The sequence below is a fragment of the Zalophus californianus genome, chromosome 1 (assembly GCF_009762305.2).
Source record: "Zalophus californianus isolate mZalCal1 chromosome 1, mZalCal1.pri.v2, whole genome shotgun sequence".
In the NCBI taxonomy this organism is placed as follows: domain Eukaryota; kingdom Metazoa; phylum Chordata; class Mammalia; order Carnivora; family Otariidae; genus Zalophus; species Zalophus californianus.
The window spans coordinates 214,328,631-214,466,635 of NC_045595.1; the positions used below are offsets into that span (position 1 = coordinate 214,328,631).

The following is a 138,005-nucleotide window of genomic DNA, read 5'->3' on the forward strand; positions in this document are numbered from 1 at the left end:
GGGAGCAGAAAACCCACCACATCACGTAAGTCAGCTCCATGGGGTCGGCGTCCACTCTGTGTGCGGGGCGGGACCCCCATCAGAGCGCCCCTAGCAGCTTTCTGGAGCTGTTGGGATGGACTCCGCTGCTGGCCCTGGCCGCGCAGAGGGGGCCCCTAGTGAGGGCGGGGTGCACTCCCAGGCCCGGCAGTCAGCTCCTGCCAGTGGCATTGCATAGAGTCCGGGCTGCCTGCTGGCAGGGGGCGCAGGACTCTGAGAGCCTGGGGACCCACAGCCACAAGACCCTGGGGAGGAAAGCCCTGCCGGCTGAGAAACGTCCCCGGGCTTTGAGCCTCCAGACACGCGGCCATCTACCCAAAGCAGGAGCTGGGGCAACAGACGTCCACGCAGCTCAAGCCACGTCTATCCTCGGGCGGATCCTTTGGGCTACAGGCCACTGGGGGACTGTGCTCCCAGCAGAATGCATGGGACTGGGGATGGGGGGCAGCAGCATCGCTGTGCCCTCACCCCCTCCCAGCATCCCACGGGGGGGGAGTCTGTGCCTCCCACCCCGCGTCAGGCTTGGCCAGGCACCTTTGTACCAGGGCACCCCGCAAAGACGTGGCTGCTGCCAGACCCGCTGGCTCCTCCCCACGGACGCGGGGCCAGAGACAGCTCTCCAGCGGCAGTGATGACCATGAGACGGCGGGTGTCTGCCAAGTACTGGGCCTATGGGTCTGTAACTCCGGGGCCTCACGGGGCACCTGCCGGTTCTTCTGGCGGAGCGGGCCCCCGGAACCACCACGGAAGCAGCCAGGGCCTGTGACCCGCTCCACACAGCCCTGCAGACAGCAGCTGGAGCAGCAAGCCTGTCTGAGGGGGGCAGGTGGGTGGGAGGAGGGGCCAGGGAGCCTCAGACCACCTGCAGCAGCAGGACGGGGACTTGGCCCGCCTCTGGAATCCCGACGGCCAGCACCTTGCACCCTGGCCTCGCCTGCCTCACAGCTGCTCTTCCTGCCTCTGCCGCAGCCCCAGGCGGCCTTACCCAGCAGCATGTCTGTGCCCACCGCACACCAGCCCTGCCAGGCCCTGCCCATCCCCAGACCGCCTCGAGCCAGCACGCAGGCCTGCTGCCCCGGCTCAGGGGGCCCAGGAACCATCCACTCAGTTCCCGACTTCCAGATGAGGCCTTGGCGGAACCCCATGGGCCGCTTACCTCCACCCACTGACGACGCGTCACAGATCGCTTCAAACAAGGTGTCCTCTGTCTGGAGGGTAATTCGGCATCATGGGCACTTTGATCCAGAATTCTACTTCTGGAAATGGACCCACAGCTCACACAAAGCAGCACGGACAGACAGGAGTGGAGACAGCCAGCCTCCCAACAGGACGGTGGGATGAGGCACGCCAAGGCCCCCGGGGAGGCGGCGGCCACATGCTCGGATCTGTGTGCCGATGGAGCAGACCCAGGGCCGCACGAGACGCAGACTGGCTCTGGAAGGACACCGAGAACGAGTTGGTGGGACGCAGCCACTGATTACCCATCTGACCGCCTGCTTTTTACAGCCCAAGGGGAACTTTCCTCAGGAGCAGACATCCTAATGGAAGGACTTCATTCACCAACACCGTCCTTTCAAGGCCCTGGTCTTGCCATAATCGGACTTGGAACTTTTTCAACGAATCCGAGGCGAGTGTTTCCCGTGGGCCTGGATGCCCTAAGGACACGCTGGTCACAAGGGTACCCCACGACTGCATCTGGACCTCGACGTCCAAAAGGAAGAGCCCGCGCTGCCGCGTTCCCACCCTGGAACCTGTGAGGGCTTGGGTGCGGCTACTGCCCGGCCCTGGGTCCCGCTGGGCAGGCTCACGCACTTCCCACGGGGACCACGGCACCCACGGGCTGATCGCCTGCCCGACGCGGACTTCGGACTTCAGACAGCGCCACACAGAGGACGTCCAGAGATCCCACGACGGCAGCGATGGTCACATGGGCTCAGCAGGCGCTCAGAAGAGGTACGGGCGCTCCCCAGCGGCCAGGCACTGAAGACCCCCACCCTGGGGAGGGGGCAGTCGGCCGGCAGTTACAGCCAAGGACACAAGGCTCAAGGCAGAACTGCTTTCTCCCCATTCTGTACGACTCCAGCTAAGCAGAAGGAAAGCAGCACGTGGGGGTGGGGGTGGGGGTGGGGCAGAACACCAGCCCGAGTCTCTGGCTGGACAGCAAACAGCTGCTGGGGGTGGGGGGGTGGGTAACAGGCAACTGGAGGACGCGGCAGTCTCCCCCTTGGCCATGGTACTGCAGCTGGGATCGCTCACACATCTGGGACGGGTCAAAAGTCTCCATGTGGAAGGGCACCTGGGCGGCACAGTCGGTTCAGCGTCTGACTCTTGGTTTCAGCTCAGGTCATGATCTCAGGGGCATGGGACCGAGCCCCGCGTCAGGCTCTGTGAAGGGCTCCACATGAGGTGCGGTGTCTGGTTGGAACTCTCTCCCTCGGCGCCCACCCTGCCCGCCCACACTCTCGCTCGCTCTCTCTAGAATAAATAAAATCTTAAAAAGTCTCTACGTAGAAAGTCTACCCACCGCTCTCCAAGTAATCATGCTAACACCACAGAGAAATGAGACACAAGGACACAAAGTGTATTCAACGAAGTATGTATTAAACCACTTTTCGGAAACTGGTTAAAATTAAGGCACTCCGAGCTTCCTGGTTTCCTTGAGGTTACGTATATGTGGCTGCTCTTAGGACTATTTCAGAAAAAAGCGTAGGGCCTAAGACAGCCCTCCAGACGGCCTGGTGGAGGCTCAGGACCCCATGATGGGATTACATACACGGTATGGAAGAACGGGGAGCTCAGGTATGGAAGAACAGGGAGCTCAGGTATGGAAGAACGGGGAGCTCAGCGACCCAGAACCAAGACACGGCGCGAGCGAGCTTACAGAGTACTACTGCGCCAACACAAAGGTTGCTGAAGTCTGTTACAAAGTTTCTCTGCTGAATAAACAGTAAGACAAAAGGTGCAGGCTGCTATAAAATACTTAAGAATGTTTCATAGTACTTTAAACTGCTATCAAACGCCCAAGAAGTCAGAAAGACAGTAACGGAGTCCGGCGAGGTTGGTTTCCCAGCTGGTGGAAATTCCAGGACAGCACTGGCCGCCGCGGCGGGCACTGCACCGGCTGCCCGAGAGAGCGGGCTCTGTGCGGTCACAAGGGCAAAAGCCAAACATGTCATTTTCGTAGGTGCCTGTCGACCCACTTTCCCCAAGCTAAACGTCTTCCTAATCCGAAGCAGTGTGGCACCTGGGCCTATTTTCACACTGAAGGAAGGCTGTTCGCACAGTTACGTCACTGCCGCCGCCAGCGCTCGGTCCATTCACTGCAGTCCTAGATCTGGATCTGAAAGGGACGGAACGGCCGCAGAAGGCACGGCAGGGTGCGCCTGGAGGCCATGGGCAGCCTCCCGAGAAGCTGCCTCTGCAGGAGCTCGCACCACACGCCCCAAGGAGCGCGGTTCCAGGACGGGGCTCGTTGGACAAGCACGTGGAAATCCCTCCCGCCGACCTGGACACCCGCCTCCCCGGTGGGCAAAGAGCCCCGCGGGGGGGGGGGGGGGGCGCCACTGGTGCTCGGTCCCTCCCTCTTTGGGGACAACCCAGGTCCTCAGTGACCGCGGTGCAGCCAGCCTGACGGGCACGAGACGGGCGCCTCCCCACACAGGGCCCAACGGCTGCTGCCGACAGGAGGGAAGGCGAGAGCGGGGCGGCGGCGGCCTCCCCGGGCCCTGCGGCTCCGCGTCAGCGCTGTGGCGCCCCGGAGAGGCGGCTTTCAAGCTTCATTTGTTACTCAAGTTTTCACTGGGAAAAAACCGTGATGTTCTGGTAAAGATACCAATGAAAATTTAAAAACTGTCCAATAAGTGCTCTGAACTTTGACAGTCAAGTTTTTTGGTGAAATGTTTCAGGTGGAGGAAGGAAATCCAAGAATTATCTAAAATGAAATGAAACGCAACACAGACCCAAGGTGAGCAGGACCCCCTCCCTCGGTGCTGCTCCGCGCAGCTGGGGCGAGCGCGCGTCCCGAGTCAGCGCGCGGCACGGAGACGCCGCTGGGCTCGCGGGGCAATGGCCGGGTGACAGCCGCCCCTCCTGCCCCGCCGTGTGCAGCCCGCCGCCGGCACAGAAGGAGGGGTGGGCGGCTCCGCCTGCAGGTGGCTTACCGACTGATCGAGTGGCGCAATGTTTGTCTTTCCTCCTCAAAGTAACAACCAAACCAAAACCAACCCCCACCCCCCGAAGGGCTTAGTGTCTTGAGTCACTGAGTAGAGATACAGAGAAGGGGACAGAAGCTCGCAGGTGCAGGCGGCCACGCACTTGTGCTCTCGGCAGGCCCGCCTCGGCGGGGCAGGGGCTCCGCTGACCGGCGCCGCGTCCCGGGGCGGGGTGTGCTCTCAGTTGTTCTCAAACCTGGCATATGGGTTTTCTTCTTTAAACAAACCTGGAACAAAACAATCCCGGTTATAAATGCACTCACAGGATGGCAAACGAGATGCAAGACAGCAGGACAACTGAGCTCTACGCAAAGACCTACTGAGGCCTTAAGAGAAACGGGTGTCTGAGCAGGTTCGAGCACACTTCATCGTTTTGAATGTCAAACCACAGGTGACTTACAAAACCACTCTACTTTACATGTCCTTATCACGTTGACGGACTTAGAACGAGATGACCTTCAATCTCACCATCGAGCATCCTGATGTACGATGTACTTGGTCATAGATCTTTGGTGCTAAACACCCGAAGACGAGGAGCTCTCTTCGCAGTGCAGAAACCCACACGATCTCTGCCTCTCTCCAGAAACCTGTACCACAAACCAACACCTCCCCCCAGAGCCACTGCAACAACAGCTACTTGCTGCAGGAGATTTTGGGGGTGCGGGGCTGCTGGTCCTGAGGAGGACAGCGTGCCTCAAGCCACGGGAGGAAGCCCACGGTGGTTTTGGTAAAGGGCGTTCAGATGCCAAATGCCAAACACACCCAGTTGCGTTGGGAAAAGACAAAGCAAAACAGCTCCTAGCTCTATTTCTAGTTTAGAGCGGGAGAAACTGTTTTGTGATCAGGAAATCAAACACCTTCTAAAACCACAAGAAGGGTTTCGTCTACGCGTGCATTGTGTGTTAACTGCAGCGTGTGCCTGTCCCCAGCCCCCTTGGGGACCCCTGGGGATTCTTCTACCAGCTGAGTCTTTCCAAAGTGCAGTCCACTCTATGGGCTTTGTGTAAACAGGCATGAGTTGGCTTTATCAGCGCAATTAAGGGCCACAGGAACCATCAAAATGATAGGAAGGAAGTGCCCCAGGGCACTGTTACGGAGACTGCCCCTGGGCCAGGGCCCTGCACACAACTGGACAAAGGGGAAGACCTGAAAGCTACTTGTGCTTGGCAGTAAAGGCACTTCAGTGTGAGTCTGTGTGACACGTCTCTTGCCTTGTATTTATATTGTTAATCAGATGCCAACAAGCTCCTTTCCGCACTTTTCAATGTCGTGGAAAACCAAGGGGACCCAGCTGAGGGCAGCAGATGCTCGGTGGGCACTGGGGAGAGAGGGCACCGCGCCAAGACTGCTGGATAGGGAATGTCACCCACACGGAGTCTATCACCACCTACGCGGGGAATGAGCACCGGACCCCAGGGCGAGTGCCACAGGCAGCAAGGGGGACAGCCAGGCTGGCCAGGAGAGGAGCAGCACCAAGGGGAGGCTGAGGGGCGGGAGCCAACCAGAGAAGGCTCTCTCGGTGGCCGGACATCTCGCCTTAAACGGAGGAGACCCAGCAGCAGGAGGAGGGGCAGTTGGGGCAGCCTCGTGCCTTGGAATCAACACCTGGAGGCTGGCAGGGTCACCCCCAGCCTGAGGTGACCCAGCACAAGGGCGTGACAGTGAGAGGAGGCATGTATGGATGGGGGTGGGGGCATGCAGCCAGCGGCCCCCGCCAGAGGGAACTGAGCCTTGGGGACTCTCTGTTTTAGTGCTTGGGATCTTAAAATACCAGGAAAACAGTATCCTCTATAAAGAGAACTCCAAAATGCATACATTAGTTGGTAAAGATTTTGGAATTTTCCTGATCAGAGTTTGCCTTCAGCCCAGGTGCCTGGTCCACCTGACACAGAGCATGTGATCCTCGGGTCACGAGGTCAAAGGAAGCACTGTGGCCCAGGGCTGGAGGCCCCATGGTGGTCACTGGGGAGGCCCAGTTGAGTCCATGACTCCCAATCCCAACAGCCAACTCAACAGGGGAGCAGAGTTAATGCTCTCACACAGTAAAAATGAGTCACCCCCACCCCACCCCCAGTCTCTCCAAACAAAAACCAAAACAAACCAGACAAAACGCCTGGGCAGCATGGACAGCTGAGCCCGCAGAAGTCAGGTGTGAGAGCGACGTGAACACGAGGGTGGCGAGGCAGGGGAGGCCCGCAGTCATCACACACACCCCACGTCACACAAACAGGGCGACAGGCTAGGAGCCACACGGAGCCCGGTCAAGTTCCACCCCCTCGGGAGTGAGCAGTCCTAGGAAGTTTGGCGAGAGAAAAATATGCCAAGGCTTCATCTTTTCAAGACATTCGTGGGTTAGTTCATTCCAGTCCGCACAGAGTAAACCCAGCTGCTCAATCCAGACAGGTGGACGAGGGAAGCAGTCACATCTCACAGTGTGGCATCAACTCCCAACCAAACAGAACGGACACGGACATCGCATCAACACTTACCGTACTTTTTTCTGATTTCATCATGTCTTGATTTCATCTCTGCTCTCCTAAAAAAGAAAAAAATCTCGTTTAGCATCAAAGTATTACATCACACTAAAAGATGTACCCTTCGCTTCCTTTGGCAGAGAGGCTGAGGACAGGCGCAGGTGGCCACCGGGCCAAGCAGGGTGACGACCAGCACCATCTTCTGAGGCCGCTCCAGTGCCCTGTCATTCGGTTCTTTGTTTCAGTAAAGGCAATTCAAATACTATGATTTCTTAAACTATTTTTCATGTAAAGAAAACACACTGAGGAGTGAAAATCTGACACTAGGTTCTGCAGAAGATTGGGAATGTACACGTGTTAGTTGCTACTTAGGAGCGATGACTCTACAGGGACAACGCCCACCCAACAGCGGCTGGCCTGACGCGGCAGCACGTCTCCGAGCCACGATCCCAGTCCCATCACGCAGGGCCTGGTGACCCGCCGCACCTGCCACCCAGGCTGGGCCCAAGCTCCCCAAAGTGCTCCGTGAGCAGGGGAGGACAGCGTCTCCACGCGCTAGCTGCAGCAGGCCCGCCCCAGGCGCAGGTAGGCAGGCGCCCCCAATGCCCAGCTCGCCCCAGCTGGGCCTCTGTCCTGCCCGTGGCAGCCCAGGAGGACAAGGACCCGCGCCGCGCCCACACCCTGTCCCACAACCCCGGCTCGCGACCCACGGTCCGTCCAAAGCCGGAGAGAACTCGGGGCCGCGGGCGGCACTTCCCCACGGCCCACCAGGGCCCCGGGGCCTCACCTCTCCTCCTGCCGGATCCTGCGCTCCTCGCGCTCCCGTGCCGCCTTCTCCTCGCTCTTATCCGGCTTCCGGCTCCTGTTCTTCCGGCAGCAGCAGCAGGTGCAGCACACGGCCACGGCCAGGAGGACGGCCCCCCCCACCACCGACAGCGTGATGATCAGCGCCTCGAAGTTCACTGCAAGGTCCGTCGGGAGTCAGGGAGTCAGGACCGGGCGCGGGGAGCCCAAAGCAGCGCCCCCCAGTTCTAGAGCTGCCTGCCCCCAGGTCTCCTCTCAGTGTGGGTGTGTGACTTGTGAGCAATTTCTCAATCAACCGCCACGGCCCAGGCCACACACGGGGCGGCGTTCCTCCCCACGGCAAGCCTGGGGCACGTGGACCGAGCAGACACAGGAAGGAGAGTGCCCGCTGGGCGCGCAGACTGTCCTGACACACGTTTAGACTCTGTGGAACTCTAGAAATGGAACTGAAGCCTGGGGCAGCTTATCCAATCCTTAAACCCAAGTCCACAGCACGACACCGTGGGCCCTCGAACACAGTCTGAACCGTCCAGGTCCACGAATCTGTGGGCGTGGTTTCCCCAAATCCAGGACGATACTGTACGTGCACTTTCTCTTCCTGATGACGTTCTCACTAATGTTTCCCTCTCTCTAGCCTACTTCCCTGTGAAAACACAGCACACGGTGCACATAACACACGCACACATGCGTGCACACACCTCGACTGCTCTGTTACCAGCAAGCCTTCCGTCCACGGCAGGCTGGCAGCTGTTCAGTTTCCAGGAAATCGGAAGTTACATGCAGATGCACCCCAATGTTCACAGCAGCAACGTCCGCTAAAAAATAGCCAAACTGTGGAAGGAGCCGAGATGCCCCTCAACAGACGAATGGATAAAGAAGATGTGGTCCATATATACAAGGGAAGATTACTCAGCCATCAGAAAGGATGAATACCCAACTTTTACACCCACATGGATGGGACTGGAGGAGATGATGCTAAGTGAAATAAGTCAAGCAGAGAAAGTCAGTTATCATATGGTTTCACTTATTTGTGGAACATAAGGAATAGAATGGAGGACATTGGGAGAAGGAAGGGAAAAATGGGGGGGGGGGGATTGGAGGGAGAGATGAACCATGAGAGACTATGGACTCTGAGAAACAAACAGGGTTCTAGAGGGGAGGCGGGAGGGGGGATGGGTTGGCCCGGTGACGGGTATTAAGGAGGGCACGTACTGCATGGAGCACTGGGTGTTATACGAAAACAATGGACCGTGGAACACCACATCAAAAACTAATGATGTATTGTATGGTGACTAACATAATAAAATAAAATTAAAAAAAAAAGAAGTCACATGCAGATTTTCAAGTGCCCGGGGCACCAGCACACCTAACCCCTACGCTGTTCGAGGTCACCTGCATTTACTTCCCCAGGACAACTTCTGACCCCAGCAGGCAGATGAGGGACCGTGGAGCCCTGGCACCACCCACGGGGCCTGAAGACGGCTGCCTCATCAGCTGCCAATGATTTTATGATTTCCCGTCAAGACCCAACTCCTGAGACAAGTAGTCAAAACAAGCTTTACAATTCTGACTTTTCCGAAGGATTTATAAAGCCAAACCCACCAATAGTTTTCTATTTAATTAGAACCAAAGCCAATCAAAGAGCTCTGATAGTGCTCTTGCAAACGTGTCCACTCGCCCCGTTCAGATGGCCACCGAGGCAGTTTCGAGAGCGAGCTCTGCCCAGGACGGCGGGTGGGCACAGGGAGGCCGCCACCGAGAGCCGGGCACTCCACACAGATTGGCCGCGAGCCCCACAGGCTGGCCTCCAGTTTGTGCACCTACGCTGACGATCAGAATCAGGGTCACATCTGATGAAACACCTTCCGAGCTACAGTCACGTGGTTTCTCCTCCTGCCACCTGTTCTGGAAGAACCGGCACACCAAGCAGTCATGACCGCAACAGTATCAGAAAAGACCTTCACAAGCGGACGGCAGTGGGTTTTGACGACAGCACTTGCAAACAATCCACTTTAAAAACCAATCAGATCAGCAAGACACCTGGCTTAGAAATGTCTGCCCCCCCCCCCAAAACAGCTTTTCTGACTAGCAGCTAAAACCAGTTATAAAATACAGAAATCCCATGGGGCGCCTGGGTGGCTCAGCTGGTTGAGCGTCTGCCTTCGGCTCAGGTCATGATCCCGGGGTCCTGGGATCGAGTCCCGCATCGGGCTCCCTCTCCCTCTGCCACTCCCCCTGCTTGTGCTCGCCCTCACCCTCTCTGTGTGTGTCTGTGTCAAACAAATAAAATCTTAAAAAAAAAACCCAAAAAACAGAAATCCCGATCACAACGGGGAAAAACACTGCAGGCCCTCATTCCCATGAGCCCTCCATGTAAAAGCTATGGAGCCTGAGGCCGTGAGGGTGACCTGAGTGCAGCAGGGACACCTACTTCTGCCAAAGGGGTAACATCCTAAAGACTTCATGTTTCTCCAAGCGAACATGTAATTACAGTTAAAACCCCAAAACAATTTTGCCCAGAGCTGGATAAGATGATTCTAAAGTTCTTTGTCAGAACAGAGAGCACCCATGGCGTGAGGTCTGGAATTACAGTTACGTGCTGCCCTGACATCGAGGGGCCTGGGGGCCCTCCAGGGCTCCCCAGATGGCACGAGCACAAGCCCCCTGCCCATTCTGTTCCCACAGAGAAGGCCAATACACCGTCAGCCCAGTGCGCCTTCCCAACCCTCCTTAGTGCACATGGGGACCTGGAGCATCCCCACCGATCCCTGAGTCCCAGGTGGCAGGCTTCAGTTCCACGTAGCCCCGGCATGAATGTCACCATGTGCACCTTCTCTTAGGAAGCAGGCCACCTGTCCTGAGTGCAGAGCCTACCTCCCACAGTCCCTGGCTTGTTCCCTGCCCCCCGTCCCCCACACTGTGGATCTCATCTGTCCCATGCCAGGCACTCAGCCAGCCCCACGGCCCCAAAGCAGGAACTTCATTGCACAGGAGAATTATCAAAAGTGATCCCACTTGAAAGGTGCTCAACATCATTAGTCATCAGAGAAACGCAAATTAAAACCACAATGAAATACCCCTTCACACCCACCGGATGGACTAAAATGAAGAAGACTGATTACCCCAAGTGTTGGCAGGGACGTGGGACAACGGGAAGGCCCGCACCACCTGGAGGAGCGTAAAGTGGCACAGCCACTCTGGGAAAACGTCTGCGGACCTACTATGCGCGGCGACCCCGTGATCGTGCTGCTCAGTACACGCCCATTGGAAGTGAGTGTGGGCAGCCGGCCCCACGAGCACGTTTACGGCAGCACTGGGGCGTCCGCGTGGACGCCTGCAGGGCACTGAGCAGCCGCCGGACAGATGGGCCGGGACACTGGAGTCTCAGACACACGACTGCACGGAAAGTCGGACAGACACACGTGATTTCCTTTACGGGAAGGGCAGTGTAGGCAGCACTCACCTGTGCTGATGGAAAGTCAGCCCAGGGGCTGACACGGGGTCCTGACATGGTCAGGCTGCGAGTGCTGAGCGGGGGTTACCTGTCTACGTGTGTCAAAACCTCACTCCACTCCCTGAACGGGTGTAGGTGTATGTACACGTGTGTGTCTGTTAGACACTAGAGTCTACGGGGACAGGGAAACAGCATGTGCACTTCATTAGAAGTCATGCCTCATCGTAAGAACACCTTAACAACTCAGGCTCAGAATGCCCCGGGCTCCCTGGTCCAGGACTGGTCTCTCTGGGGTCTCACAAGGGTTAACAGACCCACAGAGAGAGAGAGCGCCTGGAAAACCCACCGTCTCCAGACAGAAAGGGACAAGTCAGGAAAGAAGGGCCTGACCATGCTGAGCAGGACTCCCAGCACACAGATGCAGCCGAGACACCGTGTGCTGAGACAGTCCCCAAACACACCCTCTGCCCTCCGCCATCTCGGGATGCAGAGGGACCCAGTGCAGAGCCGAGGCTGATGGCCCTACAGCTGGGCCTCCAGACCCCAGGGACCGCCAGCAGCCCTCCCAGAAAGCACACTCACTGGCTTCCTGACTTCTTGCAGAGAGCACGCGTTCTGGCAGCTTACGTTCACTGAGCACAACCAGACTTTCCAAAATACAGACTTTGCGAGAACTCTATGAAAACGAAGACTCACCCCAGCAAACGCCCCAGCGTGCAGAGCTCAGCTTACAGAGGGAAGTGGGCGGCAGGATCCTGCTCACCGGGTAGTCCAAGCACGCCTTGTTGGTGTGGCACCAAAGACACTGAAAAAGATGAATGTTCGACAAACATCAGAAATGCAACATACACACCCAAGAATCAGACTGTCTGGGATTTGAGCCCCACGACACCTCCTGCTCGCCCTCAGGTGACAGACTGGAAGGCCTCAGCCCCCACCCCACCCCATCAGCTCCACCCCATCTGGCCCACCAGGGTTGAGGTTACTCAAACCCTCTCCCACCAGGCACCCTGCCCGGCCTCTTGGCCTCTGTGCACGTCCCGAAAGCTGCCAGGTGGCTCCCTGCCCAGAATCTTTGCACAGCCACTCCTTCTGCCCAGAACATTCTTCCCCAAGCATGTGTGCCCTCCCCTCCCCCACATGGCCTCCCCTGAGCAACCCACTCACCATCGCCCCGCCTCCCCATCACCTTCCCATCAGTAGCACCCAAGACACTCAGCAGGAGTACCTATCTCAGTTCATCTGCAGGAGGGCAGGCAGGACCCAGCGGGCCCACAGGAGGAGCTCAGTTAACTCCTTGTCAGTGGACTTAAGTGACCTTGGAAAACACTGTGACCTCTCCAACTGCATGGGGTGCCTGGCTGTCTTAAAGATAGTGCATCTGGGGGCGCCTAGGTCTGTGAAGCGTCTGCCTTCGGCTCAGGACATGATCTCAGGGTCCTGGGATCGAGCCCCGTGTTGTGGTCCCTGCTCAGCGGGGAGCCTGTTTCTCCCTCTCCCTCTGCCCCTCCCCTACTCACCCTCTCTCTGTCTCTCTCAAGTGAATAAATAAATTCTTAAAAAAAAAAAAAAATGCATTAAGGCTCAAAGGCACCGGCCCAGAACCTCAGGGCTGGAGGGCGCGTCACAGACACTCCTGTCCGAGTCCCTGAGAACATCAGGGGCGAGGCAGGTGCGAGGACGGCACCACACCCCGCCGACCACTCGATCGCTCCTGGCACCAGGCGCACGTGGGTGGCCCAGACGTGTGCTCGGGTAGCCCTCATGGGTCCTCAGGTCGGGGTTTTGCACTTGGTACTTTGAATCCTGAAGGTAACCATCTTACAGAGTCTTCTCTGAGTTCTTCAAAAGGACAGGAAATCAGGTATTTGTGTCCCAGGCCAGGGTGCAAGTCCATTACGAATGTGAGGAAGAAGCCTGGGCTCCCCCAGAGCTACACGGCGCATTTACCATGCTCACAGCATGCCCAGCGAACAGCGCTCAACCCTCTCTGTTCTGGCCGTCGGAGAACACCCTCCACGTCAGCGGCCTGGTCCCGGTGAACGGCTTTTGGTAAATCCTCCATTTTCACAGAATGCTAGTTTCCTATGTTTACAACCATGTCATAACCGTGTTACTGAAAGCCACGGGAGCTCGCTAGGAGGATGGTTCTCTTTTGTGGGGAGCACTTCAGGTGGCAGCAATAGGTCACCGTCACGCACATGAGAGCCCCCGGGGCCGAGGAGGTGGCCGTGCTACTTACGGAGACATTTTTCAGGCACTCCTCACAGGTTCTGTTAGTGTTCTGAGAGCAAGCTGTGGGGACGAACACACATCAGAGAGTCAGGCAAGGCCCACACGCGCTTAGGAGGGCTGGGGGGAAGGGGGCCAGGCTCCACTCCCAACCCCAGAGCCGCACATCCTCTCCCGGCAGCCAGCCTTCAGGGAGCACCCACTGGGCCCCGGGGAGGAGGCAGACACAGCACCAAGGCTCCTATATCTGCAAGGGGTCGAGCAGGAAACAGGTCTCGGCACACAAAGGCAGTGCCTCCAGGGAAGAGGGTACGAGCCCAGACGCGTCCCACAGACCCTAGCCAGCCCAGGCCCCCTGGCTCCTCAGCACACACTCTCTTTGGAACCAAAGGCCACAGCAATGCCAGGCCCACGAGACAAAAGCCAGGCATTGGCCCTGCCAGTCCCCCCCAGCCCTGCGGGAGAAGCCCCCCCGGAATCAGCAGATGCCAATCCTGCAGGGCACCCCGCAGCTCTGGCCACTCCTCACCCACCAAGGCGTCAAACCCCACACAGCTAACAGCTCTGGAGCTCAAGCTAATCAGAAGTAAAGAACTAGGGTATGAATAAAACATGCACATCCCCTGTCAGGCTGCGATTTACCACACCCCATGACTCAAAACACACACACATACTTTGGAAAAGAGCTGTGTGGGCAACCTCATTAGTCACCAGGAATTTCAACTTAAAGTCATAGCCAGATACCACTTCACATCCACCAGATGACTAACATTAAAAAGACTGGCAACACTAGGTGTTGGCGCAGACAGAGAGCAATCGGGAAGTCTCACACACTGTGGACGGGAGAGCAAAAGGGTTCCACCTACGTCTCCCCTAGGACTCAGCAACCCTACTCAAGTATTTCACTCAAGAAAATCAGAACAGAAGTCCCCAGGAAGACTTGTACAGAAATGTTCATGGCAACATTTTTTTTTTGAAAGATTTATTTATTTGAGAGAGAGAGCTCGAGTGAGCACACGTAGGGGGAGTAGAGGGGGAGGGAAGAAGCAGACTTCCCGTGGAGCACGGAGCCCTGGGATCAGGAGCTGAGCCACAGGCAGATGCTTAACCAACTGACCACCCTAGCACCTTTATGATAACAGCAAAAAGCTTCAAACAGCCCAGATGCCCAAGCACAGAAGGATGGGCTAACCGGTGCGGTCGTACAACAGAACAGTATTTAGCCACGAGAGGAAGTGCACCGTATGCAGAAGACACGGACGAGTCTTAGAAACATTATGGGGGCTCATGGAAACCTGACACAAAGACCATCCTGCTGGATTCCCTGGACGCGCAGCTCTGGATCGACTCCTCTACACTGGGAAAGGGGCAGTGGTGGCCTGAACCTTCGGGAGAGATGGGCATGTTCCAGCAGCTTGACAGGGGCCAGGGTGACACAGGTCTCACTCACCCCATGGCACACTTAAGACCCTGCATTTCATTGGACATAAAATTCATCTTGAAAGAGAAAGGAAGACACACGTTTACCTCTAGTTCGTGACATGCGCAGTGAGGGCCTCACAAAGCTTAAGCGGAGGGTACGGGACGCCCCGCGGACGGAGGAGACCCAGCAGAACGTGAGTGGGGAAAATCCCGAGGGGTGGGCGTGCCCGCGGAGCAGGACGTGCACGGAGGGGCCTGGCGCCGTGAAGTGGCCGGGGTGCCGGTGGGTCTGGCGCTCCTCCATTCCGCCGAGTACAGCCCCGCTTTATTTCCACCCCAGCGACAGCCCGGTCAGCACATGTTGCCCCGCGGCAGCCACCGCTGGACAGCGCCCCCCCCAGCGCCCCGGCCAAGCACTGCTCTCACAAGGCACCTGACTTAGCTCCGCGAAGGGAAGGAAAACGGACAAGCCGGGAAGCACCTCGATTTCTGCAAGCGCCGCAGGGTCGCGGTGGCTGACGACAGCAACCGGGCACAGGCGCCTGGCGGCGGGGCCAGCTGTGCCCAAAGAGGGGCTCCGTCCCACTCTGTCCACTGAGGGGCCCGGAGGACAACACTGGGCCGCACGGGGACCTTAGTTTCTAGACACTGTTCCCCTACCAAACGGAGCCAGGACTCCTGGGAGAAACAGCTGATCCCGGCACACTGGGACAGAGACAGGACGAGACGGGCCTCGAGCAGACGACTGCGTCAGTGGTACCAGCTTAGGGGTGAATGACAAAAGGACCAGATGCCCACGTGAAGGGGGCGGGGTCCTCCTTGCGAAATGGGGACAATGACAAACCAAAGTGACTGACAGTAATGGACTCTAGCCTCTTGAATGGTCCAGGACTTCACCTGGACATGGAACAGAGGGAAGGTCAAGCAGCCAAGGAGAAGCAATGGGTGAAGACCCGCCATTCTGCGCTCACCTTGGTAAATCTGGACGCTGAGACCACTGTGCCCGTCTGTGAGGTGACAGGACACCTGGGGTCTCAAAGCTCCCCCCCCCCCCCAGTTTAATCACTTAGGAAGAAGTGATCAAAGTATCACCATAAGGACAGGACAATGGGACAAAATGCCGGCAGGTGCCCCAGGGGGAGCAGGGGGAAGGACGCAGCCACGTGTGGTTGAATCCTGTCCAAAGGCACCGGAATCCAAGTTAGACGACACCAGACAAGACCAACCGAAGGGCCTTCTACAAACTCGTTTTCTGACAGCGCAGGGAGGGGGTGTTCCAGATGAATGGAGCTGGACGTTACTGGGATGACTGGTGAAGAGAGTACACCCTACGCTACATCGTGGCATTCGAGGAGCGCACCCACGCTAACCGTCCAGACTTCGCTCGGTACAGCTCCACTGTGTAGAAGAAGGCCCTCATCCTCGGGAGGCCTACCCTGAGGCATTTTGGGGCGCAGGGCCACAGACAACCAACTCTCAGACGGTTTGGTTAAAACAGTTAACAAGCAGCCATGGGGAGGGAGGGGCAAAGCAAACAGGAAGTGCTGGAGAACAGAGAGGCATCTGCAAGTTCACTGTGCTATTTATTCCTTCCACTTTTTGCAGCTTTGACATTTTTCTAAACAAAGAGGTAGGCAGGGAGCCACTGAAAATCTGGACAGTTGCTGACACACCCACTCTCAAGTCCTTCTTGAAAAATTCTACAAGAAAAGACGTACTTCTCATCAATCTTAACTGAGTGGCCACAGGGAGGAGAGCGGACAGGAACCTTTTCATGGGGATTTTTTTTTTTTCCTTTTTAAAGTCTTTTTGATAGCTGGACTCGTGTGAACTAAGCTCCAAGATACATGCCGTTCAAGCTCGTCCACCCCAGGGCCTCTGGACTAGAGAGCAAGAGTCCGTGGAGACCGGCCCCCCTCCGTCCCCCTCCGCCGCCGCGACCCGGCAGCTGTCAGCGCAGGCGGAAACCTCGGTTAGACAGCACTCCTGAAAACGGGGCAGCGCTGGGGCAAGGTCGCTCCATCCTCTCCCTCCAGAAACAGCTTATCATCTGACCAACATACATTACCTCCTTCCTCCTGCTTCAAAGACCAGGGCACAGAAAACCACGCGCTGATCGCCAGAGAGAAATAAAAACTGCCCTCGTATTGGCCCAGTCTAACACTAAGTGCCCATATCCTGACTCTGGAAGTCCGAGGACTGGAAATCTCTGAGAGTCCATTTACCAATGATTAGAAAACCTGACGTATCGTTCCCTTTGAAAATTAAAAGAAAAGACCAAAAGAAGATCATCCTTGTGTTCGGACATGCCAGCCCGTGGCCCCTGGTCACACTGTGTACGCGAGATGCGGGGGTGCCCACTCAGGACAGAGGACACTAGCGCGTGTAAAGGGATCTGTTTTGAAAAGTAAAGGAACGAGTAAGCACTACACACTCACTGTGCATGTGCCACACCACAGGCCAGAGGGCGGCGCCGGCCCCTCCCGGACACTGTGCCCACTCTGCTTGGCGACAGAGCACCTACTTCACTAGCTTGACGCGAGAAACAAGGGTGCAAAGTGCATCAGACAAAGAGTCCGCTCATCTTCCTATCTCAGTAGAAACAAAAGAGCGATGAGTGTTGTACAGCTCTTCCTTGATTTAGGAAGAAACCCACTGTAAGTGGAAAACAGCCTATCAAAAATCCAGTTAGTACACCTGGCCAATCTTAAACGTTCTGAGCACACTTGCGTTGGCCGACAGCTGGGCAGAACCACTCGCACACGGCCTGTCTCACAAGACAGTGTTGAATAGCTCCTGTAACTGACCGAATACCGTACCCAAAGTGACCAGCGGAACGGCTGTGCGACCGCGGGCCTGCGCAGCCCCAGGACAGGGCCGCACACCGCTAGCCTGGGCAGAGACCCACACCCCGCACTCCAAGCACTGGTTCTCCTGACTGCATGTCCCTTTCACACCACCACGAAGTCAAAGTATCTGATGTCGAACCCGTGTAAGTCGGGAACTGTCTATGTATACGAGTAACAGGCACCATCTGTATACACGATGTAACGCTCTTACGGCAGGAGGTGGCGGGACAGGGCCAGCAAGCCCCCTCCAAATCCAGTGCCCTTTGTAGGGAGCAGTCGGGGTGGGACCTGCACAGGCCACAACAGAGCTCTTCTGCATCCTTCAGGCAGCTGGTTCTCAGGGTCATCGCCCCCCCCCCCCCCCAGCGATGTACAGATGAGACTCTGGGACGGAGTCTTACCCCACACACAGGGTGGACTCCATGGCCTGTGGAGGCCGCTGTGAGTCCCAGAGCCTCCCTCGACAGATCTTCAGTGTGCCCTGGGTCCCTCGTGTCTCCATGCCACCAAACAGATAGTAAGACATCAGAAACTGTTGGCCTGGGATTGCTGTGACGGTTAACTTATGTGTCAACCTGACTGGGCGACAGCGCAGGTAGCCGGTAAAATATTTCCAGGTGTTTCAGGGGATCGGCGTTCAAACTGGTAGACCGAATAAAGAATACTGCCCTCACCAATGCAAGGGCATCACCCAATCCATAGAGGGGCACCAACGAACAAAAAAGGCAGAGGAATGGGGAATTTACTCTTTCTGCTGAAGCTGGGACACCTATTTTCTCCTACCCTCAGACACTGGGTCCCGGGTGCTTCCAACATGGACTGAATTCCAGCAGCTTTCCTGGGACTCCAACCTGCAAACCGCAGGTCATGGGACTTCCCAGCCTCCACAATCACGTGAGCCAGTCCTTCATAATACGTCTCTTTCTCCACACCTATAGATACCCTACGGGTCTGTTTCTCTGAAGAACCCTAGTACCCTTGCAAGGAAGGCCAACATCATCAACAGTGTAGTCACATTCCTACAGTATGACAAGCAGCAAAAATCCCACACTGAGCACATACTCTGTGGATGGGGAGCCCTCACTGCTCCCACAGTGCCCCCCTGCGAAGAAAGGCAAACGCAGACCCCCAGGATACCTGGGGGTTAAGCACCCCTCACAGCACATCATTCCTCCCCTTTGAAGGTGTTGCTGAGGAAAGAGACAAGAGTCCACTACCACCCACCAAGGAACTGGGTTGATTCCACCAGAAGAGAGGTAATTACTATGAGCCAAAGCAAAGGACAGGCAGCTTCCCATTGAATTAGTGAGTGGAATGCCGTGTGGCCAAAGAAGCTGCTTTTCAGCTGAAATACTACAGCAACAGCTCTGGTCTAATTCCCCAATGAGGAAACAAATTAACGTCACCAAAGGACAGCCCACTCACCGCAGGAAGGCCCCTGCATACCTCTCCGAACTCCAGGGCACTATGAGTAACAGAGTGGTCAAACAATCAGGCCCACTGCTGACACGCCCGCTGCAATTATGCACACATCCGCCAGCCATTGAGAGAGACAGAATTTTGGCATATTATCCATCTATTATGGTAAAAAGTCCCCATTCCACACTTGTGCTTAGAACTCCATCTAGACCAAACTGTTCCCTACACAGTGCAGATAGCTGCCTCGGAAACGTCACACACACACACACACTGGAAGTAAGTTAGGAGAACAACAGTCATGCACTGAAATACACGTTCAGGAGGGTCACACAAGAAAGGTGCTTTGCTGGGCTAAACAGAACTCAACAAAGCCCGGGCTAACAGGAGTTGAGAAAAATGCTGGCCCCAAGGCAGTCCTACTGGTAAAGCCCTGGGACGGAGGTCATCAGGCCTGCCCGAGGCTCTACTGCTGATCACATGGGTACTCCACACAGGGCAGCCAGCAGGACAGTTCTCAAACAGGCCAAACCCTGACACTCCCAGCTTCCCTGGTTTTCCCCCAGGCCCAGAGGCTGAGTCTGAGGACCTCCCTGCCCCCTCCACTGCCCCACAGGAGGCCACTCTCCAGCAATACTGCATTTCTGGAACCTTCTGACACATGACTTTGGCCCTAGGTCATACACTTCCCTCTCAAGCTCTGTTCCTTGGTCAGTGGCCCCAGAACAGTCTGTTGATCACCATGGTCCCAGCCCCTGGCAGCACAGCCCACCCCAGGGCCGCTGAGCGCAGAAACAGAATCGGCTTCCTTTGAAGCCGCAGCTCCCGTGGCCCTGGGCTTTCCTGCCTCCACTGGGGCCTGCGGCGAGTGGAGTGGGGCCCCCTGTGCCACACCAGTGGCCACCCCCCCCCCCAATTCTCAAGGGGCCCGGACCTGGACATCGGCTACCGACCCGCTGTGGGGCTCCAGCAGCCTCGGAGCTCTACTTCCAGGCTCGGAATCGAAAACGGCGAGCTCCTCCAGAGAGAACGGCGGTGAGGCTGGGCCGAGTACTAAGCCAGGACAATCCCGCAGGCCCCGCCGACACCGCCGCGAGGCTGAACCAAGACAAAGGGCGGGCCCCTCCACCAGCCCGGGACCCCGCGCCCCCTCCACCCAGCCGCCGCGCCCGGGCCCCCGCGCCGCCCTCATCCCCCGCCCCGCCGAGGACCCCGCGGGCCCCCCACCGCCCGGGACCCCGCGCCCTCTCAACAGCCCCGGGCCCCTCACCCCCTCCGGACGGCTGCTGAGCCGCGGCCGCCGAAAGCAGCAGCAGGCACAGCGCGACGGCGCTGAGGAGCAGCTCCCAGCACTGCACCAGCCCGCGAGGGCCGCCGGACGCCATGGTGGCCGCGGCCCCTCTGCTCTGTGCGGCGGACGTCAGCAGAACTCGGACCACCTCCACCGCCGGGTAGACAGTCCCCCCCCCAACCCCGGAAGAGCCACAGCCGGAAGTGGGTGGGGTGCGCGGCACGGCCGAGTGCGCAGCCGCGGTCCCGGCTCGCCCCGCCCCCAACCGTCCGGCCCTCCTCCCGCGGGCTGTGTTCCCCCGCCCCGCGGTGCGGCGAGGGCGCGGCTCAGTGCGCATGCGCGGATGCAAGGCGGCGGGGGGCGGCGGGGGGCGGCGGGGGGCGGCGGGGGGCGGCGGGGGGCGGCGGGGGGCGGCGGGGGGCGGCGGGGGGCGGCGGGGGGCGGCCGCCGCTCGGTGCGCCTGCGGGGCTGCGCGGAGGCATCCCCTGGCGGCCGGGGGTCGGTGACCTGGGCCCTGAGGCCGTGAGGCGGTCCGGCAAGGTGGCCCCGGGACCTGATGGTGCCGCCGCCGACGCCACGCTGGTCCCCGCGCCCCGTGCGCACGGAGAAGATTTCGCAGTGCAGCGGTCACCTGAGTCAGAGAAGCCAGGGGGCTCGCCCCCTTTCCTCGCGGAGACGCACCTGGGCCCGCACCCCCGCCTCTCGCCTCCCCGCCGAGCTTGTTGGGAGGCTGCTGGAGAAATGCTGCGCACTGCCGGCGTCCCCTGGCTCTCCAGAATGTTGGCGTGACCACAGTGGGGTGGGACGTGGCAGTTGTCCGCGGAAGCGGGCCATGCACCTCCCGCAGCCCCGGGTCCGGGGGGAGTCCTCGGGGAGCGGGGCGGGCGGCTGGGGCGTGGGGGGAGCCCTCGGGGGGCGGCTGGGGCGCGGGGTCTCACGGGGGACTGCCCGCCAGCCTGGCGTTCCGGGGACCCCCATGCCATTCGCTGGCGTGTGGCACTGCTGTCCCTCACCTGCCTCAGCGGCGAGGGAAGCGGGATTGCGGTGGGCTCTGCAGTCTGACCTGGGGATCTAAAATCCGCCCCATTCGGCCTGCTGGGTTTCAGCGTCTGCCCTGTAAAACATCTGTGCCCTCCCCTCCTTGGGAGGGCCCCACAGCCCCTTGAATTTAGCTTGCCCTTAACCCCCAGGGCCAGTGTGCCAGGACTCTTGGTCATCGTGTATTTGTGCCTCCTTGTCTGTGCAGGCACTGAAGGCAGCGTGGCCTCATCTGTGCCCCGTCCTTCCGGTGTGGGAAACCACCCCAGGGATAGATAAGTGCTCTAGGTATCAGCGCCAGAAGAAGGGTGCCTCGGGGCTAGCATGGCGACCTGGCCAGTTCCTGCCAGGGTTTAGAAGTGTGGCCCCAGAAACCAACAGGTTTTCACCTAACAACACAAACCCACAGCAACAACTTAAGGATAGTTGAAGGACATTGGGCATTTGTCAACATTCACCAGGACACAGTGGATGCTGCGACATTTGAAACAGTGCCCTCAGCAGTGGCGTTTCTTTTATTTGTGAGAGAGATCATGCACAAGTGGGCAGAGGGGAAGAGAGACAGCAGACTCCCCGCTGAGCGCCAGACCCCACATGGGGCTCAGTCCCAGGACCCTGAGATCGTGACCTGAGCCGAAGGCAGACGTGTCACCAACTGAGCCACCCAGGCGTCCCCCAGCAATGGCATTTTAAGACAACTGAGTTTTGCAACAATTGCACAACACAGAAGTTCTAAAATACTCGGTAACTAGAATCCATGACCTGTTTTAGAAGTGAGGAGGTGGGGGCATCATCCAGTGGTCAAAGAGCTTGACGCTCATGGGAGAGAGACCCCAATATCATGAGAAGCATAGGTGCAATGGGATGATTCCTCCTGGCAGTCTGCAGCCTGAAGAGCGTGTGCTTTTTCCAAGAAAGATAGCTGAGGAATTAGACAGATACAGTCACAATGGGGTCCACTTGCGGGGAGCAGGGCTGTCCTCAAACACCAGGCTGGTCGTCGGGTGGAAGCCAGAGCCCCCTGGTTCTGCAGCTCCAGGGCCCTACTTCGGAGTTGTATTTATGGGAGTCACTTGCTGGGCATTTTCACCAGCCTTGTTTTTATTTGTGGTCAGTGTGCCATCAGATTTTGTCGTGGAGACTACATTCCTCTTAGTAAATTAAGGAATTACTTCCAGAAAGGCCGGGTGAAAGAGAGCAGAGCTGCTCCCTGGCCAGGTAACACATCAAGTCTGTGATTTTTGACGCTGGGAGAGCTCATTTTCAGCTCACCCGAGGACGGAAGGAGCACTTGAGGGCCTGGGACTTTGGACAGCCTTGGAGGGATCTGTAGGAGCTCTTAGAGGGGCAGGGGACTCTGGGGCAGAGGGAGGGATGGACAGAGGCTGGTGGTCTGGAGCCCACTTAACACGGTTGGATTAAGGGATGCTACAGACCCTCTGCCCCTGGGCGTGCGAGATGGCTCCAGTGGGAGCTGCAGGTGGCACCTAGCTGCGTGGGCTTGGGAGCTGGTCCTGGTCCCTGCCATGTCAGGCCTCTGAGGCCCAGGGATTTGCCCTGGACAGGGGTGCCGGATGTGGAACACTCTGGCCACCCACCCCCTGTGAGCAGTCTCTTGGAGTCCTCTCAGAAACAGGTGGAAGGGGGCTCTAGGGACCAGTAATGTGACAAGACAAAACTTTCTCAAGGTCACGCAGCCAGTGAGATGCAGAGCTAGACTTCGAGCCAGGGCTTCACCAGAGTCTCATCTGGCTCCCCTCCATCCCGCGGGGACAAGGTGGGAAGGTTTCAAGAGGATTATTTGAAAATTAGTGGGAGTATGTCACACAAACAGGAAATGGGACTGGGAGTACCTGACGCTGTGGTTCATGCTTCTTTTTTGGTGGGGAGGGGCAGAGGGATCCTGACATAGGGCTCAGTCTCACAACCCTGAGAAATTAAAGAGTTCGATGCTTGGGGCGCCTGGGTGGCTCAGTCGTTGACCGTCTGCCTTCGGCTCAGGTCATGATCCCAGGGTCCTGGGATGGAGCCCCACATTGGGCTCCCTGCTCAGCTGGGAGTCTGCTTCTCCCTCCGCCTCTGCCCCTACCCACCCCCACCTCTCAAATAAAATCTTAAAAAAAAAAAAAAAGTCAGATGCTTAACTGACTGAACTATCAGGCACCCCTTTGGATCCTGTTTCTGGAGACTGCCTCGGGGTATCAGCCCAGGCCTGGCCTCAGCTGGCCTGCCAGAGAAGGTCCCCAAGCAGGGCAGACCCCTCCCTCCAGGCAGCCTCCTCCCCAGCGGGCATCCCCCCTGCACACACAGCATCTGCAGCCCTCACCTGCAGACCACACATTTATGTCCATAATTAGACATCCTCCAGCTTCATCTGGTGGTTCTCAAGGTAGAGCGTGCATCAGAATCACCTGCAGGACTTGACAAGACCCAGATCGCTAAGCCCACCACAGAGCCCCTGACTCAGCAGGTCTGTGGCCACTGTCATTTCAAGCTCCCCAGGTGCAGGCTGGGCTGAGACCCCTGAGCAGGAACATGCTACCAGCTTGAGCAGTGATGGCGCTGGCCTGTCTAGCCCCACCACCTGCCCGAACAAAGAGCCCCAGGCCACATGCAGTATAGAGGCCCTTGCATGGAATTAACGATCCCAGTCGGGAACCCAAAGCCACATACCCTCCGCATGGGCCCAGTTGCAGGTCTGCAGCAGGATGGGGGGCACAAGGGGGGAGGTGACGTGGGGAACAGAGGCAGAAGGACTTGTAGATAAAATTAAATGTCCTTACGACCTGCAGCCCGTTGAATACTCGAGGCGGGCCGAGTGTAACCTTCCAGGAAACTCCCAGCTGTCTTCTCTTGAGCTAAGCCAAAAGGCCGAGAAAGTGATTACCACCCTCGCTTGACAATAGCCTGGCCTCCTGTATCCCGAGAGTCTTTAGCATATGCCAGTCCTCGTGGAAATTTCCCCTTGTCTTTCCTTACCCCAACTCCCTAGTACATAAATTACTGGTCACAATCCCACAGAAGCCGCTCTTTCTGCCCATGGTCCTGTCCTGTGCTATAATAAAACCACCTTTTGCACCAAAGACGTCTCAAGACTTCTTTCTTAGCCGTCAGCTCTGGACCCCAATGCTCCAAACCACATCATGGGGCGAGTGGCCCCCCCGGACATGGAAGCTCAGCACCCCTACCCCACACATCTCCTCATCTGGCCGTTGATTCACAGCCTTTGTAATAAACCGGTAACCCAGTGAATAAGCCACTTTCCTGAGATCTGGGAACCGCTCTAGCAAACTCATTGAACCTGATCTGTAGCTAATTATCGGAAGCACAGACGACAGCCTGGATTTGCACCCGGCATCTGAAGGGGAAGAAGCAGCTTGGCGGCCCTGAGCCCCTAGCCTGTGGGATCTGACGCCACCTCCGGGATAGACAGTACCAGAATTGAGTTGGTTTGGTGGGACACGCCCTCGGAGTCCTCAGAGAATTGAGTTAGTTGCTTGATGGTGTGGTAGAAACACGCACGTCAGAGGTGGCCAACCACCCATGTTAGCCCAGGCTGCATCGTCTCCTGGGAGAGAGGACTTTCAGGTTTAAGGCCAGGATGTCCCAGGCAAACCGGAAGACTTGGTGTTGACGAAAAATGAACAAACCTTTAGAATCTCTGTAAGAAAGAATAGAGTTTCTCTATTTCTTTTTTTTTTCTTCAAGATTTTATTTATTTATTAGAGAGGGAGAAGCAGACTCCCCGCCAAGCAGGGAGCCCGATGCGGGGCTCGATCCCAGGACCCTGGGATCATGACCTGAGCCGAAGGCAGACCCTCAACTGACAGCCAACCAGGCGCCCCAAGTTTCTCCATTTCTAATAGAAGTTTTCTTCAAGGGCAGGTTAGGACAGCTGCCAGGAACCACACTCTTCACAGGGAAGGAAGTGCTCCAAAGAATGAGTAGTTTTTACAGGATTATGTAATTTTTTTACATCTTGTAAAAGCTCAAAAAATTATAGCTCGGGGCGCCTGGGTGGCACAGTCGGTTAAGCATCTGCCTTTGGCTTAGGTCATGATCCCGGGGTCCTGCTCCTCGCTCAGCGGGGAGCCTGCTTCTCCCTCTGCCACTCCCCCTGCTTGTGCTCTCTCTTTCCCTCTTTGTCAAATAAAAAGAAATATTTTTTACAAAAAGGTTATAGCTTAGCATTGGCAGGAATCACGAGTTTTATCGTAAAGGAATGTGGGGAGCCAGGGGCATTGACGGGCATCTCAAGGACTAGACGGTTTTCCTTCAGCTGACTCATTCACAAAGCAGGTGCACGATGCGTGGGTAGCGGGGGCCATAAGTCAGGCTTTTGGTTCAAACAAAGTTTATGTGCAGTCATGCTGACTTAGAAATCTAAACTGGCTCCCCTTGTCTATCCGGTCTTTAGAGAGGTTTTCTCGCATCACTGGGCACTGGGGCCTGGTTGTAGACTTACACCCATGTTATTCTGACACCCTCCCTCTCTCCACCCCTTTAGAAAGAGCAGAGGCCCCAGCTGGAGGCTTGGGGGGGGGGGGGCACAGGGCAGCATGAGAGAATTACAGCCCTGTTGTAGGAAAAGGAAATAAGGTCGCCCCGAGCATGTGGGGACGGGCTGTGGCGGGAAGGGACTGGACATGACCAGGCATCTGCAAGGGTTTGGGGTCCAGAGTGGGGACCTCGGGCACGCAGACCATGTGTGAGATGAGGAGGGAACTGGGCAGGGCCACCACACGTATGGGGCCCGGAGACCACGGGGTGACCTGCAGTCCAACATAGCCTGAAAGCACTTTCATTTCGCTCAGTGGGGTTTTAACATTTTGGTTAGAGCAAAGGAAGCCCGAGTCTTCTAGGCGCACGGAAGGACGCGGTAACTGGCTGGTCTTTGCTATCCCGTTTCGGACACGCTGTGTATGAACAGGGCCGGTCCCACAGTGGGACCCGTGATTCTGACTGCTTTCTAGGGCGGCGGGGATGGGGTGGGCCGCTGGGCCTGGCCTGGGGAAGGGGGGAGGGGGGTGGCCCAGGAGGACGACAGTTGCCTTTGGTGGGGAGGGCGGCGGGGTGGGGGGGAAACACGGGAAGATTCCCCCCACAGAAGGTAGGGCCTACAGCAAGGATTCTCAGCAGCTGAAGGTTAACGGGGGAGGTCCTCAGTTTTGTCTTTAACCCTTGCTCTAAGTTCTGCGTCACATGCTTTCCCTGCCCAGCACACAACCGTAGCTTGATCCTGGCTCTGTGGGTACTTCTGCGTGCCTCCCGACAGCAAGGAATTTGTTCAGCCTTTCTCCACTGCCACGGGCTGCAACGGTGCCCATCAGTGCTTTCTGAATGAGTGGCTTGGGTTTTCGTTTGTTTCAAATGTTTTATTTATTCATTTATTAGAGAGAGAGAGAGAGAGAGAGAGCATGTGCGTGCAAGGGGGAGGAGAGTGAGTGGGGAAGAATCTCAAGCGGACTCCACGCTGAGCAGGGAGCCTGACGCGGGGCTCCATGCCAGGACCCTGAGTTCACAACCTGATCAGAAACCCAGAGTAGGACGCTCAAGTGACTGAGCCACCCAGGTGCCCCGCTGAGTGGCTGTTTCTAAGTCAAGGGTTAGGCTGGGATTTTCTTTTTTTTTTAAGGAAATAATGTAAGGGCAAATATCCTCTGAAACTATGTTTATGTGCATGACACAGATACAAGCAAGCTCCCCGATATCTGCACCGAATCGGCCTCTCTTATCCGCGTACATTGGAGCTGAGAGCGGGCACGCACCCTGGTGTGGCTGCACAAGACTGGAATGTGGCCCTTCCCCTGGGGACCACGGGACCTTCCCCCCCACCCCAGTGGGCTCCCCCCAGACCCTGGCCACACGAGCCTGCTGACCTGTGCCGACTGTGGGCACTCCCATGTCCTGGTTGTCACCGATGGACACCAACACGCACTGCAAGGCCACAAGACGGGGCTGTGTCCCACAGCTGCATGGTTGCTGGATCAAGGTGACTTCCAGATCACCCATGACACAGCCCGCGGGAAACAAGCTTACTTTAAAACTCGGAGAGATGCCCATTTCCCCGTTCCACAGACGGCCCCCTTCTGTGAAACTGCCTCATGTCTTCTAAAAACTGCTTAGGATGTGGGGCAGGGGTGGGGGTGGAGAGGGCCACAGACACACGGCCAACAGGTGAGGAAGGAGAGAAGCGAGAGCCACGGCCCACGGTCCACACGGACCCTCCGAGGGTGCACAGAGCCCAGCTTCCACACACAGCCTCGACTGAAGTTTTATTTATTTTTTCTACACACACGATTGGGAAACAATGTCATCAATGGGATGTGATTTTTATACCCTGATAAGTTCAAATATAAATAAATTTGTGCCACAATGAGATTGCCACTCTAAGTTTTACAGGAAAACGCATCTAACCTCATAAGACCTAAGCAATTCCTTCTTCAAGTCTCTACCACAAGGTCAGACACATCAGAGGGGGGAGGCTGTCCCCTCCAACACATCCATATTGTCACCTGACCATACCTATTATTTCAATAGCAGAAAACAACAGTGGATTTTTGGTTAATGGGAGAAATTGTCAAGGATTGTGAGCCATGTCCCTGGAGGAGCCTGGCGGAGGAGATGTGATCTGGGGGTGTTTCCGTCTGGTTCAGACAGCGCTGTCTTGACTAAGCGCCCTAACTCTCAGCAAACTTCGGGTTCATGACTGTCGTGGTGGCGCTCTTGAAAAGGGGGTTATCCTGGTGGGAAATGCAATGCGACTCGTCAGTGGCGGGGGGAGAAAGAGCCAGGAGTGGGGGTGACCTTCCCCCGGGTCCCAGCTCCGAGGACGAGCTCCGGGGGCAAGTGGACCAGTTTGGGGGGGGGGACCATCTCGACCCCTCGACCCCCAGGGACAGCCACTCACGTTGTTCCACTGGGACTTGAGCTTCTCCTTCTCGAATCGCTTGTACTCCCGGAGATCACTCAGGTGAGTCAGAGCCTTCCAGATGGCCAGCAGAAGGATGCCGATGAGCACAACTCCCGACACAGTGCCCCCCACAATGGGGGCGATTTTGGGGCCCCCCACACACTCTGAGGCAAGGAAGAAGCACACACACATTAGTGTCAGGCCCTCCCTGGCTCACCTGGCCCCCTGTGTGCCCTGCCCCAGGTCACTGCCCAGTGGTTAGGTGGACAGAGCCTTCCCGCGTCTGCGTTCACCATCAAGGCAACAGGTAGGCGAGGGAGCCTCCAGCCCCAAGCCAGGGAGGAAGGCCAGGCCCTGTGGTTCCGGAGGAGATTTAAAGGCCCCTTGTTTACACAGAAAGAAAGTGGACCAGACACCGGCCTCCTGACTCGGTTACCACCAGCTGGGACAGCCAATGGCCCCATCACCAAAACTCGCTGAGTCAGAGTTCATCCTCAGGCAGGAAATGGTGCCTGAGGCCCCCAACACATCTTAGCTGAGTTTGGGGATGAGGACTCAGCTGGTGAAAGCCTTCCCGAGGAAACCAGGGTGGGGTGCTAATGCCCCGACCTCCTCCTTCAGGGCTGGGGGCTGAGGTGTGCCCCACTCAGCCCCTGACCAGGGGACAGAGCCCTTATTTGCCTGCCCCTGGACACCCATGTTTCCCTGTGCTCCCTCCATCATCCTGGCCTTTCTAGGGAGCTTGAGCAACTTGGCCACGGCCGCGCAAACCCAGACAGGACCCCAAATCTGCCCATCAGAGAAACCCAGCGAAAGCTCTCCACGCTGGCAGGCCGCAATCCACAGGCCCCAGGCACACGCTGTGAGCTCCTGGCCACACAGAGGCCCTGAGCCCCACCTGCCTTCCTGGGGTTCCCACCGTGGGGAGGGGAGCTGGGAACAGAATCAGTCCTGCAAGGGCCCTGGTGGATGGCTTGCCCGCACCTGCTGCATCCACCCACAGGGTTGGGCCTTCCAGCCCCATGCTCCCCTGCCCTCAGCCTCTCTGAGCAGGAAAGGAGGGGTGGGGTGGTGCTGAGCGTCCGTGTGTGCCCCACACACCCCTGGGTGCCGCTTCTCGGGAGCCCTGAAACCCATCCCACCATACTCCCAAAGTCCCACACCCACATGTGTCTGTCACTGTCACGCACCCAGCGTGACGCCTAAAAACTGGCCTGACCACACACACCACCTGTTGGGGCCTGTGGATCTCCTTCCCACTCCTCCCCGCCCCGTGCCTGTGTTCCATTCAAGGGCAGGCTCTGTCCACGCCACCCCCACGCCCCCGCCACCTCCACGCGCCACAGCGCCCACGTCCTGCAGCAGGCCCTCATGGCTCCGATGTGTCCCTCGCTCTTCTGAAAACTGCGAACAGCTTCTTCGTATGTTCAGAGAGAGACCCAAATGCCTCGCGGGCCTCACAGGGGGCCCCTGAAAACCCAGAGCCAAGGGCCTCTGGCCCCACGGCCACGTTCCCCCCGTGCGGACGACCCATTCCGTGGTCTCGGCTGCAGTGGTCCTCCTCCGAGAGACCATCTGACCCCCGACCTCAGGGCCATGCGCCCCTGCCGCCACCTTTGTACCTCGTGACCCTGGCCACGGTCTCACGGGGTCTCGGGTACAGGCCGAGTGTGTCCCCAACCCCCTTGGAATGTGAGCTCCTTGAGGACAGGATCGGGGTCCCCGTGTTTTCGGCCATGGCTGGGCGGGTAGCGCGCCGAGCGCGGAGGACCCGCCGGCGGCATTTGGGAGGCCGCCCCCGGGGCTGAGACCGGGGCCTGCGGCGGTCCTCTCACAGCCCCCCAGGGGCCGGCTCCGGGACCCACGCCTCCGAGCCCCGCACCGCCTCCCACGGGTCACGACGTGAGCCAGGGCCAGGGGCCGGGGGCAGGACCGTGGCTGCGGACACTTGCCCCGACCCCCAGACCCGCCCCCCGAGGGAGGAGCTCACCCTCCGGGCGGCAGCCCCCAGCTCCGCCTCACCTCGGGCGTCGTCCACGTGGATGTCATAACTGTCCCTGCCTGCCCGCTGCCGCAGGGTGTAGGTGACCCAGCAGCCATCCAGATCCCGCTCCTTGCACCTGCGGCCCCTCTCCGGCCGCTCGCTCAGCAGGCCCACGTTCCCGCACTCCACGCTGCAGTTCTTCCCCATGGGGTTCTGGTCAAACTTGAGGCACTGGGCGCAGGTGCTGCAGAGGAACCAGCGAGGGAGCGCGGGCGTGGGCGTGAGTGTGAGCGTGAGTGTGAGCGCGGGCGTGGGTGTGAGTGCGAGCGCGGGCGTGGGTGTGTGAGCGCGGGCGCGACTGCGGGCGTGGGCGTGAGTGCGAGTGTGTGGGCGTGAACGCCGGCGTAAGCGCGAGCCCGGGCATGGGTGTGAGTGTGAGCGCGGGCGTGAGCGCACACGCATGAGAGCTCGGCCCCAGGCGGAGGGAGAGGTCTGCTGGGGGGTGGGCGCTGAGCGGGGCTCCCGGGGGCGGGCGGGGCCTGGCCGGCGGTGGGGGGGGCTGCGGTGACGTGGGCGGGCGAGGGCCGCGGGGAGGAGGAGTGGGGGGCGGGAGAACAGCGCGGGGGGGCGAGGGGGCACTCACATGTACCGGCCGCAGGGCGACGGGCAGCCCAGGCACTCCAGGCACAGGGGCGGCTGGTAGCCCGCGTCGCACTCGCACACGTTACAGCGACAGCGGCCGCGCCCGTTGCACTCGAAGCCCTCGGCGCTCAGGCAGCCCCGGGTGGACCGCTCGCACTGGCACGCCGAGCCCTCGAAGCCCTCCTTACAGTAGCACTTGCCGCAGGAGCAGCTGCCCCGCTCTGCAGGACGTCGGCCGGGACTCAGCCCGGCCCGTCCCACCGTCCGGCCCTGCCCCCGCTCACCCCGGTCCGCCCGTCTGTCTGTCCACTCCACCACCCGTCCCTCCGTCTGCACCCGCTCGCCCCGGTCCGTCCGTCCCTCCGTCCGCGCACTCCCGCTCGCCCGGGTCGGCCTGTCTGTCCACTCCACCACCCGTCCCTCCGTCTGCACCCGCTCGCCCCGGCCCGTCTGTCCCTCCGTCTGCAGCCCCGCTCGCCCCGGTCCGTCCGTCCCTCCGTCCGCGCACTCCCGCTCGCCCGGGTCGGCCTGTCTGTCCCCACCGCCCGTCCCTCCGGCCGCACCGCGCTCACCCTCGCCCCCGCAGACCCGCCCGTCGTAGCGCTCGCAGTTGACGTTGTCACACTCGCAGTAGCGCCCGAAGATCTTCTTGTTGGGCACGTCGCTCCTGTGGCACACGCACTGTCCGCAGAGGCAGTCCCCCAGCCCCGAGCAGAGGATGGAGTTGTTGTCCCGCCGGCAGCTGCCCTCCAGCTCCTGGCTGCTCCGGCCGTGCGTGTGGCACTCACAGCTCTTCCCGATGTAGCCGGCCTCACACCTGCAGGCGGAGCGGCGGGGCTCAGGGCCCGAGGGGCACGCGGGAGGCCCGCCCTCTCTCGGAGGCGCTGGCCCTTGGCTGAAACCCCTGCTGGCGCCCTGCTCACCTGCAGATGCCGCACTCCAGGAAGCCCTTGCCGCTGCAGAGGCCGCGGGCCTGGCTCTCTGCCCGGCAGTGGCACTCACACTGGGGGAGGACTTGCACGGCCACTGTGTCCGTGAAGCCCAGTGCCCGGATGAGGAAGGACTGCTCCTGGATGCACTCCGTGGCCGTGACCTTCACCTGGAAGGTAATCTGTCGTGGACAACAGCAGGGCTCAGGCGAGGCGGCGGCGTTGGGGCCACACCCTGTCCCATCTGCTCGCCTGTGGCCTGGACACAGGTTTGTCCAGGAGCCTGGCTCGGGGGGGGGGGGGGGGCAGCCTTTCTCGAGGGACCGAGGAGGGCGTGCAGGGAAGTGTGGGGAGGGGACGGCTGGAAGAACACAGAACACTCCGCATTAATCCAGGACTTGGGACTGGACGTGAAAAAGAGAGAAGGACGTCTGGAGCCGCAGAGTCAGAGGCGCAGGAACGTTGGGGCGGCAGGCCCACCGGGGCCTTCCCAGCCCATGCTGCTCCCCACACCCATCACCTCCTGGCTTGGCCTTAGGCTGGCAGGGTGTTTCTAGAATATTTTTAACATCCGTGCGTTAGAAATGAGACGTCGTGACTTGGGAAAGGACATGGATTTTCTCCTTATGCCTGGAATGCTGAGATGCCAGAATCCTGCAGGAGGCCCTAGATTCTGGATATGGAGTGTGCTCTGACCCTCAGTAAAGGGTAGAAGATCACGCCCCAGGGGAACCGGGTGGGACAGAGCAGAGTCCCTGCCACCCACCCACACCCCTGAAGTCAGCAACTCAGAGCGTCGGGGAGCACTGACTTGTCAAAAGCAAGCCACACCCTAGAAACATTTAAATGAATTGCTACAGGGGACATTTAGGTAAAGCAGAAATATTAGGAAAAATGTGTAAGAAGCAATCAGCTCATCAGAAGATTGAATAAATTCCTGTGTGGGTTGCCCCCCGTGAGGGAAAGATAGTTCAGTAAAAATGCATATGCAACATTTAGCAAGTGACATAGTTGAGAGACTTCCAATGTCCTATTTAAAACCTCAGTAAGAGCTGAATATTAGTTCACAGCCAGAAAGAGGAAAAATTTAACTTTTACGGTCATAATAAAATCAAAATATTATAGAAATGACTCAGCGCCTATTTCTAATCATCCCTGTGGCCCATCCTTTAATATCTTTGTCAAAAAAACAAAATAGGAGGGCGCCTGGGTGGCTCAGATGGTTAAGCGTCTGCCTTCGGCTCAGGTCATGATCCCAGGGTCCTGGGATCGAGTCCTGCATCGGGCTCCCTGCTCCTTGGGAGCCTGCTTCTCCCTCTGCTTCTCTCTCTTCTCTCCCTCTGTCTCTCATGAATGGATAAATAAAATCTTTAAAAAAAAAAAAAACAACAAACAAAATAGGAGCGCCAGGCTGGTTCAGTCAGTAGAGCGTCTGAGTCTTGATCTCAGGGTCATGAGTTCAAGCCCCACATTGGGTGTGGAGCCCACTTAAAAATAAATAAATTAAACTAAACACTCAAAGAAAAACCCCCAAAAACCCAAAACACAAAAATCAGGAAACCAGACCAAAGCAAACCAGATGGGCAGAGGGTGGAAAGTACTCCCTTCTTCGTTGGGGACATGCTGCGCAGCACCTGCCCCCAGGGGGCGCTGCCGTCCCGCTCCGTCCACCTCTACACTGGGGGAGCCCGGTGCTGAGCAGTGTGCTCAGCCTGACACCCCATCCTCTCCTTAGCGCGGGCGACGCAGCTCTACACAAGCAGCGTCTGGCCGCCTTGGAAAGGAGCTGGATTGGCAGCAGACGCTGGCCCCTGTCCCTTGCTTGTCCCTGTGCTAGCGGTGGGCCTGGGTGCACCCCTAGCTGTCCCTGGGAGAGAACCTTCTAGAAGGTTGGGAGGGGTCTCACCGGGACGTTGATCTGGACGCCGTCGCAGTCCCCTCTGGGCTGGTCCACCTGTGATACCCCATTACTGCAGAAGGAGTCATAGGTGACTTTCAGGGTGCTGGGGACCGTGTTGTGGTCCAGAAAGACCCTGGAAGAGAGTTTCTGGGGGGGGGAAAGAGGGGCTGTGGTTTAGGGGTTCCTCCCACTGTCCCCAGGACCTTCCTGGCCAATGGCGCTGGCGCCTCTTCATTGCTCATCCTTCCCTCCATCCAGGCGCCCATGGAGAGCTGGGGAGGCAGCAGGCCCTGTACCCCCTGCAAGCAGTGGCCGGGCTACCAATGCCACAGCCCCCGGGGGCCGGCGGGGACAGACCACGGCCACGAGGGCGGCGCCTGCCGGTCCCACCCACCACCATGTGCCCAGTGCCTGGCACGGGCTAGGAGCTGGGGCAACTGTGTTAAGTGAATGAGAGACAGAGAGACAGAGATGGAGAGAGAGACACAGAGAGGGAGAGAGAGACAGAGACAGAGGGAGACAGAGACAGAGAGACAGAGGGAGACAGAGACAGAGAGAGACAGAGAGAGAGAGACAGAGGGAGAGGGAGAGACAGAGACAGAGAGAGACAGAGACAGAGAGGGAGAGAGAGACAGAGAAAGAGAGACAGAGGGAAACAGAGATGGGGAGACAGAGACAGAGAGACAGAGGGAGAGGGAGAGACAGAGAGAGAGACAGAGAGGGAGAGAGAGACAGAGGGAGAGAGAGACAGAGGGAGAGGGAGAGACAGACACAGAGAGACAGAGGGAAACAGAGACGGGGAGACAGAGAGAGAGAGACAGAGGGAGAGGGAGAGACAGAGGGAGAGACAGAGACAGAGAGACAGAGGGAAACAGAGACGGGGAGACAGAGACAGAGGGAGAGGGAGAGACAGAGGGAGAGACAGAGACAGAGAGACAGAGGGAAACAGAGACGGGGAGACAGAGACGGGGAGACAGAGGGAGAGGGAGAGACAGAGGGAGAGACAGAGACAGAGAGAGACAGAGACGGAGAGGGAGAGAGAGACAGAGGGAGAGGGAGAGACAGAGACAGAGAGAGACAGAGACAGAGGCGAGTGAGCAGTGACAGTGTCGTGGGTGTGAAGACACAGGAGGGCCCGCCCTGGGGGTTTCGGGCTCCACAAGGGCACAAGGAGCAAACACAACCCCTCACCAGAGCTCTAGCTCCATTCGAGGGCCCGGCACTTCCCGGGTGCTCTCAGCCTGCAGTGCAGGGGGGAGGCCACCAGGACTGCGGCCTGAGAGGAGGCTGGTGCCCGTGTTTCCGGGAGGGCAGAGGTGAGGGTCAGGCAGGTCACAAACCACGCCATCCCCAGGGGGAGGACCTGGCTGCCCCGTGGGAAGAGCCAGCGTCCACTAGTCCAGAAGGCCTGACGGTGGCCCTAGGAGGCAGGGCTCCCCTCCGCGGACCCCCCTTCGGCTGGTCTGCAGCAGGGAGGGCAGGGGTTCTGCCCCCAGCCCTGGGGACCCCTGCGGAGCACCAGGGGCACTCACGTTGTAGGCGTTCTTGATGAGCTGCACCACATTGCTGGAGTCGTCTGACAGCTCCCCGACCGCTGACTTGGGGATGACCTCAGTGAGTTTCTGTTGGACAAGGAGACCAGACCCGGCTCAGCTGGAGCCCTGGGGCCATGGAAGCCACAGCGTCCCTAGGGTTTGTAACACCCCAGAGGGTTCCTTCTTGCTTGTAAAATGGCCCAGACTGCCCCTCCCCCACCCAGATCGCTTATCGCTCTCAGTTAAGACGATGATGGTCAGTGGCTCAGGAACAGCCGATTTCCTTGTTGGGAGCACTCCTCCGTGGCCGACCTCCAGCTCGTGACCTGCTGGGAGACCTGTGCCTCGCCACCATGACTGAGCGACCCGGCCGTGCGGATACGTCAGCTACGGCCAAGGGCAGAGAATCTCAAAATGTGCCAACACTGTCAGGAAGGGGTGAGGGGTGAGCATTTCAGGGTGTTGATGTAATTTAATTTTAGTAATGACTGTGTTAAGCAGGAATGGGGCCCTGGGCTCCAGCGGGCTGGGGGTCCCATGGCGCCTGCGCATGGGCAGGCTGGAGCACCTGTAACGCAGACAGGCCTGGGGCCAGCCTCCAGGACACCTCTGTGCCCCCTCCTCCCCTCACACTCTCTTTCACGGAAGACTGAACCGATGGTTGGCACCCAGCCCAGTAGACTGACTTCTCTGCCCCAAAGCCCCCCCCCCCGTGACTCCCCAGATAGAGTCTAGGTACCTCCACGGAGCCCACAAGGCCTGCCACAGCCCGGCCACCAACCCCTTGTGGCTCCACCGCCCTCTCCCCTCCACCCCTTGTGCAGGACCCCCCTGTGGCTCTGGGAAGCTGGGCTCTCCCCTGACCTGTCTCTCCAACCTGCTCTCCCCTCAGTGTGGGGCACAAGGACAGTCCAGCAAATGCTCTCCTTACAGGTTCTGGGTCGCCTTGATGCCCCTCACCCAGGAGCCCCATGAATGAGGGTCGGGAAATAGGCTCAGAAAGGCCTGGACACACTAGGGCATCGTCCATCCTGGGGGTTTGCAGAAGCCCCCTGCTTCTACTCCATCACCGCACTGTCCTGCCCCGACAGCAAAATACCGGGACCAGCTGTGCCCCCTAGTACTGCCTGCCGGGTCCTGATGGTGCACCCGGTCATCAGCCCTGCACGGAGCCCGGGTCCCTGTGGTTTGGCAAGCTTCCAGTGCCCACCCCAGGGGTTCTCCTGGACCCCTGCCCCTTCCTCTCCTCTGTGTCTCCTGCAGGGTCCTGTCCCCTTTCGGAGTCTGGAAAACTGACGGCAGGAGCTGCGGGTCTCGGTCTTGGTGTTTGCCCCCCGCCAGCATCCCCCGCCCCAGAAGCGGCAGCAGCCCCCCCCACGGCGGAAAGCAGGACTCGGAGAGGGTGGGGGGCCAGCAGGTGCTCTCACAGCACACCAGAGCCGAAAGGAGGCCACCCTGCTCATCCACAGACTGCGCAGGCACGGAAGGCAGTAACGCACACACGTGCCAGACAGAGGGCACGAGGGACAGAGGAGCAACTGGCCTAGGAACAGAAAGTTCCCCGTGCTCTGCTGGAATTGAACAGGAACAGTCATTCCGTGAAGTCAGGACAGAGCAGGGTTCCCGAAGCAGAGAAGGAAGTATTGTCAGCGTGCGAGAGCTGGTTCCCGGGGGTGGGGAACAGCCCTGGTGGGCCGTTTTGGGGGCGCGTCCCTCTGGAATGCGCCCGGCCCACCCTGTGCACCTGACGAGTGATGGGAGCGCTGATACTGCAATGCGCATGCGTACAAACCGAGCGCGGGGTCCGCAGAAAGCCTCGGCCGTGTCGTAGCAAATATGGAAACACGGCGGCTGCGTTACAATCCGCCGGCAGAGAACATCCTCCTCCCCCGTGCGTCCGCGCAGCGCCCGGAGCCTCCCGGGCTGCAGCGCCCCGCCGCCGCCGCCGCCGCCCCCCTGCCCACCGCCGCGCTGTGAGCATGCGCCAGCCGCCACGCCCGCGGCCCCCCCCCCGCCCCCCCGCTGCTCAGGACCCCGGCTGCACCAACCTCGTAGGTTTTCACCATTCTCCTGGTCACGGCAAAGATGGGCTGGATGTTGTTTTCAGCCAGTTTGTGTGCCAGCTGGCCCACCGACGGATAGTCCTGGAGGGGAGGTCTGGTCAGATGGCCCGGAGGTCAGGCACAGAGCCCCAGGCCCTCCGTCTGCTCCACCCAGGGCCCAGAGGCCTAGCCCCCCCCACCCCTGAACAGTTCCAGGGTGCGGTGTCAGCTCGCAGCAGGCGAAGGCAAGCTTCTGCGACGGGGACCAGACCAGAGGACGCTGACCTCCCCCCTAGTCCCCTGGACTCCCTGTGCCGCCCGCTCCCTGCTCCTCTGGGGCAGAGCCCCCGACGCCACAGCCCGGCCCCTGCGTTCCCTCCTGGGCCCCCTGGGCTGTCGGTCCCTCTGAGGACATGGGGACACAGGAGGGCCCCCTGTACTGTCCGCTCCCTCCCAGGACACGGGGACACGGGAGGGCCACGCACGAATTCATTGCTGCGCTTGTATATGTTGTCCTCCAGGTGGCAGCGGCCATCATTGGGCGTCAGGATGGCGCCCAGCTTCCCGTCGCCCGCGAAGTGGAAGCCGTCGTCCGTGGCGAACACCAGCAGCCGAGTGACGTTGCGCCAGCCGATTTCCTCCTGGGAAGATGGCAGGGTGACGGGCCTCAGTTTCCCCAGAGCGCAGAGGTTGGTGGGGCAGCCTGGAGGCCGGTGCTGGGCTTGTGCTCCACTCCTGGCTCTCTCGGGGAGCAGCCACGGGACTTGGGGTCCCCCGTCCGGCCCGGATTCTAGCGCCATGGCCTGCTCGAGAAATGCCCACGCACACGGCCAGGTGGCTGGGGGCCTGAAGTGACGTGAACACCCTCTGGGGCCAGTCAGGCCAGGGACTAATCCTAAGGAAATAGCCCCCAAAACAGAAAGAAGTACTCCCAGAAATGCGTGTCACAACACGAAAACATGGTACACACGAAAGGTGACAGAAACCGAGGGACTCACGAAGGGGCACAGGTGGCCGGGGATGCTCGCGACACGTGTCCTAAAGCACAGCGTCACACAAAATAGAAGGGCGGTCGGTGCACGGGCCTGGGGGCCCACACAGATGCTGGCAGATTGGAATCTGGTTTGTGAAGGTTTAAAACAGGGTGTCATAAAAAATAAAAATAAAAATAAATAATGTTAAAACAAAAACAAAAAAGGGGGCTCCTGGGTGGCTCCGTCAGTTGAGCATCTGACTCATTTTTGGTTCAGGTCATGGTCTCAGGGTCATGAGATTGAGCCCCACGTCAGGCTCTGCGCTCAGCGGGGCGTCTGCTTGGGATTCTCCCCCTCTGCTGCTCCCCCTGCTTGTGCTCTCTCTCTCTCTCTCTCTCTCAAATAAATAAAATCCTAAAAAATAAAAGCCAAGGTGTGGTCGGTACCATAACACAGCACAGATATGGCAGGTGGGACAGAACCGGGCAGGACCACCAGGGCGGGCAAGGAGGCGCGGGGAGGGCTGCTGGGGCGAGGGGCCGGCACAGACAGAGACATGGGGACGCCTAGTGGAGATGCCCCCTTCCGGGGGGCGGGGCGCAGCGGCAGACGGTGACTCCGGTCAGGAGCGGCCAGCGTCACACTGCTCCGTGGCCTAGCCTTACAAGATCTTTATTAGATTGAGGCCTCAACAGAGTTGCCCAGGGTCACAGGCCCCTGGCAAAGTGTGTGGGTGCTTAGCAGGCCCCCCGGCTGCCCGGAAACCCGGGCCGATGGGGCCCTCGGCAGGCGGGGCCAGCCAGTGAGGGTGGCCCTGCGGCTGCAGGATGGAGATTTAGGGAAGGCTGGGGGCCAGGGCTGGGACAGGACCTCACCAGGCACGCGGCGACCTGCATCATGGCGTCCAGCCCGCCCTCGGGGGCGTCCAGGTTTCCGGAAATCAGCTGCTTCCCGACCTCTGTCTGGAACTGGTTGGAGTTGTTGGTGAGCTTCAGCACGTGTCTGAAGGCGAACGGGGGCTGGCACTCCTTCTCCTTGTTGGGGCACGGGTTCTTCAGCTTCTCGGGGTGCGTGTTGACGAAGGGGAGCACCGTCTTGTCCACGAAGGACCCGAAGCCTGAGGGGCAGGCAGGATGAGTGGCCGAATGGGAGCCTGAGGCGGCACGAGGCGGTGAGGCTGCCCGCGAGCCTCAGTTTCCCTGCTGCGAACCAGGGCAGGTGAGAAAACACGACGGCGCGTGGGGGGGGTCTGCGTGCGCCCACGTGCATGAGTGTGATGGTGGACGTGTGTGCAAGCATGAGCGTGTGCCCGTCCGGTGTGCGGCCTGCACGCAGAGACAACGGCTGGGGAGGGGGCAGAAATGAAAGGCGGGTGTCCCCTTTGCCCCAGACTTGCACGGATACACGGGCGGGTGCGTCTCAGGCGCCCAGACCCCAGCGGCACTCAGGTGTGCTGCGCGTGTGTCATACTTTGGTGGTCTTTAATTTTTCATAAACAGAGGAAGTGGAGGGCTGCGTGGCATGACAGTATCCGGGGAGCCAACCCCCAGGCATGGCCCGAGGAGGCCCGGGGGGGGGCCCTGGCAGAGCCCCCCAGTGCCCTGCCCTGCGAGGCTGTGGGGAGGCGCATGAGCAGCGGGGCCGGCTGGGACAGAGGGGGTTGCCTCACCGATGCGGCCGGACTCGGTGATTTCGTTGAGGGCCCGGAGCAGGTCACCCCCCAGCTTCTTGACGTTGATGAGGTCGTCCAGCATGGAGTAGGAGAGGTCCATCAGGTAGTACAGGTCGATGGGGTACCCCTTGGCCCGCCGGAAGGTCACGTTGAAGGCAGCCGCCTGACCTGCCGGCAGAGACGGGAGAGAGTCAGGGTGTCTAGGGGGCACCCGCGTGTCCTCCACAGGTCCCGAAATGCTCACGACTGCCCCTTTCCCCCAAGGCCTGTGGATGAGTCACAGGGCACCCAGTTAGACTGGAGTTTCAGTAAGGAACACACATTCCCAGATGGAACGTTCCGGACACACCTCTACCTCTGAGTGCTCGCTGCTCGCCGAGCACTGCTGAGATGCAGGTGCACCTGGCTGCTGGGGCAAGCCTGCTCCAACCCCACACCAGCGCCCGGGCCATCCTGGTGCTGGCCTGGGTCCCAGCCCTAGGGCGGTGCCTGGCCCACAGCAGGTGCTCAGCAAACATGTGATGGGAGGATGAATGACCTGGGGAGGGGCTGACTGAATTGTCTGTCTGTCTGTGCCTCCAGCTCCCTGCTGGGGCTGCCTGCCATCTTGGGGGTGGTGTTACAGGGCAGGCAGCTCCCCGGCCCTGCCCTGGCCTGTCGACATGGTCCCGTTCCTTCACCACGTCCGCCTTCCCAAAAGGCACTTGTTGGAGCACTGACAGGGTTCTGTGGTCAAATCAGTTTGAGCAACACTGATTTAAACAGTCGCTCAGGTTCCTTGGCTGCAGGACTTATCAGAGCCTTTACTCTGCCAAGAGCACCTGGCGTTCTGAGAGTGGGATAGAACACTGTTTTCCAGATGGTTCCCTCTCCCATTTGGAAGGCACACAGAGCAGAAGCACGCAGCCGCAGATACCGGGTGTGGGGGCATCCTCCTGCAGGCAGAGGGGAGAGGCCCACAGGGGAGCTCAGATGCTGTCCTTGAGGTTTCTGACAGTCCTTGGGGCTCGCCTACCTGCCGTCTGACCTGGCCACGTGGACACTTGTGCCACCGGTTGGCCCCGGCACCCAGAGTGACAACACACACATGCTGGCTCACTCCCAGCTGAGGCCGAGCCTACCTGGTCTCAGGTAGAGCGTCACTTTCTGTGGGGACAGCTGCTGCTGGCCATCCTTCTTGTCCTGCTGGGTATCAGCCACGCTCCTGGGGTCCATGATGTCGTCAGCCGCACACCCCTTCAACAGTAGCTGCTTCCGGGTGTCACAGCGAACCGAGTCCGGCTCCCCCAGCCCAGTGAAGTTCTGAGGGGGGAGGGGTCAGGGGTCAGGAGGAGGGCAGAGAAAACGTGGGGGCCACCCTGTGGGTGCTGCACAAGACTGACCCTCAGGGTCATTTGAGGAGGCTGCCCCTCCTCATTTGCACCTGGGATTCAAAACAGATGTCCTCGCAGGGGTGGGGGTGGGTGGGAGGCTGGGCAGCTAGGAACACACCTGCCTTCCGATGGCCTCTCCATGAGGCTCCTAGATCACCCCAGTCTGGGAACGGGGGGCTTGCCCCCCCACTGCCTCCAGCAGCAGAGGTGACTGAAGGACCCATGTCTGTAGCCCCAGGCTGGCCCCTGGGGTTGCTCAGCAGCCCCAGGGTCAGGAGCAGCCTGCTGGGGCACCTGGCCGGGGGCGGCCGTGCAGAAGCTCCGGTGGGGGCGCCCTCCCGAGAGAAAGCACGTGGGACCCCTGGAGCCCTGGCACACAGGCTGGGACTCCGGGCCAAGCCCCTTGCTGTTTGGAGAGGAGTGTGGGGGTCCTGGGTTCAGGGTAGTGTCCTCATGCCCAATTTGCCCCCATAAACGGGGCAGGAGCAGGGCCCCCATTCCATGGGTCCTCGCGCTAGGCCAAGGAAGGGCGTGCTACAGAACACGATACCTCTCTCTGCTTCCTTTCAGGGAAGGGGACTCTGGAAGGGTAAGGCAGCCGTTCGGGGGCCGGCTGGGTGCGGCAGGGCCTGTGGCCACAGTAAGGCCACAGAGGGGCAGGGCAGGGAGGGCTGGCACTTCCCCTTGGAACTCTGTCAATGCTGAAGAACTTGAGAAATCAAGTGACCTCCCCAGGAACCGACAAAAGCTTTCCATGTAATCCGTGTGGAAGCTACCAGCCTAACTGCATTTCCAACAAATTGAATAAGCTCACGGAGGGGCTGGGGAGCTCCAACCCGCTGGGGGACAGTTCACGCCCCAGGCTGTGGCCACATCACATCCAAGGGGAGAGACCACACCCCGCACCCCACTTCTCCGTAGGCTGCTTGTGGCTGAGGCATGGGCTGGCCTCTCAGAAGCTCCTGTCAGAGCATCGAGGGATCAAGAAAATGAGGAAATGTGTTGTGGAGGTCAGGAGCCCGGCTTCTCCTGAAAGGGAACCAGGAACTTCCAGAGAAACGTTCCACGCTTGGGGCCAGGATGTAGGTCGGGGCCTGGGGCATCTTATTCTAGAGGAAGAAAACGCTCAAAAATAAAAAGCAAAAACAAAAAAGCGACGAGGGGCGTGCCGGTGGGACACAGCCAGCCTGGGGAGGGGGCTCCCAGCGGCCCAATCTGGAACTATTTGAGCCTCAAAATGACAGTGATACATTAGAAGCTACTGAACAAAATAAAACTCTACAACTCTATGGGTCCACGCGGACGAGAGAGAGGGGGAAGACAAACGGCTCCTTACATCAGAAGCCCTCATAGGAGTTTATGACCTGGACGCCACCCCTCTGCAGCCCTCGCGGTACTGAGCGGCTCAGGCATGAAGCACCCCGGGCTGCCGACGGGAGGGGTGCGGGCCTGACGGGAAGGGAAGGTCTCCTGGCGGCGCATCTCCCCACAAGTCACTGATTCACCGCAGAGAGTAAATAATGGTATATCCTGGTGGGGAAGCCTGCCGATGCCACCTCAGCTGAGTGGTCCATGCTAGCGTCACCCGTGCTGGGACGCGGGGACGGCGTGAGCCCGGTGCAGGGCTCCTGCCAAAACACAGGCCCTGGACCCGGGCAGAGGGAGCGCCGGGCCTTCTACATGGCTGCTGCTCTGCACTTGTCAGGGTCCAGGGTGTGCATGAGGCAGCAGAGGGGGTTCTCCGTCTCGGCTCCGGGAGACTTAAAGGGACAGGAGCACCGCGGGCAGAACGGATCCCGGGTCATCCACAGCCCGAGGCAAATGCTGCCAAAGGCATCCCTGGGACCGCTGGAAATATTTGCGTAGGGTGTGCAGATGCGATCCAGCGCCCTGGCCGCTGTCCGGTCTTGGAAGAGGGTACTCTGGGTCTCTGGGGGGATGCCTTGCGCTTGAGAAGGAGGCGGGACGTATTAAGGATGAAGGGGCTTCAGGTCTGCAGTCTACTCTCAAATGCTTGAGAAAAAATAATAATGTGTGTGCATGCACGCAGGGTCAGAACCTCAGGGACCCCCAGGGCAGGAGGGCGTGGTCAGGACCTGGGGATGGGCGGGGAGGAGGGCGTGGTCGGGATCTGGGCGTTCCGGGGGAGGAGTCTGTGTTCAGAATCTGGGGCGGGGGGTGAGTCCTGGGGGGGAGGAGGACGTCCCTCCTGGGTCGGGATCTGGGGGGGGTCCCGGGGGAGGAGGGCGTGGTCGGGGTCTGGGGGCGGGTCCCGGGGCAGGAGGGCGTGGTCGGGGTCTGGGGAAACAGAGTGGTGGCGCCCCTGGGTGCCAGCAGCTCCAGAGGCAGAGCGAGGGGGCCCAACCCAGGGGTCGGGCACGAGGATGGCAGCCCAGGCGCGAGGGCCCTCGGTGGGCACGCGGTGCACGGTGGCTCTTACCAGCTTCTGGCACCAGGCGCAGCCAGGGCCCGACTCCACACAGTCCCGGCACGTGCTGACTTTGTACTTGGTGCACTCCTGGCAGAAGGCTGGGGGCAGGAGGACGCGGCCCCGTGAGCAGTGCCTGCCGGCAGGTCCACCGACACGGAGCCCATGGAGCCCCAGGCGCGCAGGCTGCCGAAATGGGGCGGGGGCAGGAGAGCCCCAAGCCGGGGTGGGGTGTGGGGGAGGAAGGTCGGCAGGAGGACCAGGAAGGGCAGGAGGAAGGCAGGCTTCATGGGGCTGTGCCTCCAGGAGCTGCAGAGTGTGGGGACACTGAGGCTGCGGTCTGGGACTTGCTCCCAGTGGCACAGTCCTTCCGAAGCGGCCCCTGGAACTCAGCCCGGGAGCCTGGGGGGCGGGCACCTTTCCTTCCGACCCAGGATGCAGAGAACTCACCTGACCAGAGGCAGAGCAGCCCCCCCAGCGTGAGCAGCAGGGTGCGCTGGCGCAGCATGTCCTGCAGAGGGAAGGAGTCAGTGACAGGGCCTTGGACCCCCAGACGCCGGGGCTGGCCGGCCTACAGATGCAGAGCTGGGAGGGCCCTGTCCCCGCCGCCCTGGCTGGGGAGCACTGGGGCAAGCCCAGCCGGGGCCTTCCCCGCGACAGCTTGAGTGGTGTGGCGCGGGCCCGCGGGGCCTCCAAGGAGGAGCGGGAGGCACACGTATGGATGCCCACCACATGCACATCACACACGCACACACCACACACACACCACACGTGTGGTACTGCACGCTCCGGGTCACGCCCGAGTCCCACAGGAACTGATTGCTGAGCTCGGAGCGGAGCCTCGCTCGGCCCAGGCCTCCTGGTGGCTGCAGAACCAGGACTAGGCCGCGAAGTAGCCGGAGCGCCTCCCGGGCACCAGGCCCGAGCCAGCCACCTGCTCAGAACCCCCTGCAGGAGGGTGAGCGAGCATACAGAGTCCGTGTCTGCCTTGCCCGAGGCCATAGCTCTAGGTGACCATGATTTTGTTTGTCCTTAAAAACCCAGCACCTGACGTAAGGCGTGGAGGCGGCCTGGTCACTGATGGATCCCGATGCCCCCCAGAGGCAAGGTCGTTGGGGGAGGCTTGGTGTTCAGGGTCTTGTTCTGGGTCCTGAAGGCAGACAGGGTGCCTTCTGACCCATGGCCTGCTGGGCAGCGGTCAGCACGGACAACATCGCCCACCCCTGAAAGTGCCCGAGTCAGGGGCTGCCAGACCCGGACTGGGCCCAAAGCAGGAATGCCCCTCTGGGTGCCACCCCCCCCCCCGCCCCGTCTCACAACTCTGCACCCGGCTGTGATCTTCTACCTGACCAAGAGAGCAGACAAGGTGCAGAGAAGCCAGAATCGGGTGACAGGGAGAAAGGGGCCTGTTCGATCAGAAACAGAGATCAATAGAGCCCACCCAGAACATGACGGGAATGCCGGCTCCTCTCCCCGCAGCAGGCCTCTGGGGCTCCTGGGGCTCTCCAGCCCAGCACACGGCCTAGTGGTGGGGGGCTGGGAGGGTATCCCCGCGTGGTCCCCACCTTGGCCCGTGGGGCTCCCGGTGTGGCCTGTACGTGGGCCCCCCCTTTGCTCTCCTGTAACACCTGCCTCTGCACCCGGGGTGGGGGCCTCTGGGTGAAGGAGAACCGGCCGGGGGCTCATGGGGGGGGGTTCCTGCGCTTCAAAGCCCTGCCCAGCCTCAAGCTCCCTGACCCTCCTGCTCCCTGGTTCCCACCAAGATTATAATCAGGACCCAGAAATGTCAAAAAGGAACACTCCATCCTTCCCTTTCAGGGTCAAAAGCAGAAGCCACGTAGCACGGTGGCTTCCTGGGTCAGAGCAGTGGGCAGATGGGCCTGGGAGGCAGGTTGGGTTCACACCAGGCCCAGTCTGTGTCTCCCAGCCAGAGGCGTGGGGCTCAGGCTGAGACCGGCCGTGGCCAGCCCCTGCTTCGATCTGGGTCCCTGCGAAGTTCCACAGCTGACTGCCATGCTGCCTCGAGGGTCCCCACCAACCCTGGGCCCACCCAGACACTGCCACGGGCACATTCAGCCTCTGGGGACCCCTCCACCCCGCCCCGAGGCTGCTCCAAGTAGAGGGTGGGAACATCCTCCCCAAGCGCCCTCCCCAAGCGCCCCAGTCATGCCCGAGCTCCGGCAGGGTGAGCTGGTACTGCGGCCCCGGGGCAGGGGCCGCCTCACTCACTCTCCTGTGGCCATGGACCGGGCCCCCAAACATTCCCAACAGCCAGCATGTAAGCTCCATGGGCCATCGCGTGGGAAAACTGAGGCCCCGAGCAGCAGCAGGATGTGGACTGGGTGCCAGTTCAGCCAGCACACCCTTCCCACAGGGAGGGAGAGAGCCTCACTGACAGTAAGACAACCCACAGCCTGCGAGGTCCTGACCCTGACCTTAGGAAGCTGGGCAGGGGTGGGGAGCTGCCCTCTCCCGAAGTGCTCCTGGCCCACTGGAGCACCGGGGCTGCCACGGGGACGGCTGCACCCCAGCCCGTGGGTCCTCCAGCCTGTGGGGGCAAGATGCCTGGACACGTGGAGGAGGAGGAAGCGGGGGAGGAGGAGGAAGGGGAGGAAGGAGGAAGGGGAGGGGGAGGAAGGGGAGGAAGGGGAGGAAGGGGAGGAGCGTCAGCTCCAGGACGCGGCCTGGCCCCTGGCCCGGCCTGTGGGGCCCGGTCACTCCCCTAACCCCGCCACCTGAGGGAGGGCGCCCTGCTCCAGCACGGACCCTTCAGCCTCATCGCCCTCGAGAGAGAAGGGCGGGCCCCTCACGGGGCCCCAAGGTGCAGAGAAGCCCAAGGCCCTGGGCTGTGAGGACTTTGCGACAGAGTCACCCCTGCCCAGCCCTGTCCACCAGGGGGATGCTGGTGCAACCCGGGGGGGACTCTGCGGGAAGTCGTGGGTCTGGGAGGCCCCCACGGGGTGGCTTCCCGGAGACCCTGCAACCCGGGCCTGGCGCTCTCCCCGGCCCAGCCCCGAGCGCCCCTGAATGGATGCAGGGAAGCAGGGTCACCTGCAGAAGGAGAGAGCCCTGAGCAGCCAGGTTCTCGGAGCGGAGGGAGGCTTAGAAGAACAATGTAACACGTTCCTTCCAAAGCACACACACACACCCCATATTTGGTAAAAGGCAAGAAAAAGCGGAAACATGAGAAAACACATGGGTCAGCAGGCGGAGGGAGGGCACAGCATCTGAGTCAGGACATCAAGCTGATGTCAGATTAAGCTTCCTGTCAAAGACGAGGAAGGGAACAAAGACAAGAGAAATGCAGATAAAATGAAATCTTGCCACCTGGCAGGCAGCTGGGGCACAAACAGGGACAAACAGCTGAGACAGGAACTCACAACGACATGAATGCTCATGCTCTGCTGGAGACAAGAAGCAGCCCTAGCTTCCAATAGCCCAACCTCCAGGATCCTGTAAGACTTTTATGAAAATCCCTTTAGAAATTTCCTTTATCGCTACGTCCCCACCCTAAAAGTTTATAACCAACCACTCCTCACAATCCCGGTGCGGCTCTTCTGCCCAGGGGTCCCGTCCCCGTGCTTTCATAAAACCACCTTTTTGCACGGAACACGACTCAAGAATTCTTTCTTGGCCGTCAGCTCACATCACATCAAAAGAAGAAGGTTTTGCAAAAGTGCAAACCCTTGGACCGGGCCACTCTCAATCCCAAGGGCTCACTGCGCCTGCAGGCTGGCGGGGTCGGAGAACCAATCCGCCCACCCAGGCTGACAAGGGGCACGCCCCAAGTCAAGTGACAGGGGCGGGGTGGGGGGCAGGCGCCGGTGGGGAAGTTCAAAGATAGGAGGCGGGTGGGGGGTTGGGGTGAGTGGGTGATGGGCACGAAGGAGGGTACATGATTCGATGAGCACTGGGTATTGTATGCAACTGGTTAACCACTGAATTTCAGAACCTCTGAAACTGGAAAAAAAAAAAGGAAAAAGATGGGAGGCAGGGGAGCCCGTCCGTACTCACCCCAGGAGCTGCAGGACTCAGCGGTTTCATGGGGAAAAAAAGCCGATGTCTACAATGAATCTGAAAAGGCATCAGCCTTTTTAAACCAGAAGACAGAGTGTGGAGATGGGGTCGCTTCTGCTTCCTACAGAAACACCCAGAATTGGACAGAAGCTGCAAGCCGCAGGAAGGCTGGAACCAGCGCCCTCAGAGCTCCGAGGCTCCGGACAGACGCAGGGGGACAGAAGGGGCAGCGGCCGGAGGAGGCGTGACCTGCGTGTCCTCTGGACCCAGCCCCACAAGCGTCTGAGTGACCTGTCCACGGCGTGGAGTCCGAGAGCAGACCACGGTTTGTGACCGCAGGGAACACGATGAGATTCTCCCACATGTTCATTAGAAAAGGAATATCTCGTGAGCCGAAGAGGAGTCAACATTGTATTTGCAGGGAAGAGCCTGTGTCCGTGACGGGGACATGAAGCTGGTGCCCTGTGTGCCCTGGCCGCGGACCAGAGCGGAGGGGACCGGCCGGCGCGCCGATTCAGCAGTGGCGGAGAGAGCAGGAAAGCTTCGGGGGGGAGGCAGGAGACACGCAGAGAAGGGTGCCCATCGTGAGTCGGAAAACAAACAAAAAAGCTAAAATCGACAAACACATCAGAACCTGTTTCCTTGAAAAAGGCAACAAAGTTGGTCTGAGGATGGCCAAGCAGCTTTGGGAAAAGCTGCCTAGAGGGTGGCCGTGTGACCGTGGGGGACCGGGCGGCGTGGCCGTGGCCGCGGCTGAGTCAGAGACCGTGAGTGGGCCTCCCCCCCCCCGAAACTTTCCTGCTCTCTCCGCCACTGCTGAATCGGCGCGCCGGCCGGTCCCCTCCGCTCTGGTCCGCGGCCAGGGCACACAGGGCACCGGCTTCATGTCCCCGTCACGGACACAGGCTCTTCCCTGCAAATACAATGTTGACTCCTCTTCGGCTCACGAGATATTCCTTTTCTAATGAACACGTGGGAGAATCTCATCGTGTTCCCTGCGGTCACAAACCGTGGTCTGCTCTCGGACTCCACGCCGTGGACAGGTCACTCAGACGCTTGTGGGGCTGGGTCCAGAGGACACGCAGGTGAGAAGAATGTGTATCTCCGAATCGGGAAAACTGAGCGTAAAAACTAAGGAAGAAAATACCAAGACAGATGGACTCTAAAAGAACGAATCTGTGCATAAAACAGAGGACATGTAGTGACTCTAACGCAAAAGGGCAGGGGTATTTCGTGGCAAGGAGGTGTTAGAAGTCCGGAACAAAGAGGCAGACGCCCCGGGGGGCGGGGGTGGACGGGAGGGTCATCGCAGTGGGTGGCGCGGCGCCTCTGGCTGGCTGCCGGCTCCGTCTACCCAGCCGACGCGGCCGCCTGCCCAGCCGTCTGGCTGGAAAATATTTCTCCCACTTGGGAGGCCCTCCCAGGGGGCCCCACAGCAGAGAAAGTGTGGGAGCGCCTGTTAGGGCAACTCAAGTTTCCTGGAAAAAACGTAAAAGCGAACGTCCCCCAGGGGCCTATATTTCTGTCTGGGCGGTGGCCCGGGGATGTCTGTGCTGAGCGGGGGACCCGCGCCAGGGGCTCCCGCAGAAGCCGGGGTCCACTGGCTCCCTGACCCCCCAGGGAAGGGGGTTCCGAATCACACATTTGATTACAGAGTCAGGAGGAGTTTGAACTATGGGTCGCCCCCTGTTGCAGGGGAAGGCCTTCCTCCTGGGTACAGACGGGTCCCTCCTACCCCCAGAGAGAGGACAGCGCCCTCCACAGGACAGTCTGCAAGGCCCTTGCTGGTCTCAGCGCTCCGTCCCTCACGAAATCTCTAGGCAATGCCCGTATTTGCCCTGGGCCTGTGACGCTGTGTTGCACCCAGATTTCGTGAGGGCACAAGGCCGAGCCTTCGGGAGATGGCTTCACGGACTCCCTTCCCAAGGCGAAGCCCAGCGGCCATGCTGAGCCCCCTCCCTGTGCTTGTGCACAGGTACCTCTGCTCCTCGCTCATGGATCCACCTACCAGCTCTGCGGAGAAGCAGGTGTGAGCCCCGTCGCAGTGACACCGGGCGGAGCTGGTCCCCCACCCTCACAGGAGCCCTGCCTGGGCCACTCGGAGCCAGCCCAGCCTGCGGTTACCTGGACGGCAGGCATCCACAGAGGGAGGCCCTGTGCCTGCCCAGGATGTGGGACTGAGCGAGGGCTCGGCCACTGACGCCAGAACCTTCTGTGAGGACCCTGGGGCGAGCTCCACCCTCGCCCCTGGCTGCCCCTCCTCCTCGTCCCCACTAGGGGTCCCAGGGGCCCTGCACCGCCAGCAGGTGTGCCGAGCCCAGCTGAGGACAGCAGGGCAGGGTCCCAGCCCTGGGTCGGGGGCAGGGGGCAGGGCGCCAGGAGGACGTGAGACCAGGGGTCGGTGTGGGCTGTGTGGTGTCGGCGGAATCCAGGGGGACCCCAGGGTCCTGGCTCCCCACTCCCAGGAGACTGGTTGTGGGACGTTTAGTCACGTACCTAACATCTGTCCCCTAAAACCCAGCTGTCATGTGACACCTTCACAGCATTAGGCCCGGCAGACCCCCTGAGAGTCTGAGAGGTGGACCCAGCAGCAGGAGAACGCACACGCACGCACGGCACACCCCCGCACACCTCACACACTCACATGCCTCAGTAAACACACGCGTACACCTTTGTGCACACATGCTCACACACAATCTCACACACAGCACGTGCATCCTCTCACACTTGCACACACACTCGCACACACAGACTCTGTGGGAGGACAGACCACCACAGCCAACCTTGGGGAGCATGGAGAGGAGGGGGTCTCAAACAGGAAGAGGAAGGCGGGCTGGGGCCTCCAGACTCCCTGTATGGCCCTGGCTCCACCCGCTCTGGCCCCTCCGGGAGGGTCTTACCTGTCCCCTGGCCTCCTCCGGGCTCTGCAGGGCCTCACGGCCCCCACGTCGGGGGCTCAGTAAGTGTCTGGGGCTTGTCCAGAGACCCTAGACCCAGGGGCTGAGGCCTGAGCCTATGCCCCATCCTCCTGCCATGCTGGGTCCTGCCCCCAGTTATATACGCTCACATTGCTCTGCGTGGCTCTGCCCATGGTGGGCACAGCGCTCCCCCTTGCTGGATCTCGGTAAAAGGGGGCCTGGAGCAGACAAGCCCAGGGCGGGTAATGGGGACCAGGGCTGCCGGGCCCTCTCCAGGGCTGGGCCACTCCCCGGGAAGAGCCGTAGGACCCACCTGTTCCCACTAGAAAAACAAGCCTGGACACAGAGGAGCCCCTGTCCACTCACCCCGCTGATGCCCTGGCGACCTCGGTGGGGCGTCCTGGCCGGGCAGGGAGGGGGCGGCAGCTCCGTTGGTATCCGGCGGAGCTGCTGCACGGGTGAGCCGACAGGCCAGTGAGCCCCGATGGTGGGGCACAGCGCTTCCTGTTCCAAGCTTCTTCGGAGGAAGTACTTACATGTGGCTAATTGCACCACAGGTGGCCTGTTAGATGTCAGCCCTGCATGCTGCACGGGCTCCCCACCCGGGGGTACCCGGGGAAGACCCCACAAGCACATGAGGGACTTGCCATTCCTTTACACACCTCCTGGGGAGGAGCAGAGCAGCACGAAAGGAGGGATGAGTATGGCAGACCAGGTACTCTGGCGGCACCAAGGACTCTCACCCCTGTGGGAGGAGGTGGCTATGCCCTGCAGGGACGGAAGACCACAGACTTGCACCCTGGGATAGGGACCCAGCCTGCAGACTGCACCCATCAGAGAAGACGCAGAGGTGCTGGGATGAAGATTTTGGTCATGGAAATAAAAAGCGTGACCGGGACCAAGGAGCAGAATGACAACATGAGCTGGTGAGCAGGCAGGATCGGCCCCAGCACAGAGGGGGGAAGACGCAAGATGGATGCAGATGCCCGATGCCCACACCCATCTGGCCAGCAGAGCCTGGGAGCAGAGACCTGTGGACAGAGAGGAGCAGACACCCAGCGATGGGAGAGGCTCCAGATCCCGAAGAGGGGCCAGAACAGGCCGATGCATGCCCTCGGGAGGCTTCTGATGCCCTGGCAGGACAGAACAGATAGCAGGAAAATACCACGAGGTGGGGGGGCGATGGGGACGGAGGAGCAGAGACATGGATTGATTAGGTCCACCAAGAAACAAAACCAGACATCTCCAGATGAACCAGGACGCAAACACCTAGCTCCCTACACTCTGAGCGAAAGATGCTCTCCAGAAATAGGCAGACAGACAGAAGAACAGATCCAACAGGGACGCGAGGGTGGGTGACACAAAGGTGAGCAAAGGAATAAGCAGAAGTGAGGAAGCCTAAGTAACTACAGGTTTTAAAAACAGGTAAAAATACTAAGAATCTGAAACAAAAATCCCACAGGGCTGGAATAGGAGATGAGGGGAGCATGTTGCTGTTTCTGATACTCATCAATGGACATTTTGATAGGAAGTATTTAATATTATATGTAAGAACAATCAAAAAGCCTTCTTCAGGATATAAATAGGTTGTATACATCTGAAAAAAAATAGGACAATTCTTGTTTTAAAAAAGGCAAGAGAAATAGAACAAATAACAAAGGATTACAAGTTAAAAACATACAATATCAGGAGTGATTTTTTTTTTTATCTAAAGCTTTTATTTATTTAGGAGAGAGGGAGAGACAGACAGAGCATGAATGGGGGGAGGGGAAGAGGGAGAGGGAGAGAGAGAATCCCAAGCAGACTCCACTGAGCACAGAGCCTGGGTTGGGGCTTGATCCCACGACCCTGAGATCATGACCTGAGCTGAAACCAGGAGTCTGATGCTTAACCGACTGAGCCACCCGGGCAACCCAGGAATGATTTCAAGTGTTCTAGAATATTCCAGAATTTCAGGAATCACAGCACCTAGGAGTGAGTTACAGTCTCCCTCTTTGATTAAACAAATTATTGCATTGGGTTTTAAAAATAAAGAGACAGATAAGTTCCAATTAAATGTTCTCTATCAAGGGAATCTGCTCTTTATAGAATAATTCCAGAGACTAACAAAGAAGGGTAGACTGAGAATGTCCCCATATCACACCCACTGCAGGCTCACTAGATAAAGCAATGGCTATCACCGGCCACCACACCCCAGAGACAGATACCACATACTGTGCACATGCCTTTTATGGAGCAGTCTGGGTGCAAGAGCAGTACAAATTTAGATACTATTAAAATAAACATAACAATTGTTGCTACTGAACCCAATTCGACCAAGACTTTAGATCTAACTACCAGGTTATAGAAGGAACAGAGGACAGAGGAATGTGTTAAATGACACCACAGGGATGCAGCCAACAAAACCCCACAAGACTAACAACAATCAGCAAGGGACAGAGTGGGAGGAAGAAGACATGTCCCAGGAATCCATAGATTAGAGATCTAGGAGAAAATCAACCAATCACAACACATGGACTGGGTGATTTTAAGAAACTACTGTTGGGGCACCTGACGGGCTCAGTCGGTTGAGCCTCCACCTCTTGGTTTCAGCTCAGGTCGTGATCTCAGGGTCCTGGGGTCGAGCCCCCTGTTGGGCTCTGCGCTCAGCACAGAGTCTGCTTGAGATTCTCTCTCCCTCTGTCCCACCACCCCCTGTGCTCACTCGCTCTCTCTCAAATAAATAAGTAAATCTTAAAAAAAAAAAAATTACTGTTAATTTTTTTAGGTGTGATAAAAATTTTGTGATTATATTAAAGAGTTGTCACCTTTAAGAGTTATACATTGAAATATCTACAGATGACATGATACAATGCTCCGGATTTGCTGCCAAATAATGAGGGGTGGGAAGGGATGATGGAGGAAGGGTGGGAAAATTAAGGAGATGTTCACCTTTTCATACATGTGGGCCCTGCTCTTGGGCTCCTGGGGAAGCTGTACCTGAACATTTACCCAAGGTCAAAATGACTCAGCAAAATCTCAAAGCATGGACTCTATTTCTGCCCTGAGCACACACGGTACATTTGCTTTGTTAAAAAAAAAAAATAATAATAATAACCAGGGGCGCCTGGGTGGCTCAGTCGGTTGGGCGCCTGCCTTCAGCTCAGATCATGATCCCAGGGTCCTGGGATCGAGCCCCACATCAGGCTCCCTGCTCAGCGGGCAGCCTGCTTCTCCCTCTTTCTCTGCCTGCTGCTCCCCCTGCCTGTGCACTCGCTCTCTGTCAAATAAATAAATAAAATCTTAAAAAAAAAATAACCAAAAAGGAGCATTCTAAGCATAAAGAGAAGAAAAACAAAAAAAAAAAACCTCCTTGGCACCCATAAGATTAAAGTCATATAGCCTCGCACATACTAAGAACATAAGATAAAGTCTGTAGTTTTCTGAAATGCACTTCGTCATGATGATTGGTAACTCTATGTAAAAACATACATAACTCTGCACCAAATGCTCCTTCCCTGAGCACAGTCTTCCTTGTGAGCACTGTGGAGCCCGGGCAGCTGTCCTCACTTGGGCCCCAGTAAAACTCTTTTCTTTTCTCTTTAAAATTTTTCAAAAAGTTTGGCTCATTTTGCATCAGCAGTGGGTAAGGGTACAAATAAAGCAAGATTGGTCAGGAGTTGAAGATTGTTGAAGCGAATGTTGAGGACATATGGATTCATGAAACTATTCTGTCTACTTCTGTAACTGTAAAATTTTCTGTAGTAAAAAATTTTTTTAACTTTAAAAAGAAGTGTAAATTTGCTTAAGGAGGATACTTTCAGTTTTGCAAGATGAGAAAGTTCTGGAGATTGTACACAATGTGGACATAACTTAACATCTGAACTGCACACTTAAAAATAGGAAAGGTGGTTGGTTACATGGTTATATTTGTTATGTGTTTTTTTTTTAAAGATATTTAAAATATTTATTTATTTGAGAGAGAGAGCGAGCGAGCACGAGCAAGGAGCAGAGGCAGAGGGAGAAGCAGACTCCCCGCGGAGCAGGGAGCCCAACTCAGGGCTCAGTCCCAGGACCCCGGGATCATGACCTGAGCCAAAAGCAGAAGCTTAACCAACTAAGTCACCCAGGCGCCCTTTGTTATGTGTTTGTTTGTTTCTTTGTTTTTACCACAGTTAAAAAGGCAAAAGTGCAAAAAAAATGCTGTCTGTCAGATAAACTGTTAAAACAGACACTGAAGGCCAAAAATAAAGGACTGGAAGATAGATGTATTATGTGCTGGGAAATACTAACAATTATGTAGAAATGATGTCAAAAGGTATAACTCAAGGGGCGCCTGGGTGGCTCCGTTGGTGAAGCCTCCGACTCTTGACTTCAGCTCAGGTCATGATCTCAGGGTCCTGGGATGGAGCTCTGCACTGGGCATGGAGCCTGCTTAAGATTCTCTCTCTCCCTCTGCCCCTCCCCTGTCCTCTCCCTCTCTTAAAAAAAAAAAAAAAGGTATAACTCAAGGCAAAAAGCATTAAATGCTTAAGGCACGATAGAGGTAATGGAATTTATAATCCACAAGAAAGCTGTGCCTGTCACGGGTATTTCTGTGCTGAACAAAATAGCTACAAAATACCTAGAACAAAAACTGACAAATACATAAGCAAACGGACACAGCCACAAATGAGTGAACATCTTTAATGTACTTCTCTCAGAAATGAACACGTCAAACAGAAATGCAGGTGAGGCCCATAAAGAATTTGAGGAATATGACCTCTTCTCTCTAACTGACAGACGGATTATGTATTAAGCCACAAAGGAAATCTCAAATGTTCTAAAGCACAAAAGTCACAAGGAGGCCAAATTCACGGACACAGTATAAGAAAATTAGATGTTAACCAAAGGGTGACATTAAAGAAAAAAGAGACACTGGCAGCAAACCTAATGTAGAATTGGTAGAGACACCAAAGAACATTAATGCAGTGGGATAATATGCAGCAACTTAAGTATTTATCTGGAGCTGGATGTATCCGCAGGACACATCTCAAAACCGTGACACTGAGGTTCTCTAATGCACAAGTTGCAGAAGGATGTATGGTGTAACACCACGCAGCCTGCATGATGCAGGAGACACCCACATGCTCAGGAGTCCTGAGTTCAGGACAGTGGTCACCTCTGAAGGCAGAGGGGACAGTGGTCCTGGGAGAGGAGTGCAGAGGCCTTCAATTATATAATTTTAAGAAGAAAAATTTCTGGGCAAAGCAAGGCAAAATGTTAAGATCTGACAGACTAGGATGGTGGTATGTGGGTGTTGATGATGCTGGTCTTCACACCTTTCTGTAGTCTTCAGATATTTTATTTTTTTTAAAAGGAACTAACAGGGAGTGACTACAAATGAGCAAGAGGAGTGTGTGGGGTAATGGAAATGTGCTAAAATTGGGCTGTGGTGATGATTTCACAACTCTGTAAATTTGCTAAAATCATTAAATGGTATACTTCAAGTTAGTGAATATTGGCATGTAAACTCGACCTTAATGAAGTTGTAACAAATGAAACAAAATAAAGAATATTTAGGAGAAAAAAGAAGCCACCAGCAGCTTCCAGTCCTAGCTGACACCAAGCAAGCACACTGCACTCCATCTCTACCACTGATCACAACTAAAAATATCACACAGAATGAAACAGAGCAATTTTCTGAAAGATCAGGGCAAGAAATCAAAACTTGATGGAAAGCTGATATGGGGGTGTCCTGCCCCCTCAAGACCCCTGACTTAGTTCAAGGTAGCCTTCACTCCAGGAAAGCAGGTGCACATGGCCAAGAGAAGCCCTCCTTTCTGGACCCTGAGCTGGGAAGGGACGCCCCGATGGGTGAAGAGAGAGGGAGAAGTGCCTGCTTCATTTTCTTTGTCTTAGTCTTGTCCCAGAGGCAATTCTTGCCCAAACCTGTGCTCCCAAGACGCTGGTAGCAGCAGCTATAGCAGCAGAAGCTACTGCAATCCTCACTGGGGCCCAGGGTGCACACAGTCACAGGAGGTACTCAGCAGTGTGTGGGGGACTACAACTCCTGCTTCACAGCCAGAGGAGCAGGGACAGAGGCCTCTGGGGTTAGAAAGTATAGGGGATAAGAAGGAGGTCAAGGAAAAGATCTCATAAGCTTAGTAGGCTGTCCCAGACTCACCCCTGAGCTGGACATGCATGGAGAGGCTTTGAGCATTGAACCATGGTGTAGCCCACTGCCGAGGTCAAAGACTGGACCCAGGGGCATGCAAGTGCGAGATGGATCCAATAGCACGGGGAAGACTGTGAACACTGAATTCGCATGAGAACCACAGCTCACAGGAAGCAGGTCTGAACTTGTGGTCTGCCCCTAATCTGGCCGACCTGACAGCAAAAACAAAATGAGCAACATTGGAGAAGATTTTGATAAGGTCCAGAGACCCATTAAGTAATATTCAAAATGTCCAAAATACAATCCAAAAGTACTCACACAACAGCAACACCAAAGAAAATCTCAAGAATTTGTAAGAGAAAAAATAATGAACAATACTTACTCTGAGATGATCCCAATGTTGAAATTATCACAGGAAGCATTAAAATCAGCTATCATAAATATACTCCATTAAGTAAGGAAAACACTCTTGAAACAAATACAAAGGTAAAAATTTCAGCAGAGATAAAAAACTATGAGAAAGAATAAAATGTGTATTTAAATTAAAACCACAATAACAGCAATAAAAAATTCACTGAATGGGCTTAATGGGAGAATGGTAAGACAGAAGAAAGTGAGTGAATTGAAGACCATTATGAATGACAAAGAGAAAAAAAGAGGCTGGCAAAGACAGAGCCTGGGCATCTGCAGGATAACATTGAGAGGTCCAACATTTGCATCATTGGAATCCCAGAAGGAAAGGAGTGAAAGGTTGATAGAAAAAGCATTTGAAGAAATAATGGATGAAAACTTCCCAAATTTGGTAAAAAATGTAAGTTTTTGGATTCAAGAAGCTCAGTGAACTTCAAACAGGATAAACCTGAAGAAAATTAAGCCTTATACATCATACTGAAATGGCTGAAAACCAATAAAGAGAAAATTCTTGAAACCAAGCAGAGAAAAATGATACATTACATGCAGAGGAATAAGCATTGAGTAGCTGCAAATTTCTCATCAGAAACCATAGAGGCAGGGGCACCTGGGTGGCTCAGTGGGTTAAGCGTCTGACTCTTTGGTTTCAGCTCAGGTCATGATCTCATGGGTCGTGAGATTGAGCCCCACATCAGGCTCCCTGCTCAGTGGGGAGTCTGCTTGAAGATTCTCTCCCTCTGCCTCTCCCTCCACTTTCTCTTTCAAAAATAAATCTTAAAAAAAAAAAAAAGAAATCATAGAGGCTGAAATGCTGCATATCATATCCGCAGGATGAAGGTAAAGCAGCGCCTAGAGGGAAATTTATGGCATTGCATGCACATATTAAGAATTCAACAACATGGGGGCGCCTGGGTGGCTCAGTTGGTTAAGCGACTGCCTTCGGCTCAGGTCATGATCCTGGAGTCCCGGGATCGAGTCCCGCATCGGGCTCCCTGCTCGGCGGGGAGTCTGCTTCTCCCTCTGACCCTCCCCCCTCTCATGTACTCTCTCTCTCTCATTCTCGCTCTCTCAAATAAATAAATAAATCTTTAAAAAAAAAAAAAAGAATTCAACAACATGAGTGAATCCCAAGCATTATGCCAAGTGAAGAAAGCTGGGGGGAATACAGAAAGCCAGCAAAACAGAGGCTCAGTGGACACTGGGAAGATAGACATCAAAACCACACAAGATACCATTTCCCACGGGGGCAAATTTGGAAAGACTGTGAGGTAATGGGGGGCAACTGGCATATTTAAATGGTTAATGTGCACACCATTTGTTCTTCCTGGTATCTGTGACCAGGACCACAAAGTGTTTGCGTCTTTATTGGGGCATTATCAGTATACAATGTAATTAAATTACATCTAGTGACAGGGAAATGGCTAGATAGACCATGGCACCTCCAATCTCCAACACCATGGAGCATTTGAGACCAGGGCTTGCTGCCAGTGACTCTGACAGCCAGGTGGCAAGCAGGGAGTCCTTGGGTGTGTGCCAAGGGGTTTTTCCATTCAGGAATAACGGTGTGAAACAGAGGACATGATGGTCCAACCAGCGAAGGCCTTTGCGGGGAGTTACCACGAGAGACAAGGCTTTGTGTTTTGAAGAAAGCTGAAGCCAGGGATGAAAGAACAGAATTCTGGGAATAATCTTTTCCCCAACGTTGGCCAATAAATTCCATTTGCAGTTGCTTTCACCTAACCTTCCAGTAAATCAACTTCATTTCATCAGGTGGTGTTCATTGAGGACATGGTACCTGGCCCAACACTGTGTTAGATGCCCAGAAAGCAGACAGCCTGTGCCCTCCAGGATGTCACGTCCCAGCTCAGGGACAAGCATGTCACAGTGATATAAGGCAGAATGAGCAGGGGGTCCCTCAAAGTATTCTGGGCGTGGGGTGAGGGGCGGTGGGCAGCCAAGTGACGTAGAAAGGAGGAAGAGATGTGAGAGGCAGGCTGGTTCCATTCCCTGGCTGTCCTGAATGCTGGCCTGGGCACCCCAGTCCCACTCCATTCCCCCAGTCCCATCCCCACAATACACAGCACCAAGAGGACTAGAGCACTCCTTTGTGAGAGTTTGAAGATTAAGAAATATTTTAATGATGGAGAATGTGAAGCTCCCTTTATAGAAATCCCAGGCAGGGCTGCAGCATCTTGCCCAACGCTGGGGAAAGGGTTGGAGAGTCAGGCAGTACAGCCCATGATGCTGAGTGGGTATGATGCACAGGGCATGAGAACTGGGGGCCCACTCATCAGAGGAGGCACCAGAGAAGAAACAACCCAGCACTCAAAAGGCAGAAAGCAGGGGCGCCGGGGTGGCTCAGTCTGTTAAGCGTCTGACTCTTGATTTCGGCTCAGGTCATGATCCCGGGGTTCTGAGATCGAGCCCCAAGTCAGGCTCTGTGCTCAGCCGGGAGTCTGCTTGGGATTCTCTCTCCCTCTGCCCCTCCCTCTGCTTGAGCAGCAGCATGCGTGCTCTCTCTCTCTCTCTCTCTCTCTCTCTCAAATAAATAAATAAATAAATAAATAAATAAATAAATAAATGAATGAATCTTTAAAAAAAAGAAAAAAGGCAGAGAACAAACTTGGCCTTTGAGAGGGTGCCGTGCTGTGATGGCATTCAGGCCAACAGCAAGGCTGCGACAGCACTCTCCCAGCTCACACCCTCCTATCTTGCATCCCTTTGCTAACTTCCTTCTGCCCCAACTCTTGTCTTTTTGTGACTCCTCCCCCATCTTTGCTTTTATTTTCTTTTTAATTTCTTCCTACCAGTAACTTCCTTCTGCATGTTGATTCAGCTGTTGCTCCCTTTGTGGGCGAGGAAGGGGGTGGAGGAGTTGGCAGAGGCAGCTGCAGAGGCGGGTGTGAGCCTGCTCCAGTGGGAGTGGGCGGAACAGAGCCGAAAGCAGTGTCTGCCCCGGCGAGGGCTCCAGACACTTCTCTCGCTGGGTCTCCCACAAATCCATACCAACAGGCAGGCAGTCACCCTGCCAGGGCAACGGACGTCCTTACTGTAATCCAGGATGCTAGAGCAGCCAGGCGAGCATAGAAAGTAGGGAAGATATTTGAGAGGTGGGGGCCATCTCTAGCCTCCTACCGTCCTGGATGCTGGCCTACGTACCCCCTCCCCACTTACTACCCAACCACCACCTTCATGTCAAGCAGAGGGCCTTTTCTCCTTAGTCTTCCTCTTTCTGGGCTCCTCCCTCCAACTCAACTGAAGGAAGGACACCCTGAGGAGGCTGGGGCAAGGGCTGGCCCATGGCCTGAGCAGGGACTGCCCAACCCTCATCAGAAGAGAAAGATTAACCAACAGATTTGACTTTGTGGAAGGTCACGCTGAGAACCTATTGGAGGGCAGAAGCCTTGGCTCTGGATTCAGAGGAGATTGAGCCAGAAACAGTTAAGCAATTATCAACTCTGGGGGAAAACCACAAGTTGTATAAGGAAGAAAATGTAATTATAGAATGTCCATTTGGCTCATTAGTGCACATTTACATTGTCAGAATAACAAAAGCACTGAGCCCAGATTAGAAATAAAACTGTTTGGGCGCCTGGGGGGCTCAGGCAGTTGAGCGTCTGCCTTCAGCTCAGGTCACGATCCCGGGGTCCTGGGATCAAGCCCCACGTCGGGCTCCCCGCTCTGCAGGGAGCCTGCTTCTCCCTCTGCCTCTGCCTGCCTCTCTGCCTACTTGTGCGCACGCGCTCTCTCTCTCTTTGTCAAATAAATAAATAAATCTTTAAAAAAAAATGAAGCTGTTTGGGGGTCACCTGGGCGGCTCAGTCACTTGAGCATCTGACTCTTGATCTCAGGGTCGTGAGTTCAAGCCCCATCTTGGGCTCCATGCTGAACATGGTATTACTTAAAAAAATAATAATTTAAAAATGAAACTGTTTTATAGTTCTACAGAGATGTGAGGAATGGGTGGGGGTGTGAGGAGCTAACATCTCCATTACCACAACGGGAAGGTCATAATGCCTTCCTGGCCCCCTGGGATCCAATTTCTCCTTTCACTATGAAGATCAGGCTGACCTGTGGGGCCCCAGTAGGTCAGGGGAGCCACCTAATCCTAACCCAGGCCCCAGGGTCATTTCTCTCCTTATGGTACCTATCCAGTTGCCATTTCCTGTTCAGTTTGTCATTTCTACCAATGCCAAATAGAGCCACCTGTGGACATCTATAGGGATGTGTGCCCACTGAAAGTCCGGGCTACCCTTTGTCAAAGCAACTTTGTACCTTCCAACCCTGGATTAAGGAACTCAGTTTCCATGATTGCCTTCTAAGCTCCTCTTGCCCCAGGGGCCTGGTTTGGGGGCATGGGTGCTGAGCTGAGAGGAGCTTGCACTTGGGGTCCAACAGAGAGGCCCACTGGTAATGGTAGTATAGCCTCTAGACACTTAATCCCTTCCCTTCCCTGGGCCCCAGTTTCCTTCACCCCCCCCCCTTTGTGAGAACAAATGAAGATACATGAAAGGGTCCTCCAAAGGGCCTGGCACACACAGCAGGTGCCCAATAAATGTAAAGTTACAAATCATAAAAAGATGATAGAGACAAAGTCCCAGGGATCATGGAGCTTTCAGTAAAACTAAAGCAGACTTTTTTTTTTTTTTTTTTTTGAGGGGAGTATCTATACCTGGATTTATAGAGAAATTTCTTTTGGGGGCACCTGGATGGCTCAGTTGGTTAAGCATCTGACTCTTGATTTTTGGCTCAGGTCATGATCTCAGGGTCCTGAGATCGAGTCCTCTGTCAGGCTCTGTGGTCTCTGCAAGGTCTGCTTGAGATTCTCCTTCCCTCTCCTTCTGCCCCTCCCCACTCCTCCGTCCCTAAAAAAAGAAAAGAAAGAAAGAAAGAAAAAGAAAAAGAAAGAAAGAAAGAAAGAAAGAAAGAAAGAAAAAAAGAAAGAAAGAAAGAAAGAAAGAAAGAAAAAGAAAGAAAGAAAGAAAGAAAGAAAAAGAAAGAAAGAAAGAAAAAGAAAGAAAGAAAGAAAGAAAGAAAAAGAAAGAAATTTCTTCTTGTTGAATTTTCTGCTTCTACCTTTTAACTTTTGAACCTGGGGGAACAATTTACTTTTTCTGCATTTGTTTCTTTGCATGTAATAGGTAGGAATGAAATTCTTTCCTCCCTTCCCTCCCAGAAGTGCAAATGAGAACCTGGCTTCCCTGCATGTTGGCAGCGTGAAGGAAGGACACACAGGAAGGCATGGCGTCTGAGGCCTTCCTGGGTTGGTGGGGGTGGCAGCGCCTGCCACTGCCCATCCCCAGAAGGTGTGTTTCAGGGTAGGTTGAGCCTTTGCAGGAATATGTGAGAGACGTTCTCACGCCTCTTCCCAACCAGGATCCCTGGGAATGTCTACAGAAACACTGAATTTCCCTCCCCCACCAGGGATCCTGTGCTTTGGCCAAATCTAATTACCGCCTCATCCCTGAACTCATTGGTGTTGTCTTGCTTGAATGGTCAATTGTAAAGCCCCCCCAACCTGCCCATGCATTTTCCATCATAAAGGGTGCATCCCAAATGCTGTCTCCCCATGGGCCTCCCTGCCGCATATGTACTCGGTAAGGAGCCGTCCCTTCTTCTGGCCTCGGGGTGACACCTTATACCCCAATGTGTCAGGAGGTAGAGGTGAGGGACAAAGACCTGGGCTGCTCCCTCGCCTCATGGCCGTGGTGACACGCACGCAGCCGCTTCTGGCCTCGCTGGTCTGATCACTGGTCCGACATCCGTGGGTGATGCCAACGGGGCCAACGGGGGACCCAGAACAGTGCCTGGCACAGAGAAAGTGCATGACCCACAGGCAGTGTGTATTTTCGGCTTTGCTGGTCACAGGCCAGCTGCAGAAACTGCAGAGCTCTGCTGCTCTGGCCGCAGGGACCATCTGAGTGTAAACGCATGTAAACGTATGCAAACGCATGTAAACGTATGTAAATGAGCTGAGCTGTGCTCAAAACCAGGCAGAGCCCTGCTGTAGACCACTGATTCTCTGGGGACAGAGGACGGTGGGTGGGAGAGGAGGAAGTACACCCAGGAACCTGGAAATCCCGGCCTAAGTGCTGGTCAGGGTGCATGTGAGGAATGCAGATCCCCTGGCCCACGCCCAGCCCACTGATCCAGAGCCTGATCGGGGTGGGGCCTGAGCAGCTGGTCAACACACTCCAGGTGGTCTGAGGGGCAGCAGGGGGTGTAGCCCCAGAGCAGACTCTTAACCCCAGGCCCCAGTGGGCCTGCACCTCTTAGAAGGCACTGGGTGCTGTGGAGGAAGGGCCAGAGCCCGGGTCAGAACCGGAGTCACCTGGAGCTGAAGTCGACCCTAGGGGCCTTTTCTCTCTCTTGCAAAGCTTCTCTCTTGGCCTCCTGCCCCAGTTTCAAGATCCCTTCTCCCCTGCAGAGGAGAAAGAGGCATCTCATTTGGCTCCCCAGCCCTCCCACCCCCAGCCCAAGCCCCAGAGGTGGGGGTGTTCCTGTGCCGTCCCCCAACCCGGGTCCACAACACCCTTGCGGGCATCCAGCTGGGACCAGGGGCCTCTTTTCTCCCACGAAGTGCTCCCGCTCTGCCCACCTGCTTCCCGTCCCCTGCCCTGGTGCTGGGCCCCAGTCCAGAGCTGGCCTCTCAGCCCAGAAGGACCTATCCAGAGAGGTCTCACCCTCCTTCACCTGGGGAGCCCTCGCAGGCTGGGGGGCAGTCTTCTCTGTCTTCTTCCTGTTCTCTCTCTCAAGGGAAAAGCAGCACCTTTCCAACGTGGGGTCCCATGGTCAGTCTTGCTTCTGGCCCGCAGAGGTGTAGGTCAGGTGAGCAGCGGTGGGCCACGTGCCTGGGCCCTGGGAACCCTGGACTGCAGTCCCAGGCACCTGCTGGGCAGATGGCTGCAAGGCCTTGGCCCAGTTCCTGAAAGGCGGGGGTGATGGATCCGCCTCTCAGGACACTGAGATGAAAAACCTGAGGCTCTCAACAGACCCTGGAAAGGTGGAGGTGGGCCAGGGGTCAGGGCCAAGTGCCCAGCCCACCAGGGCTGGCGAATAAGACAGAGGAGTAGGAGAGGAAAACCCCATTCTGATGGCAAAGCACCCAGGAGCTAGCTAAGCTGGGGTGAGGCTGAGGTTGAGCAGGGGGTTGGAACATTTGCCCTAATCTGGGTGTGACCCCATCCACGCAGGGAATTGCCTGCTGAAGGTTACACGGGTAGGAGTGGGGGCTGGTCTGAGACCCAGGGATGTGTGCTGGGTGGGCGCCAGGGAGACCTAACCCTTCTCACACCTGAACAACATGAAAATTCCAAGTTTTTCAAAAGGCTGCAAGACCCAGACAGAGGGTGGAAAAGATGCTGGGAGGAACTGGCTGTTCATTGCAGGTACCTCTGAGCAAGGGGGTCAAAGGGATTTTAGCTGTCTAAAGTAGTTTTCTGTATTTTCCAAATTGTTTATGATAGCCATGTATTAATTTTATAATCAGAAAAGGATGTTAACTACAAACTAGGTTAACCTGACCGTCAAATGTCAGAAGCGGCTCTCTAGCCAGCTCGGGGGAGGGAGGGCTGGAAGGAATGGCGAGAAACAAAGCTGGAAGTTTGGGGCCTGGGGCTGTGGGACCGCCCCCGGAGGGCGACTGCGGGCCCCACCCGGCACCCCCGCGGGGCGGAGCGCGCTGGCGAAATCTCGACTTCTCGGGGCCTCTTCCTCTCACCCCTTCCCTCCCCACTTCCTCCAATCGCCCCCGGCATCGCGCAGTGAGTCGGACACATTATTTTTACCCAGAACGTTTCCAAATTCGGGAACTGCACAGCCCCAAATAGTTTGCATCTGAGCTTCCGGTCGCATTCCTGGGCACGGACAGGCACGGACTGTCCACCCCGCGGTAGCTGCGCGCTCAGGCTGGGGACCCGTCGCGCTGTCCAGGAGCCACGAGGGAGGCGTGCGTGCCCGATTCCCGGAAATTCGTCTGGTTATGGAGCTGTTCGGACGACAAACGGCCCTGCAGAGATTCAAACCGACCGTTTTTAACTACAGAAGTCCCTGAAACAAAGCCAAAAGTCACGGGGGTGGAGGCGACCACGACCCCAGCTCGCTGCTGTCGGCGCGGCATGCCACGTCCCCATCCGCCGGGGGCCGGGGTTGCCTTCGTCTGGCGGTAGGACCGAGAGGCAGCTGCGCCCAGGTGCCAACGCGTCTACGGGGCACAGCTGACCCCCATCCCCCTGCCGGCAGCCCCTCTCCAGCTGTGCCCTCTGGGTCGCGGTGAAGGTTCTGGGCGTGGCCTCAGCACCCTCGCCCAGAAACCAGGCCAGGCAGAGGATGGGGCAATAGGGCCAGAAACTCCTACTAATGAGGGAACAGAAGGCTAGCTGAGGACAAAGCAGAAGCTGGTATTCCACCCCCCCCACCCCCACCGTGTGGTATGTGTGACATTCCTCAGGCCCTCCTGGCTGCCCTAAAGGAAAAACAAATGGTTAACTGATAGAGATCACAGTCCTGCAGGACAGGAGTCTCCCTCCGTTTACAAGTGTCCTAGTGATTTACAAGGAAGAAGCTTTCTCATCAATAACCTAACTTCCAAGAGACCCACAACACAGTTTCCTGAAGCCCTAACATCACCCTCCCCTCCATAATATGAAGGGAGGCTGAGGCAGGAGGAAATGTAAATAAAATTGAATTTGTTTTGACCCTGAAGCCCATTGACAAGGACGCGTGATTGGAGGAAGGCAATGCTCCTCCAGGAACCTCCCACCTGTCTTCATGTGCATGCCTCATTGGAGGGGAAAACAACCTTGGCTTGTCAACAACCAGGCCTTCAGTATCCTGGGAGTCTTTAGCATATGACAGTCCTTCTGGACACCCCCTTTGTCCTCACCTCCCCAACTCCTGAGTATGTAACAGGCCACTCCTCAAGACCACAGGGTAGCAGCTCTTCCTGCCCACGGATTCTGTCCCGGTGCTTTAATAAGCCACCATTTTGCACCAAAGAGGCCTCAGGAATTCTTTCTTGGTCGTGGGCTCTGGACTCCACCCCACGGAACCTCACCTATATTCCAAAACTGCATCACTGCTTTGTCCAAGTCGACCCCAAGCCTGGCTGGCCTCGTGCGCGGGCCTTCCTTCCCAGAGCGAGGACTGGGGGTACCCTGAGGCCCGGACTCAGGCCAGGAAGGGGTCGAAAGGGGCAGAGTGTGCAGGGAGAGGGGCGGAAACGGGCTGAGAGGACACATTCCCAGGGCTGAGGGAGGAGCGCTGGGGAGAATTTATCTGGAGCCGGGTTTGCCCTGCTGGGCGCTGCACCGGGGAGGCTGGTGCCCCCCGCCCCGTGAACACCCCAGGAAGGAAGTCCTGGCACTGGGCACTTGGCGAGTGCAGGGTTGGAGCAGCGGCCCAGGGTCAGGCAGGGTTGGGAGTCCCGATCCCAGGACGGTGACTGGGCGCGGACGGCGTCGGGGCTGCAAGGCGCTGCCCTCGGGGGAGCGGTCGCTGGCGGCTCCCACGCGCAGCTTGGTGGGGCCTGCGGAACCGGGTTCTTCACTAGGAAGTCCCTCCCTGAGGGCCCCGGGGGACCGTGAAGAGCAGCGGGGGAGTCTGCACCTCCTGGAGGCCAACCTTCCGCGGCTGCGTGGGACCCCGAGTCTCGGCGCGCGGTGGTCTTGAGACGGCCCGAAAGGGCTCCAGGCCCTGGAGAAGCGCATTCTCCCGCAGCCCCGCCGCCAGCCCAGCTCCGCCCGGAAACCCAGAAGCCCGGGGTGCGCCCATAGCGGTCCGCGAGCGCCCTCGGGCGGCAAAACAACGAATCAGAGAAAAAGCAAGGAATCCAGGTCCCGCAGGGAGGGGCCGCGCCGAGGCGTGGTTTAGCGCTGGGAAGGGCAGAGCGGCTGGGGCGGAGCTTCCTGGGGAGAGCCGGGCCAGGCTCGCCCTTCCAGGCCTCTCCTCCGGGGACATCGGGTGTTGTAAGCAGAGAGGGACTCCAGGAGGGCCAAGGGTAGAGCTAGAGGGCAGGGAGACCAGCGAGGAGGCCAGGGCAGGAGCCCCCGGCTGGGGGTGGGGGAGTTGGGGGGTTGGAGATACGGGGCTGTTGGGTTGAACACGCCCGGGAGAGGGGGAGCCGGCGAGGATGACGCCTCGGTATTTGGCTTGGGCAGCTGCATGGGTAACCGTGCCATTCTTTGGAAGGCAAATATGCTGCTGGGGCACAGGGACAGATTGGGATCAGAACCAAGAATTCTGTTTTGAGATTTTCACTAAATTTTCAGGTGGAGCTGGAGAGATCCAGCTGCAGATGGAAATGTCAGGATAGCAGGGAAGGGCGAGGTCACCTAGGCGGACCACGGACAGACGGAGGGAGGAGAGGCCCCAGGACTTTCGAAAACCCCTAGCTGACCCATCTTGTTGGACATTGTTTTCCCTTTACTGAGAAAACTTGCACTGCACGGAAGAGGCAAAAAGCAGACCCTAAAACTGAAGCTGTGGCAGGCCTCGAGCTGAGCTGGTGCTAAGCACAACCAGTGCTGCTCACACCCTTGCAGGAGGTTCTAGCCAGAGGAAGCTGGTCTCTCCTTTTGACCAGACCGGTCTGGCAGATTCTGGTCAGACATCCACGTTGGCAGCTCTTACAGCGGGGGGATGTCAAGCCTGAGAGGGTCTTCTGGGGTTTCTTCCAGGGACATTTCTCTGTGGCTTCAGCCTAGATCCGTTCTGTGAAGTCAACCCTCACTCCTGCACAGCGCAGCCAAGGACACCCTGAACAGACCTGCTATCAACCCAAGTAGGATGTGCTGACTAGCCATAGTCTTGCCTTTTCTAGAATATCACATCCTCAGTAAAGCCTTAAATATATAAGTGGACACAAATTCCAGCCAGTTATGTGGCCTTGAGTCAATCACAGATCCTGTCACCTTGGTCTTAAGCGGCTGATGTGGTCATCTGTCCGATCTCCTGCTGGGGAGCACCTCTGTGTCCCTCCTGAGAAGTGGCACCCAGCTCTGCCTGCAGCTGGCTCTTCCTCTCCAAAACTCATCTGCGTAGGTGGGCTTCCACCGGGCTCCTGGACGTGGTTGAGACGTGGGTGCTGGCACCCAGTGTGTGTGGGGGGGGGACACTGTGGCTGGTGCCCTGGCTGAGTCTGGACTCCTGCGTGGCCTCAACCACTGCCTGTTTCGTGCTGTACATTGTTCTAGATCCGTCAGCTTTTGCTCCCCAGCAGCACAACGGGCTCCCTGAGGATGGGAATCACACCCACCCCCAGCCTGCTTTCCTGAGCGCACCCGTCCGGACTGGATGCACAGAAAGCAAACCGCGGATGTCCCAAGAGCAGGGCTTCCCAGCCTGCGACCCTGCACCCCTTTAAGGCTGAAATGGGTGAGTTACACCAGTTTCCAGGAATCGTTCAGAGGACTAAATGAACAGTGTAAATGTGCGACCAGAGTTAATGAAAGCAAACGGACTAGGTGGGTCAAGGGCTGTTGGGGTTCCCCTTAGTGCCCGGGTGTCCCGCTGCAGACGGGACTCCACTTCTCAGCACGCACGGGCCCGCACGCCCCAGCTCTCTGATTCCTGTTCTCCCCCCGCTCCCCCAGGGCGTTTCTCAAAGGCACGAGGCCGTGTGGCTGACACACTGGTGTATTTCCAACATGCTTGGTCTCCGTGCAGGCTGTATCCATCCATCATTCCCCGGGATCGCAGGACGGCCGCCTGGACCACAGCGGTTACCCACACCTGCCGGGCCAAGGGCGGCGGGGCGGGGCCAGGGCGGGGCCGCGCGTCCTAGCCCCGCCCCCGCCCGGGCGCCTGCGCGGCGGGCGCAGGAGGAGCGCGGATCCCACCCGCCCCGCTCCTGCTTCCGCCCGGGCCGCCCGCGCGCAGGACCAGCTTCCGGCCGGCCGGGCGCCGCGCGCCGCGCGGCTTCCGGCGGGCGGCGGGGTTCGCGGGAGCATGGGGAAGGTGAGGGGGCTGCGGGCCCGCGTGCACCAGGCGGCGGTGAGGCCCGCGGGGCAGGCCGCGTCCGACCCCGCGCCCCCGACCCGGGAGGCGGCCCCTGCGCATGCCGCGGCCCGCGGGGTCGGCGCGAAGGTGAGTGGCGGTGCGGTAGGCGCCCCTGAGCGTGGGGGCCGCGCGGGGTCAGGGAGGCGGGCAGCGGGGCTGCGCAGCGGAGAGAGGCCCGGGGTCCGCAGCCGCCGCTCCGTGTGTGCGTGCGCGCGCCCGCTCGTCGGGCTGTCCCTCCCTGCCGCGGGGCCGCGCTCCGCCTGCTGCTTTCGGGGTCGGTGGGGGTGCGGCCGGGGTCCCGGGGTGGGCGCCTCACGCCGTCTCGCGGGGGGCCGATTTCCCCCGGGGCGGGCAGAGCGCTGCGGGCGTGTACCTGCTGCCCGGGAGCCGGGGGCTGGCGAGCGATGGCGGCCCGGAGCGCGCCGGTCGGGGGGTGGGAGCACTGCGCACGTGGACGCCGTGTGACCGCGTACGCTCGGCTGGTGGCGGACTGCCGTGTGAACACGGGGTCTGGCGCCGGTGCCCTGGCTTTCACAAAAACCCTCGAAATACCATCTGCGTGTCGTAAAATTCGCTCGTCTGAAGTGTGCAATTCAACGGGCATTTTTAAGCATATTCACCGAGGCGCGCAGTCGTCACCACAAATTTCAGAACATTTTCATCGCGCTGAAGAGAAACCCTGGCCCCGAGGGGGTGGCCCCTCTTCCTGGCTAGTTAGTACCTCTGCCCCACGGAAGCTGGGGTGAGCGGGGAGACTGCTGTTCCCAGCCTTCCCTGCTCAACGGGTGGGGGCGAGGTGGGGGAAGGGAGCCCCATGCTCTGGCTCACCTTGGACTAGAGCCCGTGGCACATGGTGGCGGGATCGTTGGCCGCTGGGGCACAGGAGTAGAGCTCCCAAGGGAGGTTCTGTAAGGGGGGGTTGGAGAACAGGGCAGAGCTCCTAAGCCATAGGTTCTTCGAGTTCTTGATGAAATTTGTAACCTGCTCCAGCTAAATGGTTGCTAGGACGTGTGTCACACCCGTTCCTGCCCATCTGACCAGGGCTCCCCTGCAGCCCTGGTTGTCCATCCCTGGGCTGACCAGGCCAGGTGGGAGTCCCACAAGGGTAAAATCCTGCTGATCTCAGGACGGCAGCCAAATTAGAAGGAAACAGCCCGCCGTGAACGAGCGTGGGCATCAGAGTTAGATGCTGTGAGGGCAGAAAGTTGAATTATCAGACGGAGACTGCGGAATAAGAATGTCCAGAACACAGAAGAGAAGGAAGCAGAAGAAAACCTTGAGGAGAGGAGGCAGACTTGGAAGAGAAGAGGGCAGATGGGCCTCGCGGAGACGAAGATTACAGTTGCTGGGCTCTGACGTGGAACATAGGCATTTGAACAGACCACTGGTTTTCGTCATGTGACATTGCAGACCTCAAAAGACACTCCCAGCAGCGTAGCATCAATACCTGTTACAGTTAAGTTGAAATTTGAAGCACTGAGATGTAAAGCACTCCTGTGGACAATGTCCGAATGGCCATGTGAAAAGAAGTGAGGATCGGCTGTGTGCACACCGCCCCGGGCGACCGGGGACCGCACGCTGCCCCTCCTCTCCTGTGGCTCCTCCTTGGCGGGAGGGCTCAGCTGGGGTGGCCTTCCCTGCTTGGTCCTCCCAGCTGCCTCTCATCCAGCACTGCCCCCTGTGAATTTTCTGATGTCTCTTGCTCACTGACTTTCCCTCCAACCCTGCGAGCTCCCGAGGAGCGTGAGCTTCTTGTTCAGGTGCTCTGGGCTGCAGGCACTCGGGCTGGTTTCTGCGCACCGCAGTCCTGTTTTGGTCTGTGACTCCCCTGTGGGTCGATCCTGCGGTCCCTCTGTGGTTGGGCCTAGAATGAGCCAGGTGGGTCTGGGAGGTGGGCTCTGGCTCAGGACAGTGTGATTGGCAGTGACTGGGAGGGTTTTGGAGTCTCACTGTTGGAAGGAGGCCTGGGGAGACACTGCTGAGGTGGAACTGTGGTCATGAGATGGGAGAGTGGTGTGGGAAGAAGAAGATGGTGCAGGTTTGGGAGGAAATCTTGGTGCCTGTCCCAGTGCTTCTGGTTCATAATCACTACCTATCCTGAGTCTGGTCTAAGATGGTCCCCACAACAGGAGCAAAGCCTGTTTGGTGGTTTGAGGCAGGTGGGAGGGAGTGCTGCCTTAGGTTCCCGGGGCCCTGGGCTCAGCTCTGGGGGGCGAGGGTTATCCCCCCCCAGGCTCTCCGCGGAGGAGCTGGTCCGGCCTGGCTCATCTGGAGGGCCCGTCGGGGGCTCTCCCTGCTTCGTCACCGGCCTTGAGTTGTGCTCTGCAGCCACGGAGAAATCTTATGTCTTCTTTGCTTCTTAGGAATGGGCTTTCATGAACACTGATGTTTTTGCTGGGACTAAGATAGACCCCAGCGCTTTGGTGCAGAAGCTGGACCCGGACACAAGGAGCGTTGCTTCCGTCAGGAGAGGTGAGAATGTGAGGCTAAGGTCCGGGTGTTTACAGCCCTGGCCCTGGGCCAGGGCTGACATACTCATGTGTGGGCCAGGGCAAGTTTCAGCTAACCTGTACGTGTTTCAAAGGTTTTTTTATCCAATGGAAAAATTTTAAGGTGTACTAAAGTAGAAAGAATGGTGTAAAGGTACCCCATGTACCTGTCACCTGCTTTCAACTGGATTATTTTGAAGCAAACAGTGTTTTAGTCATAAGTCCTTTTAATATATGCATGCGGAGTTCTTAAAACATAAACGTGCGGTACCATTAACACGCCTGTATCATTTAGTAGTCCTTACCATCAGATAAGCGCGCGGTGCTCACATCTGCGTGATCACCTGAGAATTTCTTTGTAGAAATCAGGGTGCTCTTGAGGCCAGCCATTCTGTTGCAGCTCCCGCCCCACTTTTTCCTTCATGTCTTACGATGTGGGCAGGTCATTTTCCCCAGTGTACTTCCCCCCACTTGGGACTCTGCTGGTTGTTTCTCTCACGGGCTGCTGCCGGTCACCAGCGCTTGTGTGCGGTGGGCTCTGGCCTGGGCAGGGCACGCCGCCGCTGCCACCCCCACCGCCTGGGGGGAGGCCTCTGCTTCCCCGGGAGCCGCGCACTCACAGGTGAGAGCTTGGGGCGATGGGGGCGTGTGGGCCCGTGCGGGGCCGGGCTGTCTGTGCGGGTCCGTAATCCTGCTCTGCTGAGACCTGCCCATCTTTTTACCTTGCTTGAATCCTGCTCTGCCTTTCAGGCTCGAAAGTTGTAAGTAGCGGCCTTCTTGTCGTCATGCTGCTGTAAGCACCGATCTTTGCGGCCCCACAGTACTCTGTCCAGTTGACCTGCGCTTTTCTGAACTGGTCTCTTGTTGGGTAATTATGTGGCTTCCAGGTTTTTGATACTGTTCCAGCTTGCGTCTCCTGTTTGTAAGCCATTCTTAAGTGTTGTAAGTTGTAATTATTTCACAGCTGTGATTTGTATCAAGCCCTTTGTTTCGGATTATATTTTACACCGTGCTTTGGGGTTTTTATTGTTTCATAGGGGAGATGTGCCCATCCCTGTCTCCTTGCAGTTCTTAGTACATTGAAACCTGTAGGGGAACCCACCCCTGGGTTCTTGGCCAGGAGCCTGCTAAGTAAACCAACAAAAGACAGGCGAGAGAAAAACAATGTGTCTTCCGGGAGAAACCTCAGTGAGAGGTAACTGCAGGGGCTGTTGGAACCGAGGCTTCTCTGGCATCTAGCATAGAAGGCTAGAACTAGTAGGCTTCCAGGGTCACAGACGAGAAGGTAAATATCGGGGGAACTTACCCGAGGAAGGTTCGTTGGCGCCCGTGCATCTAGGTGCTGATTTCCCGTCGTCTTCAAGGCCGGAAGACGTCACAGGACAGGGACCCAGGCAGACGTTTTCAGAATTTTCTGCTTTTAGTCAGGTAAGGGAGGCTCTGGGAGGGTTGCCTTCCGCATCTGTTGATCCCATTTGTCTCCAGCTCCAAGGATCCTCATGGCGGCCAGAGTGGCATGTTTAGGGGTAGCATGTTCTTGTCCCTCACGGACCCTCCTGCGACTGTTTCTGCGGATGCACGCTGCAAAGCGGATTGCAGCTCGGGCTGTGTCTTGCCCTGGTGTGAGTCCCTGCGCTCCTGCAGGGACCCAGGGGCTGGGGCGGGTGTGTGCGTGGAGGCCATGGGTACACAGGCTTCTTTGTTGACCAGCAGGCGGTTTTCTGCTTCTCTCAGCCTTGGATGAGAGCTTTCTGTGTTGTATAGGTTAGCTCTGCTAGGGTTTTTAAATCGCCGTGTAAGTTACTCTTTCAGAGAGCCGACAGAGGCTGTCTCTGGCAGTGTCCCCCTTCTGCGTGCCATCCTGTGGCCTCTCCCCCGCTCCTCCTGCCTCCCTGGTGGCTGTGGGGCTGTTTGCCTTCTGCCCATGGGACGGGCTCTGGCATACTGGTCTGGGCCCGGTCTGGCCCCCACAGGCTGAGCCCTCCACGGGGTGGGCATCTGCAGGGTTCGCGGGCCGCCAGCTGGGAGATGGGACGGCTTGGCGTGTGCTCTCACCTTCTCGTGTGCTCCTCACGGTCGTCCTTCCGCGTGAGCATCCCGTCTGTGGTAACAGCTGGAGCGGTGCAGCCCGAGGCAGCAGGGGTGCTCAGCCTGGAGCGACTGAGCCCATCCAGAGCCGTTGCCGTGGTGATGTGTGCTGGGCACTTGTCCCCTCCATCCAGGGGCGTGGTGGAGGTAACTGGTGTGTGGCTTTTGTTCCTGTGTCAGCTGACACACAGCTCTCAGTGGCAGCTCTGTCCGTGGAAGTGTGCAGATTCCCACTTACCTGAGAGGGTGAGCCCTGCAGGGGAGAGGTCAGCTGTGCTGTCCATGGGCGCCGGGGACCCCAGTCCTGCGCCCACCTCTGGCCTGCCTGTAGTGGAGTCTCTGTGAGGGGCTGGCTTCAGGTGAGGATCCAGGGCAAAGAGCGGGTGAAGCCGTCTGTGCTTCGGTGTCCCTGGACAGTCTGGAGGGAGTGGAGGGGACAGAGCCTTCGTGTGCAGTTGTGGGTCCTGCGTCAGACCACTGGTGATACAGTGTTGGGTCTGCTGGAGTTTGCTGGAGTTTGGAGCATCTCTTTAACTTCGGCTGTCAGGTGAGCGCGGCATCTGCTGGGGAGGTGTGCCACGTGGCCTGCCTGGGAGTTTTCTGGGGCTCCTCTGGCCGTGCTGGCCAGGCAGTGCTCCCATGTCTGTGAGGGGCTGGTGTACTTTGTCCCCCTTCACGGATGGAGGTGAACTGGCGGTGTAGGGGCTGGACCCTCCCTTTGCTGAGCTCAGTGGGAGTGACAGCAGGGCCTCTCTCTGCCGCTGTTCCCTGCAGGGCACGGTCACAGTCGACTCTCCCCCTACGTCTCCCCTCCTCTCCCCATCTCCTGTGCAGAGAGAGCTGCTGAGGCTGTGCGCCTCCTGTAGGGTGGTCCCCAGCCAGCACCAGCATCACTGGGACCCCACCCAGACCTGCTGAACTTTGTTGCCACCACCCTCCAGTGGTCTTTGTTGCTGCCACATCAGGATACGGGGCAGGAGCCTAGTGGGGCCTGTTTGGCAGCTATAGGAGTACAGAAGCCTCTCCCATTTTTTCTCAGATCCTCTTGAAGATCCTAGACCCCAGCCTGGTTCTCTGGGTTCTTAGCTCTGCAAGACCACGTCCTTCCTGACCTGATTGGGTCCTAGCATCCACTGCAGTCCTGTGGGAGCCCCCGGAGTGGAGCACCTTGGTGCATCAGCCGCTCTGCCAGCAGATCTGGGGCCTCGCACTCGTGTCTCTGCTCAGTGGGCAGAACTCAGTTACCTCTTGCCTTCACATCGTCTGAGGCGTGTTTTGGTGAAGGTGGGTTAGTAGATGGGAAGTGTTGGACACGGTGCTTGATTTTCGTCAGCACCTGGTTGGGGCTACAGAAGCCGCGGCCCCTTCCCTGCTGGCTTGACGTGTCCAGACAGCTCAGGTGTTGGGGCTTCGGCCTTCCCCCCCGTGCCGTGCCTCCCTTTCGGCCAACAGCTCTTCCATCTTGGCCCTTGTCACCTCCCGCCGGGCCAGTGCCCTGGGTCCTACAGGAGACGTCGCACTTTGTGGCTTCCCAGGTTTGAGTGAGGGCTGGTGGCCTGGGACAGGTCCTGTGGAAGGTGGTATCTGAGGACTCAGCTGCTGCTCAGTCATCCGCTGGGCCATGAAGGCAAGGGTGCCTGTCGGCCTGGATTAGCACAGACATGGCCCTCCCAGAGTCCTTGCCCTGGGCGGAGTCACAGACAGAACTGCCTCCCTCTCGCCGCTGTACCGTGCCACACAGCGGGTACGGTTGGGGGGGCCCTGGCCCGTCGTACGTCCCCGCCACGTGCATGTGTGTGGCTCCCCTGACCCAACATGCACACATGTGCTCTTTCCCTGTGTCAACTTGTGCTCACGCCCAAGGGGCCTGTTTGACCTTGTGGGTCCTTTGCTGCTGGCATCTTTCTTCCCTGAGTGTACAGAGCCTTTGGGAATCCTGCTGGCCTGCGAGCCAAGTCTGCCTCCTTGGTCCCACCTTCTGATTCCAGTCCGTGGGGGCTGCTGGACTCTGTGCGGTGGGTTGTGGGGCTCCTGTGGCCCTGTAGCTTCACCTCCCACCCTGGGGGCAGGAGGCTGTGGTGTGGAGCCAAAGGTTACCCCCCATTCCCTCTGCAGACGCCCCTCCCACCCCCAGCAGCAGAACTCGGCTCTGCCTCGAGGGTCAGGGTCTGTGGGCTCATGGACCTGTATGTGAAGTGGCTTTGAAGCTCCTCTGCATCAGTCTTGGAGGGCACACGGCTGGTCCAGGGTGAGTATGTGGCTTCTGCGTCTTTCCCCTGCACGGGACACTGCTCTGCTGGTGCTGGGTGTCTAGTTCTGTACCCGTCTGTGCTGGAAAGTTGCAGATAACAAGGTTGGTCTGTCGTCAGTCCTCAGTGGGCCAGTACTCAGTCCTGTGGCCTGGGCTGGGCAGTGGCTGGCCTCTGGACTCAAGCCCAGAGAAGCAGGCACGTGAGGGCAGGCCTGGAGAGGACAGGCCTGGTTAGGGAAGGAGTCCCTAGGGATGAGCAAAGAGCATGGCCAGTGTGCTGGGCGGTGTGGAGGCTGCCAGGAGGTGCTCTGGGAGCCAACTAGGCTGTGGCCGAGAGGGTAGGGAGGTGGCGGTGGTGAGCGGCCCAGGCCAGCCTCCAGGCCGCAGGGACTCCGGGAACAGAGCGTGGGGGCCTGCCCTTCTCGGCCCCCGGCTCCAGGGCTGGACTGTGACCTTCAGCTTCAGTCTGGAGCAGCTGCAGGTGTGCAGTGTGTTCAGCAGAGGGCGGCAAAGCTGCGTCTCCCTGGAGGCCAAGCCTGGCTTTGGAGAGGCCGGCCCTGCCTTAAGGAGAGGAGCTCGGCAGCACGGATTCCGAGGGCTTTCTGGCGGTTGTCTTCAGGGATTTTGTAAAGCTCTGCCTTCGGAGACTTTTCACAGCTTTTCCTCCGGCTGTGAGGTAGGGGTGAAACATGACCCACCAGGTTTTCAGCACTTCTCCCTGTGCTGCCCCGAGTGTGAAGTGAGCAAGGAGATGGGATGACTGCTCTCTCTGGGCCAGGCTGGGGGCCTTGCCGGTAGCTTCCTGGGGCTGCTTTGGCTGAGGGAGTGTTTGAGGCCCCCGTGGCCTTCTGGCCCTCTTGAAGGCTGTTGCGGGGAACTCCCAGAGGTCTGCAGCCGGTGGTGCTGTTTATCAGGTTGGGGAGCCAGAGAGCCTTCCTGCTTCCTCGCTGCGGTGCGTGGCGCCCGCCCGCTAGAGGTGGCCGTGTCTCCTGTGACCGCAGGCTACTGGCTGGCTGTAAGGCCCTCTGCTGCCGCCTGGGCATTTATTTGGTTCCTTGCTGTGGGGGTAGCCTGTGGGCGGGAGCGCCTCTGGCCAGCCCCAGGGAGGGGCACCTACTGCCTCCAGAGGCAGCCTGGCTCGCAGGGCCCAAAGGTCTGTGCCCCTGACCAGGCGGAGGATTGGAAGGCAGGGTTTTCTGCTCTGGGCCTGCTGGCAGCTGTGGGGCCGCTGAGCTGGAATGCTGATGGCATCTGGCCCCGCGGTCACGCAGTGCCGGGGCAGGAAGGGGCCCGCCGTCCGGCTGCTTGCGCCTTGGTCTGCCTCCAGCCCATTCTTTTTAACAACAGGAAGCAGGGAAGGGCAAGGTCAAGGAGGCAGCCTGGAAGGGCCCTGCTTGGATGGTTTGGAGAGGGTATGGGCGTGAGGCTGTGGGGTATGGGGCCTGCATCCCGCTCCCTCTGTCATCAGGGCTTTGGGAGGAGGAATGTGGGAGTACTTAGTCCCTTGCTTCAATTCCCCTTCCTCCCCACTTTGGGACAAGCCACGGCCATTTCATTTCCAGGACCTTCTTCCAGCCTCTAGATGGCTCTTTGTGGGAGGTGAAGCATGGGAGGACCTGGCTGATGCCCACGGGCGCTGCAGCGCGGCTGCGGGAGGACTTGGCGTGTGCAGTCTGTACTGAGAGGGATGAGGTGTGGAGCCGGGAGCACCTCGGAGTGGCCGCAGCTTGCCCTCTGCCCACCGAACTCTTGTGCTGGGGGCCTGCCTGTGATAGGCTGACCAGCCAGAGCCTCTGTGCCCTTCCCGGCAGCCCTGAGTGCGGTGTGGGGGCGGAAATCCATGCTGGAGGAGGCCTGGTGCCTTTCGGAGGTGTCTTTTCTGGGCCAAAGAGGGTAGGGTGTGGTGTGGTGAATGTCTGCTGAACACCCACACCTGCAGGCCTGTGCTCAGGGTGTGCAGCAGGCGGGGCCTTGGCAGCCCCTAGATGTACCCTGCGGGTGGCTGGGGCAGCCCTCTGGCCGGAACCTCCCTGCCTAGTTCCGGGCCTTCTCTCTCTCGGGTGCCTCTCTCTGAGAGCCCCAGCCTAAGCCCTGTTCCTGCGCTGTTGCCCAGCCCTGGTGACCCAGATGACAGCCCATGTGGGGAGTGGGGGGGAGATGGGACACGCCCGGCACACCTGGGCTCCCAGAATCATTGTGAGCCACAGCAAGGTGTAGGCCCCACCTGCTCCCCACGCTCCAGGGCCTCTGCGATGGTCACAGCCCCTTTGAGCAAGGGGCCCCTCCTCCCTCCCATCAGTGCTCCCTGGCATGGCTCAAGGTAGGCTTGGGAGTCGGTGTCTACCTGTGTCCACCCTCAGGACAATGAAGGGGACCATCGGGGTGAGCCAGGCAGCCACCCCGCAGGACTAAGGTCCAAGATCCCCTGGCAGTGGGAAAGGGGACCAGAATTGGGACTGGGAGGGCCGTACCCCACTCTACAGCCAGGCTGCCGGGGTACCACACTGCAGGGCCCCGGTGTGCCTGTTGGCTGAGGCCCGGGTCTAGGTCTGGATCAGGCTCAAACCCTGGGGGTGCTCATGTTTGTGCTGCTAGATAGCTCTGGGCATCCGTCCCACCCCGACCTGTGCCGGAGCCGCCTCCTGTCACGGTGGGCAGTGGCCGGTGTGAGGACGTGCCTGTAGTCGGATGTTCTGTTCACCTCCTTGGGGACCTGGGAGGCCGAGCGCTTCTGCTCAGGAAGCAGTGAGATGCTGACCTTTTAGTCTCTGCTCTCGTGAGTGACGTGCCGTGTAGACGCTGGAGTGGGGTGGGCGCGCCGGGGCTCCTGGGCCGGGCTCTGCTGCCTGTCTTCCTCTTGTCAGTTATCTGTGGTGCTGCTGCGTTTGTCCCAGGCCCTGTGCACGTCAGTGACCCTCTGCTGTGTTGGCGGGCAGTTGGGAGCCAGCCTGCTGGGTCACGTCCTGCTCACCGTTTTCTTGCTGGAGGCCTGAGGCTTTCTGTGATTGGCTCCCTCATCTGCAAGAAGGGCTGCTGGGGGTCTCTGTGAGGTCATCCTTGTGGAGCTCTGATTGCAGAGCGTGGCCCAAGCAGGTGACAGGGAGGCTCATGGCGACCCCCTCCTGTGTCTTGGAGCTTGTGACGGCGGCCCCCTTCCTGGCAGCATGGTGGGCTGACTGTTCCCTCCAATTGAAGTAGCTTGTTGGATGTGGCCGTCTTAGGAATGGCTGACACATGGCATGGGGGGAGAACATGCAGCCATTCGGGGGCCAGCGTCTTGCTGCAGTGGACCTCGCACAGGAGGTGGGGGGCGTGGAGAGCCGGCGGGGGGAGAAAGATCTGGGCTCTCTCTGGAATCTGGGGGGAGCAGGAGGGGCCAGGCTGTGGAAGAAGCCCCTTCACTCTGTGCTGTTCCAGGTCTTGGCTCCATGAAGCTGAGCTAACGCATGAATGGATGCCCCGAGTCCTCAACCCTGAACAACCAGGCTCAGCCCTGGCGGAGGCTCGGAAGTCAGGGACTGGCCTCCCTCTAAAACCGCTTTTGTGAAAGGTAACACTTGATAATTGGGAAAGCATGTGCGCAGTAGAGAAAAGACAAAAGCTCCTTCTCTACCCAGAGACTGCAGTCTCTGTGTCCCTGTGTGGGATTTTGCATTTGTGACCTGGCTGTGCCCACAGACTGACCTGGTCAGAGCGGATGCCACCTGCCCCGTTTCCGGAAGCGGCCGGCGGGCTCTTTGGCCCAGCTCACCTCGCTGCCCTTCGTGCAGACGGGCCCCCCTCCCGTGGCCAGCTGGGTGGAGCTGCTGGCCCTGCCTGGGCGAATGTCCATCTGGGAAGAGTCCTGGCTGCCTCCTGCAAGGCTCGTGGAATGCCTCCGTCTGCTGCTCCACGCGTGAGCGGGAGGCCTCCCTGGGCACGCAGAGAGGTGGCGGGCCGGTGTGGAGGGACGGTGCGCCGCCTCAGCTCCCGGATCTCCTCCGTCAGCAGAGTGGGTCTGGTTGTGGGCAGGTCCTTGGGTGCTCCTCCGTCAACAGATAACCACTTGAGAGCCTTCTCTCTCTTGCTACTCCAGAACCTTCCTTCCAAGGGGGGATGCTGTCTTTACAGTGCTGTCCACCAGCAGCGGCCACTGGACCCGAGGGGGCAGGTGGGGTTATATGACCGTTTGAGGGTCATTCCCTTTGTGAGGGGTGCTGCTCCTTGGGCATGACTGTGTCACGTGCAGGAGGAGACGGTGGGGAGGTGCTGTCTGGGCACGTGGCTTGCTATTTCTAAACCCAGTGTTCTGGACTTGGCGGCAAGCAGCTATTTCAGGTTCTCGGCGCGTTTCTGCTGCTTGTGGAGCCTGGCAGCCTCACCCCACTGAGGCCGTCTGCTGTCACTCATGTCCCTGGCGGCTGAGGGGGGCCGGAGGCCTGTGTGCGGTCTCTGCTCATCCAGGCTGTCCGGCCCTATCGGTGCTCGGTGCCTGCAGGTCTGGCAGCTGTCCCCCTTTGGGCACCTGCACGCTTGTGGGTTTTCCAAAGCCCACCTCAAGATGCTCAGGCAGAATCTGTGAGGTTGGGGCCCTCCTGGCCTCTTGTGGACGAAGGGTCCTCACATTCCTACCACTCAGAGGGAGGCACTGTCCAGTGAAGGTGCTGTGACCGCTGAACCTGAGCATCACCTGCGCTCGCCTGCCTGCCTGTGACTTTGCCCTCGCTCTGCTGGCTTGCTGCTCGCCACGGTCAGGGAGGGGGTGTGTGGCCTGCCTGGCAAGGAGCCTTGAGCAGGGCCTAGCCTTACCCCCCTGTGGGATCATCCTGGGCGCTCCATAGATTGTGGAGAGGAGGTGAGGAGGGGACACCCCCAGAGCGTGCTGAGTACATGCTGCTTGGGGGACCCTCGGGGCACCTCGCCCAGTGTCCCCTTTCTCCCTGGCAGATGTAGAGGCCCCTGGAGGGGGGAGGCTGAGCTTGGCTTGAGCGTCTCCGGGTGGAGGCGCCGCCTGCAGGCTTCCTTCCCTGAGAGAAAGGAGCCCGTGAGGATGAGCTCTTTGCCTCCACCCTCGGAGTGCAGCCACGCTGCTCACTGTCCCTCTGGCACCTGGTTATCTGGAGAGCCCTTCCCCCCCCCCCCCCCCCCCGGTCTGTCCTGGCAGTGGCCTGCAGAAGGCGATGGAGATGGGCCAGGTTGGCGGGGGTGGAACGAGGGGTTGCAGGAGGAGCAGGCAGGGGTTACTCATGTCGTGCTGGGGACGAGGGCCCAGGTGCTGGCAGGACAGTCTGTCCCAAGGGGAGCACCGCAGGTTGGCCCGAGCCCCCCAGGAGCCCCTCTCCTCTGCCCATGGGTGCTGCTCCTCGTCCCCTCCCATCAGTCTATTGGGCCTGCAGGGCCACCTCTGAACGATGAGCAGCTCTGCGGCTGCAGAACCAGAACCACTGGTGGCCCCGTCAGCCTTCCGCTCCGAAAGCTGCGCTAGCGGCCACGTCACCATGTGTCTTTATGTTAGAAGTTGACCCCCTTGAGTCTGTCCTTTTGACATATGCAACAGTCTGGGGCATCTGGGAGTTCATCATGGGAGAGGTTTTCATCAACAAAAAGGGTGCTTTAACAGTAAAACTTGGTGGGTGTTTTTGAGAATAGGTTGATATGGCCTCTTTGGTTAAGAATCTTGTCATTTTTCTTCCCAGACATGGTCTCTGATTAGGGAAATTTGTCCCTGGTTTTTTTATATCTTTGCTTTTATAAAAATTCCTGAATCGCTGCCTGCTTGCAGGGTACAGCATAAATAATTAAATGGAAAAATGAAGGGAACAAAATCTAGCTGCACCGTCTGTAGGCAACCACCTGTCTCAGGCTTGCTGAGGTGGGGGGCCCGGGCCCTCCTTGTTCTAGCTTCATCTCCGGCCACCGGGCCTGTCCTCTCCATCCTGGAGAGAGCCCACAGTGCTCGCCACCCCTCCCCCCCCCCCCCCCCGTGGCCCACCACTGCCCTTCTCGTTAGCATGGTGCACACGAGCGTGGAGACTCCGTGCAGGGACTCTGGTGCGGCTGTCGCCACTGCAGGTTTCTCCGTCTCCACAGTCTGCATACGTGGCTGGTGCTGGCCCCGTGCTTCCCCGAGTGCTGGGCGTGGTTGCCCATCAGCACAGGGTGACCTTGCTCCTCTGCAAGGCTGTTGGGGTTTGTCCTGTGATGGGACCTACGCTGCAGGGCACGTTGTGTCCTCCTATCTCTGTGGATGCTAGTGAACACCTCTGTACACAGAAATAGAGAGGTGGAATTGCTGAGTTAGATGTGCAGACATTTAAAAAATCCGTAGATGGTTTTGGGAGCCAGATGGCCCCTTTGGCCCTGGTTTTGCATCACAAGTCCCCGAGGTGGACTTGTGTATAATACACTATAATGCCCTGTGGCCCAGGGTATTAGTACATGCCTCTGACTGGGGACCGGACACGAGAAGCCCGTAAAACGCCGACGAAAGTCAGTAGACAGTTGCCTGATCGCTTTCGAGAGATGCTGCCCTGAGGGAGCCCTTGCTGTGCGCTTGAGAGTCTGCCTCTGCCTCTGGTCTGAGCCGGCTGGTGCATGCCTAGGTCTCTGCTAACGTCAAGGGCAGCCAGTTTTTGGGGGGCCGGTTTGTAAGATGTGCGCTTCCTTAGAAGTTCCGTTAGCCGTGTTTCTCTGAAGGCAGCCCGTTTCTGCACTTTTCTTATTCCTTTATGCTGTTTGCCTTTCCTGTTGATTCAGAAGCGCTTTTTTGTTATCTGCAGGTGTCCCCATTAGTAATGCTTTTTGAGTTTATCCACATAACTTTTTTGATACAGTTCTTGTACGTAGTCAAATTGATGTTTTCTTTGTATTTTGTGACTCATTTGTGTTTTTGTAGTACTTTTACGCTTCTGTTGTTTATATATTTTATGCATCGGGGCCTTCTTTTGATGTACAGAGGGACGGGAAGGATTCCTGCTTTATTCCTCCAAATCTCTGTCTTGGTAGCATTTACTGAGAAGCTGAGGTGTGAGCTCAGTGTCCCGGGATGCCTCTGTGCGAGGCTTCAGTCACATCAGCCTGCTCCTGAAGCCGCTCTGAAACCTGAGGCTACCTCCTTCTGTTACCTGTGCTTGGTTTTTGCACATCTTTGTTGACAGAAGGGGAGCAGGTTCTTGGTGTCATTTATGGAAAAGCTAATTACGTATTAATTCTTTTTCCAGTTCTGTTAGGACGTACGTCCTGTGATTCATTACTCATGTCCTGCCCAGGCTGCAGACTGCATGGGAGGCGGGCCACTGGGGCGCCAGTGCAGTGCTGGGCACTGGACCTCACACTATGCACTGGCATTCCGCTTACACGGATGAGAAGACTGTTGTGTCTCTACCGCTGAGGATCCAGAGCTTCCTGTCTTGTCGCAGGAAGCTGCGTCTCACCGTCAGCTTTTCTGGTTGGAGCAGCCTGTGCCTGAGCTCATGCCCACCCTTTCTCCCTGGGATGCCCAGAGCCCTTTGGCCTGTAGCTGAGGTCAGTGCCCTGGGGCTGGAGGGTGGGGCTCAGAAGGTGGGTGGGTTGGTGGGGTGCAGGCACAGCGAGGGTGGGAGGCCACCCTGCCTCCTGTGCTCAGCATGGTCACTGGGTTGATTGTTTTAAGTATTGTTTTTAGGTTCTGGAGAATTTTGTGATCCTGAAGGTGAGAATACACTGCTCTCTGTGTCACGTGGACACCCAGGGTTGGTGTTCCTGGCACCTGCCCTGAGTTCGGGTTGGGCACTCAGTTTGGGATGACACGCCCCGGGGTGCGCAGTTGCTGTCACTTTGTCACTTATCAAAATGCTGCTGGACACCTCTCATTCCCCTCCCCCAGGGCGGCAGGGCTGTAGTGTTGACTCTGGGGGTCCTGGAGGTGAGGGCACACCCAGGACATTGGCCCTGGGAGGGACGAGGACCCAGGTTTGTGTGCGGTACTTTTAAGCCTCCTGCTTGGGACCAGAGAGGCCAGCGTCATTGCACCCAGCCCCAGTTTTCCGAGGCTGGTGTTTCTGCTGTTGTGGGTCACGTGGAGCTTGCTGCACGGAGGAGGCGACTGGAGATTCGGTGTACTTCCTTTGTCGTACGTGTAAGAACTGGGACAGCCCACGCTGACACCACACGTGGGTCTGTCGGCCTTGGTGTGGGAGGTGCCGGTTGCGCTCTCCTGCCTGGTTCTGGGTAGGTTCTGCTCTGGGCCTCCGTGCCTCCCTTTGTGACGTGGCACAGCTACCTGCAGGGCGTCAGGAGGAACAGGGCCCTGAGGGACCAGCACCCTCTAGCCCCTGCAACCACAGGAGGGAAGCCCACAAGGTAGGGTGGGAGTAACTGAGAGCCAGAGCAGAATTTGGGGAGGGGGTGCTCCTGGGTAGGATGTGAACTGGTGCTCCCCGGTTGCTGGCCCCTGTGGCAGAGCCCTGTCGGCATGCTGTGGTGGAGAAACCACAGTCGGGCAGTGCTGTTGGGATTCCCATCCACCTGGGAGAGGTGTCCTCCCTCGGGGTCATGAGAGTGGCCTGCCCAGGGCTGAGCCCAGGGGGGCCCGATGTGGGGCCATGGAAGGGGCTTGGTGCTGAGACTGGACAGGCCACCTCCGTGTCCCCCTGAGCATCTCCTGATCCATCTCAGCCCATGCTCCTGGTGCCCTTGCTGAGGGTGGGTCCCCCTTCACAGGTGTTGGCTCAGGACACCCAGGCACTCTGGTGAGCAGGCACCAGCGCAGCAAGGGGCCTGGGGGCAGAGGTCACGTGAGCGCATGTCGGCCCGGGCTCGGAGTGGGTGCAGCTGGAGGCACTCGCGGGCTCTTTACCGCCTTCCCTCGCCTGCAGGTGTGTGAAAATCTCCAGTAAGAAGCCTGCCGTGGAGCCCTCTCCCTGTGTTTTTCTTTCTTCCGAGGTTGCCTCCGCACCGGGTCTGACGGTGTCCAGGGACAGCGAGGTGCGCCTGGGCAGCTGTCTTGCCTCGCTCAGCCTTAGGCTCTGGCTGCCCAGACCATCGCGGCGCTCCCAGATGCCACCTTCCCTGGAGCCTGGGTTTACATGGCTTGTCTGTAGGGCCTGTCCACCTGGCCCACTGGCCACCACGCCCCTCTTGCCCTCTTGTCTGTCTCATTCGAGGCTGTAGACTCAGTGCAAAGTGAGGGCCTTGCCTGGTCCTTGGGGGTTTGGGCTTTTGGAACCCTCCAGTTGTCTTGGGGACCCCCGTCAGGGACACTGAGGTGAGCAGGGCTTGTGGTGCCCATGCTCATCCCTGCCGCCCATGCCCGGTGTGGGCAGCGTGTTCGCTACCTGCAGCCTGTGGGGCCGGCGCTTCCAGGCAGCTTCTGGGGGACCTCACTCTCCGGGTGCTCGGCTGTCTCACAGGGACGGCATGTTTGGTTCCTGTTTCCCCGGTGCCGTGGGGACAGGCTACTGGGCACAGGCCCCCACGGGTGGGGTCTCCCTGAACTTTGTGAGCCGCCTTCACATCCGCCTGTTGGATGCTTCTCTGGGAGGGCACCCTCCTGCATTCACCTGCTGGACATGTGGGTCAGCTCTGTTCCTGTCACTGGTCTCCATTGCCCAGACTGTCACCTCAATCGGATGCTCCCTGACCCCATAGCGGGCACTGTCATCACCCCACATGTGGCTTGACCTGGCACCGGGACACGTGGACATCTCACCCCCACCCCCACCCCCAGAGGCCTCTGGTGCCTGCACGAGGCTGCAGAGGTGCCCTCCCTGCCCTGTATCAGGCCGGCACCTGGCGGCCAGATAGCATGGTGGGTGTGGTGCCAGGTGCAGGGGAGTGGGGGCTGGAGCAGCTGGAGGAGCAGGGTTACCCCGGGGGCCCATACCCTGCAGCCCCTTCTGTCCACCCTCTCACACCCGCCCCCATTCTGAGCAGCTGAGGGTGACTGGAAAGTCACACAAGGCCTCTGCTCTCTGGGCAGGTTGGGGGGGGGCAGTGAGAGGTCAGGGCCTCGAGGGGAGTAGGTCAGCTCCAGCGCGTCTGGAAGTTTCAACACGAGGCCACAGCGTGCAGGGTCTTACCCTTGGGAGAAGGGATTAATCCTCCTGGGAGTCCCAGGTTATAAGGTTTTATGCCCGTTCCTGAGCTGAAGAGTCTAGTTTAACAGGCGCACCCCCTTTCTCTTGATGGAACTTGTCTCCACTCTGTTGTGTAGACGTCATAGATCTCCCGTACGAGCTGGGAAAAATCGGCGTGAAGTAAAGACACATCGGGAGATGTGAGTGTCTCGTAGCCTGAGCTTGGGGTGGGCTATGCCCTGGGCTTAGGCCACTTGATCTCTGGGGAAACCAGTTAAGGCCAAGGAAGTGGAGCCAGCCTGGAGCCCGCTCTGTTTGTAGAGGCAGAGACACTGTCCGCAGCGTCCGGCGTCTCCTGGCCCAGCGCCCTCCCAGCCTGTGTTCCCACATGCCACAGCCCTGACGTGGGGCAGATAGCGGTCAGGCCGCGCCGTCTTTGTGCTCCCAGAGCCTGGCAGCGACGCTATGCTCCCTGCCCCCGGCCCGGCCAGGCTCCCGTGCACAGAGCCCAGGGGGCACCTGCATGTTTCACCCGTGGTAGCTCTCCCCACGTGAGGTAGCCTCTTCTCCCCGGCTGGAGGAATTCCAAAGGGCTGATGACGATCTCTCTGGGTTTGTCTCGTAAATTTACAGCGCATACCCACAGTCACCCTGCTCTCTGCCGCACTGGCTCACTCTCGAGCGAGAGGCTCAGTGACTCGCGAGGGGTCCCTTTGGTGGTTGTCCCACTGCCCGGGGTGTAGTTCGGCCCTGGGCCGACGTCCGCCCCTTGGAGAAGGAAGGGCCTGGAGAAGGGGAGGCCCAGGGCCGTCTGATGCACCTGCAGGCCCTGCCTGAGCAGCTTGGGGCTGTAGATGGCCTCTGCCGACTCGGGCTGACTGGCCTTGTCCAGCTGGGAGTCAGCATCTGGCCAGTGATGTCAGGTTTCGTCCGCCTCTGTGTGCCTCCTGGGGGCAGGGGCCCCTCTATCTGCCCCCCACCCCGTCCGCCTGCTGAGGAGGGAAGCCCCGTGTCCTGCGGCCAGGGCTGTGTGTGATTTTTTGTGCCCACGTGGTTCAGGCTTTACTTCAAGTCTCGCGTCTCCGTTACCCCTCCAGCAGTGTGGTCCCAGGGCAGCTCCTTTCCGGTCCCGGTCCCTAGCAGTTCCCATGACCTGGGGGGGTTACGGCCCCCTCTGTTGGGCTAGTTCGTAGGGTCACTGACAGAAAGACGCCCAGTGCTCCTAAAGGTCAGCAGGTTTCTTCAGGTAGTTCGTGAATGAGTGTTAACAGGTGCCCTTTCCTTGGTGGGTGATGGGTGATGCCATGTCGGTGTCTGGTAACTGTGGTCCGTGTGGGGACTGGGCAGGCAGGGCCGCACCGGCCTGCTGTCTGGCTGATGGCGGAAGCACAGGGCTTTGCCTTATTCCTGAGAAGATGGATGTGGGGGTCCGCTCGGGCGGCTGGAGCAAACACACCTGTATCCCTCGCGGTCTGGAGGCTGGGCATCTGAGGCCTCCCGTGGGTGTGTAGATGGCCATCATCCTCACATCATCGTCCCCTGAACGTCCGTGTTCTGATTTCTTCTTACGAGGACACCAGTCCCGTTGGATCAGGGCCACCGTTGTGCCCTCATTAAAGACCATGTCTTCAAACACAGTTGCCTTCTGAGGACCTGGTGATTAGGACTTGAGCATGTGCATTTGGGGAACACAGTTTAGTCCATAAAATGGGGGTGTGCAGACATACCGCGGGGGTGAGGGCAGGCTTATGAGGGAGGGGAGGCCACTCACCCGCTGAGCTGGGGGGAGCAGGGAGGGTGGTGGGCGGGTCAGCCGGTGGCCTGCGCTCTGATGACGGAGGTGTTCGGGAGACAGAGGAGAGGGTATGTGTTGCACTCGTTGCCCTGACCCTGGGTTAGGGTTAGGCTGGGAACGTTGCAGACACGCTCCGATGCTGGCAGGCGAGGGTGGACGGCGGCCCCTCACGAAGGGACCATGTGAGGAGAAGTGGGTTTCTCTTACTGCCTTGGTGGAATCGGTGACGAGATCTGGGACCATTTTTTTGCTTCGACTGGACTCACCTGAGACCCTCAGCTTTGGGCAGCGCCTGTGCCGAGAAACTGCAAACAGGTGGGGACCATGAGCCTCAAGTCCAGAGCTCCAGGTCCCAGGCTCGGGGGCATGGGCCTTCCTCTTGGTGAGTTATGTGGCATCTGGGGGCTCCCTGGTCACGCTGCAGCCTGTTCTGGAGGTCATCCCGGGGTCATGTGTCCCGGGGCAGCCCCATAGGAAGTGCGCAGGGACCCCTCCTGACTCTGGGCCACCATGCACCTGGCCGCGGCCTGGCCTGGGGCACAGTTCCCGGCTCCTCCCCGTGGGCACGGAGCGCCCCACTCACCCCCATGTGTTCTCTGTCCTCAGGTGTGGAGGCCAGGGCTGTTTTGCCCAAGAAGGAGAAACTGAAGCTGCGGCGTGAGAGGTGGCTACAGAGTAAGTTCGGCCCCCGTGCCCCCCCCCGCCCCAACACACCCGCAGCGGCCTGGGGCAGCGCCCTGACCCTGTCCTCCCTGAGCACCGCGTGTGCAGGGCTGGCTCACCAGCACCTAGGTGACCGTGCTGTGGCGAGGGTTTTGCAGCAGAACTGTCCCAGGGTGCTCGGGGTGCGGCGGGGCCCCTGCTCCTTCCTTCTCAGGGCCTGTCTGAGGGGGGCTTCGTCCCGGGCCCCTCCCGCAGACGCCTCATCGCGCCCGGTGCCTCACTCCCTGGAGTTAGTTTTCGTGATGCTGAGTGTGCACTGGTGGTTTTCTAAGGATCGTCCTATGAGGCTTGCTTTGCAACCTTCTTCTTACTGTTCTCATTTTAGTGCGAGTCTGCTCACCTCTATTATTTATTTATTTATATTATTTTTTATTGACTTTTTAAAATTAATTTCTGTTATCTGGTATGTTCTCTCACGGTTAAAATTTTTTTCCTTTAAGGTTTTAAAGAAAATGTACGTTTTAATTTCCTGGAGAAATTTGTCAACTTCTTCCACAGTTATTTTATGTTTTGTGCCTCTGTGGGTGTTTCTTACAGAAGTGACTCATTCGTGCATTTTCTTTCCCACGGTCCCTGCGTGGCGTTGTGCGGAATGTTCTCTGTAAGCTGGACTTGGGGAAGCAGACAGACTGGCCGCTGGGGCCTTGTGCTCCTCTGCACTGCCGTGTGCCGCGATACTTAAAACTCGCTCCTCGCTCCGTGCTGGTTGGTCTTTCGTCGTCTCTCCTTGAGCCTGGCGTGGCCATTCCTATTTTCCCATAAAAGCATCTACTCTCATGAGACCGCCACCCTCATTGGCAAAGGGCTGCTGGCCTCTCATCATCGGTACCCTGTTTGTCACCCTTTATTTGCCTCCTTTTCGTGAACTTCTCTTTATTTTTCTCTTCCATTCCAAGAATTAAGCCTTGTACTTGTTTGTCAGTTCTACTTTCTTGTGCCCTAAATGGTTAGTTTCTGTTCTTTTTAATACCCTAGTCTTGCTTTCTTTAGGTTTGAGTTACCTGGCTCATAGTTTTTACAGTTTTGTTTAGGGACGGAGGGCTGTGTGAGCCGCGCCGCCCCGCTCGGGCTTACCTACTGTCTTATCATGGAAAGTGTCATACGGAAAAGCAGGGAGGACCTGACAGTGAACACCTAGATTTGATGTGGACACTGTTGTTTAGCACATCTGTTCCTCTGTCCCTCCCTACCCGTCTGTCCATCACCCTGTGTTCTATCCACCCATTGCTGAGTGAGTGGCAGACGTCAGGACACTTTCTCCCAAATGATTCTGCTACAGTTCCGCATCTGCAGATGGTTCTCCTTCATTTTGAGGTAAGGCTGGCCTACGATGAAGTGCCAGTCTGGGTGCCACTGCACACACACGTGCGACCAGAGTCCCTGGGAGAGACAGAGTAGCACTAGCACTGAGAGTGACCACTGTCACTCCCCTCAGAGTCACAGTTTAGATTTTACTGCTCTAGACGTCCTCTGACTGGAATCTTGTAGGATGGTTCTGTTTGTGTCTGGATTTCTTTGCTTCGCAGGAAGTCTTTGAAAGTCTGCTCTGCTGTGTGTCGCTGTGGCCCGGGCCCTTCTCTCGCTGAGAAGGGTTTATCTGGATAGACCGATTGCTACCCCTTTTCCTATTGATGGACACCTGGTCTTTTTTCTCTTTCTAGCTACTATGAAAAAGGCTGCTACAAACATTCTCTTCAGGTCTTTTTGTGGAGTGTGTCGTCATTTTGGAGGAATGGTTGGGAATAGAGTGCTGGGTCATAGGGCAGGTGTATGTTTAGTTTTATAAGCAAGTGCCAGACATTTCCCTGGAGTGGTCCTGTGCTCACACTGCCACCAGCCACGGCTCCCCGCAGAGCAGGGCGTCAGCAGCTCCCCGTGGCGTCGGCTCTCAACCACCCCCGAGCATTGCGTGTGCACCCCAGTTGGGTGTGGTTTCGTTACCTCACTCCAAGAATGGTTCTGACGTCCCGGAAGCCAGCCCTGCGTCAAGTGTGTGCTTGCAGATTTTCTTCCAGAGCGTGACTTGCCCGTTCATTTTCTGAACAATGTGTTTTTGATGAACAGAAGTTTAATCTTGAGGCATCTGATTTAGCTTTTTTTATGTGGTTATTTTGTATACATGTGTGTCTTGTCTAGGAAAACTTTGCCCAATCTCAAGTCCTCAAGATGCTGTTCTCCTTTTCTAAAAGCTGTGTAGTTAGGTTAGTTTGGTTTCTGGTCCATCTCGGTTGGCGTTTGTCGGTGGCGTGCGGTACTGGCTGAGGCTCCTTCCCCCTCTGTGGATGTTCGGTTACTCTGACACTGTTTGTTCTAAAGGCTTTTCTCTCCTCGTTTGATTGTTTCAGTGTCTTTGCGAAACATCACACGGTCTCCTGAGTGTGGGTCTGTTTGGGGGCATCTGCTGTTGGCTGCTGCCAGTGTGTCCTCACACGTACTGGCAGCTCTGCAGGAGGCCGTGGTGCACAGCGGGCGCCCTCCCCCTCCTCGGTTCTCCTGTGGGAAGGCCGGGTCTGTGGCGCTTCCGTGTAGGTTTTACCAGAGGCCCGCTCCCACCAACAGAACCTTGTCAGGCTTACGACTGCAGGTGCCTTGAGTGTGTAGATCAGTTTGGGGGAAATTGCCGTGTTAACAGTATTGAATCTTTAAGTCCACGAATATGGTACATTTCTCCATTTTTGTGGATTTTCTTTAATTTCTCTTGTCAGCATTGTATAGTTTTCAGAGTAGAGGTCTTACATGGGTTTTTATTTTTGTTAACGCCTATTGCTCATGGTTTCATAGGTTTTGGAGTTGTTTATAAGTGAGATTCTCAAAAGCTTCGTTTTCTAGTAGTTTATAAAGGATGGATTTTTAAGAATATTGTATCCTTTGACAGTGCTAAAATCATGTATTCTGATAGTTATTCTGTAGATTCCTTAGAACTTTCTACATAAAAAATCATGCCACCTAAAATGGATCAGTTTCATTTTCTTCTCCAAGCTCATGTTTTCATGTCTTCTCATCCTACGGCAGGGGTTCGAGCCTCTGGTGGGTGGTGATGGAAGGGGTGCGAATGGTTCCCAGTCTGCGGCCAGGGGTTGGGACCCAGCTGTGTTGGTGCACAACACAAGGTGCCATCATGGGCTCTCTGCTTCAGGCCCGGTTTCTAAGGAACTTCCCTTAGGCTTCTCGTCGTTGGGCAGACGTGGGCACGGAAGTAAGGAGAGTGATGGGGGCACATGCCTTGCCCCCTCCTCCTGAATTCTGTCAGTGGGATGTGGACTGGCCTTCAGGGAACTCAGCCCTTAAGCCTCCCACGGTCAGCATCCCATGTAGCTGGTGAAGTTGTTTTTGGAGGCTCAATTAGCATGTGGAATGCTTTCTTGGTTACACCTCAAGCTAGTTTTAAATTAAACCATTTAGAATGAAGGAGTGTCAGTCCCTGGGAAACTTCCAGAGCCAGGGGAGGGGCAGTGATAGGGGCAAGAGGAGCCCCCCACCCCCAAAATGCTCAGAATCTGTTGCTCTAGAACACACCGTTGGTAGAAGGGACCTTTTGCTGGCCCTGCCCTTGCTTACAATGGGCTGGCCATGAGATTCTCCCTGGGGAGAAACGTCGGTGTGTGGTCTGTCTGGTCCCAGCACCCCAAGAAAGGTTTACCTGGAGAGGAGTCTTCGATGAAGGAGGCGATTTCCAGCCCAGGTACAAGGATGTGGAGGGGAGGCCCCCTACCTCTATCTGGCATGGAGGGTAGAAGGGAGACTTCATTGCCAGAAGATGGTGTAACAGGGTCCTGGGCTCAGAGGACACTCCAGGCGGGCGCCCCCCTCCCCCTGGGCCCCTATCTCTGGCTAGAAGGCGTGGGAGTGGCTCTGGGGCAGAAAGGGGAGAGTGGGCAGGGCCTGTGGTGACATGGGCACAGTTGTCCTCTGCGGAGGGTGGCCAGCCTGGAGCCCCTGTGCCGAGCCCAGTGGCACAGAACTACACCACTTTATTTTATTTTTTTTTTTAAAGACTTTATTTATTTATTTGAGAGAGAGAATGAGAAAGAGCACGAGAGGGAAGACGGTCAGAGGGAGAAGCAGACTCCCTGCCGAGCAGGGAGCCCGATGCGGGACTCGATCCCGGGACTCCAGGATCATGACCTGAGCCGAAGGCAGTCGCTTAACCAACTGAGCCACCCAGGCGCCCCAGAACTGCACCACTTTAAATTCACTGTTCACATGTCCCCCCCAGTCTCCAGGCTGGAATGAGAGGCACCCAAATCTGAGGACATGTTAATGTTTCAGTCTCACGTAAAAAAGTCATAAACCTGTTTAGGTGGGACGGACAGAGCTGAAGACCGTTCCCTAGCAAGCTGGTTGCTCGTGCAGGATTGAACTTGCAGACCTTTCCCCTTTATCCTGGGGGTGTGGAGCTTTAGAAACTCAGGGTGTGCGTGTGCGTGCACGCCTGTGTTTTGTGGCTTTTGATTCCTATTTGTTATATTCGTGGTGTTTAATTCTTCGTTTTTAGGGCAGGCAGCAGGGACCCCCCCCCCCCAGAAGGATGTCGGGAGCCTGCCCTCCACACCTGCCTGGGACGCTGCCCTGTTGGGATTCCTGTCACTTCCTTATTTGCTTCAGCGTCCGTTAGGCCCACTTCCTTGTTGCGTGTTCCCTTAAACATGTTCTGGTTACTCTTACACATTGAGTCTTTTTTTCAAAGTAAGACTTGGAATTAGCTTCACAGGTTCAGGTGAAAATCCTGTTGAAGTTTGAGGCTATGTGAGCTTTGCGGTTTCTCAGGGTCACCAGCCCAGCACCGTCCGCCCTCCCTGGGTTGCTGTGGAGTCTTGTGATGTTTTGCTAGAGAACATGATGTTTCTGGTAGATAAGCTCTTGTCACATTAAGGAATTGGCCTCCATTCATGGCTGTGCTGTCATTTTTATGGTGAGTGGATAGTGAATTCTATGGTGTTCCATTTGGCACTTCTTGTGGCCATGGTGGTCTTTGTGTTTAAACAGACCCCCAGTGGGGCGCCTGGCAGATGTCCCCATGTTGAACTGTCCTCATGTGCCTCGGTTACACTCCAGCTAGGTGGAATGTGTTACTAAAAGCACTTCGAGCTTGGATTTGCAGATGTTTGTGTGGTCGTGTTCCTGTGTCCCCCAGGAGCCTGGGCCTGTGCTTTGCTGTGCTTGGTCCCAGTGCTGGTCTGCTGGCCACTGAAGGGGCAGGGGTCTCAGAGCACCTGCCCTGGCCTTTGCCACCCTCCTGGGATGCTCGGCTCTCGGGAAAGAGGCATCTGGTTTGAGGAGATGCTCAGTAAGTTGTTGATCCTCTTATTGGCAGGAGGGAAAGCACTGACTTGTCCCTCGTAAGTCCTAATAATCCGGAGCCCTGAGGGCTTGCTCCGCACACGAGGAGCTGGCGAGTGGAGCTGTCCTTGTCCACTTGAGCTCTGCTCTTTGGGGCGAGGGGAGCAACCTCACTCCCCAGGGGCCCTCTGGGGCTCTCTTAGGGGCTGTTGTTGGGGGCAGCATGGGTGTCCCTGACTTTGGGCCACGCAGGAGGGTGGGCTTTTCAGAGCTTGCCCTGGGCAGCCGAGGGGTTTGGGGTGGGTGACCCTGGCCTAGCACTGTAGGCTTGTCGAGCGGCTCTTGCCTCTGGGAAGCCTTCCTCGGTGCTTCTCCCCACTAGGTGAATAGTTGCAGTTTCTGGAAACTCCCCTCTTGAAAATGCCTGTTGGGGTCACCACATATGACTCCCCTTTCACATGTGCTTCCTGGGGCTCGGTGTGGGGTTCCCCTCCTGGCCTGCCTTGTGCCTGGAGGTCACTGCCCTTCTGTGGGGTGACGGGCGGCCACAGTGTTCTGAAGGACCCAGCTCGTGGAGTCAGGGCTCTCGTACCTGCCACGTGCAGGTCGCTGGCTGGTGGCGCCTCTGGCTGTGGACCTGCCGGGCGCTGTGTCAGGAAGGCGGCGTGTTGCAGCCTTTGAGGTGTGATTCCTCGTGTGGCTGTCCGTTCCAGCGGGATGGGCTCAGGTCTGGTCAGCCCCCAGCCGCTGTTCTGTCCCAGCTTTTCAGTGAGAGCCTGACAGAGCAAATGCACAAAATCCGTGAGTGCGGAGTCCGCGCGTCTTTTGTGTACAATGGGCCCTGGGCCCACCCGCTGTCTCCCTGGGTAAGAGCTGAGCTGGCGTTGCCCACCGGCCACACTGGAAATACTGCATTTGAATACATACTTTATTAGCAACTGTGAAATAAAAACATTTCTAGGTGAAAATCAAATCCCCAGAGGCTTTGAGATGCCTGGGAGGCTCCGTCACTTAAATGTCTGCCTTTTGATTTCGGCTCAGGTCATGGTCTCAGGATCCTGGGATCGAGCCCCGTGTTGGGCTCCTTGCTTAGCGAGGAGTCTGCCTGAGACTCTCTCTTCTCTGCTGCGCCCCCACTTGCACCCGCGTCCTCTCACGTGAATAAATAAATCTTAACAAAACAATTCCCAAGGCCGTGCCCCCGTCCCTCATCCTCCAGCACCCTGTGTTCCTCTCAGCCGCGCTGGCCCCCGGCCTACCCCGGTGCCCCCTTCCCAGTGGCTGCGCTGGACCTCCGTGCAGAGCCTTCTGGGAGCCCCATGATGCCAACTCCTGTATGTGGGGATCCACTTTCTCCCTCCTGGTGCGTCTCAGGGGGAACTTGGGGAGCACAGGAGAGCATGACCCTGCTGCTCAGTGGCTCACTGTTTACATCGTTTCCCCCTCGCCCGCTGACTGCGCAGCCTGCGCCGCCCACGTGCACAGGCCCCCGAGCCAGCGTCCCTTTTCAGAAAGAGAAGAAGCCTCAGCGCCTGCAGCTCAGTCTCGGCATCCCGCGATCAGGGTGCCGACCTGCCTCCCGGGTTCCCAGGGCGAACGTAGGTGCCACTTGCCGGCCCTGCTCAGGAAGGAAGCTGGTTGCCTGTGTGCTTGTCCCTTGCTCTCTGCTCCTCTCACTAACCCATTGCCCCCCCCCCCCCCACCTGCCCTCAGAAATCGAAGCCATAAAGCTGGCCGAGCAGAAGCGCAAGGCAGAGCGGAGACGGAGGGCCACGGTGGTGGTGGGGGACCTGCAGCCCCTGAGAGATGCCCTCCCTGAGCTGCTGGAGCTGGAGGCTGGCAGTCGGCAGCCACGTGCCAGAGGGTGAGTGTCTGTCTGTGGCTGCCTTGGGAATGCGAGGCCAGGAAAGGGCCGGCTCTTCCAGAGTGGCAGCTGCTGACCTGTGTCCGGAGCCTGGGGAGGAACCAGCAGGGGAGGGAAGGGGGGGAGGCAAAGCCTGCAAAGGTGCCCGACCTCCTTGTTGATGCAGAAACCCTTGCTTCCGTGGTCCAAGCCTTGGGGTAGGCAGGTGGTGTGCTGACTCTCTCGCTGGGGCCTCTGCAGGCAGATGGCCTGTCCAGCATGTTGACGAGGGGCACCCGTCGGCCTTCTCCAGCGTGGGCCTCGGAGCAGCTTAGCCGGGAGGGCTGCGGTGTGGTGGGTCCTTCCAGCCACTGGGCTTCACCCCCCAGGGACACAGCCTGCCACCATACCTGCTGCCTTCGGCACCCTCTCCCAGAAGTACACGTTCTTGCAGCGCTTCCTGCCTTCCCGGAACATGGGTGCTCCAGAGAAGCCAGTCCCTCTGCTGTCCCTCTCTGTGTTCCTTCATCAGCTTGGAGGTTGGGGGTGTCCAGCGATGTGCTCAGGGCCACTTGGCTGCAGACCCAGAACATCCCAGGCCAGCTCCCGGAATGGGAGCACCCAGAGCCTTTGGTCCGGACAAAGAATCGAGGAGTGGCCTTCACAGTTGAGATTGGTGATCGAGCCAGAGCCTGAGATGCAAATCCCCCCCCGATTCTTGATAAAAAAATGTGACCCCAGTCAAGTGTCCTTCCCCTGCTTTCAGTTTTTTCTTTTTTCTTTTCTTTTCTTTTTTTTTTTAAAGATTTTGTTTATCTGACGGAGAGAGAGATACAGCGAGAGTGAACACAAGCAGGGGGAGTGGCAGAGGGAGAAGCAGGCTTCCCGCCGAGCAGGGAGCCTGACGCGGGGCTCGATCCCAGGACCCTGGGATCATGACCTGAGCCGAAGGCAGACACTTAACGACTGAGCCACCCAGGCGCCCCGCTTTCAGTTTTCTCATCTGAAAAATGTGCTCAGGGCTCCCAGAGCGGGGGAATTGCTGCGTAAACACCCAGTTGGCAGCCCGAGGAGGAATGTGTGTGGCCTTGGGCGGCCTGGGCTGCTGAGCTGGGCTGTAGCTGAGGTTGCTTCCGGCTCTCTGGGTGTGGGAAGGTCCCCAGCTGGTCTCCTAGCTGAGCCTCCTGTTGGATGGGGGTCACCGTCCCTCCTCAAGTGCGTCTGGCCCTGGGGAGCTGTTTGTTTGAATAAATGTTATTTTAGAACAGTTTTAGATTTACAGAAAATGATGAGAGGATACTGAGAGTTCCCACGTCCCTCACATCCAGCTCCCCCTGTCAGCATAGTGCACTGGGGGCCCTTAAGGAATCAGTATTGATATGTAAATAATAGTGATTGAATAAAGCCCATGGGTTATTCAGATTTCCTCAGTTTCCCCTAACATCCCCCTTCTGTCCCAGGATCCTGTCCAGGACACCACGTGACACCGGTCATGTCCCTTTACATCTCTTGGCCGTGACAGTTTCTCTGATGACCCTGACCGTTGGGAGGAGGGCCAGTCAGGCGTTTGGGGGGATGCTCCTCATTTTGAGGAGGGCCAGTCAGGCGTTTGGGGGGATGCTCCTCGTTGGGAGGAGGGCCAGTCAGGCGTTTGGGGTGTTGCCCCTCGTTGGGATTAGCATGATGTGGTTTCTCATGAGTGGGCTGGGGTCAGGGGTTGTCGGGGGGAAGACCACACAGGGAGGTGTCCGTCTCATCCCATCCGGCCCAGGTGCCTGCCGTCAACATGACTTGTCACTGCTCATGTTGCCGTGGTCACCCGGCAGAGCTGTGTCTCCCCGGTGTCCCCACCCCACGTGGCTCCTTCCCTTTCCTGCTCTGTCCCCTGGGGAAGGGAGTCGCCACGCTCAGCCCACACCTAAGGAGTGGGGAGGTGTGCTGTGCTCCCCGAGGACGGAGCGGCTGTGCAGACACTGGGATTCTCCTTCGGAGGAGGAGATAAGTACCGTTTCCGTGTCAGCGCATGAGTGACTCATTATGGATGTCCGAATGGACTCGTGGATATTTATTTTATACTGTGGCTATAATCCAACAGGACTTCACTCTGTTGCAGGGACTGGTCCAGCTCTGGCCACCGGGAGCCCCTTCAGGTGGCTTCTGCGCTGGAGGGGGTCACACCAGGGGCTGACACTTGAAAGCATGCAGACGGTACAGATGGCTCTGCTGATCAGTGTGTGTTGTCCCCCCCTCCTCTAGGCGTGGGGGACAGGGTTCCACACAGGGCAGAGCACCAGTTCGGCTCCACCCCACCGCCCCCCTGGGCCAGGGCCACCCCTGCTGCAGCACCTTCCCCAGCAGCCCCCCTCCTGGGGTTGGGGTAGGACAGGATGTGCTGTGGGGTTGGCCTTGTGGCCCTGGACACCCAGGCCTGAGTGCGAGGGTCCCCAGTCACCTACTGGGACACCGTGACCACGGCCCTGGACCCTTCTCCAAGCTCGTCCCACATCCGTGATGTGACCTCACTGGGCGGTGGTTGCAGAGAGCCATCGGAGCACACCTTCCCGTGCTGTGTCCCAAGCCATCTGGGTGGGCACGACACAGCACGAGTTGTACGCACAGTGATGCTGCTTGTTAGTGAAAGGTTAGATTCTCTAGAAACCTGGTCCTTTGGGCAAAAGAGTGTCAGGCAAAGATCACCTTGTCCTTTCTGATGAGCTTTGTGCAGCTGAGCCACCAGGCTAGCCATCCCTTGGACCCCATGTGATCCTGGTGACCTTGGCCACGTCTTGAGGCTGCTGCCATGGATACTCGGAGAGCCCCTGGGCGGCAGCCAGGGTCGGGGTGCTTCCTGCCGGCTCAGCCCTCCCGGATCTTACAGGCCAGCAGGTGCTACTGGAGAGTGGGCTGAGAATAGCACCGTGGACCCCATTGGGCCGCCCTGGGTGGACTTCGGGGCTTCGCCCACCGGGGCTGTGGGTTTGGACAAGAGTCCGTATTGTTTGGGGTTTCTTACACCCACTTGGTTTCCTAGGCCCCTGGGGTGGGACATGCCATGTGGGCTCACTCCCATCAGCAGGCAAGTGAGAGGGCTGGGCCCCACCGCCTGCAGGAGAGCAACAAAGCTGGGAGTTACCTGGGTGCACCTGCGCGCTCACTTTCCCCTTGGACTGCAGGCCCGCTAATGCAAGTTTGCCAGGAAAACATTTGTTTGATGGGGAAACTGAGGCTTCAGGGTACAGCGGTTTTCCCAAGGTTCATCCCTGGTCGGTTGGTGTCCAGAGCCACTCCCTCCGGGGCTGGGGTCATGTCGGTGGTACTTAAGCAGCAGGTAGGCTGTGGGCTCTGAGCAGCACATCGTTCCTGGCCGGAGGTCTCAGCCCACCATTGACCCCGCTCTGTCTGAAGCCAGCACCAAGTGAGTCTCTGCCTTCCAGGGGCTCTCCACCTGAGAGACTTGAAGTCAAAGCCTGGGCCTGTCTAGACGGAGGTGACAGGACTGAGGGGTTGGCTCTGCTCACCCAGACAGCCTGCCTTTGTCCACAGGACGGGAGCCTTCCCCTGGAAGCTGCTTACCAGGTCCTAGGCATGCCCTGAGGCTCCGTGTGCGCCCTGGCTGCCCACCGTGCTGGGGGGTTTAAGCCACTAGAGACTGCACCTGACCCCTGGGCACTGAGGGGACTCCCAGATGCGTCTACACGGGCACTGCTCTCAGAGCTGGAGGGCCATGAGTGGCCTCAGTGGATGTTACCTTTTTATTTTTATTTTTTTATCTTTTTTTTTTTTTTTAAGAGAGGGGAAGAGAGAGGGAATCCCCAGCAGACTTCCTGCAGAGTGCGGAGTCCGACGTGGGGCTCGATCTCACGACCCTGAGATCATGACCTGAGCTGAAATCAAGAGTTAGATGATGCTTAACTGACTGAGCCACCCAGGCGCCCCAGTTTTACGTTTTTATAAGTGGGGGTGCTGGGGTGTTGGGGGGTGGGGGTTGGATCGGATCCAGGGCTTAGGCTCCCTGACCTGCCGGCGCAGTGTCCTGGGCATGCCAGTCAGTTCTGCGAGGGGCCTGCTCCGGGGTGAACATGGGGGGTCAGCAGCGAGAGGAGCAGAGCTGCAGTGGGAACCGTCTGTGGGACGCATGAGACAGGTCTTTCATTCATATTTTAACAGAAACCATGAATAAAGGATGAGGTCTCCTGGTTTGGAGGCTAAATTTAGGTGTTGGCCTGGGGCTCTGGTTTTCTCACCCTTCCTGCTGCTGGCTGTGTAGACGCGCATGCCTCCGGGTGGCAGCTCCCCAGGCTGCCGTGGGGGCCCACAGGGGCACCTGTGCTGACTGGCTTGTCTGTCCCTCGCAGGGTGAGCAGCAGGCCCCGCCCCGCCGAGCTGAGCCGCATGAGCACCGCGCAGAGGCTCCAGCTCCTGTGAGTAAGGCCCTGCCACCAAAATGAGGCTCCAGTGCACCCACCTCCTTCCCTCCCACCTCACCCCAGCACCGTCCAGCCTCTGGCCGAGCGCCCCCGGCCCTGGCCCACTCAGGCCCACGGACAGCTTGGCCAGTGGTGCCTCTCATCGGCATGAAGGAGCCGGTTTGTAGCTGGGCCGGGGGGCCCCTTTGCCCAGGCAGCGAGGGGAGCAGAAGCTGCCAGAACAAGACATGCTGGCTCTTTTGGGATCACCCTGGGAGCCCAGAGCCTGCTGCCCTCCCAGGCATCTTGGGTGTGGACCCCTGGCTTGGGCAGTTGGTCAGGGGTTCAGTCTCCCTCTCAGCAGCCGGGGAAGCCAGGCACCTCGCGGTTCAGCCTTGCCCCGTCACGCACACACAGAAAATGGCAGAGCACCAGTTCGGCTCCACCCCACCGCCCCCGGGCCAGGGCCACCCCTTCTGCAGCACCTTCCCCAGCACCGTGCCGCAGGTGCCACGGCGGCCCTGCCCGCACGTGTCCTGGACCGCCATCCCGAGTTTTCAGTGCACGGGTGTCCTCCCTCAGAGGCGCCTCGCCAAGGCACCTGCAAACGTCCAGCTGGCCCCTGTGCTTCTGAGATGCGGCATGAGTGCCGGCTCTCCCAGGGGCTGGCTGGGCTTAAGAGACCCACGTGCAGAGAGTGGCAGCCACCCCTGTGGACTGGGGGCTCAGGTCCTCCCCCGGGAGGAAGCCCTCCAGCTCCCATCAGAGGCAGCCACTGCCCCCTCTGTCGCTGGGGCACCCCATTGTGGGCAAGGCTGGTCTCGGGCCCGTGGGGCCGCAGTGCTCGGTTTTGGCTCGCCGGAGGGAGGGCGCCTCTTGTGTAAGCCCACGTGTCTGCAGGCCACGTGTCTACCTCCCCACGTGTGTCCGCTTCTTCCTGCTTTGAATAGCAGCTCCGCATCAGAGTTGGGGATGGGGGGCCCAGAGCCCACTTCCTGGGGGAGGGCAGGGGTGCAAGTCCCCCAGACCCACGCTCCAGAGCCTGCGTGTGATCGTGAGGGCAGCCAGTCCCTTCCTCCCCAAAGCGCCTGTTAGCTCTCATAGCCCCCCTCATCCCCCTTGGGCCTGACCCAGCAAGGCCGCTCCTGAGCCCCCTCCCTGCCCTGCTGCCTTCCTCATCCCCCCCATACTGCCCCCGCCCACTGCCCTCTGGTGACCCTTAGGCCCCAGGTGCTCTGCCCTGTGTAACCCCTGCCCACCCACTCCAGTGTCTCGCCCTCCCTGAGGTGCCCAGGGACGGGATGGCCGGGCTGGGGCAGTGCTGATGCTCATCCCCACCCCTCCCTGCGCAGGGTTGTGGGGTTTGCTGACCTGCGCTGATCTCCTCTCTTTCAGGGAGGAAGAAAGGGCTCGGTTTCGGGAGCTGCTGGCTAGTCCAGCCTACAGGGCCAGCCCCTTGCTGGCCATCGGGCAGCAGCTGGCCCAGCAAATGCAGCTGGACGGCGGCAGCCAGCTCTGATCTCTGATGCGGCCTGGAGACGTGCTGTGAGCTCCAAGGATCCACCCCTTGCTGTCCTTGCCGTGAGCCTGGCAGGAGAGCCCACCATGAGAATGAATGAAGAGGCACGGTCTCGGGCGTTGGCATGGGGGCAGTTCCTCTGTGCCCCCCCGCGGCTCCCTGGGCTTCCTTCCAGACTGCTCTTGGGTTTCTCTGGGCGGGCCACCCAGGAGGCTGCCCACGCTCCCTCAGCACGACCCACCACCCAGCAGGCTCTGGGGGTCCCCAGCTCCCCTGCAGCCCCAAGATGCAGTCGTGGTGGGTTCTGTGGGCGCTTGCTGCCCTCCCGGTTCCCAGGGGCTCCTGTCTGCCCTTCTTGGGTTGTGGTCCCTGTGCTCCCTGGCCTGCTCCCCACGGTGTCTCCCGTTGGCTCCGAGCCCAGGTTGCTCCCCACCTGCCCTTGTGATTGAGGTGAGCTGGGCTTGCCGGAGTCCAGCAGTCTGGACACTGGGAGCAGGCCTGGTCCCGCCCTAGAGCGACACAGCCGACCCGGGAGCAAGATGGGTGTTTACTGTTAGAAGCCTGGGGTTTGGGGGCCAGACTGCGGGAATAGACTTCACACCTAAGGGCCTGGGCTTGCCTGGGGAGTGGGAGTTGGGAGTGTGTGCTGTGTGGGGACTCACTGCCCACGTCCTGCGGGGTCAGTGGTGGTGGATGTGTGGCCCGGAGGCCTGGGTGCCCACGGCAGGAGCTCTGGACCCAGTGAGCACGCCCTGTCACTCTTGGGGCCGGGGCCAGGATACCCAGCACCCCTTCACAGGCTGTGGTGTGGGGGTGGGCACCAGCGCATCCAGGCGCCAGGCCCTCTAGGCTTTGTGGCTGAACCAGCGTGAGCTCCAGTTATGTCCCTGACCTCTGGTGCCCTGGGTGGCATGCTCGCGACTCACGGACACCCGAGCAGCGTCTACCAAGGCTCTCCGGCCATGGGTGGCTGAAGGGATCTGAGCCCATGCCCCGCCCCCATTGGGCTTCCTGGGCCTCTTCTCTGCACAAGAGCACACAGTGTGGGCGCCTCCCAGGAACGGGACATGGAAAGGGACAGATGTGACCACCGAGGCTGTAGGTGGGAGCCTGAGTCCCCTGGGCCGGAGGTAAGCACGGCCGTCTCTCCAGGACTGCCACCCCTTAAGTGACGGTGCACTGTTGTCCTCAGTACAGAAACCAGTTCTTGATAAGGGAGATGAGTTGTTTATAAAGTGGTATTTGTGACAAACTCATTTGTGCAATAAATAAGTGCTGGGAGAAACAGAGTGGGGTACAGGTTGCCCGGAAGGTGATGCAGGCACCTTGATGTTTCTCCGTCATGTTTTTCCGAATGTCTGAGTTTGGTGACACTGACTGCAAGGCTGGTACGTGTCGTCTGAAGGGAAAATGTACTTCTTGGCCTCCAGCAACTCCAGTGTGGCCCCGGCCGGGCCACCTCGGCTCCCCTTGTGCCCCGGCTGCCCGGGAGCGTGTGTGCCATGGGAAAGGGAGGGGCCGCACGGACAGGGGGCGGGCTGCTCTTGAGGGGGTGAGGCACGTGGGCTCTGCCGACCACTGGCCTCAGAACTCACCCCAGGAAGATCACCAGAGAAGCCTCGAACGTGTGGGGACCTCAGCCCCAGAGCAGAGTGCCGGGTCCCGATGACAGGTTACAGGAGAGTCCCCCTGGGTGTCCCCTGGCTGTGGCCAGATGCCTACCGCCGAGCAGGCATGTGTGTGGTTTCTGATGTGTGTGCCATGGGCACGACTGCCGTGGTGGCAGGTGTAAGTGGTGAAGTGGAACAGTTCATGGTGTTTGTGCCTCTTAAACCCTGTGCGCTCCTGCTGTGCAGGGGTGCGTGGGTCTGTGTCTCTGGCACCTGCCCGTAGGGTCCTGCCTGCCCTGCCCGCAGGCTCACCTCTGAAGGTCCCCTGGCTCCCGGGCAGAAATCTTCAAGACCCCTTTTTAAAAGTACTCCAGCAACCCACCTGGATCCGCCTTCCCCATGAAACACCCCTCTCCTCCCTTCTAGAGCCCCTGGTTGGTAGGTATGCTGTCCCCTTCTTTCGGTGGACGTGTGCATCGGTTGTCAGCTGCTGTGGTACCTGTGTAACCGACGTCCCCCAGACGTGCAGCCATGTGTTCTCCCCACGAGCCTGGGCCAGGCCGGACTCCTGCCTGAGGCACCCATTGAATTTGTTTCTTGGGGAACAGACTAGCAGATGGGGTGACTTCAGCCCCTGGGAATGCACTCTCCCGTGGAGGCTGGCCATGCCGGCAGGCCCACGCCATCTCCGGAGGCCTGCAGACGGGGGCAGAGACGGGCAGTCCTGTTTGTCAGCTCCTCTCGTGCCCCCGGCTGGCCCCTGCATCACTCCTGTCCGTCGCTCTGCCTCCTGTGAGGCACCGGGTCAGGGCCCGCCCTCCTGCAGGATGACCTCCCCTGAACTAATTCCTTTGCAAAGATCCTGTTTCCAGAATGGTTGCATCCTGAGGTTCCACGTAGATGTGAATCTTGGGCGATGCCCTGGGTCTGGGGGGAGGTCGGGGCAGCAGGATTCTCGGAAGCTCCCAGGTGAACCGAAGATGCACATCCAGAGTTGGCTACCGCTCGCCAAGTGGGGTGGGGAGGAGGTGAACTTGCCTACAGGGCAAAGCGCTGGGTGTTGGGAGGCTTCATGGGGTGCGACGTTGACACGGGCCAAGGACTGGAAGGCGTGGGGCAGTCGTGGACGGCAGAGCACTGCCCTGGGGCTTTGGGGGGGGGCTGGGGTCCCCTCGTGACAAGGGCCTCCTGCTGCCCCACCCCTTCCTGTGCTCCCCCAGACGGCACCCCAGCCATTCTCTCTGGCTTGTCTGCCCTTGTCCTGCCCGGTGTTAACATGTTCTCCGAGCTGGCTTTCTTCCCCTAGGACGGAAACGATGGAGGGCAGGGTGTGCTTTGCGCTGCTGGGGGGTCAGCAGCCCCACGTGGCAGTAAATGAATGAACCAGAGGCAGGAAGCAGTGGCCTGCGTGGGCCCAGGTGACCAAGCTCAGGGCCCAGCTGGGGTGGCCTTGTATCTGCACGCGGTGTCCAGTGGGGAGAGGGTTCCTGGGGGCGCGGACTCGGGCGCCTGGAGGGGAGGAAGGAGTCGGTGTGAATGCTCGGCCCTCGGGATCCGTTCTGGTTCTGGGTGTGTGTGCAAGCCGCAGGCCTCTGAGGCAGGCCAGCAGGGCTGGGCTGATGATGGCTCACCCCGTCTGTATGGAGCTTTGTCAAGAGGGGCCTCGGTCTGGGGCCGGGCGGATGGTGACGCGTGAGCCTGATGCAGCCCCACAGCCTCAGCGTGCCGGCCTTCACGTGGACTCGGGCTCCCTTGCTGCTTCAGAGACGGTCCTGGGCAAAGACGGGCGTCAGTGCCGGGCAGCCGCAGCTGGGTGGTGAGTCAGGCACAGGCAGCCGTGCCTCTCAGGGTTCCGTGTTGCTTGGAAGTCAGGTGTTGTGCAAACTGCTCTTGGAACGCTCTTCATGCAGCGATCACACCGGTCCGTGACCGCTGCTTGGGCTGAGATGTTGGAGCCCAGCCCCTGCCTGGCCCCAGTGGGTTCTGGGCCACCACCCCATGACCTGGGTTCCAGGGTGCTGCTATCAGTGCATGTCTCCAGGATATCGGGAGAGCCAGCCGGCTCCTGGAGATAGCAAGACGCCAGCCTTCCGGGCCTTTCTCTGATGTCCCGTTCCCGGGCCAGCTAGTCCCCTGCTTCTGGACCTGAGACCCTCAGCCTGCGCGGACAACCTCCTTATTTTGGAAGTCAAACAGACTCAATAAACTGCATTTTCTTCTAAAGGTGTTAAAATAACATGGGTTACAGTGATAATTACAGACGTGTTCTGGATGTTGGCTTGTGTTTCTTAAGGCTTTGTTAAGATTGGGAAATGTTATTTTTCAGATTGTGGGGAGAAAATCAGTGATTACTTGTGTCTTTGAATTCACATGTCCTCTGGTGCCACAGAGGCTGCAGGGCCGTGGAGTCTGTGGGGCCTCCTGCTAGGCTGAAGCCTTTTCCCTTCCTGTTCTGGTCTCTGCTGGCAGAAGAGGGGACCTGGGGGCTGGGCCCCCTGAGCCCTGGCTGGGACTTTCTCTGCAGAGGGGGAACCCAAGAGCCTGGAGAGGGGAGACCCCTCCCCCCCGGGCTGGGGCTGGAGCTGGGGTATCCGGTGCTTTTCCTGCTGAGGTCCTCAGGAATGCAGAGCTTCCAGACACCCCAGGACCCCTATGTATGCCCTTAACCTCCGCCCTCTGCAGGTTCAGGTCAGTGCCTGAAGCCACAGCACAAGGTTGGGGCGCCCTTCTCCCTGCTTCGGTGCCCAGGGTTCTTGCACAGTGGTAATTATTCCAGTCTCCTAAGTTGGGAGCAGATTCTAATTACATCACGGTGTGTAATTAGAGAATCTATCCTGGTCAGCCCTCGGGCTCTGGGCGCCTGTGTGAACAGCCTTCCCTCTGCCTCCTGCAGATGCACGCCCCTGGGTCTGATGGACCTGGCCCTGGCTGGCCGACCCACGTCCCCCCACCCAACAGGCTAATGTGCCCCATCCTTTGGCCTGCCACCTGGCAGGGTGCACCCCCCCCCCCCCATTCCCAGCCAGCCTTTCTGCCCCAGTCTGTAGCTGATCCTCACGCACACCCAGCACACACTGGGAAAGCTCGTTCTGGTGGGTCAGGCAGGCACAGCTGGCCGCTGCCCGTAAGCTCAGTGGGTGCCCTGGGCCCCACCAGGAGGTCTCTAGGGGAGGGGACAGTGGCAAGTGTGACTGAGGAAGATGTCAGCTCCTGCCGGCTGAATTAGTGTCCCAGACTGGTGGTGGAGGCCCTGGGTGGGTGGGTGAGAGGCACGCGAGAGGTTGGCTTGGGGCTGACCCAGCGTTACTGCAGAGCACCCTGGGGATGCCATCTGGTGGGCCTGAGAGGAGAGGGGTGCGCTGGTCATGTGCTAGTTCGCTATAGTGCTTCTGACTGAAAGCAGAAGTCGTGGGAGCTGATTATGTTGAAATGGGGTGGGTTGCCCCTCCCAGAATGAGAGCCTGGATGCAAGTTGCTGTCAGCAGCCCAGGCTCTTATTCCTCCTGTTGCTAAAGCAGCTGCTAGCACCCCAGCCATCACGTCCACATTCCAGGCAGGAAAAGGGGGAGGGCCGAGGGTGGGTGGTGGTTTCCGTTGCAGTAGGGTAGGGCAAGGCCTGGGCTTCCTCAGCAGAGCCGTCCACACCACTGTCCACCACGGCCCCCAGCGAGCTGGGTGGGTGTTGGTGTATCTCAGCATCATGTGTGCAGTGAGAGCTCTTGCCAGGTCCTCGGTACTGCTGACCCTGCTGCCGGGGGGTCCGAGCTGTCCTCTGACCTGGGGCCACGGTGAGCACGTTTGTCGGTAACTGGACGCACAGCAGTGCAGAGGAAGGGCCAGCAGGGTGATCAGGAAGGTTCCCCTGGACGTCTGAGTCCTTGTGCCTGGGCGCAGGTCAGACGTCCAAGGGCAAGACAAGAAGGTGCCCCCTGAGAAGAAGGTGGCCGGTGGTCCTGCTCTGGCTCAGCCCTGCACAGATCCCTCTGGCCCTTCAGATGGGGGCGAGGGGTGGAGGGAGGGCCCCCTGAGAACCAGCAGGAGGGCGGACGCAGTACTGTGGGGGTGCTCTGCAGGCAGGGAGGGGCCAGAGCTGCATCCAAGTAAATTCTGGGGCCCCACCCTGGGTTTGGGGGCAGCCAGGAACGGGGCCTTTTAACAGGGCATTGGTGGCTTGCGGTCACACTGCCTTTGCTTGCATCTTGTCTGACGAGAAGACCTGTCCTGGCGGCACAGTGTGACCTTCCTGGTGCGTGAAGCTGGTGGGCTGCTAGAGACGGCGGCCCTCAAGTCCCAGGCCTCAGCTCCAGCTTTACCTAGAGGAGGGGAGGGGGCTGGGCACGCACAGCTCGGCCACAGAGGCGGCCCTGCTGGGCTCAGGTGCTCGCAGACCAGGCCTCTGCCAACGGCGCCTGGGTTCCGGGCAGGGGTTGTCTGGATGGATGCGGGGTCCAGGCCCCTCGTCTTTAAACACTCGCATGTATCGTGACGCCTTACACGGAGTAGCAGAGTGTGTGGCTAAGTGCCCGCACACGGGAGTACATGGGTGTGGACAAACGTGGGTATATACACGTGGATAAATGCACACTCTGGGGTGGCCTGCAGGAATCCCTACCAAGCTGCCTGGCTGCTGCACACTTGGGACGCTCGCCTCACCTGCCCCAAGGCCCTGGTTACCATGGTGGGACAGGCCTGGACAACATGGGAGGACTTCTACTGGAGGGGGGAGTGGAGGGCTGGAGCTGTCGGCTGCAGCCCCAGATCGTTGTCCCTGCCGCAGGGAGTGGCCGGCCTGCTGGCCCCCTCTCCCAACGCCCCTGTCCCTTCTCTTGGAGCTGCCTGGAGCCTGAGGTGGCTGCCCTCCCTGACAGCACAGGCCTCGGGTGGGGACCGTCTCTTGGCACTAAGGGCGGGCTAGGGTCCCACGTTGTGGATAAGCCCAACCCTGGGAGCAGGTGGGGCCCCCTCTTCCAGAAGAGTGCAGGGCTGCCTGGGGACACTCGGGGCTGCTTCGGGGACAGCTCCGCTGCGAGGCCCCTGGGTTTAGCGGTCAGCACTGTGGACTTAACCTGGGCTTGGCCAGAAGCCCTCAGGGGCTCCTGTAACCCTGGTCCTGCTTGGTTGAGGGTCCTGACGAGTGCGTGACCTTGGCTGGGGGTGAGGGGCACTAACAGCACTGACCCTTGGCCGTTCCTGCTCTGGGACCAAGTGCCCCAAACTCCTCGGTCAGTTACCCCTGGGGCGGGGGGGGGGGGCGCTGGTGAGTCCAGATTTGGACTGGAGGCAGCACTGGGGCACATCTTTTGAGCCAGGAGATGCTGCTGCTGGCTGGGGTCACATCCTGCGGGGGGGGGGGCAGGCGGGGGTGGGGAATAGGGCACAGACGTGGGGGACCTGGGGAAGTCCCCACCCTAGCCCCACTCGGGGCCCGGCCGTCCTCTGGAACACCTGGTCCCACTTTGAAGGACAGAACGGCCGTGGGGCACACGTGTGGGACTGAGCGTGTGTGCACACGCACCTGTGGGGTCGGGCGCCTCTGTTCCTGTACGCTCGTGAGCGCACACGCGTGTGCAGTATACAAGCTTTCAGGTGCAAACTCCGTCTCTGTAGGCGTTTGCGTTTCCGTGCGAGACTTCTATCAGAATAGGGGCGAAAGCTCTCATTCCTACTTCAGGAGCACTTGTATCAAGAAGAGATGAATTTCACTGAATTCCTTCTTGGTTCCTGTTGAGAAAGTCATGTGTTTTGTTATTTTGTTATTATTTTTCCCGCTGGGGGGCGAATGGTGTGATTACTTTCCCCTCATGCTGCTCGGCTTTGCATTCCTGGGGTCACGGGCTTGGCTTGGGTTGTGTTTTGGTTGCTGGGGTTTCCTGAGCGGGGGCTGCTGAGAGGGGCAGCTTGGGCATCGCCTTTGAAACCGGCAGGTCTCCAGGGAGCTTTCCACACGGTGTCTCTGAGCTTCCACCCTCTGGAGGGGGGAGGGGCGGTGGGGAGGAGGCAGATGTGCCTGCCTTTGCCCTGCCCGGAGCCCATGGATCCCCGAGGCTGGAGCCCACCCTGCCCGCCGGGCTCCCACCAGCCCCGTGCTCAGCCCCCAGGTGGAGGTCAGGACACAGGCCTCGTGCTGAAGCCCCAGTGTGTGTGTGTGGGGGCACCCAGTGCAGCCTCCAGCCCCGCCTTCCGCCTGGGGAGGGAGCCCTGAGGTTCTGCAGAGGCCACCGTAGGCCCAGCGGGACCCCGGCCTGGCCTGCCCCGCGGATCTCCTGCTCCCAACATTCCAGAAGGAGCAGGTCACTGTGTGGCGGTCAGCACTTCTCTCCGGGGTCCTGCGTGGGTCTTCCCTCACAGCCCCTACCCGGACAGGGCCCACCCTCCTCCCTGGCCCTTGAAGCCTGCGGGAGTCTCCTTGTCATCTGTGACAAAACCCTGCCGCATAAGGAACGTCTCCATCAGTCACATTCTCCTTCCCAGCCGGCGGCGCCGGGCCTCCACCCTGTCTGCGCCGAATAACTGGAAGGCACGGCCTGCCTCCGTGCCACCCTCGACCTTTCCCTTGGTCTTGACTGTAAACGCGCTCAGAAGTGAGGTGTCCGCTCAGGAGTGGGGGGCTTGATCTCAGGGGATGTGGAAGAGGTGAGAATCATGGGGGACGGGCAGCCTCAGGAGGGGAGCCCGGAGGGGTCCACAGAGGACCGTGTGCCCATGGCCTCCTCCTGGGGAGGCCCAGGGACCCGGTGACCGATTCTCAGAAGCCTGGGCGCGTATTGACCGTTTTGGCTCTGCCAGGGGCGCTTGGGGCCGAGTGGCATGAGGAGTCCCTGATGTCAAGGCCGCCGGGGCGGGGAGACCCTGTCCTAACCCTGCTCTACCAGCTTGTGGTGGGCCTGCACCCCCTCCCCTGGATTTGGGCACAGCCGTGGACTTGATCTGGCCCCGGGTGTGAGGGACACGTGCCGCTTTGGGGGATGCTTTTGGAGTCCACGCGTGGTGCACCGTGCTGGTGTGTGACCGGCAGGGCTGCAGACCGTGGCCCGTCCGGCAGCCTGGGCTCCCACTGTGTGCACTGCAGGGACCAGAGCCCTGGCCGACCTGCAGCGGGGTGGAAGCCGCTGGCTGTTTGGGAATGTTCCTTCGTGTGATGGATGCATCTGCTTTCTGGTTCCCACCGAGAAGACCGAGGAGTGAACAGAGAGCGCTACTCTGGCTCCTGAGGTCGGGAGCTGGTGCCATGCCCAAGCCAGGCCAGAAACACCTGGAAACGACAGGTGTCTGCAGCAGCGAGCCGCACCCCCTCCCGCGAACGCAGAGTTCTTTCTCACACGTGGTGGGGCCGGAAATCCACCTCCAAGCCCCACTGAGGCCAGCAGGACAGCGAGAAACAACACCGATGCTCTGCACCTGACTCGAGTCCAAGAGGCAGCAACTGCCGAGTGAAGAAGACACTGCCCAGTGAAGCTTCTAGAAGGCGGCCAAAAACGCACTCGGAGGAAAGCTTACCATCTTAAAGGGCCTTGATACAATCAAGGGAGAATTAAAATAGGGGCGCCTGGGCGGCTCCATCCGTTGAGCGTCCGACTCCTGATCTCAGCTCAGGTCTCGATCTCAGGGTCATGAGTTCAGGCCCCGTGTTGGGCTCCATGCTGGGCATGAAGACTCCTTAAAAAAAAGAGAGAACTAAAATAAAATGTGAATTAAACGTTCAATTCTAGACTGTAGAAAAGAAAAATAAGATAAAGCCCAAGGAAGCAGGAGGAACATGTGAACAAAGATAGAAGGAGTGGCTGGTTTGGCCAACAGCAAACATTGGAACAGACACCAAGTCCATGAACGTCCCCTGGGAGGAATCTGGGGGCGCGAGCTTTTGGGAGTTGGGTGGCCGTCAGGAAAAGGACTCCCCCCTGCGCTGTCAGGGCAGCCCTGGGCTGGTGCCCCTCGGCCCGGCCTGTGCCTTACTCAGCAACCCCCCGCCCCACCCCACGGACAGTGACAGGCCCTGCGGTCTACCATTGCCTCTGATGATGGCACCGGGATCAAAGGCCTGGCCTCCCCTACCCCCTCCCTGTCCCCCTCTACCTCCCAGCCCCTGCCCTGCCCTCCCCTCCATATCCCCTGTCCCCCTGCCCTCTCCCCCCACTCCCTTCCCCGAAGACCGTGCCCTAGCCAGGAGCTCTCTGCTCTGGTCTCTGAGATGCCCTTGGGGGCAGGCAGTGGGGCCCTGGTTTCTTGCCTCCTGCCCTTCCTACCAAGGGGAAGGATTCTGGACTGAGCCACAGGGAGCTGGGCCCCCAGGATGGTGCAGGGGGTCAAAGACCCTGGCTGCCAAAGGGATCCATTCTCATGGCCCAAGCGATCTTGTGGCAATCTGGGAAGAGAGCCAGAGCCCCTGGTGCCGGAGTGCCTGAGCTTGAGGAGCCCCAGTGGGTCCCGCGGGCCAGGAAGGTGCCCTGTGCACCCCTGTCCAGGGCCGACGGGGTGGGGGTCTGAGGCCAGGGGCCAGTGCCCAAGAGCACCCAGCTCAGCCATGCCAGGGTGAGTCCTGGGGAGCTGCCTGGAGACCCCCAGCATGCCTCTCCTCCCACCAACCCCAAGAACTGAGCTTGCTCTGCCAAGTCCCTGTCCTCAAGAGGAAGCAGGGGCCCTGTGGAGTGTTGGGGTGACGCTGGCTGAGGGACCCTGTCTGTGCGCGTGGCCCCTCTCCCAGCTGCACGGGTGGCCTCAGAGCGCCTTCTCCTTTGTTCTGTCCAGCTCGAGGCTGTGAGCAGGAAGACAAGCAGCGCTGGAGACGAAGCAGAGCTGTTTGATGAAAATAACAAGATGGCCCTGCAGCTCAGGCGGCCGCACCGCAGGGCTGAGTCTTGTGGTGGCGTCTGGGATTTGTTTGCAGTGTGCTCACCCAGAGAAACCTGAGCGTGGCCACAGCCCGGCCCGGGGGCACATTCCACAAGCACGGCTCCTGCGCCCCAAATTCCGAAGGCCGTCCCTACTGGGAAGGGGGACACCACTGGGGCATCGTCCACGGCTGCGCTGTCCAGCCGTGGCCGGGTGTGTTCAGGAGGGGGGTAGGGCATGCCAGTCCCAGCCCCGGGCCATGCACACATCCGTGCACAGAGCCCTCCCGGCCCTGCCAAGGAGTACGGAGGAGGAAACTGGGGCGGGGAGCCTGGGTCTCCTCACCCACGGAGCGGAGCCTGAGGCCCAAGGTGGCCCCGCTGCTGCCCCCACCTCCTGGGGTCGCCCTCCCCACACGGCTCGGAGCTTCTCCGAGGACACAGGCCCCAGGCCCGTGCAGTGGAGGCCGGCCTGGCCCTTCCCAGGGTCTGCTGTCCCTGTAGGCCGGACCCTCTCTCCTGTGCCCCAGCTCCCCTCCTGCCCGGCTAGTCCCACGCCATCTCTGCCTCCCTGATGTCCCTGGGACTCTGCCCTGCCCTCACTGGTCCCCCTGCCTCCATCCCCACCCGCCTCTGCACCTGTCCTGGGACTGGAGGAAGTTTTCCTGGATCCCAGCCCTGCCTGGGGTGAGTGTCCAGAACCCATGCAGGCTATGTGGACTCCTCCCCTCCGACCTTCCCATCCCCCACACCTGTCCACCCCCACACCTGTCCACCCCCACACCTGTCCACCCCCACACCTGTCCATCCCCACACCTGTCCACCCCCACACCTGTCCATCCCCACACCTGTCCACCCCCACACCTGTCCATCCCCACACCTGTCCACCCCCACACCTGTCCATCCCCACACCTGTCCATCCCCACACCTGTCCATCCCCACACCTGTCCACCCCCACACCTGTCCACCCCCACACCTGTCCACCCCCACACCTGTCCACCCCCACACCTGTCCATCCCCACACCTGTCCACCCCCACACCTGTCCATCCCCACACCTGTCCATCCCCACACCTGTCCATCCCCACACCTGTCCACCCCCACACCTGTCCACCCCCACACCTGTCCACCCCCACACCTGTCCACCCCCACACCTGTCCATCCCCACACCTGTCCACCCCCACACCTGTCCATCCCCGACACCTGTCCACCCCCACACCTGTCCACCCCCACACCTGTCCATCCCCGACACCTGTCCACCCCCACACCTGTCCATCCCACCTGTCCACCCCCACACCTGTCCATCCCCACACCTGTCCACCCCCACACCTGTCCATCCCCCACACCTGTCCATCCCCACACCTGTCCACCCCCACACCTGTCCATCCCCGACACCTGTCCATCCCCACACCTGTCCATCCCCACACCTGTCCACCCCGACACCTGTCCACCCCCACACCTGTCCATCCCCACACCTGTCCACCCCGACACCTGTCCACCCCCACGCCTGTCCATCCTCACGCCTGTCCATCCTCACACCTGTCCATCCCCACACCTGTCCACCCCGACACCTGTCCACCCCCACACCTGTCCATCCCCACACCTGTCCACCCCGACACCTGTCCACCCCGACACCTGTCCACCCCGACACCTGTCCACCCCCACACCTGTCCATCCCCACACCTGTCCATCCCCACACCTGTCCATCCCCACACCTGTCCACCCCGACACCTGTCCACCCCCACACCTGTCCATCCCCACACCTGTCCACCCCCACACCTGTCCATCCCCACACCTGTCCATCCCCGACACCTGTCCACCCCCACACCTGTCCACCCCCACACCTGCCCATCCCCACACCTGTCCATCCCCACACCTGTCCATCCCCCACACCTGTCCATCCCCACACCTGTCCACCCCCACACCTGTCCATCCCCACACCTGTCCACCCCCACACCTGTCCATCCCCACACCTGTCCATCCCCCACACCTGTCCATCCCCACACCTGTCCATCCCCACACCTGTCCACCCCGACACCTGTCCACCCCCACACCTGTCCATCCCCACACCTGTCCATCCCCACACCTGTCCATCCCCGACACCTGTCCACCCCCACACCTGTCCACCCCCACACCTGTCCATCCCCACACCTGTCCATCCCCACACCTGTCCATCCTCACACCTGTCCATCCCCACACCTGTCCACCCCCACACCTGTCCATCCCCACACCTGTCCATCCCCACACCTCTCTCTTCTCTGACACTGTTCCGTCCCACACACCTGTCCTAGCCCCAGTGAACATGTCAGGTGCCTACCCTCGGTAGCTACCATCCAGGTGACAAAACCCCAACTGTCCGTGTCCCTGAGCCGCGGGGCAGGCCATGGAGTGGCAGGTACAGTGGGAGTGGAACTGCAGCCCCAAGAGCTACCGAGGAATGAGCTGGCCCTTCCTCTGAGAAGGCACGAGGTCGTGTGCCGTCAGGGAGGCCTGTGCCCTGGACTCCACCCACAGCCGCGCTTTGGAGGAGGACCCTGGGGCTGGGATGAGGTCCGATGACCTCATGTGTGATGACCTGGGGCCTGGGAGACCCCCAGGCACGGTCCACAGGAGCCTTGGCCAGCTGGGCGGCACTGGCCCCGGGGAGCCCTGGGGCCCTCCCCCAGGAGCCTTGTCGGCCCCAGCACGGTGGTCCCCATCTGGGCCTGTGTCCCCAAAGCTATGGGTTGTGGGGTGGGAGGGCTCAGGGCATCGGGGAGGAAGAAGGGTTGGTGATGGGGTTCTGTTAAAGTACTCTGCATTCCTGCACATAGGAAGCTGAGTTCCATGGACTTCTGTTTATGAGACGTTACCAGTGATTTACATTTTTGTTCAGTTATTTATTCACTAGGTGTTCAGCCGATATTTCTAAACTGCACCATGGTGCCGTGACAAGGGCCTGCATGTGCGTGCCTCTGTGCACGTGTGTGTGTTCAGACACGCCCACGTCCTGGGTACATCCATGTGTATGCGCCTTGTGTGTGAATGCACGTGTTTTCCGAACATGTTGCATTGCATTGTGTCAGACCGTGCAAACCACGCTGCATGTACGCGCCTGTGTATGTGCCTCGTGCGTACATGTGTTCAAACACATGCATTGTGTGTGCACATGAGTGCGTATATGCCTGTGTGCACACATGTGTGCGAAAGGCAGCTTTCTTGTTCTTGGACTCCTGTGCTCGATGTGTCCATCTGCGTCAGGGGTGATGCCCTGCAGAGTTCAGCTGTGAGGCAGGTTGGCGCTGGGGAAGCCACCTGCTCCGAGAGACGGCTCCCCGAGTTCTTTCATTTCCCCATTTAGGGCCAGGTCCCAGCCTGGGGACAGAGCTGAGTGGCCTCCCCCTCCTGCCTGGTGGTGGGCCCTGGGTGCCTGTAATCTCTGACTGGCAGCCGAGGGCCAAGTCTCCTTAATCAGACGGTGTTTCCAGGAGCCACTTAACAAACATGTCTTCCAGAAGCAACAGGAATAGTCCATCTCCCAGGAGGAAAGGGAGACAAGAAGCTGCTGGTGGCCACCCAGGTGGGGGCGGGGTGGGGGTGCTGAGCCTGGCAGCTGCTGTGCATGCTCAGGGCTCCTGTCTGGGCACCAAGGGCCTCCCTGTGGCCAGGCCTAGGAGCAGCTGGAGCCCGAGGGAGGAAGGGCAGGGACATGAGATGACCCCTGGAAACAGACAGGTGCCAAGATCTGCTTCTGGGGCCTGGAGCCTGGAGCCTGGCTGGGGCAGGGCCGGGGCCACAGGGGGTGCCCAGGGGCCTGCAGGCAGGTTCTGGTGGACTTGGAGCTCCACTTGCCCGGAGGCTCAACCTGTCTCAGGCACCTGCTCCACAAACCGGCTCATTAGAGAGGACTCCGCCTCCATCGTCCCTCCAAGCCTAGACCCTGGTGGGTGGGTGGGGGGGGGGGTGAGGTGGTCTCGCCCCTCAGAAATGGGTCTGTGGCCCCTACCTGGACCTGGCCTCATTGCGGGGAAGGGCTGGTGGTCCCCCAGAGGAAGCTGACGTCCTGCAGGCAGGAGGAGCATCCTGGCCTGAGCCCTGAAAGAACTCCCGTGGGGTATATTTTGAAAACCATGAGGTTTCTCCTCAGTACTCAGCTCCACGGGAGAGGTGAGGGAGGTCCGTGTCCGTGCAGCCCTGGGGGGAGGTGAGGTTAGGACCCTGGTCTGTCCTGCCTGGCATCAGGTGCAGCTCTGCTGCTCGCACCGCAGAGGCGTGAAGGATGAGCCAGGGGGTCCTGGCTAGGCTCTGCAAACGGTGGGTGTTCTGCATGCACACAGTCCCCAGGGGGGCATTGCTGAGGGGACCTCCTGGGCGGCAGGGGGCGAAGGGGGAGGGGCTGCCCTGCCTGGGGTTGGGGCGCTGGGCATCAGCCTGTCTCCTCGCTGCCCCAGCCTCTGGGCTGAGTCCCGCACTCGGGAAGGAGGGGAGGGTCAAGGCCCCCCAGCTGCACACCGGCTGCCCGGCCCAGAGGTCCTGATCCCCTGGGGCTTGAGTGGGGACGGAAATCCAGATCTGAACCGCTCTTCCCAGGTGCTGCTTCTGTGCAGCAGGGCCAGGGTGCAGAGGAGGGAAAGGACCCCAAGCTGTGCGCTCGGTGGAGGCTGGGCTGTGGGCCCCATGGGCGGTGGGGTCCACCTGCCCCCAGCGTCAGACCCGAGGTTCCTTGTCCCTGGAGCTCCTCAGCCAGGCGCCCTTTGTGCCGAGGGGCGGAGTTTGCTGTGCAGCTTGGTGCCCGCGGGAGAAACACCTTTTATCTTCAGTGCATTTTGAGCTTTGTGGGCGAGCCCCCCAGGCGCCACGACAGGCAGCCCCTGCAACCCCCGCAGCCCTGAGCTGGAGCCTCCCTGCAGGCTTGGGAATCGGGGCCATCTGCTCCCCAAGGGACAAGGCGGGCAGGGCGTGGGCTGTGAGCAGTCCATGGCAGAGCCCGTGGTGGACAATGGGACGGGAACCAGACGAAACCCCACAGGAGAGACCCCGGGCCGCCGGGGCGGTGCTGCCTGGCCCGGCAGGCTCCCCCTGCTCAGCAGTTGCCTCTGGGAGGCCATGGGCAGGCGCCCACAGGACTCTGCAGCAACCCTAATTCCCTGCCGGGGCAGGCGACGTCAAGAAGTGGACCCCTCCCTCTTGCCACACTCTGTCTCCAAGCCCCCCGGACGCAGGCCCTACCCCGAGGTCTGCAGGCCCTGGGAGCTGGGAAGGGAGGGGCGGCCAGGGTGGCAGAAGGCCCGCTCTAGCGGGCAGCAGGGGCCTGGCCTCTCTCAGTGGGCACCTCCTGGCAAGCTGGAAGTGTCCTGGCATGCAGAGAGGTGCATGGCCCCGCGTGCTGGCCCGGCCCTGCTCCTCCACAGCCCCCAGAGATGGGCCCATGACGGGGGTGCCTAACCCTGTCCCGACCTTTCAAGGCTGCTGGATGGCCTGCTTGTGCTCTCAGGGTGTGGGGGCCACCAGCCCCTCCCGCTGCCCCTGGCCTGGTTCCTGCCAGCCGCTGCTCAGCCTCCCTGGGGGGTGGTGCTCCGCGTTTGTCATGATGAGAATCAGGCCCCCAGAGGGTTTTCGCTCAGGCGACCTGCCTGTAACTGTAACACATAGCATCCCTGGGGGGCGTCAACAGGAAGGTGCGCTCCCAGGGCCGGGGGCCGCACGTCCGGGGCCCAGGTGTGGGCAGGGCTGGCTCCTCCCGAGGCCTGTCTCCCAGGCGCGTGGGCGCCGTGCTCTCCCTGTGTCCTCACGCAGTCGCCCTCCGTGCGTGTCTGTGTTCTGATCTCCTCCTCTCTTGGGGACACGGGTCAGACTGCATGGGGGCCACCCCAGTGACCCTGTTCTACCTTACTCCCCTCTGTGTAGACCTGACTCTGTAGTCACATTGTGGGGTGCTGGGGGTCAGGGCTTCAGCATACGCCTTGAGGGACACAGCTCAGCCCAGGACAGGGCATTAGCATCCTTGGGTCTGGGGTGCCCTGGCTGCTGGCACCTCTGGGCTCTGGGGGTGCTCAGGGCGTCGCACCGGTGTGGAGGCCGAGCCTCTGAGCTGCAGATGGCCAGGCTGTGGGGCCATCAACTCTGGGGCCCGTCCTGGGCCGGATCCACATGGACCCTGCAGGCCTGTCACTGGGTCCCTGTGCCCTCCTGTCTGTGAGGAGAACCGTGTCCTCTGTAGGGCCAGCTCCATCCGGGAGCCCTGCCCGCCCTGTGGGCCTCACAGCTGCCATGGCCTCGGGGCCCTGAGCCCGGGGCGGGGCCACAGCCTCCTGTCCCCCTCCCCAGGGTGGCCCACCTGTAGGCTGTTGTCCCCGCCTCCTGCCCATTGCTGCTGGGCGGGAATCTGCACCTCTGACCATCCTGACTGCGTTTCAGGGCTTGGCCTTCACTGCCGCTGAGCCCCTCCTCTGCTGGGGGCGCGGGGTGCCGTCCCGCCTGGAGCTGAGGCACCTCGCCAAGGCACAGCCCCCGTGTGAGGGAGGGCTTCGAAGGGACCCCTGCCTGCAGGCCAGATCCTGCCTCCCTCTGAGCGGCTCCCCTGCAGCAGTCCCGCACAGGGTCAGCCGTGAAATGGAAAGGGGCTTCTTTGGGCAAAGCAGTCTGGGAGACGCAGCGTTAGGCAGGGTTGCAGATTGGCTTGCAGCAGGACTTACCAGAGCCTCTAATGGGCTGTGTGACCTCTGACCCTCCAGAGGGTCCCAAACCAGTCAGTTTCAGGGAGAGTCTCACTCGGGGCTCACCTCTCACCTGCAGGAGGGCCCTTGCCCCTCGGGGAAGCGTCCGGCCTGCACTCGGGCCGCATCCTGGAGGCTCTCCTGGGTCACTCACTGGCTCCGGTTTATCTTCCCACCAGTGAGGATGCTGTTCACTCTCCCTTTCACTATGAAAACCTCAAGTGCCTTTTTTCTTTTAAAAAGTCAGATTTCACCCAGTTTCCTTACTGGTCGGATCATGGGCCTGTCACGAGCTGGACTGGTGGAGTCTGTGCGTGGTGAGGTCGAGCTGGTGGCCGGCAGGCTGGACGGCCCGTTCGGGCCCAGCCCCTACCTCCCGCTCCGTCCGGGTGTCCCCACATGGGGACCACCTGTTCCCGCTGGCCGACGCCCCGGCCCTGAGACCCAGCTGTTTGGCCCTGCAGATGCTCCCCTCGCGAGGTTCTTCTGAGTGTGTGGTTCTCCAGACGTAAAGCAATACTTAGGCTCCACTGGCATGAGGTGTCTGCGGACAGGCTAACGGTGACCTTACAGCTTTCTTCAGGAAAAACCTGGATATCAATTCCATGTGCAGATAAAGGTTCATTCCCGTGATCTTCCCAAAGAGACTTCCTGCCCTGATAACTTCACTCTGTCAAAAACCCCAACAAAAACAAAACAAAGCCAAACGACCTTAGAAAAATAGACACTGAGGGACACTCTTCAGGACTGTAGGAAAATCCGCCCGGACTCTTTGCCGCCGTGGTATCCAACGGCATTGCAGCCACACATCCCGTCCAGGCCAGACCCCGGCCCGGGCGCCGGTGGTGCCCCGTATGTGCCGGGGGTGGGGGGGGGCAACTGAAGGGCTAGGAGCCCCCAGGGAAGATGCACGGGGAAGCTGTCTTACCACAGAAATTGAAGAAGCCTCTCTCTTTCCTATAGAACAATGTCATCCATTTAGAAAAAACCAACATCTGGGTATTAGGCTGAAAAATGCCCCCCCAGATGTGTTCACGTCCTAATTTATGAAATCTGTGAATATCATCCTGTGTGGCAGAAGTTGTGATGTAAGCGAGGATTTTAGGGTAAGGAGGTGGTCCTGCTTGTCCGGCTGGGACGCAGGGCAGTCACAGGTGTCCTTGTGAGAGGGAGATGGGGACATCTGGGTGGTGCAGGGAGGGGATGCGTGAGGGACAGCCCTCAGCCTGGTGCCCCCCCGTGCCTCACGCGGGGAGGGTGCGTCCCGTCAGGAATGTGGGGAGGGCATTCCAGGCTCACCTGCTGGATGGCGGGAGTTTCTACCTGAACCTCTCTCCCGGGAGCTCTTTGCTCAGGTGATCCCAGGGGGAAGGGGGCACGAGCTCGGGAACAGGGAATCAGAGAGGAGCCTGCTTCTGCGGAGGAGCGGGGCTCAGCGCCTCGCCTCCCGCCCTGCGCCTGATTTCCTGGAACGGGGAAGAGCCGCGAATGAGCACTGTGGTCAGCAGATGGGCCTGGGCCGCGGCCAGTGCGGCCACCGTGTGCTGGGGGGCTGTGGCCTCCTCCCCCTTCCCTTCCAAGGCGCTGGAGGCCTCCGTTTCCAGTGTGGCTACCTCGAGGTGAAGGGGAGGCTCCAGTGACCGCGCCCACCGAACGCCCTTGTCCAGGTGTGTTCAGGAGCTCCTGGGGTGGCCGCCCCCCGCCTTCTCCCTGCATACCCTCTGGCCGGGGCGCCCTGGGCTCAGCAGCGCCTCGGCTCCCTCCTGGGTCTTTACCTGGGCAAACTGGAGGCTTATGTTCATGGCCACTTTCCGAGGTCGCCAAAACCCGGAAAGAACTGCGATCCTTTGAAAGGTGAGCCGACAAGCAGACCTGCGCACCCCCAGCACAGAGTCAGACGGGGACGGACAGGAGCGAGCTATTCCTCGCACAGACGGGTCTACACTGCAGTGTCCAACCTGACCCAACAGGCTAGATACCGTATGATCCCGGTTATGGGACATTTTGGAAAAGGCAAAACTCCAGTGATGGCGAGTAGATGCAAATCGCTTCTGTTGGTCAGTGCTCTGGCTCAGCCTGGACTCCTGTGTGAGCCGAAGCCCAGAGCCGCCAAGGTCTCCGGACCCGGGGACGTCAGTGACTGCAGCTCGGGCCCGGGGTCTCCTCCCCACACGCCGTCCCCCCTCATCCTGGCGCTCATGCGGGAATGGCCCTGACGTCACCATCACGCCCCGTTGTGCTTGTAGAGAACGCCCGTCATCCTGAGCTGGCCTCCGGAGGAGTGGGGGGCAGCACGACCTCTGAGCCTTGGCCGGCCATCTTCATGGTGTCCCTGTTGTTTCTCAGCGTTGGTGGCTCTGCCCAGGGTGACTCACCTGTGGAGGTGGCGGTGGGGAGCGAGGGTGGTCGGAGACAAGTGTCAGGGAGAGCAGGTGAAGGAGTGCCCAGGAGCTGGGTGAGCCGCTGAGATTGTCCCGTGCACATGGCCCGACTGGAGGCCAGGCTGGGGCTGGTTCACAGCTTGCCCGAGTGCCCACACGGTGCTGTCCTGCCCCTGCCCCACGGTGTCTGCAGGAGGTGGCCCTAGACACGGCCAAGGGAAAGCAGGGGTCGAGTCGCCCCATCTCCTACGAGTGGGGGTCCGGGGAGGGCTGGTCTTGTGCAGGTCAGCCTCAGAGGTGAGCCAGCTGCAGCCCTAGCGAGGAGCAGCCGATCCGGGCAGGTGCTGAGCTGGCGGGTCAGCCGCGTATCAGCGATCTTGGTGAGCTGAGCACAGAAGCTGGCGCACGTGGGCACCCGGGAAATGTCGCTGCATGGGGACGAAAGCAGGAATCACACCCATCTGTTCGGCACGTATTCCCTGGGCATCTGTGAACCCTAGTGGGGCTCTGGACAGACAGACCGCAGGCTGGCCAGGCGTGTCCTGGGAGGGGGTCACAGGGCTGTCCATTATTTCCATTGAACCAAAGTCCTCGTGGGTCCCTCTGGCCACACGCACGCTAGGGTTGGTTCAGTGCACCAAGAGCGGGGTAGCCCTACTCTTCAAGAGCCAGCAAGGGGATTTTTGAGAATGCAGGATTCTGCAGGGTCCTGCTGTCCCATTTCCTGGGAGTGGGAGCTGGGGCTCGGATCCCAGGCTGTCTCTGGCCAGCAGCGAGGGCCTGGGCGAGCTTCCTTCCTCCGCCTGCCCCTGTTTCCTCCCAGGAAGGTGAGAGGCTCTGCATCCCTGGATCTGGTACCTGGAGCCTCCTGCACCAGGCCCCTCCACAGGCACCGGGCATGGTCGCCAAGGGCAGGGCGAGAGCAGGGGCACACCTCCCCACCCCCGAGGGCTGGCTTCTAGAATGTCCCGTAGAGACACACTGCCCCATTCCTCCGCACCACAAACACAACAGCCTTAGTGTTATGGCAGGTGTGAGCACATCAGGCTTCGCAGGGAGGGGACTGCCAGCCGGCCAAGGCTGAGAACCGCTGTGGCCAGAGGCCAGGGCGCTCCTGGCACAGGGTGTCCGGGGTCAGGACGGGGCCGGGCTGCTCCTGGACAGCCGCGGCAGGGGTGGAGCAGCGCGGCAGGTGCCTGGTGCCCTGGGCGGCCCTGCTGTGCTGTGTCTGCACCGGGCATGCAGGTGGTGGACCCTGACGGCGGGCATGGTGCCTGTCCCCTGGGGTCGCGAGCACAGTCAGTGTGGCCTGGCCTGTTGTACCTTTTACAGAAATCCTCTTCCAGAACTTCTAAACATTGAGATTCAGTTCATAGTTCTTGAAATGCGCCGTTTTAAAGTGTAACTCAGCCCTGCTTAGTCCACAGACACTCGCGCCACGGTCTCCTCCAACTGGGTCCAGAAGGTTCTCACCACCCCCAACAGAAGCCCCGCCCCCACCCGCGCTCACCTGTCCTCTCTTCCTTGCGGCTCCTCCCTGTCTCCGTGCATCTCACCCAGCGGAGATCCCAGCGGGGCGCGTGCACAGTCGTGCACCCGCCGCGGCCGCCGCCCTCCCTGGGCTCGCTGCCTCTGCACAGGATTCAAGGGACCGGCCGGGCTCTTTCCTCTTCTGCCTGGAGGATGGGCAGGGCTGCTCGTGACGGATGCGCTAGATTCGGTTTATTTTTGTTGTATCTTTATTTACATTTGATTGTTTTGTTATTTATTTTGTTTGTGTGTCTTAATTTCACCTTCAGCTTTGAGGGACGGCCTCTGTGTGCACAGTCCTTGGCTGGCGGTCTTTGAGGCCGGCCTCCGGGGCCTTCTCTCTCCTTGTGTGTTCTCCTCACGCTTCGATCACGCTTCGATCACGCTTCGATCGCAGTTCGATCACAGTGCGTCCAGGTGCACCTGTGTCCCCAGTTTTCCTCCTTGGGGTTGATGAGCTTCTACAACGTGTAAAGGAATGGCTCTCATCTCACTTGGTACATTTGGGACCTCTCTGTGCTTTCTCTGTGGGTGGGACTCCAGCGCGTGTGCGCTTGGCTGTGGGTGCCGCGGTCTTCTGCTCCCTGACCTTCCCTGCCCACAGCTGCGCTGGTGGCCTCAGCATGGTTCCTGTGCTTCCAGAATCGCCTCGTTCTGCTTCCACCTCTGCTGATCCTGTTTGCTGACACACTGTTCGCAGGCTTCCTTTTAGTTTCTCAGACAGGGTTTCCTTGAAGCCCCGGCGTGGAGGGGCTCCGGTGTCTGTGCTTCTTTGTGTGTCTCTATCGTTTTAAAACTGGATAATTAAAATAATATAACGTGGCAGCGAGGAAATCAGACACCCCCCCCCCCGCCGTCTCTGTAGTTTTGTTGTTTGTACAGTGATTTCATGAACAGATTCTGTGAAGTTTGTCTTTCTTTTTTCAGCTAGCCCAGTGGTCAGCCAAGGATCAGAAGGAGATCTTCCTAAATTCTGGGAGCCAGTGTGTGCCCCAGACTTTGCTGCGGGGGCCCCGTGTGTGCCTGCGACCCCCAGCCAGGCACTGGGGCCCCCTGCTCCACCGGAGGCCTGCTTGCGGGGTCTCCCCCGGCCTGTATGGAGCCCGTGCACAGCCCCGGCGTGTGCACGGCCTTCCAGGGGCCGAGGAATGTGGAGGAGCCTTCCTGATCTGCCCGCCCGTGCCCATCTCCTTCCCCAGCGTTTCCTTTTAAGCTCATTGGTTGGTCTATTTTTGCCCCGGCTGCTATCCACTGCCTCAGGCAGCTGCGTGTTGGACAACTGCCTCTGATTCTTCTTTCTTTAGATGAATTCCCTTGGAGAAACGGCCCTTCCTACCGGGTGAGCCCCAGGTCGTGTCTTGTGAAGACAGCTCAGCAAGCGGGTCTGCCGGGAACCACCAGGCGCTTGTCTGGGAGTGGGCTTCGCAGGCCCAGCTCCGTTCTGCCCCCTCCCGTGGCTGCCAGGTGCTGGTTCTCAGGGTTACCATGGAGATGGGGGCGGCAGGTGAAGATACCCCGTGCTCACTGTTCCTACCAACACCCGGGTGCTTTTCCCGAATACATGTTCCACATGGCAAGTCTGGGGGCCGTTTCCTGAGGTCTGAAAAAGTTGCTTCTGACTGGTTTTGCTGGTGTTCTCCTTGCTTTAACGGGGACAAGGCTGTTCAGATGGCCTGATTCTGCCATTTTTATCAATGTCATTATTCAGAATTTTAAAAACAGCCTCACCAAGTTGACGTGCAGTGAACCACACACATCCGAAGCGCACGGCTTGGCACGGTCTGACGTCTGTGTACCCCCAGCGAACACACCCACCGTGCCCCAGTCCCCCCCCCCATGCCCACCCACGAGCCCTCCCTCCTGCCCTCTGCACGGACCACCATCTCTAGGCAACGGCTGCCCTGCTTTCTGTCCCTGTAGATCAGCCGGCATCTCCTCCCGTCTTACATAAGCCGGATCATTCTGTCACACAGCATCATTACTTTGAGATTCATCTATGTTGCTGTGCGAACCGGTGTTTCATTCCCGTTTACTGCTGAACACAGTTCCCTTGTAGGGACACGCCGCAGCTGCCTTACCCATTGCCCTGCTGGTGCACATGTGCATTGCTTCTTGTTGCTGGCTATTAAGAATAAACCTGCCTCGGACATTGATGCACAGGCCTTTGTGTGGATGTGTGCTTTCCTCTCTCCTGGACAGTCACATGCTGGACCAGGTGGAGGGGATATGAGTGATTATATAAGAAACTGTCCAGTCGTTTTTAAAGATGCTTCCATCCCCACCAGCAGTGTATGAATTGCTCCACATCCTCACCAACACTTGCTATTGTCAGGCCTTTTATTTTGGGCTTTCTGTTGGTGGATAGCGTTGTCTCATTGTGGTTTTAATTTCCCTAACGACTACTGATGTGGAGCCTTGTTCTGTGTTCTCATTTATTCGCTATAAATCATCTTTGGTGAATTGTCTGTTCAAATCCTTTACCCATTTTCAAAGGGGCTAATTTCTTATTGATGAGTTTTGAGAGCTCTTTATATATTCTGGCTACGACTCTCATCAGATGTGTAGACTGCAGGTATTTTCTCCCAGTCTGCGGCTGGTCTTTTAATTCTCTTCACAGTGTCTTTTAAAAAGCAGGTATTTTAAATTTTGATGAAACCGGTTTATGGATTTGTTCTTTCATGGATCGTTCTTTGGGTTTTGACTCTTAAGAAATCCTTGCCTCACCCAACGTTGCAAAGGTTTTCTTCTGTGTTTTCATGTGGGAGTTTTAAGTCTAGGTTTTACGTGTGGATGTGTGACATGGACCTCACTCCCCGGCATTCCCTTGTGAGCTTGTTTGTGGGTCCGTGGTACAGGGTGTGTGGATAGTGTCCATTTCCCCCATACAGGGCTAGCCAACCTCCGACACTATTTGTTAAAAAGACTCCTTTCTCCGCCGAACTGACTTTGCATTTTTGTCAAAACTCGGTTGTCCGCGTGTGCGTGGGTCTATCCTGGACGTTAGGTCAAGTCCCCATCCTGCTCCGGGTCTGAGGGGAAAGCGTTTGTTCTCACCCTTATGAACAATGGCGGCTGTGGGTTTTCGTAGACGCCCTTGGTCAAGTGCAGGAGGTTCCCTTCTATTTTGGTTTGCCCTGTTCTTATCAGAATGGATGTTGGATTTTTCAGGTGTCTGTTGTGTATAGAGATAATCCTATTGTTTTACTTTGTTAGTCTGGTGAATTACATTGAATTTTGAATGAAACCAACCCCGGATTCTTGGGCTGAACCCACTTGGTTCTGGTGTATTACTTTTTTAAATTTATGTTGGATTCAGTTTAACAAATGTTTAAAGAACTTTTTGTCTGTGTCCCTGAAAGATGTTGCATTCTTTTTCTCGTGGCTGATTCTCCGTCAGGATAACGCCGGCCTCATGGGATGGCTTGGGAATAATTCCTTCCTTCTCGATTTGATGGCAGTGCTCATGTGGGATTGCTATCCGTCTTTCCTTACCTGTGAGACAGAGCTCCCCCCCGAAGCCGCCCGGGCCGAGTTTTCTTTGTGGGAAGGTTTTTAACTACAGACTCAGTTTGCTCCACAGTCCTGTGCTGCATATTTGGGGCAACTGTGTGTCTCCCTGTGGCTTCTCCCCTCAGGAGCTCGCCCTGCAAACCACGGCTGCCTCGGTCTCCACGGATGCTCACACCCTCCACTCAGGATGTCCCCGGAGCCCCCGTGTGGCTGGGCACCTGGAAACTCCCTCCAGGCCTCCAGCTGGGCGCTCGGCCGGCCCACCTGCTCTGTGTCCCTTTCCGTGGGCACCGCGGCTCGTCTGTCACCTCATGTCCAGCATCTTGAAAACCCCAGCTTCATATGTTTTGTCTGTAGTTTCATTGTTTCTGGCGGGAAAAGTAAATCCAGGCCCTGTAGTCCATCTTGGCTGGAAGTGGAAGTCTGCCATATGGGTTTTTTCTGGAAAGTAATACATGTTTGTTGGAGCAAATCTAGAAGATGCAGACATAGATGAAGAAGAAAGTAAGAACACAACTAATCTCATTGGTGGCTAATGTGGGTGGGGTTCTTTTTTAAAAGATTTTATTTATTTGACAGAGAGAGACACAGCGAGAGAGGGAACACAAGCAGGGGGAGGGGCAGAGGGAGAAGCAGGCTTCCCGCCGAGCAGGGAGCCCGATGCGGGGCTCGATCCCAGGACCCTGGGCTCACGACCTGAGCTGAAGGCAGACGCTCAACGACTGAGCCCCCCAGGCGCCCCATGTGTGGGGTTCTTAATACAACATATATCTTCTTGTCCTGAGTGCTCCGACCAGCAGAGGGGAGGCCAGTGCCAGACTCCGGGCAGCCTGCGAGGCCGCGCCCCCACCCCTCCTGCAGCTGTCGGTGAGACCTCCCACCTGGCGCCAGGGTCCTGGGGAAGCGGCTGCCCATGCTGCTCGGTCCCTGCAGTTTTGGAAAAGCCACCAGCAGGTTAGGATGGTGCCACCCCCCGGATCCGCGGAATCCTGGGGGAGCAGAATCTCTCGAGTGGATCTTGGATCTAGATGTTTGCCCCTTCCATTGTGTGTAAAAGAATCTCGTGGCATGGCATTTCTTTAAAGCAGATCTCAGAATGGAATTTCTGGGTCAAAGTGTGTGAGCACTGCAGGCTCAGACGTTCGGCCAAATCTCCGTCCGGGAGGTGGTCACGTTTACCACTTGAGCACCAGACAACGGAGCTCAGATGCCAGAGGGCGGGTGGCCTTTCCAGCCGTTTGTGCCTCATCAGGCCCCATAGATGGCACTCCTAGGCGTTGTCTGGCTCTGCCTGCCGGCGCCCACAGCCCGTGGGCACCCCGCTAACTCGTCACCCCCTTCCTAGTCCAGGCTTCCACTGGAAACCACACCCCCTCCCTCGGACGCAGGAACCTCCTGGCGGACCCCTCCTGTGTCCACAGCGGCGGGGCAGGACCTTGGCGGAGGCGACGGGTGCTGAGAGGTGGTCCTGGGGCACACCCGCAGCCTGACCTGGGTCTGGTCAGGGTGGACCTGTCCCGTCTCCCCCGGAGGGGACACTTTGTCCGCAGCCCCATCCCTGAGCGTGGGCGCCAACAGAGCACCCAAAGTGTGGGCCCCGGGCTACTCTGCAGGCTGCACCCTGCGTGGACATTGAGGATGGGGAGAAGCCCCGGGGACCCCAGACCCAAAGGGACCTGTGCCTATACGTCTGTGAAAGCTGGGCCCACGGCTTCTACTCTGATTTCTGCGCCCACAGCTCGTGGGACACTGGGGGGTGGAGACTGCAGCGTGGGCCGGACGCTGTCGGCTGCCCTGGGATGTGGGAGATCCAGGAGAAGTCTCAGCAACAGCAGAGCACCTCTGTGTCGTGGGGTCTGCACAGTGCCTTGCGTGTCTGGCCCACGGGACACGACGCTCTGTCGGCTCTGTTTGACACGATGCCACCTGTGTGGACGGCTTATTTTCAGGGCTGCACCCTTAGGTGCATGAGGCACTGGGCTCCGGCGGCCAAGATGAGGCCGACTCCGCCCAAGGCTCTGCGTTGTCCCACGAGGACAGGCTCCCCTGCGTGGCCGGGGCCTGGGAGAGTGTGGCACACGCCCCTGTCCCCAAGTCACCTTGGCCGTCCCCCGCCCCCTCCCGTTGTGCCTCGCTGTGGGCAGCTCGGGTCCAGGGCAGGGGGGCCCCCTCCCTGCAGGCTGCAGCAGGACTGACAGCCACCCACGGGGCGCGGGGCGCCCTTGTTCTCCGGCTGCACGAACAGGCAGCTGAGGGGCAAGCGGGACCAAGCCTACCGACTCCCGGAATGCAGGACGCCAGCAGCGTGCGGGAGAACTCGCACCTGGGCACTCGGAGCCCCTCCGGAGACCTGGCTCTGCCCATCGGTCCTTGCTCTCTCAGGCCATCCCCTCCTGCCATCAGCGCTGAGCAGCCGGGTCCTGTGCCCCGCTGTACCCTGAGGGGGACTCTGAGCCCCTGTTCTAATGGGGCAGCCCGGTGATGAACAGGGAAACAAACCGAGGCACACGGACCTGCGGGAGTGAAGGAAACAGAAGCGGGGGCAGGGTATAGGGGGCTGGCAGGAGCTGAGAGCAGAGTGCTGGCTGGGGAGGAGACCTCTAGGGCTCTGGGAGGAGAATGTTCCAGACAGGAGGAGCCCTAGGTGTGCGGGGGAGGGGGGGTTGTGGGTGTGGCCAGAGGCTGCACCGATGGGCTGAGCAGGGGGGAGAGGGCCACGTGGGGTCCCTGGGCCAGGCTGGAGGTTTAGGCTGGCCTCTGAGTGCCACAGAAGCCCCTGGAAAGTTCTAGAAGGAGGGGCAGATCGGACCCTGCGTAATAGTATGTATGACTAGCTATATCTGTATTTCTAGTACGTGGGAAGGGAGGAGGAGGCTGAGGGCCCCTCAGCTCACCCTCAGTCACACGGAGCCTCGGCGGGGTCTGAAAGGCCCACAGGTCTGCTCGTTCTAGCCTTTCATGATTTTTCCCGACTTCTTGAAAAAGTGGTCTGAGATCCTCAGACCAGAGCTTCACCTGGCCTTACGGGTGGGCTCCAATCAGCACGGAGCCCGTGTAGCCGGTGAGCCTCCCGTGGGCGGCAGAGGGTGGGGAAGACCAGCCCGCCCCTGCCTGGCACCCCTGAGCTTCCTGGTTCTGACCCGTCTGGCTGCGGGCACCCCCGGCCAGGAGAGCCTCTGTGCCTGGCACCTGGAAGGAAAGACACAGGGCAGACAGGGGAGGGGGTCGCTGTCCTGTGTGTGGGGTCACAGCCCAGCCTGCCTTTCCCCATTAGCCCCTGACCTCGATTTGCTGACCTGGGGGAGGGTCCCCTGTGGACGCAGCCGGGCATCCTGGGGTGGAACACACACGCATGGAGGCCAGGTGTGGACCGAAGCCGGAATCGAGGTCCCGGGTGGGACAGGGGCCGTGCTCTGTGCTGGGATGTGGGTGCCGGTTAAACAGTGTGTTCCGTTTGTGGAAACGCCCCAGGAGTCCACTTAGAGTTCCTGAGGCCAGAAGCAGAATGGATCCCCTGCAAGGGGGCCCCTGGCACAGGTGAAACACGCCTTTTCTCTGCCTTTTGTGGGCGGGCTGCACGGATGCAGCAAACCTCCAGCCCCCTCCGCGAGAGGCCGAGAGGCCTGGCGTCTGGGGAATCCCACGCGGATGTGCAGCCATCGCCACGAGCCCCAGCTCCGGTGGAGAAGCCCTGTCCCCCCCAGGCTGTGCAGGAGGCAGGCGCGTGGCCTGTGGATGCGCCGTGATCACAGGGTGCTGCGGACGGTACATGTGCTCGGTCAAATTAAGTATTTCTATCCATTTGCTTGATGGATGTTTGATCAGAGGAATTTAAACCTTAACTGTAAGCAATGGGTCTGCTTTAAAGTGAATTATTCATCAGGAAACAGGCAAAACATCCCAAGAGATCAATACTTGGCTTCTGAGTTTTTATTTTTCCAAAAGGATCGCTAAATGCTGCAGGCGGGAGCAGCTGGGGTCCAGGCCAGGGGGGCCCCTCCCTGCAGGCCTGGGAGGGGCGTGGCGCCACACCAGTGCTCTTGGGGAGCTGGAATCCACAGCCAGCCAGGTTTTGGGGTGACTGCCCCTTGAACTGCGGGGCCCTGGGTAGAGGCGGTGTGTGCCCTTGGGCACGTTTCTGGTGACCCACGAGTGGACCTTTCACTGCCAGGCCCCGTCAGGGTCAGGGATGTCTAGGCTCTGCTGACACATCTCAAGAGCGGAGGGATGACTGGGGGGTGTAAGGAGAGCCCCCCACACCCCAGGTTCTGGTGGGATAGAGGGCCTGGCCGGGTGACTCACAGAGGGGAGCCCCCCACACCCCAGGTGCCGGTGGGATGGAGGGCCTGGCCGGTGACTCAGGGAGGGGAGCCCCCCACACCCCAGGTGCCGGTGGGATGGAGGATCTGGCCGGTGACTCAGGGAGGGGAGCCCCCCACACCCCAGGTGCCGGTGGGATGGAGGATCTGGCCGGTGACTCAGGGAGGGGAGCCCCCCACACCCCAGGTGCCGGTGGGATGGAGGGCCTGGCCGGTGACTCAGGGAGGGGAGCCCCCCACACCCCAGGTGCCGGTGGGATGGAGGGCCTGGCCGGGTGACTCAGGGAGGCCATGGGAGGGCCTGGGTGTGAAGCCCTGGGTGCGGCACTGGTGGAGGTGGGCACCTTTGTGAAGACAGGATCCTGGGCTTGGCAGGAGCTCTGGGAGGATGTGCAGTCAGTGGGGAGCCCCCCAGGCCTGCAGCCCACAAACCACCGGTCTCAGCAGGGGGACACCCCGCTCCCACAGCTCTGTTGGAGCTGCTGGGGTGGGGGCTGGAATTCCCTCTGATGTGTTATTAATAGTGTTTCCCCCTTATTACTGAGTTCATGGGTATTTCTTTTAGAAGCTTGAGAAAGTGCAGATCAGTGAAAGGAAGACAGTAAAACTCACTGGTATTCCAACCACTCAGATAAAATGACTGTCGGTATTTACTTTATCGCATGGCATTTCAGATATGTATGGGACCGTACTATTTCTGTCACTTTGCACTTTTTTCACTCCGTGATGTGAGTATCTGCGCGAGTTACTCCCGGTCTCGCCATTTCAACTGGAGTCTCTGTGCTTCCTTGGGCTCCGATGCCTTCCAGGTCACTTGGTCATTTCTCGACTGTCACCTGAATGACACAGTGATGGACACCTGTGGTGGCCTCATGCTTTTACCTGCCCAACGTCTGACGGGGGACCCTCGCTCTCATGTGGCTGAGTGGGGCTGACCCCGCTCCCGGCTCCGGCTTGGCCGCTCAGGGCCAGGCGTCCTCCTGCAGACGGACTGCGTCAGGGGCGGTCCTGTGGCCCGAGCCGAGCCATCAGAACCATCCCAGGGAAAGGGGCACCCTCCTCCGTTCCTGGGGCTCGCTAGCCATGGGTCACCACCGGCCACCACGTAAAGAAACAGAGCGTGGGTTTGAGAGGGACAGTGGCCTGGTGACTGGCCTGGACTCCTGGCTTGGCGGGGCCCACATCAGAGTCCCTTTGCGTGTGTGGCGCTTGTTTGCTTGTCTGATGTGTCAGGACACACAGCCAGAGAAGGGCCCCGGGTTTGGGATCAGGAGCAGAGATGGCGGTGGGAGCAAGCTGCTGCCCGGGGCAGCGCCCGAGGGGAGGGGCGGCGTGGCGCGGTGTGGGCAGAGCGTGTCAGGGGCTAACCCCAGCTGCAGTGTCGTCTTGCCCACTTGCCAGAGCCTTCCAGCTGTTGGCCCCAGTTCAGCACCTGTAGTTGCAGAGAGAGAAGGAGCCACAGCTGTGGGGGAGAAGCCCCTCCAGCCGGGACGGGAGATGCTCGTCCCCAGACTAAGGCCGGGGGGCAAAGCCCAAGCCCAGACAGACACTGGATGGAGGCTGGCCCGCTCCCTAGCCCTTACTGTTGACGCAGGGACAGCGGCGAGAAACAAGCAGGCACTTCTTCACACGGGCGGACGGTGGTGAAGGGCACCACGCGGGGTGAGCTGCGTGAGTGCGCTTCGCACGGGCACCCTGTGTGAGGCTGAGCGGGCCGAGCAGGGGCGGCAGCATCCAGGAGGGGTGGACGGGGGCTGAGGGCCCACCAGCCGGTGCTGTGGACACTGAGGGGCCACGCTAGGTGGTTTTCACAAAGTAAATGTAAGGAAAGGAAAAGCCAGGGGAGACCCACCCCCTCAGAAGCAGCGGGTGTTGCACTCAGCCCAAGACCTGCCCAAGGGTCCCCGGGGCCCAGGTGAGCCCCTCGGGTGTCTGTGCTGTGCTGGCTGCTCAGGCCGGCCTGTCAGCAAAGTCTCTGCCCCCAGATCAGCGCTGGGGACTGGAGACAGCGGGAGCCCGGGGAGCAGGGGCCCCGGTCCTCCCTGGACGGGGAAGGCTGGAGCACCCCACCCCGAGTCTCTGCACCGTCCCAAGTGGGCACAGTGGTGCCAAAGTCAGCGGCCGGCCTGGGAAGGCAGAGCGGTCCTTATCTGCTTCCTCGAGGCTTGCTGCGCCTGGCTGGCTGGAAACTCTCAGCCCCGCCTGCCATCGACCGTTCCCAGACATGCTCGGGGCCCCTGGGCTCCTGGCATCCGGCGTCCTGGCTGGGAAGCTGCCCGTTGCCGGCTCCCACGCGCCTGGCTCACTGCTGCGGGGCCTCAGGCAGTGCCGTGGGTCGCTGCTCTGTTTTTGTGGGCAGCATACCCAGGGGGCAGTTCCCACCCTGCCCCCCGGCTGTCGAGGTCACCACACATCCCTCTGTCCGCCCCTGACTCCCTCCACCACGCGAGGACCCTGCGATTGCTTTGGGCCCGGCCTGGAAGTCCAGGAGAACCTCCATCTGTAAGTGCATAGGTCCACAGGAATCAGGACGTGGGCATCTTTGGGACTGCCACCATCGGGGCTCCCTCATGTGCCCCTGCTACCGCGTCAGGACCGTGGACCTGGCAGAGGTCCCTGGCTGTCAGAAGAGGGCCTGGCGTGGTGGTGGTGGGGGGGGGGGGCATTAACAAGGGCCCAGAGGCTACACCTGCTCCTGGGGGCGGGGGATGCTCACTCCCCGGGGATCCCCTGGAGGCTCGTCAACGATGCAGGTGAGTCTTCTTGTCAGGCAGTTGGCGGCGTGGAGCCGGGCTTCTCCAGCGTAATTCTCGGGTCTCTGGGGGACGGGCCAGTTCTGCCGTGGTGGCCCGGATGCAGCATTTCTCACCAGCTCTGGGTGATGCCTGCCACGCTGTCCAGAAGCCTCACTGTGAGTACGGAAGGGGTGGAGGTCGGGAAGCTAACCAGGTGCGTCTGGAAAGGTCGGCAGGTCCAGAGCACTCCAGAGACTTGGCTTCAGCCGGACAGCGCAGCTTGGCGAGGACAAGTGGGCGGACTTAGGGACCTGAGGACACGCCGAGCCCCCACGCCTGAAGCCCATAGCTCAGCCCTGGCGCCTCTCCCAGAGGTGGGGTGAAGCCGCCCTCTCAGGTGCTGCGGTTGGCAGTCGCTGGACCTTGGAAACCACCTGACAGAGACATCGGTCGCTGGTTCCACCGCCAAAAACAAATCCGGAGCTGCCCCGCGGCCCCCACCCCGTCCAAGGCCAGCAGCTCCCTGCCCCAGCCTGGACACAAGGGCCGGAGGTACCCCTTCCCCGGCGCCCAGCTCCCAGGACCTGCCGCCCCCTCTGCCCTCACCCCGCCCGGCCACACTCCTGCCTGCCAAGCGCCCACAGTACCTTCCCCGGTTGGTCACCTTCGGGGCTGGCCTGCTCCACTGTGACCTCGTAGGGGCTCTTCCCAGGCCCCCCCATACAACAGAGACCCCACCCTGCCCGTCGCTCTCAGCCACTTCACCCTGCTCACGCTTTCCGCCAGTGACTGCTCCGTGGTTGCCTGTCTCTGGCCGCTGTCGTCCAGCATGGGCTGGAGCTGTGCTGACTTGGTCACATGGCCAGCACCTGGGACGGTCAACCTGATGGACGCAGGGGTGTGACAGCGCGTGAGGCCGGCTCGCCATGGAGCCGTATCCCAGAGCCCGCGGGAAGAGAGGCTGTGCGATGGGCTTCGCCGTCCGCCCCCCCGGGGAGAGGGGCAGGAGGAGACGATGGCGAGGCGGGTAGCCACACCGGGAAAGCGCGAGAGATGAGGCCTGCAGCATGAGTCCACCGCCGGAGACGCGTCCTTGACAGACCAGCCCTCGTGCCAGGGTCCGAAAGGTCGCCGGAAGGACCCGGGAGACCCGCTCACCTGCTCTTCACAGTGGGAGGGACCCATCTCTCTCCTTCTGTTCTCCGGGGAGGGAGCACAGGGGAGCCGGGCCATGGCTGGCAAGGCCCCCGCACGTCCTCATGCGGCCCAGCGGCTCTTCTGGGGCGTGCGGAGAAGCCGGCTCGGGGAGGCCTCACACGTCCTAATTTCAGAACTTACGACAAAGCCCAGTGATCAAAACGGTATGGAGCTGGTGTAAGGACAGACGTGCAGACCAATGGAATAGAACAGAGAGCCCCGAAATAAGCCCCCAAACGTACAGTGACCCTCTACAGGGGGCCAGCGTCACTCCCTGGGGAAGGACAGTCCCTTCAGCAGATGGTGCTGGGAAAACTGGACGTCACAGGCAGAGGAGGGTGCTGGACCCTTATCCGGCGCCGTATACAGACAGTGACTCAGACCCAAACCAACAGCTCCTAAAAGGAAACCGGGCAGAGCTTCCTGACCCTGGACTTGGCATGGATTTTGTGGATGTGGCCCCAGAAGCACAGGCACCAGCAGGAAATGCTGCTGCCCTGCATCTCTGCGGAGCCTCCTGGAGGCACGCTTCTCCCGCCCCCCGCGGTCTGTGCTCACCTGTGCGTGGCAGGGCCAGGTGCCGCGGGACGTCCGCCCATCCGTCTGCAGATGCTCAGGGGAAGCTCCGTGCCGCTAAGCCCACCTCATCAACATGAGGCCACTTGGGCAGAAATGGCCCCTGACATGTGCAGCCCTGAGCGGCACAAACGCGGCAGACTGTTTCTCGGGCGCAGGTGTGGCGTCATGGAGGGGGCCCGGCCTGTGATCTGAACTCTGCAGGGAGAGGTGAGGCTGTGGTCTGCAAACAGCCCGCGGGGACCAATGTGCAGAGTCCGCAACCCGCCTTCACCTTCCCTGCAGGACCGTGTGTGGGGGACAGGCCCTGGTCAGCCCCACAGACACCAAAGACTCCCCCGAGTCTTTGGGAGGAGGGGGACGGGAGGGCCGGACCCCCCAGAGGTCTTGTCCTTGCATCCGGGGTTCCTGGCTCACAGGGTCTGTCCCCGGAGAAGGAGCTCCAGCCGTGAGAGGGTGCGCAGAGGCCAGCTCGGGGCTATCACTTGTGAACGCTAGAGGTTCTGGCGCTGTGTCCGCCGGCCTCGGGTGCACGGCTACATGCTCTCACCCGCGCCCCCCGTGGGGCCTTCGTGCAAACGTGCGAAGGAGAAGCTTCGGGAGACCTCATGGCCGACCGAGCCCCAAATACTGACTTTCTGCCCTTGTAGAAAAGCAGCATTTGCAGCCAGAGAGCCCATCCCACCGCGGCTGGTGCAGTAGCTCCACGTCCATCGCTGCCCGGCTTTGCCCTGGAAGGGCCAGACCGCGTGGGCAGCCTCCGCCGAGCCCCGGCCTTCACGCCACACGGGCAGACGGCGGAGCCGGGCCTCCCTGCTCCCCTGAGCCGGGGGCCGCTTGCTCCCTGGGGCCATGCGGGTGGCCGGGGCGGGGAGGAAGCTGCCCAAGAGAGTGGGTTGTGGTAGGAAGGTTGCTGTTACTATTTGCAGAAGGGATTTCCTATTTTGTTGACTTTTGTCTAGATTTACCCCACTTTTCTGGGGGTGTATTTCCCCCTCACTTTCTGATATAGATACATCAAAATGGGGCCGTTTGGGGTCCAAAATGCCTCCTGCAACCCTGCCCGACATCTCACCAAAATACCAGTGAAGACTCAAAAAGCCAAGCTCAGATGGGTAAAAGATTAATTTTTAAAACAAAGGGATTAAAGTATGAGGAATAAGTGAACACAATGTTTATTTTCCTCTCAAGTGAAGAAATACTCTCTAAGCATATCACAAAAGCAGAAACTATAAGGATTAAGAATTAAATTAAGAATTAAAGTTTTGGGAACGCCTGGGTGGCTCAGTCATTAAGCGTCTGCCTTCGGCTCAGGTCGTGATCCCGGGGTCCTGGGATCGAGCCCCACATCGGGCTCCCTGCTCCGCGGGAAGCCTGCTTCTCCCTCTCCCTCTGCCCCTCCCCCTGCTCGTGGTTTCTCTCTCCCTCTCTCTCTAATAAATAAATAAAATATTTTAAAAAGTAAAAAAATAAGTAAATATCTTTAAAATAAAAAAAGAATTAATTTTTTTTTTTTTTTTTGGCATGACAATGTTTCACGAACAAAACAGAATGGCCAATGATTCTGGGGAGGGCAGGCATTTCAGCTTACGTCATCATGACACAGGCAACACTTTGAACTATAAAGAGAGGATTCAGGTGCCCGAGAGAAAGCACAGTCCCTTTGCAGGCGACCCCGTTGGACGCCTCTGCCCCAGCTCCCCCTGCACCTCTTTTGGGGCCTGCGTTCGGCTGTCCCGAAGGCCTGGCTCCCACCTGGTCGGCAGCCTCTGCGGTGCCTGCTGGGAGCTGGGGGCCGATCACAGCTTTGTCTGTCTTGGGACAGCGAGGTGGGGCAGGGGGCTGAGGGTACCCCTGCCCAGCTGCCTTCTCTGTCCGTGTCACTTGCTGGCTCCCTGGGCCGGTCCTGGGACCACCTTCCAGATAAACGGCTTACAGGCAAATCCTTGACTCGGAATCTGGTTCTGAGAGAATCAAACCAAGCCCCAATTAAAAGTGGGGAAATGTCCACAAAAAGAGAAACACAAATAGCCAGCTGCTCTGTGGGAAAGGTTTGGGACTCTGAGACTCCCACCTTCTAAAGGCAGCAGGATCCCATGAGTCAGTCATTCCCGCGAGCGGTCCGGGCGGTGCCTGGCCGCCGTGAGACACGCGTGCCTTCACCACAGCGCGTTCATGTCCATCATCTCCCAGGAGCTAACTGGGTAACTATGCAAACAGGTCCAGGTGTGGACCAGACAGTCAAGGCAAACACAGGAAAGCAGGAAAACTTGAATGCCCAATGACAACGCGTTGAAGTTACTGATGATTTCCACATGAAATGCCATGTAGCCGTTGACAATGACTCTGTTTTCTATATACACACAGAAGAATGTTCCCGATTCCTAAGTGAGGAGCGTGGGCGGAAAGCAGTGTGTGGGGTAGGGGCCCACCGCGAGCCCGACCGGGGTGAGTGAGTTTTGCACAGGAAGACGTCAGGGAAGGGGTAGACCAAGCGTGCGGCTGTTGTTGCTGGGAATGGTGGATGGTCTTTGCCTGCCTGTGATTCTCTCTTTCCCGTAATGAATATGCACAGGTTATGTGATCTGAGAAAACCTGGCACTTGCTTCTGCCAGAGATGAGCTCCTTGTGGTCGCTGAGCACCAGGCCGTGCTCGGTGGGGCCCCAGACGCAGGGGCCTCGGCGCCGGCACTCTGACCGCTGAGCCAGGAGCCCCCGCCCTGCGGACACACGCCCCAGGCACAGGCTGCCTCCCCAGGTTCGCTGCACCTTCGGGGAGGCTCGTCTCTCTGCTTCTTTACGGTGAGGGGCCCTGATTGGCCAGGCTGGGTCCCTTGGAGCAGGGGAGGAGGGTCCACGCAGGGGAACACGCAGGTGAGAGTGGGGAGGGGCCCCGTGGGAACCGTGGTGTTGGGACCTATAGGAGGGGCCTGGGTGCCCCACCCCAGGGGCAGGGCCTGCTCTGGGGCCTTGAGCCGTCACTGCTGTCCCTGGAGGACAGGCGACTGCCCAGAGGTACAGAGCTGAGCCCTGGCCCCTGCCTGCCTCTCCCACCCCAGGAGCCCTGGGAGAGGGAGGCCTCAGACCGCAGTGTCAG

General features: G+C 58.9%; 3 protein-coding genes and 1 long non-coding RNA gene across 9 annotated transcripts; 1 reads left to right on the plus strand and 3 right to left on the minus strand.

The window, feature by feature from the left end:
• Nucleotides 1–2,619: 2,619 nt before the first annotated feature.
• On the minus strand, nt 2,620–20,379 carry LOC113917039 (PTTG1 interacting protein). The gene is made up of 6 exons (XM_027584463.2): nt 20,172–20,379; nt 13,225–13,277; nt 11,679–11,787; nt 7,512–7,686; nt 6,740–6,786; nt 2,620–4,477 (listed from the first exon to the last, which is right to left on the minus strand). Exons 1-6 carry the CDS (start codon nt 20,284–20,286, stop codon nt 4,431–4,433), a joined length of 546 nt encoding a protein of 181 aa, XP_027440264.1. The 5' UTR covers nt 20,287–20,379; the 3' UTR covers nt 2,620–4,430.
• Nucleotides 20,380–27,492: 7,113 nt separating this feature from the next.
• ITGB2 (integrin subunit beta 2) lies at nt 27,493–51,079 on the minus strand. 4 transcript variants are annotated; one of them, XM_027587318.1, is made up of 16 exons: nt 50,924–51,079; nt 44,073–44,133; nt 43,635–43,723; nt 40,943–41,123; nt 39,819–39,989; nt 39,025–39,266; nt 37,661–37,816; nt 37,182–37,277; nt 35,131–35,220; nt 33,605–33,745; nt 31,693–31,880; nt 31,342–31,586; nt 30,771–30,990; nt 30,166–30,371; nt 28,141–28,307; nt 27,493–27,973 (listed from the first exon to the last, which is right to left on the minus strand). In XM_027587318.1, the coding sequence occupies exons 2-16, from the start codon at nt 44,128–44,130 to the stop codon at nt 27,911–27,913; spliced, it is 2,313 nt and encodes a 770-aa protein (XP_027443119.1). In that variant the 5' UTR covers nt 44,131–44,133; nt 50,924–51,079; the 3' UTR covers nt 27,493–27,910. The 4 variants fall into 4 exon arrangements, with proteins under 4 accessions (XP_027443119.1, XP_027443118.1, XP_027443116.1 ...); XM_027587317.1 differs by lacking the exon at nt 50,924–51,079 and adding an exon at nt 50,540–50,559; XM_027587315.2 differs by lacking the exon at nt 50,924–51,079 and adding an exon at nt 47,637–47,778.
• An 11,993-nt stretch (nt 51,080–63,072) lies between these two features.
• LOC113917144 lies at nt 63,073–65,379 on the minus strand. Its single transcript, XR_003518138.1, has 3 exons — nt 64,892–65,379; nt 63,798–64,029; nt 63,073–63,525 (listed from the first exon to the last, which is right to left on the minus strand). It is a non-coding gene; the product is annotated as an uncharacterized LOC113917144 (long non-coding RNA).
• Nucleotides 65,380–68,967: 3,588 nt separating this feature from the next.
• Nucleotides 68,968–105,375, plus strand: FAM207A (family with sequence similarity 207 member A). Of its 3 annotated transcripts, XM_027584734.2 has the most exons (6): nt 68,974–69,188; nt 71,465–71,573; nt 88,365–88,433; nt 95,475–95,625; nt 99,960–100,025; nt 101,406–105,375. In XM_027584734.2, the coding sequence occupies exons 1-6, from the start codon at nt 69,051–69,053 to the stop codon at nt 101,527–101,529; spliced, it is 657 nt and encodes a 218-aa protein (XP_027440535.1). In that variant the 5' UTR covers nt 68,974–69,050; the 3' UTR covers nt 101,530–105,375. The 3 variants fall into 3 exon arrangements, with proteins under 3 accessions (XP_027440534.1, XP_027440536.1, XP_027440535.1); XM_027584733.2 differs by lacking the exons at nt 99,960–100,025; nt 101,406–105,375 and adding an exon at nt 96,059–96,359 and having other exon boundaries at nt 68,968–69,188; XM_027584735.2 differs by lacking the exons at nt 99,960–100,025; nt 101,406–105,375 and adding an exon at nt 96,137–96,358 and having other exon boundaries at nt 68,969–69,188.
• The last annotated feature ends 32,630 nt before the right edge of the window (nt 105,376–138,005 follow it).

Excerpts from the sequence above, each read along its gene's own strand:
- LOC113917039 (XM_027584463.2), bottom strand. The coding sequence starts at position 20,286 with ATGGCGTCCGGCGGCCCTCGCGGGCTGGTGCAGTGCTGGGAGCTGCTC. Across the intron at positions 13,278-20,171 it reads TCAGCAGCCGTCCGGAGGGG|CTTGCTCTCAGAACACTAAC; the intron begins GTGAGGGGCCCG and ends TCGTCCCCACAG. Across the intron at positions 6,787-7,511 it reads AGGATCCGGCAGGAGGAGAG|GAGAGCAGAGATGAAATCAA; the intron begins GTGAGGCCCCGG and ends TTTCTTTTTTAG.
- ITGB2 (XM_027587315.2), bottom strand. The coding sequence starts at position 47,708 with ATGCCTTTTCAGATTCATTGTAGACATCGGCTTTTTTTCCCCATGAAA. Across the intron at positions 35,221-37,181 it reads GAATGGTGAAAACCTACGAG|AAACTCACTGAGGTCATCCC; the intron begins GTTGGTGCAGCC and ends CTTGTCCAACAG. Across the intron at positions 33,746-35,130 it reads TCATCAAGAACGCCTACAAC|AAACTCTCTTCCAGGGTCTT; the intron begins GTGAGTGCCCCT and ends TCCCCCCCCCAG.
- FAM207A (XM_027584733.2), top strand. The coding sequence starts at position 69,051 with ATGGGGAAGGTGAGGGGGCTGCGGGCCCGCGTGCACCAGGCGGCGGTG. Across the intron at positions 71,574-88,364 it reads CGTTGCTTCCGTCAGGAGAG|GTGTGGAGGCCAGGGCTGTT; the intron begins GTGAGAATGTGA and ends CTCTGTCCTCAG. Across the intron at positions 88,434-95,474 it reads GCGTGAGAGGTGGCTACAGA|AAATCGAAGCCATAAAGCTG; the intron begins GTAAGTTCGGCC and ends ACCTGCCCTCAG.